At 42.3% G+C, this 105611-nt stretch overlaps 1 protein-coding gene across 9 annotated transcripts; it reads right to left on the minus strand.

Moving 5' to 3' along the window:
• Positions 1 to 625: 625 nt before the first annotated feature.
• Positions 626 to 84071, minus strand: TMCC1 (transmembrane and coiled-coil domain family 1). 9 transcript variants are annotated; one of them, XM_062008739.1, is made up of 9 exons: positions 83985 to 84070; positions 81723 to 81943; positions 80927 to 81137; positions 80167 to 80413; positions 69386 to 69442; positions 66091 to 66335; positions 11608 to 12542; positions 5146 to 5281; positions 626 to 4842 (listed from the first exon to the last, which is right to left on the minus strand). In XM_062008739.1, exons 6-9 carry the CDS (start codon positions 66292 to 66294, stop codon positions 4528 to 4530), a joined length of 1590 nt encoding a protein of 529 aa, XP_061864723.1. In that variant the 5' UTR covers positions 66295 to 66335; positions 69386 to 69442; positions 80167 to 80413; positions 80927 to 81137; positions 81723 to 81943; positions 83985 to 84070; the 3' UTR covers positions 626 to 4527. The 9 variants fall into 9 exon arrangements, with proteins under 9 accessions (XP_061864723.1, XP_061864724.1, XP_061864721.1 ...); XM_062008740.1 differs by lacking the exon at positions 80927 to 81137; XM_062008737.1 differs by lacking the exons at positions 80927 to 81137; positions 81723 to 81943 and having other exon boundaries at positions 83985 to 84071.
• Between the last annotated feature and the right edge of the window lie 21540 nt (positions 84072 to 105611).

Below are 105611 nucleotides of genomic sequence, written 5' to 3' on the forward strand. Positions count from 1 at the left end.
TAGAGCTGCTCCATCACAAGATCCACGTGAGGAGCACAGGCAGGCCTAGAATCAATCACACCTCGCTTTGCACATGCAGCTCAGCACAGAGCTGATCCTGCCCCCCAGTAAGGAATGAGTCCTTACCTCCAAGGCGGTAAGACACAGCCCTGGCCCTTCTCAACCAGGGCGGCTCTGATTGCAAACCTGCTCGGAAGTGGGCAGTACAAGACCAACTCCCAGTTCCTCACACACAGATGCCTCTTGGGCTAGTCATCTCACCTCATCGTACACACCTCCACACTGAGGCTCTCAGCTCCTGAGGCATGAGCCAGGGACGGGCACCCGCCAGTGCTCACGATGGGATGATGTAGGGCTGCTCTTCCTCCTCCTCTGCCCCAGACAGCAACAATCATAGAATGGTTGCCAACTTGTTCTCACTGTGCCCAGGTGGTACACAGCTGATCACAGGATGAAGTCTGATGATTGGTCTATGGAGAACTTGCTCAGATTTTAAGCTATTACGCTATTAAAACTATTAGGGCTCAGCACAGTTTTAACACACCCCTCTTTTTCTTCCCGATCCCCTCCCACTCTGTCCCGTCCCTTTAAAAACATCCAAATCAGGCCAGGGTTAATAGCTGAGGTCTTTATTTAAAGTTTTTTATATACAGTAAAAGTGTCACAGATAAATCTGCAACAATCAGACAAGACAAATGTAAATCTCTCTCAACAATTAGCAGCTTAAGATCTATAAACTACAGTGTTACGTTCACAAGTGTCATTTCTGTACTTTTCAACCCGTGCAAGTGAGTTTTTCTGGTTTATTTTTTTTACACTTTTAAAACACACTTACAGCTAAGTCAATTGCCTACTACTATACCACCTGGCATACACAACACAGACACACAGGATTTTTAACTCTTTAGCCACATTCAGAATTCACTTAAAAACTGGCAACACTACCCAATCTTGAACCCCTTTGTAGTTTGGCTTCTTTTGTTATAATGCTGCTTTTTTAACTTTAAAAATGCATCTTTTCAAAGCTGAAAGACAGTACTTTGCTGCCCCAGTGCAACATGTACAGAAGTCAACATTTCATCTGATCAGATCCTAAGAGCTCCTGGGACTGGAATAAACCAGTGAAATAACTGCTGTGAGCACACTGAGTGTCACTGAACTGAACTAATGAGAGAAAAGAGAACTTTAGAAAATTTCAAATGGTAACTTTTCTTTTTTGCATCGAGCTTTTCTTGCTTCTTTACACTGAGAAAGCAAATAAGGGAAACAGATGAGCTTCATTTGAACCACAGAAATTCAATGAAGAGCTGCTGCTTCTTGAACTAACAAAGTCCATTACAGTCTTCCCTTTTTATAGGCCAAGTCGATATGTGCTAAACACACCCAAGCAACTTCAGATTCATTTAAACTCTGACTATGAAATGTTTTAGGAAACATTCTGCAACTCAGAGATGGTCACTAAGGTTTATATCCATAAGGAAGGCTAATAAAAGGTACTCGCACGCACACTCACATCCACGGCAGAAACTGCCTTCTCCATGTCATCCAGAAATGCTTCATCAAGAAAGCAAACACAACCACTGACAGGGAAAGGGAGCTTTAAAGCTAGAATTACATTTCTGACAATATAGTCACTGTTAAGCTTTCAGAAATCATCACAGGCTTTCAAACTGAAGAGGGAGGAAAACCCCAGAATGTTCTGCTAATGCAAAAGGCAAAACACATGGCAGTTGTGTCAGGATATGAAAAGTGGATGCAGCATCATCTATGGCATTACTGCAAACAACTCTCTGGAATGCAAGAAACTGTCGAGAGAGAAAGAAACAGACATAGACAGATATTGTCTAGAACCATATGTACATGGCCTTCACCAAACAGTTTTGAGGTGGTAAGTTTCTATTAAGCCAGTGCCTTCTGGAAATTAGCAAATGGTATTTACTAGACCACAGAGTTGAGACACTAAATGACATGAGGATATAAAGAAGAGGAAAAATGCTTCCTTCAAACACTATGGATGAGTGGCACTGAGTGTCTGGATCCATTGGTTTTTAACTCCTTCCTGCTCTGACCACATAAAAACCTATCATGAGCAATTCTGTTGTGATCCAAACTGAGAAAACCAGAGGTGCAATGGCCAGCTCTCAGAAATAAAAGGCAACAAAGCTTTTCAATTATGTGCCCAGTTCCACTATTCACACCTTTGTTTCTGACAAAAACTACACCATGGGAAGACAATCGTTCCCCACTTGAGTCAGCCAGGGAAGGTGGTAAACAGCAGTCTCACTGAAGCCAAACGTCTCAGGAGGGAACAGTGATGCAACCTTTGCTCTGTCTGCAACTCTGTAAAAAGCATGTTTCTTTTTGGCTTGAGTCAGTTGCAATTGGCAATTTGTGGTGTAGGCAGGACAGGAGCAGATTAGTGCACGTGGTGACAGAGGTGTGCTGGGAGCGGCGGGAGGTACCTGAGTTTCCTGTGACTGTGGGAAAATGGACAGAATCTTTGAGGGAAGAAGGCTGCCCCAGGGCTGAGCTTGCCTCTGTGAGCAATCACACTACTCTCAAAGCTCTTAACCTAACTTGAGGGAGTTTCTCAGAACCTTGAATTTGCATCACAGCATAAAGCCCTCAGCTTCTGCATGTATCTGTACGATGTACATACTCCATACAGGCACATGTATCATTTCAACTGGTTTAGGTCACTTGGGCAACATTTGGTTGGGAACTTGAGCGTGGAAGAAAGGAAAATGGCAAGACCTAACTAAACACCATGAATGTTTTTGAAAGAGAATCCTGGAGTCCTTTTGGATTTCATGGAGAAGGAAGTTGAATCTTGGCTTTGTTTGAGTTAAAGGGACACCAGTTACAAAACTAGCACAGAGTGAAGGCAGATTCCTTGACCATGAAGCCTGCCTGCAGGTACCAATGGGTCACCAGCAAGAGCTCGTTGCTGGGACTTGTGAGTTCCATTTGAAGCTGGCGTTCCCTTTAGAGCTTCTAGCAGGTATCCACACCAAGTCCCTGCCCTCACAGCTGAAGAGGAGGATGCTCTCTATGGCACACCACACACATACAGTGCTCAGAGAAGCTCTCGACACAGACACACAAATGATCTTACCAGAGCCTGACAGGAAGAAAACTTTGGTTTCACTTTTTAGGGGTTTATTTAAAAATGAAATCAAGAGACATTTCTGAGACAAAGGAACCTTTAAGCGGACTGCTGATTCAGTATTTCTTTACTTAAAAGAACCTGTCTTTCCCCTAGGACGGGATGAAGAGAAATTCCTTGTTCTTATCCTGAGGCTAGGAATGAGAGATGATGTGCAAATGAGAAATATAAAGGTACTCTCCTTCACATCTGGAAGAAGGGAAGAACAAAAGAGAGCCCTGCATGACAAAGATGTGTGGAGAAGACAGATGTTTTTCTTGATGCTGCATCTGTGTGCTCAGCAGGACAGATAAATGGCATATGAACAGTGCTGTGTCCCAGACAGGCTGGCACTAGAAACTCCTCTCTGCGCTCCTCAAAACTGTTTCAGGACAAGACGGCTCACAATTATTCACGCATTTCTTCATTTAAAAACATCACTTCTTTATTTCAAAGAAAAAGAAAAGGTAACGACCCTCCCAGCCCCTTCCCAAAAAAACCCCAATAATAATAATAATAATAATAATAATAATAATAAAAAAATCCTATTAGAAACAATAAGGAAGCACTGAGAGTTTGAGTATTACACTCTTCAAGTATGCTGTTTGGATTTTTTTTAAATCTGTGAATATACATATATTAAAAAAACCTTAAAAGTGCGACCAAGGGCTTCTGCTTGAAGATAAGTGTTTCAAGGACTACTTCAAAATACTGTAGCACGACTGTGCTGTTACTGTGTATGGCATGAGGCTTCCACTTCATACGCTTAGCAAAGTCAGCCAGCCTTACAGGAAGTTATTGTAAGTCAGGTCAGCACAAACGGCGAACCCAGACGCCGAGCTGGAAAAGAGATCCACACGTTGCTGTTTGTCTCTTGGTAAGGAAAGAAACCACTCTGAACGCATACATTTGGACATGGAATGTGAGCAGACTTCACAGTAAAAGTTTAGTGTTACAGGTTTGCTGTGGTACCATCATTCAAGGCTGTGTACTAGATTTAGCTTTGCTCGTACTTAAAACACCCACGTTCTCTTCCTCCTGACAGGTTTAGTACTGTAGTTCGAGCCACAATTTAAACTGCCCATTGGTATGCTCCAAATTTCTGTATTTTCTTTTGTACACTTTAAAGAATCTTAAGATTTGCATCCAAAGAGAACCATGCTACATAAAAATTATCCAGGATTCTCGCCAAAAAGAGTTCTTGAATAAAATCTAAAAAATACTATTGCAATGCATCTCGCAGAGAAAAAATGTTATTCTAAATGTAAACAAATTCACTCGGACACTTTAAAACTTCAGCAGAGTAGGTGCTGACTAATCTTTGCCACGTTTGCTCACCACGAGCGTCGGGAGGAGGGAGCCGCGGGCAGCTCCTGCCGCCATCATCTGGGGGGAGACAAGAACCGTTCCAAGTAGCTGCTGATGGCGTCCCAGTGCTTCCACAGAAAGGCAATGAAAACCACGAGAAATAAAGTGCTGAACGTCCTATTGCGAGTCTTCATCAGGGGCATGACGCAGTTGGCCACAGTGGAGACGAAGACGAGGAGGACAGCCATGACAGCCAGGAGGATGTTGATGAACTTGCCCAACAGGTTCCTGGCTGTGGCGTTCTCCAGCCCCTCCAGCTGCACCACTTGCTGTTGCTGCTGCTGCAGCTCCATCTTGGAGATGCGGGTCTGGCACGCTTCCAGGGCCTCCTGTGGACAAGAACACACTGCTGGGTCAGCAGCATGCACCCCACAGACCGGAGCAGCCAGCAGCTCTCCCCTCACCCACCCCTCCAGGCACAGCCTCTCGCTGCAGGAGGAGCTACTTGCATAGACACCTGGGGGTCAGAGATGGGATACAGGCCCTTTCAGAACTCACCAATATGCAGTTTAGCAATAAAGCTACAAGGATTAAATCCAAATACTGAACTGCAGAAACATTTCAAAAGCAAAGGAGTTGCAGAAGGAGCAGGCAGAAGACAGGACTCGAGTCTCCTCGTTTCTGTCACCCACCTGGATGTCCCGGGCTCGCTCGTAAGACTGATAGGCAATTTTCTCCTCCATGCTGGCCAGCTCTTGTTTTAAATTGAGGATCTCATTCTGGTGGAGCTCAGTCAGGTCATTTAGCTGTTCTTCAAGTCTTTCACATCTAGAAAAGACAGACAGGGTATAGTGGCTTTAACAAGAAGAGGATGGCAACATTACACCAGTAACAATCAAGCAGTGAACATCACAGACTTGTTACTGAAAACTACCTCAGTCATTACCAAAGCACAGCTACAATGTAGAGCCCTCTCACAGGAAATTAAGGAAATCCTTTCTACCAGGTAAGGTAATGTTAATCCTCTTTCTGTCCTGGGGAAAAACACACAAAGTGGTCAAACAACAACAGTCAAGTGATGCAAGAAACCAAGGACAGAATTACAACAGAGTAATTTATTCCCTTTTGTTTACGCCAAATAGTCCCCTTCCAATACCCTAAGCTCTTAAGTGTTTTCACCTAGATTGGAACCATAACAATGACAAAGAAATTGTGACTAATGTCCTGCCTGATCTTTACATGTGAGGTCACACAGGCATCTCTGACTTATTTTTTCTTTCTCTCTCATGAACGATTCAGCTTAACTAGCAAAGACCACCATATTATTTATAACGATTCACGTTATAGTAACATGAATCATTAACCTGCAGGCTTATTTTTCATTTGCTACTGGGAGCAGTGCTGAGAGAGAGGGCTGCCCAAAAACCTGGGTTCTAAAAGACAGTTTGGTCTCTCTTTAAGGGAGTTTTAAATTGACTTCAAGGGTAGCTCCATAATGTTACTTTAACACTTACAAATGCAAAGTATCCCCAATGTATTTTGAATGTAGTACTTCACTTTTGGAATTTCAAGTCCAAATTTACAAGCAACTCATGCTTCAATACACTTTTAAAGAAAGGCAAGTATTTGTATTGCTTACACAGAGAGCTAAGGCCACAGCTCACGGGTTGGGAGCGGCGAGCTGGGCACCATCCATCCCATCTCCTTCCACCATACTTCCCCCCCAGTTCCTCACTCTTGGTTCATTACAAGCAACAGCTCTAGCTCTGGTCATAACTAAAGTATGGGTACAGCTGTTGTGGCCGTGGGGTTTCTGCCCTCTCAATTCCACCAACTGTCTTCTCATTGTAACAGCATGAAACAAGCTTACTGCACAGCTCTTACCATCCAACCCTTGATACCACTAACAGAGAATTTCTAAAGGATTCAGCATAGAGATAATTCCTGAATTTCAGTTCCCCTCTGACTCCATCTGAAATTAGTTTACATACACACATCGCTATAAAATGAATAAACAATATTTATCTGGAACACAGAGTTTAATTACAGGTTCTGAAACTAAGAACTTCTGAGGGGTTTTTGCAAGATTTTTGGTGCTTCACGAGCTAAACGTTCCGAATCTGTAGGCACAAGCTTACAGGGCTTGGGGTTTTGTTTTTAATTGTAAAGTCTGAAGAGATTTTTCATTTATATTCCCAATCCTGTATTGTTTTAAACTAAGGAGTCAGACATAGCTTGACCATTTCCAGCCACGAGCAGTGAGACTCAGACAACCACCAGCTGGCATGGCTCAGCCCAGGAAGGTGCCACAAGGGCTCTGCAACCCAGACAGGACACACAAGAGAACTGGTTTCCCAAGAACAACAAGTTGCGAACAAGGGAATAGCCATGTGAAGACTGGTTAATGAAGGAGTCAATGATCATTAATATTGCCATTTGTTCCCACCCAACTTAAAATAACCCAACTTGCCAATAACCAAGAAGTCACAACTAAACCCAACTCTGTTCCAAAGGCAGCATCAACTTCTTGAAATACATTTAGTTTGTTACTGTATTACAAGACTCTCCAGTGGGTTTATTACACAAAAAGTGACTTAAGCATTCTGAAAATATCATGATTATGCCTTTTAACCTCCTCCCACACAAACACCCTTCATAAAATGGCTGTTGCCAGGCAGCCCAAATCCTGTTCTCTAACATGAAACAATTGTATTTTAGTAACTTCAAAACTACCTCAATCTACAGGAAACATAAGGGAAAGCTGCAAATCTCTATGGTTAAGAGTTTAAGCATAACATGACTAGCAAATATGTTGGCTCCAGCCCTCCCTGCCCCAAATGCAGGACTACTGGCTTGTTCCCAAACCATACTTCATTTCCCTGCTTGACCCCAGAGCTTTTGCAGTTTGCATCCAAGAATCATCTGTGCTTTCAGAAACCAGCGTTGATAGGCCACTGCTGCAATGGGGTTATTTAGAAAAAAGCACCCACAATCCACCCCTCCCCCAACCCATCCAGACTTACTTTTGAAACTACACTTCTTCCATCCATCTTTTAACCCCTTGTCCCATTACCTACAATTTAGAAATGGTGAGGATTTTTCCCTGCTGTTTTTCTACCAGCATTGAAATTTGAGAAGTCAAGAGAGGTTCATGTGATTTAAAGGGCCTGAAGCCAGGGTTTTCCTGTTGAAGGATGGTTCACATTTTAACTTTGAAGTACTACAAAAGTTAAGGGGATAGAGCATCTGTTGAGAGGGTTAAGATTATGCTCACACTTCCCTCTCTAACATCCAAGTGCCAGTATTTACACAACAGACCCTAAAGCTGTCTGTGAGCACAGTCCTGCCCTGAATGATTACATCTCGCTTTATTTCAGGTACGGAAAATGCCTCACTGGAGTTGGAAAAACGTTTTATTTTTCCTCAGCTAAAACGTGACATTTCTCACATATTCTCTCAAAATTACTAGTCTCTAGATTAACAAGCTCCAGCACAAAACCTTTTCTATGTTATGGCTAGTGCCAACAGCCACAAGTACATCAGATCTCATCAGAGATGTTCACATGGAAGGTACCAAGTGCACTGCTGGGTGCTCAGCTGAAACACTGCATTTAAAAATGTCAGATTCCTGCACATTTTCTGAGGCTCACTGTTTGTGAATAGAGAATTGATTTGAAAAGTGCTAAGAAACCCAATTATGAGAGCTTTAAGGCATTTTGAAGTAATAGCTGCAACATACATGGCTAACATGGCATATTTAAGGGAGAGATGATGAAGACAACATTTAATCTGCACTAAATGTTCAGGTGAGCTAATCAAACATGCCAAAAGGTCTTCACAGCATACTGTGGCAGAGTTTCAAATCCTCTCTTCAAGCACCTCTCAAGACAGATCTTTTTTTTAATAGCTACGTCATACAAAATTTCATCTGCTCTTTACGAAGGAGTGACAGCTAGAAGCAGGATCTGTTTGCAATATGCTCCAAGTCCTTTATAAAAATGAAACATTAGGGCCAGAGCTTGCTCCCAAAGCAACACAAGCTGCTCTGGGCATCTGCATCATCCTGTGCTTCTGGCCTCCACCTTCCCCTGGCTGAAGGCGACAGCTTTGCAGGGACCTTTCAGTGCTTTTGTGGCTGGGTGAGCACCTGCTGGACCCAACACGCTGCCTTTGCTGCCTGGCTACGCTCCAGAAAGGCTCCTTCAACACTTCTATACCTTCCATAACTTCTAACACTTTCAGCACATTTTGATCTGTTTCAAACTAAAATCGTGAGAAGTACAACAACTAGACTACAGCAAAAATCAGATAAATGAAAGCACCAGTGTCTAGCATTTTAGCTGATGGACTTCTGACCAGAGTGCAGGAGACCTTTGCAAGGATGCTGGGCTCGGGAAGAAACCCAAACCCTTGTACTGGCCACACTCCAAATGTGTGAGCTCATGATTTCGCTGTGTATAAACCGGCTCCTAAAGGGACACGCAAGATGAAAATACTCAACAGGAACTTTATTTCTGTCTCAATGGCACAGAAAGTCCCTGCTCATATCTGTAAACAACCACCACCTTCCAACCGACGAGATAAGCACCAGGCTCTGTCAGCGCCCGCTCCTGGCGCAGGGGAGCACAATGGAGACCGAGGCGCCGGCGGATCTTCCTTCCCCGGTGACTCAGCTGGGGACTGTGAGCTCCGGGGCCGCACGTGCTGCAGCGGGAAGCAGGGCCGGGGCCTGTGCCGGCCTTGCCGAGCTCCGTTCGCCTGCCCCGGCACCGCCCGGTCGCGAGAACTGGAGCGACTGCACCAGCAAGTCCCTGCCCCGCAGCCAGCCAGCAAAGCGGCAGCTACACCGACTGACAGGCAAGATCTGGAAGCGGGGTGAGGGTGGGAGGAGATTGAGGAGGTCATGGAAAACCTGTGAGGCAAGCCACAGCTGACAAACAGAAACCGCACCAACACACAAGGGAAAAAACATCACAACCTGCAAAAAATCAGCAAGAAAAACGAAACAGAGGGAGAGCAGGTGAGGAAACGCCATGGCACCTGCTTTGTTCCAGCAGGCAAAAAGCAAACACTCAGTGCTGCCCTGTGAGCAAAGGCTTCTCCAAAATACTTTTTTAAGCTCTAACTGAACCCTGTGCTTGTTTTTCAAAGCTTCCCGGAAACAGAGCAGAGTTATAAGGTATTTACAGCTTTTAAAGCCATTTATGATTAATTTGAACCTTCGGCCTCCCAACTTAAATCCACAACCCACATTCCTGTATTTTCAATTCCTGAGGAGAGCTGAGGAACAAAAGTGGGTCCCTGTCAGAGGAGCAGGCGCCAGCCCCCTCGCTGAGGCAGCAGTATCCTCTCTGCACCCAGATGCCTTCTTTAACCTCCCAGGTCACAGGGTTATGGTGGCTTTTGTCTTCACATTGTTTTAAAATACAGAAGCTACCGAATGAGAATCTAGATTTGTACAGCAAGGAGTTCACCTGACTGTGATTAACCCGCGAGGTCCCTGTGGACTGTGCAGCTACCTGCTCATGCCCGAAAGCCCGCAGAGACAAGGGCACTTAGTGTGGTTTAACTAGTCCTCTTTGAAGGTCACACCTTTAATTAATTTGCATCAACATTCCAAATGGCAGGTCCAAATTACCATCTTTTCAAGCATTTATAAGTCAAACACAGATTCTCCTGCAAGTTTTCCACCCCAGGCTGCCTGGTTAGTGGTTGGGCTCCAGGCTCACCTCAGGGGAGCACTCAGCAAAGGTTAATGGCACACGACCGATACGACTTCGTGTTGTACTAGGATGAGGACCTATGTCAACTTTGCTAAATAGTTTCAGGGAATAACTAGCCAATTTAGCTGCCACCATACATTGGTCCCCAAGGTCTTCTATTACACTTTCAGGCCACTCCTTCAGCTGCACTGTGCTTACATATAGCATTCCACCATGAATGGCTGCTGCTGTATGTTCAAAAAAACGACCTGCACAGCAACAAAAACCAGGAACCCTCTCTGCTGGGGAGCAGAAGATCAAACTCCACATCACTTCATTATGTGACTACATGACAATGAGGCACTAGGAACCAAAGGTGCTGTGCTGGGCACAGGTTTCAGCCAAATCGCTGTTGCAAAGCAGCACTAGAAAATGGTGTTGGTCTGGCTTTGTCTGTCCAAGCTTTTCAAAGCACACAGAAAGCTTGCTGTCTCTACAAGATCCTAGCAGACTAAGCCTTTTCAAACTTTTTTCCAGTGATCTGGCACCAGCATGTCTAAAGAGTTGTAAGGCAGCTCCATGTCATATGATGCAAACCAACACAGCAGCACACAGCAGCTCAGAAAGCCTGTTCCCACACCAGCAGCTCTGCTGGGCCTCGCAGGTTATGCTTAACAGTCTGGCCGAGGTGATAACAGCCTAAGTAACCTCACCGCAAACCCTGCTGTCCTCCATCAGAACAAGGCCTTGAGTCTCTTGCATTTGTCACTGAAAGTTAAAAAAGTGCAGTATCGAATGCTGCTAATTCACACGCAGTGTCCTGAATGGCTGCAGAAGGGCAGCTGCTAACTGTCCCCTCTGGAGCCTGGGGATGAGCCCCCAGTCACGGGTTACCCATGACAAGAGCATTGCCAACACCCAACATTTAACTTCATTTAATTGAACTCTGCCACTGTGGGCTAAGCAGAGAAGGAGAGGGGATAACCCTAGTTCTGGCATACAGGCAAGGTTATGTCTTTTTGGAGAGTTCTAAGGAAATTGGATATTTGTCTCTGGTAGATATGGATCTGAGGGTTGGAAAAAGCAGGGTCAGGATATTATCCACACTTAAATCTCCATCTCTTGTCTTAATCCAAACCTTTGCAAGACTTTTGCATGGCAAAGCACTGCCTAAATAATAGTAACTGCATCTATGTACTCGTGGTCTTTTGGGACACCTTTCTAAACCTCTTTGCTTGACTTTCTATCTTGAAAACACTAACTAACTTTTTCCTCACCATTTCTTTCTTGCACAGAAAGGGAGAGAGGTTGGGAGGGTGAAATCCTGGTAAGACCACAGAACTTCCCATCTGAACCAGGCTGCTGTGAACAGCCTGATGAGCAGTACTATCCAGGATTCTGGTGCTCTGCAACTTAGTGTTTAACTCTGAAATTGAGTGCCAAAGTACATACCTGTACCGCTCCTCCTGCAGAGTCTGCATTATTAATGAGTAATCCCTCTGATAGCGAACTTTAAGGTCCTCAAATGATTCTTCCAGTCTTGCCTGTGTCTCTCGAATTTCTTGAATCTCATGCAGTATTGCATCGAACCCTGAGCTCTGCATATCCAGAGTGTTTGTTTTGGAGCTAGAAGCTCCCACAGGGCCCCCTGTCGTGCTGTTGGCTCCCACTGAACCTGATGTGGCACTGGAGCAATCCTCTTCACTGCCATATTTTGGGCTTGACTGAAAGTTCTGAATAACACCTAGAGCCTTGCCTCCTGTCCCGTCTTCCTGGCCTTCTTCTAAGGAGTCTTTCAAATTAGCAATGTTGTCTGCACTCCCAAACTTGTTCCTTATGAGGGAGGCAATCTCCCGAGGCTTGGAAACCACAGCTCCTGCTGCGGAATGCGTGGCTTGGGAGAAACTGGAAAGCCCACCTTTTACACTGTCTACCACTCCCTCACTGAAGCCAGTGACTTTTGCTCCAACATCTTTCAAACCCTGATGCATATCCCTGAAGACATCCTTTGGCTGCCGAGGGATTCCATTCTGCTCAATCTCACGCAGCTTTCGATGGTAATGTTCTAGTTTCTTCTGCAGCTGCAAGATGGTCTGGGCTGACTTCTGATTTTTCTTCTCAAACACCTGCTTGATGCGGGCGCTCTGCTGTTTGTCGGCGTTGTTGGCCAGTTTCAGGTACTCTGCCACATTGTCATCACGGGCTGTTTGTTCAATTTTGATCTGCTCGGTCAGCTTCAGTATCTTCTGTTGCAGATGTGTGATAGCGACTTTTGTACGCTGAGGATCTGGGGTCCCGTCAACGGAGTCTGCGTTGATGCTGCCATCCGTGCTCGAGGCCACTGCACTGGAGGTCTGCGCTAAGCTGCTGACTTCCAATCGCTCGATCTAGGCAAGGACAGAGGGAAATGTAAGTGCTAATCACCAGCTTCACTAACATAAAATCTTTCTTTCTTTGTGCCAACCGACTCGACAAGCACACAGAATTCTGCCAAAGTGCACCTTCCGTCAGCTGGCCAGTGCACAGTATCAACTGCACTTCATATGCCTTACAGACATTTAGTAAAGGTTGGAAGAAAGCAAACCCCCTCATATTTAAGTCAATTTACCAACAACCAAAAACTCAAGCACACAGCAAGAAAAGGCACTGCAGTTTGGCAGGCTGAGTTCTCGGAAGTTTTGGTGTGCGGCCAGCAGCTCTATCAGCTGGTGAGCAAAAAGACAGAGAAGGCAATCACCATAGAGAGAAAGACAAGCAGATAAAGCAAACCCCAGTTATTCCCAGGGCTTCCTCGGGCCGCGTGAGAGCCGTCACGACACCCGCCAGACAACAACGCATCTACCGAGGGCAGCACGTGAAACGGCGTCCTGAGCCCCACGAGCCGCTGCGCGCCGCGCCAGCCTCCGCGGGGAAGCGAAACCCACGTTCCCAGCGGAACGACCCCGGCCGGAGCCCCCAGTCCCGCACCTTGGCCCGGGGCGGCGGCAGCGCGCGCTCCCCGCGCATGGCTCCCGCGGCCGCGCGCCCGCCACGCACCTGCGCCCGGCCCCGCCCCTTAAAGGCGCCGCGCGCCCGGCCCGCGCCCGCCCCGCGCCGCCGCGGGGGCTGCGAACGGCGCCCCGGCACGCGCCCCTCCGCCCCCTGCAGCCAGGGCTTAAACACGGGGCAGCATCGCAACTTACTCTCGTTAACCGACGCCGGCTGCCTCACACTGACTCCCCGCGCTGGATGCATCTACCTTACACAAACAAAAAGTGCTATTCAGAGTTAACCGTATCCCTCTCTCTAGCTTAAATAGTCTGTATTTAACGCAAGAAATCAGCACCCTGCAGCTGCCAGGCAGCACAGAGCAGGGTCAGCCAGGCTCTACCGGGCTTTCTCTGCCATTAGATCCATAGAACCAATTGCACATCTGGAAAACTCAACTGATTTCAGAACAGCCACAGAGTATCAGTTTTCAGTCTGCAGTGACTGCAGAAACACCGTCTGCTCTCTTAAGCCGGTTTAGTTGTAGAAAGCCTGATCTCTGGATAGACTACTGGAAAATTAGTGCTAAGATTCATACTGATCAGTGGGACCAATAAGGTGCATGACATGAGTACGGTACAGGGAATATGCTGTCTCAGAGATCCAGGGACATGTATATTTCAAAGCAGTGCACATTTAGTAAGACAACCTCTTCTTGGAAGTTGTCATTTCATTAAGATTTTCCCAGGACTGTCACTGATCTGATTTCTTTGTATGGTCTAGAAGGAAACAAAGATCCTGCGTGCACAAGGCATGGTCAACCTAGAGAGGGTCACCAGCTCCCCATGGCTGAACTGCTTATCTCCCTGCCCACAGAAGCTTTATATGCAATAGCACACAGCTCCATCTACAGCTTTGCCAACTTGCTGCAATCGCACAAAAGCACAGCACAGACTTTTCTATCCAGCACACTGATACGAGCTTAGTACTCGCCTTCACTGCCTTACAAAACAAGCTGTCTCCTCAGAAAGAATCCCATCAATGCATTTATAACAACCTGTATCTACTCCAGAAGAAGGAAATTTTAGTTTTAATGGCAGGTGAAAATACACAAATCCACAAATTTGATGTGTTTTTTTCCCCAAAGTAATTTGAAATATCTTCCCCCCATGAAACACTTTTGTACTGGGCAGAGGTAACGGTAAACGAAAGCAGCCCTGGCCAAGCATCCCAGAACCAGGCGACTGTTGACCATGCTGTGCTGTCAGCTCCTCCACAGCACAGATTCGCTCAGAGCTGGCATTTCCACATTTCAGTGTCATAAAACTAACAGGACTACAGCAGTACTTTGCAATAAAGAGTTTCTATTGGCTTAATTGACTCTCAGTTGGATCTAATTAGCGTGGTAATTTATACTGTACAAAGTGCTGTTCTGGAACAGAACCGAGACAATTTAAGTACTTTCTCCATATTGACAAGGCTTTAGAAAGGGAAGACTCAGCACAAACTGGGTGCCTGGGAAATGCTGGTGACACATTATTGATTTAAGATGACTGGCAATCTGTTCTGAAAAGATCTTGGTAAATTAAATACTGTTAATGGTCACTGTTTGTGTAAAAATAGGGATTACAGTCCAATTAGTCAATCTTCCTCGCCTTCCAATTTTGCAGTTTATTGCCCCGGTCCGGATGGAGCAGACCTGCGTGACCTCCTGCCGAGAGGTACACTGAAAACTGCTTCAGCGTTATGCCACCAGCAAATAGCCTTATGCTTTCTCCTCCTCAAGACCTGATCAAATTCCCAGCACTTTCAGCACTGTCACGCTTTCCTTCCTGTAAAAGATTTTCTGTGTACCTACTCTGCAACACACAGCCCCAAAAGAACCTATGATTTTGCCTTTTGGCACCTCTGAAGATGAAACAGAACAGTTCCTTTAAAGGTGCTTCACCTCTCCAGTGAATGCACATACCACAGGGTAGTTCACCAAGAAGTTGGATTGCTTTTTTCAAACAAGCAGGGCAGCTGCCTTAAGCAAACAGCAGAATTCAGAGCAAGCCAACTGTAAGGAAACTGCTCAGCTCCTGCTTCCTCCTCCCTCACTTGGAGCTTTAAAAATGTGATGGAAAAGTGTCATGTTACTTGGAATAAAAACATATGGGACAAAGTGAGACAGGGCAGCTGAGAATGACGATGGTGGTGAGCGGCTCCGGAAGAGAGCTGACACTGCCCAAGATACCTGGGTTAGTCACTTCTCGGTGAGTGAGCACCCGAGTGGCACGGAAAACTAAGCATGAAAACATTCAGGTTGGTTTGTTCCCTTTCCCCCTGTGTGCTGAAGGCAGTGCAGTGATACAAGCAGAACAGTCTAGGAGGCTGGTAGGAAGCTGCAAGTTCTAGATGTGCTGTTTGGAAACACTCCCCATGAGCAGCGTCGTCAGCACGTGGGTGTTGGACTGGCAGTCTCTGACAAACACCTCATTAGTTATTAGATCTCTAATTAACACCTTACAGGGAATAAAAATTAGAGGGGAGAAAAAAAGAGCATCCTCAGTGTCTGACCACACCTGCAGAATGAGGGCACGTGTCTCCATCCCGCTGGAGCCACGAGGCCCGCGGAGCACAGGTCCTGCCGGGACGTACAGCAGTGCCCTCTCTGACCGAGACAAGCAGCCAGGGCCAGACTGTGTGTTCTGACAACACGCCCTGTATTTATTAGAACTATTAACTGAACATGCTTTTAGCTTAACACAGATCTATTTACTTCCCATCTCTATCTGCTGAGTGGTGTCTCTGAATTCCAAACTGACAATTTATTGTAAGGTACCTTTATATGAAATGTTTAGGGACAGGTACACAACACCCACCACAAGTTAATGCAAATAAATAAAACAGCAACAATAAAAGTGCTTGACAAAGTTCTTTGTAGAAAAAAACCCCTCCAACTAAATGCAAATCAGAACAAAATGCAACAAAAACCCACACAAAACAGTGATTCCTCATTTCTCTCTACTTCAGTAGAGAGCACTATGAATTACCTTCAACATATTCAACTAAACGCAATCAACAGCCAGAAGTCACCTCCCTGCATGACACCCATGGCACATGACTCTTCAAACAGCTGAGTCAAACTGATATCAACCCTACTGTCCCAAAAGTAGAGCGTGTAGTGTTCCTGCTGGATCTGACAGAGGTGTAGCATATTGCAAAATTTATTGTGGGTCCCAAAGTAAACAAAAAAGTAATAAAAATGGGTCTGCCTTACCTGTCTGGGTGATGCAGTAAGCTATCAGTGACCTACAGCTCAGATAGCTCTTTCTAATGCTTTGCTTTTTAAAGAATGTTATAGAATCACAGATCAGTTGAGGCTGGAAGGGACCTCTGGAGCTTATCTGGTCCAGCCCTCCTGCTCAGGCAGGGCTACCAAGGGCCAGCTGTCCACGACCACACTCAGGAGACTTTTCAGTGTCTCTAAGAACAGAGATTCCTCACCCACATATTACATTTGTGAATATGTCTGTAATAAAAAAGCTTGTACCTGTAACCCTTTGTGTCTGTCTGCTGCAACACTGACACACATTTGATAATATCAACTCCTTGTTTCATTATTTATTTCAAATTGTATGTTTATATAATTACAAATCCTGTATAATAATAGCACATGTAAGGGAGAAGATCTCTGTTCATTCATCTCTTTATTAAATACAGAGAAACAAATACTGCTGCACTGAACCACCCCTAGAAACACAACTGTCCCCTCATACGGAGATCCATTTAAGAATCCACCTTCCCTCAGAAAGCGCCCAGTGTGCATACATGCTCCTGCACCACGTAACGTCTGCCTTGGCTTCACTGCCAAGGAGAATACAAAAGAAAAGCAAAGAACAGGCCTGATGTGATTCCTGATGACACACTGTGCAGGTATCCTGCAAAGTTTTATTGGCCAATTGCATCTTCAGAAACTATAGCAGCTTTGCACTTTAACAGGCTTCCATCTACTCACCTGATGGTCATTACTGCCAGCAACTGTTTGAGCTGTCCCCATTACACTCCTAAATCAAACCAAAACCAGCTAAGGAAACCATACAAACAGATGGACAGCTCAGGGAAGCATGCTGTGTGTTTTTCATAGCACAGCTCACTGGTTAATTATAATTAGGGTTTCTAAGACAGATAAACAGCCTTTGCCTGTGGGCAATAAACCCTCAAGATGGTGGGAAGATCATCCTGGTTATGGGAAAAAATATTGTGAGAACAAAAAAAAAGAAGAAAAACAAATTACCCTGAAACAAATACAAGAAAAAAACACAGTGTAATACAACCCCTTTGGCTGCCTAAGATGCAGGGAACCAACACTGCTAACACCCAGAGGAAACAGCTTTATAACTCACAGTGCTGAGACAACGCGGAGCAATGATCACAGTGACACGCGTGCTCACGTTACATCTGCCAACTCAGAGCCATGCCTGCGGCTCCCACTGTCCCCACAGCCAGCACCTCCTGGCTACACGGAGGCAGAGAGGTGGCAGACACCTACCGAGGGAAAGGGCCGGACGGGCGGAGGCAGCCACAGCACAGCAGCATTGACGTGCCAGACTCTCACACATTCCCGCTGCTCTGCGGGTGCCAAGGGAGCAGCTCCCAATCCAACTTTGCACTGGTACAGAGAGGGGACAGAGGCAACAGTTAACTTCCTGCAGGGCCGCAGTGTGAGCTAACCCGGGGACAACCCAGACATGAAGAAAATGGAGACGCTTTTATTCTTAGTAAGTTCCTAAACCCGGTTCACCATAAGGTCCCACACACTGCATACCAGCAGGACTGCAGGAACATGACAGGAGGGAAAAGTGACCTGAGACTGCCCAAGTGGGTGCTGATGCCAAAAGAAACATGCATCAAGCTATGGTCTAAGGTACAAAAACAAACCCTCACCCACAACTGGACATCTGGTAAAGCCAGCTGCAGTGTGACTCTCCCACAGCCTTACGACCTGATTCAATTTGAAATGAAGACATGACTTCACCTTCATATGCTGCTTCAAGTGTCAGGAACAGAGTCTAGATATAAAGCAATCAGCTGTATTTTCCTCCTATCTGTCAGCAGCAGAAATCCCCAAAGGAGACCAATATTTCATGGGGAACAGTGGAAAATGCTGCTGCCACGTGACACTGTACTTGCTGTATCAAAAAGAACGTCACACGGCGTCTGTCACAACCAATTTAACCTATTGCACAGGGGAGCTTCAGGGAGGTCTCTGTCAGTGCAGTGCAGTTCCCTGCAGCACTGCACTGCAAGTGCAGCACAGCTCGCCAGGCTCTACACCCCCTGTCTGAATCTGCCTTGGGTGCTTCCCAGAGGAGCACTGCGTCTCTCAGGAAGCAAATGCTGTCACTTGCTACCTGGTTAAGAAGTAACTGAAGCTACAAAGCTGACTTACACCTTTCTACCTGTGGTTCATATGCACATGCATCATCATCCAGGAGCGGTGCATGAATCACCATCCCGCCTCACATCAGCCAGGAGCGGTGGGCTGAGGCAAAGAACATTACACAAGCTGTCTCCTCAAATGGGATGGAGACATGCAGGACCAGGCACCAGCTCTGCCCACAAGAATTTATTTATACCCTGAGACAGAAGCAGACTGTCACAACACAGCAACATTTCCATGAAAGTCATGTCTATGGCCCCTTTAATTCTTCTAAAAAACCCAGCTGCTGCCAGAGACCATATCTTCTTGATCTCAAACTTCTGAAATCTTGAGAAAAGACGGTTTGGACTGCAAAATAGCAAGGTCTGGTGGTCCAATTCGGTAACAGTTTTCCAAAGTTACAGACTAGGCAAGAAGAAAATCAGTGGTCCTGCTGAATAAACAGGGCAGTGACACCAACGTTATGGGTAAGCCCAAGGGAATGGATACAACAATCTGAATGGAAAAATATGAAGGAACTGAATTATACAGAAGGGTTTGCAGGAGCTTGATTTTTGAGGTGAAAAAGGATGAAGCAGCAAAAGATACAGCCAAAATATCATTCATGGACGTTTATTTTAGCAGCTGTGGATTTTATTCAAGAGGGAATTGCCTATCAGGCCAGAAGTTACAATAATAAAGATAGGAAATGAGCTAAAGCTGAACAAAAATTAAGCACAGGAACTGGGAGGAGTGGGTGGATCTTGTAACGAATTTGTACAAAACCACGGTGACCACGTAAAATGACAGTAAGGTTTTGTTGTGTTGAGGGGGGGTTGTTTGGTTTAACTCGTTTTCCGCTATGTCTGAATCACATCTTGTTACCTTTAGACATAAAATTATTCGTAACACTTCCCAGAGAGTAGTTTGGCTGTTTTTTTGTATGCTTCATGCTGCTATCTGATACATACAGATTATTAGTGTATCTTACATTTTTGTTTGTAAAGAACAGAGTTTAATTTTCAGACTGCACGTTAAATTTGACTTGCAAAGCAACGGAGTGAACCGGGCACAGAGTCCAGAGAATAAACATCTCTGTCATCACTCTGCACAGAACAGCCACACGCAGGTCACTTCTGTGTACTCGAGTCTACAGGACTCCTGTACAGGAGCAACTGTGCTTTCACACTTAATTCCCTTATTTTTATTTATTTCCAGCTGCAGCATTTTCTGCAGGTACAGCACAGAATGTGACTGTAACCAAAATCCATCCTGGAAGCAGCTGACCCAATCAACAGTTTGTACAACAGGTAAGTATTTCAAAACAGCAGGATCTAAGCTTCCTGCCAACGTACCTGCCATTCCTGTACAGAATTTCTTGACATTTTGTTCCCTTATTTAAAGCCTTTCTAAAACAACATACACATAGCACATCAGGTAATACTCCACTTGCCAGAAAGCTATGCAATAGAGCTGGCTTCAGATTCCTGTTCAAAGGCAGCTTGTTGTCTATCTTCAGGTGCTGCAGGGTGCTCTGACATTAGCACCAGCCAAATCCCTAGGACTGCTCCAAGTGGAAACTTCACTTGTCAAGGACAAGGAGAAGCAGCAGAGGCAGGGGCAGTCACTACAGCCCAAGAACACACACATCCCTCCTTTTTCACTGCCCTCCACCTCAGGGGTCTGTACTGCTTCAACTCTGCTCTTCCGACTGAGCTGCTCCCAAGAGCCACCGGCCTGTCACCTCAATTACGAGGACTGATGAATGCAGTGAGAAAAAGTACACGTCCCACGTATAGGAGATTCAGATCTTCCCAAAGAAAAATAAGGCATCTATGAAATAAGTGTGATTACACAAATGTGCTCCAAACACCACAGTAACACTAGACAATTGCTCATCCATCTTTTCTGCTACAGATAACAAACCCCAGGCAAACATTCATCCAGGGAAAACTACAAAACAAAATAGTCTGGATCCTGTATCTCTTTTTCTGCTAACACTGGAGCCACTACACACTGGACAGCTAACTACAACATCTCAAAGAGAAATATCTTCTGTCTTGCAGTGGAGATCACAGTGTCAGAGCCCTCACTGTGTCTCTTTGATATTAATTTAATAAATGGAGAGGGAGGATACGGCTTACTATTAACTCAGGGTTGCAAAAGGGCAATACCTAGCCACACAGCTAAATAAACCCAAAGAAAGGCACTTACTCATTTCTGAAGGTCACTAACTCCATGGGAAACAGTATGCTCTTACTCTTTTTTTACCCAGAGGAAAACCATGATTCTGCAGTTTCTTTACTATTTTCTGAAAATACATTTTGCAAAGCTAAAGCATCAAAATAGGAGGCCACATTTAAAAAGCTACCAAGCCAAACATCTCTCTCTGACATGGGGCTCCCTTTACTAGCCCCTTCTTCAGCCGCTCATTGTATCAAACACGCCAAATCCCAAAACAACAACAGAAACCCCCAAAAAGCACAGCATCCCATTTGATCTCATTTACAGATTGCAACACTCACTCAGACAGGAGCCTTTTTCATACTTCCCAGCTTCCAAAGTGAAGAAACATATAAAAGCAAGCACAGAAATCCAACAGCAGTGCCTGGGGGAAAACGCAGCGTTTCCAAGGCTGAAGCCACAAAACGAGGTCAAGTTCCGCTTGCCAAACGAGATAACTACTGCTGCTCTAGGGATGCCGCGCAACCTCCTCACCTTCACAGGCTCGCAGCACACGCAGGTACAGCAGCACCACATAAACATCCCCGCGCGGCCATGGGCAGCCGCGGCGCGCGGCTCCGCCGGGCCCGGCCCGCGCCGTCCCCGCGCCCGCCCGCATCGCGCTGCCGCCGCGCCCGCGGATCACGCCTTTAAAGCCACACACCCTTCATTCCCTGCTCAACGCATCGCGCTATTTTTAAAACTCCATCTTTGAGCCAAAAAGCAGGGTGCAGGCCAACCGAGAGCCGAAGAGGGAGCAGATCAACCGTATAAACGCGACACGTGGGTCCCTGGGCACAGACCGAACGCACCGGGCTGCAAGACTCGAGCAGAGTTGAAAACAGAGACTAAAAGCAGCTCAGGAGGACGTAAATGCACCTATAGACTATATGGCCTATTTATAGCTCTGCTGAAACACAGCTATTTAAAACCACTGAATACGATTGTCTCAAGATGCATGTGATCCCCGGACGGATGGAATTCTAACGGGAAAGCAACCATCACAGCACACGGGTCAGCAGCAGCATTGCAACCACTGTCACTGGCGCAAGAAGAAACTCGTCTCCTAACTACCACTCCTGACCTCCTTGTCAAAGAAAAGGTATTTTACCACCTTATTTAGAAGATGTAAAGCAAAGACTCAACACCCTGTTTGAGACAGTTCTGACCCACAGCACCGAATGCCAGCAAGCCCTACTCCTTCAGCCTCAGGGCTGCTTCTCCCTTGCTCTTCTGTCTCACCGATACTTCCTCTTTGTAGCAAATATGATTACTCACCTAGGATAGGCACAGCATTTCTGGAAAAGTATCATGATGAACGAGCGGGCAAAACCCAGAAATTAAGGCAAATCCAATTCAACCAACGTTTGTATTCTCATTTCTCTGTGGGCACTCCCAGGGTTCAATGGTAAGAGAGTTACCTTATGGGAATATGAGGCATAGAGATTCTCTTACCACAAGAGCACTGCTCTAACAGCACACAGAATGCCATCTAACAAAGCTGTTGTGGAGAAGGCTTTTAGAAAGAAATGTCAGTATTGGTCACTGGCCTATAGCAGATGATGATCCCATCCCACCCCTGCAATCGTTGAAATCAGCCAGTCACCTAGGGCATGCAGAAGAGTCCAACAACCATGCACTGCTGCCTTTATCAGTGGTGCTCCAGACCAACGGAAGAAAGAATCAGGCCAAATGGTATCCACTCTGTTGCAAGAGTCTAGTTAAAAAACATCTCTGCTAAGAAAACCTGTCCAGATTAAACAAGAAACCTGAAAGAGGACACACTGGATTTGGAATTGCAGCCTACACAATGAGAAGGAACCTTAAAAAAAAGGTGACATGAATCAGTTTTTTAAGGCATTGTTTTACATTCATATGGCAGTTTCAACTACTGAAAAACAGTGTCTATACTTGAGAAACCTCCAGGTTTAGAAGATCTTTTTACCTGTTGGGTACAACCCAGCTTGATTCACAGGAATTCTGCTACTGCTCAGATAGATCATTTCACCATATAAACAACAAATCCAGGAAAATATGCTCATTAGTCTACCTAATATAGTCGTAGAGCCTTCACAAGCTTTACAGAGCAATAAAACCAAAATCAACCTACCAGGCTGAGTCCCACCTCCATCAAGAGAAGTCAGTTTCACTCCTCATGGAAGTGGAAGGCATGTTTTCTGCAGTTAGTTTTGTTATCCTCTCAAAACACAGCAATCGTGCGCTGATGTGCCGTTGTGCCATGACGTTAAAAGTAGACTTCCACACTCATGGAGAAATAGAAACATCATAAAAGAGCACTGACAGCTACTATTCCATGCAAGTGAAATTCAAACAGCTCTGGCAAGTTGCAACCTAGCAGCAAGTCTGTGCAAGTCTCACTGCTGCAATGACTCCCAAGGCATTGCTGCTCTTGTCTCAGCTCCCAAAGCCTCTCAGCACAAGACAACAACTACCACAGCAGAAGCCAGATGATGGGATCAAGCTTCACTAGTGTGGGGGGGACACAGATGTTCCCAGGTGTCCAAGCCAAGAACAGAAAAAGCCTCTTAAATTGAAAGAACACTGAGAAGGGCATGGAAGGAGTGGGGGCTCTGAGCAGCCACACTCGCATGCAGCCCTTCGCAATGGAGGTAGTGACAGGTAGCTTGTTCACATGCTATAGCACTTCTTTCCTGAAGTTACTTAGTAGAACTGGAGAGAGGAGGGATGGAAGGCAAATGAGCTTTGATGCAGCTTAAAAACTTATGGAGATTAGATGCTCATATGACCCCTATAACAAGATGAGAACTCATTCCAAACCTGTTAAGACAAAAAACCAAACAACAAACCTTTTGGGAAAGAATAAAACAGGGGTTAGATCTGTATGTGAGGAAATCTGAATGCTGTCAAATACTAAGTAATGTGAAATACAAAGATAGAAAGTGAGAAACTAGTGGAACATTCAAGAACTGACCTGTGACCATTCCTTTACTGCTCCGTTCCCCAAAGTAGTGCTCAGACTGTGGAGAAAGGGCCACCTCCACACCGTCTCCCTCATCTGGAGCTTTTAACATGTGAAATGCTTCTTTTGAACACCTGAGGTTACACATTCAACTGATGTCAGAAACGCCAGCATTAGCAAGCTGCTCACAGCAGCAACTGCAAAGTACGCTCTGCATCACTGAAACTGGGAAAACGAGGATACCAAAGTAACAGTTACAGGAAGACAAAACCCTGAAACTGAAACAGCAGAGCTGTCTAAAGAGGCAGACTATAATTACCGGAAGAAAACTGGGCCAGAACCATAGCATTTTGATTTGGTTCCAAGTCCTCAACAGCCACAAGGAGCAGAGGGCTCAGCACTGGGCTGTGCACAGCTGCCCCTGACACCCTGGAAACCCCCACTCAGCCCTGCTGCGGGATTAACCTGCTCACTGCCAAACCGAGTGTCTGCGAGAGTGGGGCTAAACACCGGTACCGGCAGTACACGAATCATGCCCTCAGCACTGTTCAAGTGATCCAAGGACCACAGTGCTGTGGTTGAATAGAGAGAAAAATCAGATTTACAGTTTGCTAGTTTATGTGAAATAAATGATATAACTCCATCTTGTCAAGTGTGGGACACTGCTGTTCCTAAAGTGGAACGGTTCAGATGTCTACACACCATTACTCACTTTTTAGACCACTGCATGTTGCAACATTGGAATATTAAGTTACAACTGACACACAGGAAGGTAAGTGGGAAAAGCATGCATGTGTTCTAGTGCTAAATCCACCTCCTAACAGGAGCTTATTCTGGCACAGCCTTCTTACGCAGCAGAAACTGGATCATTTGAAACAGCTAAAATCAGAGAGGAATGTTTGGAGAAAGAGAGGCAAATCTCTGAATTCAACACATGCAACCCAGAAGCATCAGTAATCTGTGGCAAAGTAAATGTGATCTTGGGTTTTTTGTTTGTTTTTTTTTCCCTTTTTAGTCCAGTACTGAAACCAGTCATTAATGAAGATCCTGGATTTGGAATACCTGTTCAGATGCAGGCTTTATGCTTGTACCGGGGTCTGCTTCTTAGTGATTCAGGAAGGATTACTAAGAAGTCAACCTTGTGCCTGCACACAGCACTTCAGTAAAAGACGAATAAGCTGGAGTGTCAGCCTCTCTGGAAAGGCTCGTGAACCTGCTTTGAACCTTCTGAATCAGGTTTTCCAAAGGAAACGAAGGCAGGCAAGAGGGAGGAGAGACAGAAAGCCAAGCAAGCAGCGTGAACCAAATTACAAGGTGATTGGCACTTGGTATCAGCGTATCAAATTCAAATGTAAGATTAGACATCTAGACACATCGTATGACCAACATAATAGATGGGAGGGGAGGGAGAGAGATCAGACTCAGCCTTCTCATGTCCAAATGACTTCCTCTCCTCTTCTGCATCAAATGCAGACAAAACCAACCACAAATGTCAGAACAGGCTAGAAGAATCACAGGTGATGGACTCTTTCAATTCCGACTACAGTCACAAATGCAGGACATTTAAGCAAAACTGCATGTGTAAGACAGGTCTTACCAAAAATGGGGTTTGACTAAGACAAACTCATCAACTTCTAGGCTTGCAAGGGCTTCCATCTGTTTACATATCTGGACTTTTTTCACACTTCCAATTGTAGTTATCAAGAGAGAAAACTTCAAGCTAGTTACATCACAGAAAAATTTCTGTCTCTGACTGTCCTCAAAGGGGGCACTTGAACAGGTGTATAGCTCACAAATCCTGAATGTTGATTATAAAAAGCCAGATGAGGAACCTGCTTCTGTCAATGTGTCACTCTCAATAGTTTAAAGACAAAAACTTCAAATACAGAATCCCTTCTAAATCTAAGCATTAATCAGCCATTTACATCTGGATGCTGCTGCTTCAACTCTCCCATCCAAGGACAGTGGGATTACAGAGTTGCACAGGATAAAAGAGCAGATGCAACTGAAGGTGGAAAGCCATCAGAGGAAGCACAGTCCACAGAGAAACACCACACAGGACTGTCCCATGCACAGGGAGCTGCAGACAGTAATGAGGCAGTAAGTGGAAAGCAAGGGGAACTCTGTGATCTGATCTAGGTGGACCTGCTTTGTCAGGGAGGTTGTACTAGATGATCTGTAAAGGTCCCTTCCAACCCCTACCATTCTATGATATGCATAGTAAAAAAGGAAAGGCAGTGTGTGCACACAAGTGCACATATGCGAAGGCAGGGGACATGCAAAGGAACAATTGTTTCCTAAAACTGTAAGAGAAAAGGACTTGCAGGACAGCCAGCACATTTTAAACAAGCGTTACATCCAGTAGCTTACACATGGATGTGTATTTTAGGTTTACATTTTCTTAACTCTTGATACTCACAGAAGAGATAGCTTTTTAAGTTAAATCAGTCTCTTAATCTTTTTGTGTACTTTTTGTGCCTGACTAAATCTATGATTGTGCACTGTAAATACCTTTCCATATCCAAACTAAACACAATGCAAATATTTATCAGAACACATGTGAACTGTACAGTACATACATTATCTACCTGCAACTGTAAAATAGAAAAATTATTGCAAACTTTGTCATAGTTTTAAAGTTACCGATTTATATTGTGTGGGGTTTCTGACAGTTCGACTAAAGATGTATGCTTTGGCAGTAAGCACAGAGCACACAGACTAAGAACAAAGTTCATCAAAACTAGCCAACGCTGCCAGAGTTCAACTGGGACTGTGCACTCAACATCGCTCAACTCATTTTCAGGACTTCAGAGAGAAAACATTCATCGTAAAGTCCAAAGAATTAATAATTCTCCTGATCTGCTTGAAACATAACACGCTCTGCTTTCTTCTAACTAAACTAGGAAATCTCCCTTAGATAAATCCCAAATGACTGTATTTTTATATAAGGAGTACAAAACACTTACTTTACAGTGTACTTAAACATCACTTCAGCTACAAAGGACTCTGTTTAGACAGAAGACTGCAGGCAAGAAAGATGCTCAAGCAGTTTAACTACTCCCCAGAAATATGGATCTTCAGTGAGTATCTTGCACCTATTACTGACACTGCAGACCTTATTCTTGATATGGCACTTGAATCTATCAACAAAACAATACAAAAAAAAAAGTCATCCTCCTCTTTTCATTAGCTCATTCCTAAAGAACAATTTATTTAGGTTTTTTTCTGAGTCAAAGAAAATGGGATCTTTAATGCTGAGAGCTACAATAGAGACATGACTCATCTCTTTAAAATGTTCCACCTGTTTGCAAAGTGCTGCATGGCACAATGATGAACAGCCAAGTTTCCTGTCTGTCAGCTCCTGTCCAGATACAGAAATTATAGTTAACGATAAGTTCATATTTTTGCTAGATTTACACAGAATACTTAGAAAGGGCACATTTAAGTAACATCTTCTAGACTTACTACTGCATACTATGAGTATGTAAGGATAGCTACACAGTTACAATATTTTGCTTAAGTAAACTGGTGAAGTTAAATGACTTGCTAGCATAAGGCCTTAACAGAGAACTTTATACAGCCAGTGAAACATTAATAACCAAACACTACTCTTGGATCAATAATCTGAGTGATACAAGGCAACTTGCATAAGCCTGTCCGGTTAATTATGTGGTGATCATTAAGTTTTTGCACAGTTGCAAAACCCGACCACAAATATCCGGGCTTGATCCATACTAACCCCCAAAATGCAAACCGACAGCCTGTTCCAAGCTTATTGCCCAGGGACAAGGGCTAAAGCCACCTTAATTTTCTTGCTGGCATACACAAATTTCAAAACCATGATTATAAAAGCTGCAGTAACCTAATGGTGCAAGGTATCATTTGGATCAAGAAGCACTTTAAGCTCATGCATTATTTATCATTTACCTTCCAATTTAAGCTCCTAGACTTCAAAGTCATTGCACAGAACTGGAGTTCCCCTCTTCTGTACTCACACACTGAGATGAAGTTAGTTTTGACTATATTTGCCTTTTTCAGACTTCACTCAAAGGATGCTCTGTATTGGACTTGTTTTCCTTATCACTGTTTGCAGTTTCTTGCCTCAGTTTTAATCATCGTAACAAAAAAGCCCTTACTTTACCCAGACACATCTCCAGAACTATTCAAAATGTTTTTACTAGCACTTAACGACAAGAAAGGCTAGTTCATCCTGCAGCCCCAATGTGAAACATGGCTGCGTCAATGGTGTGTTTTATAACCAATTTGGAACAATACCATCACTCTGAATCTCAAAGATGAGACACCAGTAGACTGTGATGATGCAGCTCGACATTGAAGTGCTACCAAATGGCATTCGGTGGGACAATCCATAAACAGTTGTACGAGCCGGTAGACGGCTCTGAGAACCAGGTCAGAGAGCAAACCTGTGTAGTACCAACTGGCAGATCATCCTTCAAGGAGGCTACCAACATCAAGGACATTTTCCAAGGGCTTTCTCCCTGTTACTGATGCATCAAATCAACTTTCCCACAGAACCAGTGAGAGAAATCTGGTTGCTGCCTGCCAGATTGCTACTAGACCATATGAGTATATATGGGTTAAAAAATGACACCTATTTAGAAGAGGACTTATCAGTACTTATAACCTAGTGTGGAGAGACTTTTAAGCTTTTGCTGAACTTATCTATTCCAGATGTTCATGCAATGATACAAAAACTTTCACAGCACTGCTTTACCTCAAACAGCACCGAATGTAAAATAAGCATTCATAGCCCAGTTCCAGTTTCAGACACAGCCTAAGGTATAATACGCCTGGGTGTTGCAGACACGGTCTTTACATGGTTTTAGTCTCCATCTTTTTTTTTTTCTTTTAATTTAACTAAGGAATGGATTGGCTAACCTGTTAGAAATCTACATATAGAAAACCTTTATTCCTTCTTCCTCAGATGGTAAAATACAAAATAAAGACTTTTAGCATACTATGCAACATCATTGTGGCTCAGTAAAAACCACAATCAAGGCAAAATGCCCAGTCTGTGTAAAGGATTAAATTTACCAATAAAGCTGCAACTTAAAAACTGCACAGTGATGAAATGGAAAATTTCCAAGTAGGCTTAGTGTTTCATTTCTCAATACTGCTGGCATGTCATCACAGTGTCCAGTGTAAGTCTAACTGACACAGAATACAACCCCTCCACCCCTCCCAAATTCTTTTATTCTTAACACTACGTTTTCCCCAATAACAGTTGTGGCTGAAATAGCTTTCATTTCCTTTAAACAAATTTTCACCTGTCAGCTTTTGGTTTTATTGGATATCTGTGTATCAAACTGATTATTTCTGGTTATCACACTGTTAAAGATTTTTTAATTACCAAATCATAAAAAAAGAACCCATAAAGAGCATTTTCTCATCCTTCAGCAACTGTTTTGGTGGTTCAGCTTTTACCATTCAGTGACTGAATTCCTTTAAGTGGGGACACAGAACCCGTATCAGTACCTTGAGTTGCTGTATTAATGCTGTATTACTGTTAATCATAGTATTTGAAAAGAGGAGTTGTATTGGCCACTGCGATCATGAGGCAGGCAGGATGCATTTGCTTGAACCTAAAGTCTGCAGATCAGGATTGGAGATTTTGTTCCTACCTTGCAACGAGCTTAAGATGTACAATAAGCACATGACTTGACGGGTTACTACAGCTTAGCTGCCATGGGCTAATCTGTGAACTCAATAATATATCTGAGGTCTTACATTTGTTGAAATGGCTTGGATACACTGAATTCATGTCCACAGACATTTACAGCTGTACTTCCCCTGGAAAGCAGTTTCTTTCTGTTTGCTTCTTTCTGAATGCTCTTCTGCCATGAAAGCAGACAAAACTCAAAGCATAACTGAAAATGTGAAGTGGTATTTGGAACTTGCAAGACTTCTACAAAAATACTAAAATCAGAATGAGATGGTGAAATTCTCTGATACCAGCACATAAAATTCAGCAAGTCCGTCAATTAGATTTGCATAATATGGTTTATGAAGTAAACTCTTAAGTTAGTTAGAACTAATAAGAGGGGTTGGTCTCTTTTCTCAAGTTAGAAGTGACAGGGCAAGACAAAATGGTCTCAAGTTGTGTCAGGGGAGGTTTAGACTGGACAGTGGGAAAAACTTCTTCACTGAAAGGATTGTTAAACACTGGCACAGGCTGCCCAGGGAGGTGGTGGAGTCTCCATCCCTGGAGACAACGAAAAGACACGCAGATGAGGTGTTGAGGGACATGGGTTAGTGGTGGGCTTGACAGTGGTTGGACTCAAGGATCTTGAAGGCCTTTTCCACAGAGAACAGTTCTATGATATGATGCAAAAACATTCTGGAGTAGGCTCGTTTATTCCAGAATACAAAACTAAGATATCAATGCAAAATATCCCCAAAAGAGGGTCACTGATTACATGGACTAATGCACATTAAAGAAGATGCTGCTCTTGCAGGTTTCAGAGTGAGTATTGAACAAAATAAGGGTTCTGTTTCTGTGTGTGCTCTGGGTTTGTGATCTGCAAGAGGCTGCCCAAGTCAGTAGCTGGCACACAACAATCTCTGGTTATTCCTTTCTTTAAAGAAAGAACTAAGTAATAATAATTCAAGCAACTACATTGATTAATCAATCCAAAAATCATAAGCTCTGATAATCTTTTCTCACGGTGATCCTATCCAGAAGCTTGAGGAATTACATCACATCAGACCACTGTATGTGGGCAGAGCACTGCACAATGATTAAATGCTCTCAAGATGTGTTCAAGCTCAACACACTGACAGAAAGCAGGAAATTCTGTCCCTTCCCACAGACTATAGAGGCAGTTGGCTATCACAGAAATCAACACTTGTGTTTTCAAGTTATATTTGTCTTTTCCACCAATCTTATCCAAATTAGCATCCCCTTCCTTTTCAAATAAATATTGCTTTACAGGATATTGCATATGTGACCTTAATATACACTGACACATGGCTGAAGGTAAAGAAATGGCTAAACCAGTGTTGTCTTGGAATCAAGTTCTTGATAAAGCAGGAACTCTCTGAGCTTCTGCACTACTGTTGATTTGCCAAACCTCAGTTTTGAATACAACATCGTGTCCCTAGCCTGACAACCAGCCCTTCTCCAACAGGCATCCTCTTCTGCTTCCTGATGCTCCAGACAAATGCTGCTTCAGACCCTCCACTTTGGAATAATTTCAGTCTTTTTCTCCCAGATGTCAACTTCCCATTGTGTAGGTGTGCTTCTTAGGGCTTTTCTGTCTCTGGAACTTAACTTTGCTTGATGTCCCCTCATTAAGACCATTGTGATGTTTTGTTTTGTGGTTTGGGTTTTTATAAATTAAGATTTAATTTTCATTTGAGTCATGATCCCCTCTTAAGGCATTTCACAGTACAGGGAAATCCAATGACCAATTAAATAGTTCAGGATATTACCCTTGTTCTGTAAAAAAATCGAACTGCTGTTTTGCCCTGGCTATTTTAACAGCTATCTTCTCAGAGTTAATCACAACAAGGAAGCTTCCTATTGATAATATCCTGCTAATAGCTTGGTTAATGTGAGGAAGCTGCAGCATTCTGAATAGCAATGACAAATTATCTTGAACAATAAATCAGTGTTCTGGGTTGATACTTCTTGGTGGCTTTGGTGAGAGTGGAAAGTCAAAGCAGTATTTAAAAAAAACCAAAAAACCAAACCAACTAACAAATAAAAAAACAACAAGAAAACAACCCACCCAGAAAAACCCAAACACTTGTTATTCTGTTCCACAAAAAAACCAGAAACCCCCACAATTCAAAACTTTTCAACAACAAATATATAAATCTTCCCTGCAGATGACCCATAAAAAAGTTTTTTAAAGAGGTAGCACTGTGCTATTTTTTTTCTATTTATAGCTTATACAAGAACACACAGAACGTGTCCTTTCCACTACAAAAACTCTTCCCTTTAACACATTTCCTTAAACTGCAGGAATATGAATAGCGGAAAATTTCACCTTTCCTGGCTTTGTTGAAGAAATATTGAAGACTCAGATACTTACAGCTAAACTGACCACAAAAGAAAGCTGATTTTTTGAACTCCGAAGTATTAGACATTGAAATGGAGTATGTACCACAAAAACAGCTGAAAACAGACTAACTAAAAACATCTTCTCCTTTAAAACACATCAGTCACAGTTTATCTTTTTTTACTAGTTCTCCAGGCCTCTTAGACTAGCTTTGATAATAGCTCCTATAAAAATATAAAATCCCTTCTTTGTAAGCTGAAAAAAAGCAAAGCCCATAGAAGCCAAGGTTTCCTTTCTACTCTCAGCTCACCTTTAAATTCTGTCAGTGGCTCTACATGCTGGTCCAGCCACTTAGCAGAGCTCCACAAAAGAAAAAGGTCCCCAAAAGAAAAGGAAAATAGTTTGAATGCTTTTAGTATTTTCACTTTTCTTCATCCCAACAATGCATCTTTGTCCTCTGGGAATGAGTGCATGCAGGCCAAACACAGTATGTCATTCTCCTGTTTCCATCCCTATGGAGCACCAATGACTTGCAGCCACCTCCCAGCCCTTGGGGTGTTTGTGGCAGCCAGGCTGGGAGCCCTGCAGCCGGGACTGACCTGCTGCAACCTGTGAGAAAAGTTCCCCACTCCAACAACCAGTAGAACCCAAAGTGAAGCAGAACCTGTTGCAACAAAGCCTGCATTCACAAGAGCGAGCGTGAGGCAGGAAGGTGTTAGGCACAGCACCACAATGTGAACCAGGAGGTAAAATCTGTGCTGCTGCTGCTATCAGCCATCCCAGGATTGATGAAATTTCCCCTAGATTGAGGGAACAGAACTATGGGGTTCACCAGTTTTCTTAATGAAGCATCTGATTTAAAGTCAACCAAAATATTTCTAGTGAAACCAGGATACTCAGGCAGACTTTCAAAAAAGTGCGATTCCCTCTTGAAGATCAGGGAGTTTCCTAGAATTGCCTCACCGTCCTCATAAAACACAATCATTAAATGCTACAGGGATTCTGAACATTATTGAAAGTTGATCTCAGCCATGTTTCAGCTGCTGTTCACATTCCTTGCTGTTCACTAAATCTGTACATGGCACCTTCTGACAAATTCTCCACATTCTGAGCTGTTTAGGACAAATTCCAGAATATTTTGTGGAGCACACCACGGAGAAGCCTGACCTCAAAGCACCCTGGAAGAAATAATTTATCATAACTTGAGAAGTTCTAACCATAAAGTCTGAAAGACATAGACTTCTGGTATTACAAATCTTTTCTGATCACTAAATCCCGACAAGAACAGATCAAACACTTAACAGGCACTTCAGCAGTGCAAGCAGCTTCCCTTTAATACTGACCCCAAGCTGGGCCACAAACAATGCTTACTACAGAGAAACAGCACAGAAAATTATCTATTTTAGTCTCATGAGAGGCCAGACAGAAGATATTTGCTTTCGCTCCTTGGGTGTCTCAAGAGGCAGGAGCTCACAGACCAATTTTTAGAAAGTAAACACCAGCATCACCAGCTAACAAAAGTGCTGAGCCTGGGCATTGACTGGTGACCTGAGTTTCTGCCTAGCAAACCAGCTGCATTCCCAACCCCAATACTGCTGACATCTAAGAAAAGAGAAAGCCCCAAGACATACGGTTTCAGAGGCAGGCAGCGAGCTCTCCATGCTGGGTGCGCAGCGAGGGAAGCACGCAGTCTAACCCCAGCCCCGCCGCCCGCTGAACATGCTGTACCCCAGTTACGTTACCAGCTCCAGCCCTCTCAGGCTGACTTCTGCCCTGACAAAGTAGGATCTTGTAATATGAAGCAGTAGTACCCTGAATGTCTTGGCAGGAGCCCTGAATGCATGTTTGAGAAAGCAACTGCAGCTCCAAACAAGTGAGGCACAAATGTTTTGCACAAGAGTTACCCAGTCTGCTAAAAATACCTCATTGCTGACCCCATCAGGAGCACACCAGAAGAAAGAGACTTGTTTTCTGTAGAAGAATACAATAAATGTGAAATATACCTGCTGACTAGACTCTTGGAAGTTTATTTTACAAACAATCAAAACCCCAACATAAAGACATCTCATATTTCCTTCCAACAGGAGGACTACCGGGTTCAATGACAAACTTTACACCTCATCAAGAGCTCCATGTAGGATGTAGGCTCAAAACCTCTTCCTCTGCAGCATGACACAAGAGGCTGCTCAGACTCTTACTACAAGTTAAGGAGGTAATTATAAACAAATTCAAAACCTGCCCTGCTGATGGCAGCACAGAAGCCTTGGGTATTGCAGTTCTGGGTGATACAAACGAAACCGCTATCATCTGGCTGGTGCTTCCCCTATTGCTTTGAGGTGGCCTCTTGCAGTTAAAATGCCTTGAGAAAAGTAGAAGGAGCTGTGGGAGTGGAAACGTGGCTAAAAGATGTGATGCATCTATTGGGACAGACAGTAAGGTTCTGGAAAGCAGGTAGAGAACCTTCCTCTGACTCCCCTCTGTCAAGCACAAATCCACAAGGCATGACGGCTAGAACAGATCTCAAGCCGGATCTGGCATGTGAGCAAGCCCTCTGGGGGAAACACATCCAGATCAGGGTTTTATTTTATGCCCTAAGTATGCATAGCAAGCATACTCCTGTTTGAACTAATTTCTGCATTGGCAGATGAAATTTCAGTCAAAATGTCCACTGAGCCACTTGAATAATTAAGTGCTGCTTCTCAATGGCATAACAAAGTACCTAATGCAATTTGCTGCCCTTACTATAGTGTGATATAAATACCATTTGCTAATTTTTCAGTCACGGAATTAATAGAAATAAAGTTTATAGTACTGTGCAGCAAGCTTCTAGCTGAAATACCACCATGGGTGCCAAGACATCAGCATCATTTTCTATGCACAAGCTATTTAATCTTTCAGGTAATTACCTTCTGGAACAGAGCAGTCATTTAATCTAGAAATCAGGTTTACTCAGAAGGAAGCAGAGCAAACTCTAGACCAGTGACCCCCAGTAACCTGAAACACATGGCTAGACAGAGAGACAGTTAGTAGCTGATGAAGAGTGAGGGGTTTTTTTAAACTATCTGCAGAGCAACACAGAACCTGCATATGGCACAAACTGCTTCATTCTGTTTTTTCACAGAATCAAGCTTTTCTTTTAAAATCTTCTTAGGATTTAATCTGTATTTAGAGAAACTTCAGAGAACTATCTTCTTTCACATACTAACTAGAACATACTACATGAAGCACTGAAGAGTTTTTTACTGCAGACCTCCTGGAGGAACAACTATATACAGTTCTGTATAGTTCTGTACTTTTTCTTTTCAAGTATTTGTTCCTACTTCCCTGCTATTTCAGTAACTATTTTCAGTTTATGAGTGTACAAAGAGCTCTGCATCTTCCTTACAACCCATGTTATCAACAAAATTATCTTGCTCAAAGTCTCAGTCCAGTGATATTCCTGGGTTACATCCTTAAAATCAACTGCAATTTTCAAAGAAACATTACGTTCTGAAAGGACAGTAAATACATTAAAAGATTGTTCTGTGGCTGTGAAGTTGTGACAGATGCATAGGAGGCATTTCAAACATGAAAAAATCCAGAACCCAAAGCTAAAACAACGCATACAATTTTTTGCAAGGGTGATCAAACACTGCAGTAGAGTGCCCAGACTTCATCAGTCAGCCAAAACCCAGGCTACAGTCCTGGGAAAACTTTAGCTGCCCTAGACTTGAGCATACAGGTTGGACTAGACAATCTCCAGGTCTCTTCTGACTTCAGTGATTCTGTTGTTCTCCAGCTTTTGGGATGCATTATAAATTCTTCAGTATACATAGATTTGGGTCTATTGCCAAACGATTCCAGTCACCAAATCTTCTTTTATCAATAATAATTTATACTGACCTCCCAAAATGGATACTTACAGAGTACGATTAACTATGAAGGAAACAGTTTCATAAAACCAAAGCTCTACTGTAAGCAGACATCAGACTAGCAGACAGTACTAATCAGTTCCTTGTGGAGTGCATTTATGACATGCAACTGTAAGTCAATATTTTGGTGGTAAATAAAAGAGATCTCACCTGTACTGCTGTCTTTTCTCTGGAGAAGATGCTAAACAACTACTCAGGTGATGAACGTGAGTGCTACAGCTAAATGCTGCCTTTACATCATTCCAGGATGGAGAATCTGCTACTCCAGCCATACATGAGGATGTGGCAGCGTGGGGCATTGATCTGGGAGATACCTGTCTGAAGAGACCTTGACATCACGGAAGCAGGATCTGGTCCTCACACTGACTGGTAAGACGGAACCATCCAAACTTCAGTATACATAATATATATATGTGCCCTTTGACAAATCTTAATACTTTAACAGTTTTTCTCTCTAAACTTTAAAGTTAAATAACATCACATTCCTCTTTATTTGGCTAAAACTAATAACTATATACAGTGTTTAAAAAAACATAAACAGAAAGGTCACATTCCAGACGGCTAGATCAACAAAAATGTCTTGAAACAAATGCTGTCAATGAAACCTGATTATGAATGCACAGGGCATGAGCAGGTAAGAGAAGGATGATCCTTGAGAACTGTGTACTAAAAATTGTCAGTTAGATGAACTGTGACAAGAATTCAGGGATGATATCTAGAAACTACAGAAAACCCTGAACAATCAGGTTTAATGCACCATAGTCAGCAAAATGCAAGCATGCCAAATAAAGCACTGGTACCGTAAAGCTGCACATATTTCACTAATCGTTCATAACACACCAGACTGGTCAAAGCTTCTTGGCTTCTACACCTAGACTGCATGAGGGCGGTCAAGCTGTCGTGTTGGGGTCTCTGCCCCCAGTTTCCCACAGGCTCCCTGACCAGTCCACCATTCCCTGTGTAGCAGCACGGGCCTGCGGGATGAGCCTTTGGCTGCCTGGCCCAGCAGGGAAAGCTGAGCTCCTGCCAGGGTGCGTGATCCCTCTGGTAATCTAACCCTGTACAGCTGTCAGCAAGAACCTGATCCCAGCTACACCAGCACCAACACAGGAGGAACAATTACACAAGCAACTCAGCAAACAATATGGATGCAGATGATCAACATCAGCAAAAAAAGGACTTACAAACTACTCTGTCCACAGTAACTAAATGCAAGAGCTTCTTTAGCTAAAACCACTGAGAGCAGCATTAAAATTTATTCCTTCCATTTTCCTATTTTTACCAATGCATACATTTAACCTAGGTTGCACAGAAGGTTGGAAAAAAAAAGTAATCCAGCCCATACCAGCTAGCAACAAAACCACCAACCTGAGCTACAGCAAGTCTGTGCCCAGGAGAACGAGAGTACATCTGGTCCTGAAGAACTACTGTGGAAATAACAAAGCAGAGTAAGGAATAAATTACTTTCTAGTTGAATTTTCAAACCAAATATCACACTTCAAAGTGAGTATAATAATTTCACTTACTTGCATGAAGCGCTTTGAACAAGGCAAATTTGTGGGGGCTTCTACTTCCCCTACACGTAATTAAAATGTGCAGTGAGGGCACTGACTGAGCTGGACATTGCCAAGAAGACAGTACACAGCACCATATACCAAAGCATCTAAAATTATGAGCATCTTTTGAACTGCTGAAGAGCAGCTCTGCAGGAAGAGACCTGGGAGTCCTGATTGATAATAAGCTAAACATGAGCCAGCAACGTGCCCTCGTGGCCAAGAAGGCCAATGGCATCCTGGGGTTCATCAAGAAGAGTGTGGCCAGCAGGTCAAGGGAGCTTCTTCTCCCTCTCTACTCTGCCCTGGTGAGGCCTCATCTGGAGTGCTGTGTCCAGTTCTGGGCTCCTCAGCTCAAGAGGGACAGAGAACTTCTGGAGAGAGTCCAGCACAGGGCCACCAAGATGATCAGGGGACTGGAACATCTTTCATATGAGCAAAGGCTGCGGGAACTGAGGCTGTTTAGTCTGGAGAAGAGGAGACTGAGGGGGGATCTTATTAACATTTACAAGTATATAAAGGGTCAGTGTCAGGAGGTTGGGACATCCCTTTTTTTCTGTTGTAGCTAGCAACAGGACAAGGGGTGATGGGATGAAGCTGGAACACAAACAGTTCTACTTAAATATAAGAAAAAACTATTTCACTGTTGAGGTGAGGGAGCCCTGGCACAGGCTGCCCAGAGGGGGTGTGGAGGCTCCTTCCTTGGAGGTCTTCAAGACCCACCTGGACACGTTCCTATGTGACCTGATCTAGGTGACCCTGCTTCTGCAGGGGGGCTGGACTAGATGATCTTTAAAAGGTCCCTTCAAACCCCTACCATTCTATGATTCTATGATCTTTTGAAATCGAGGGCCAAGTTAGTTAATCTTTCCAAGCCACCACAGCGGAGTTCTGAGTCTTTCCCTAAATAGGTTAGATAGAAGACGACAAACATTACTAGATAAAAGTTTGTTGTGTTGAGACCAGAACAGTAGAAACAAATGTTATCCACCTACAGTTTGCTAATGAGTCTAATTTTGAACTTTCTGGTTTAAAAATATCTCTCTCTAAACACCTCAGATAAGTTTTATTATTGACAAATAAGAAATCGGTAAGACTGAAGATTTGGGTTGGGTTCCCGTCCCCCATTCAACTGGAAGGTGAAATAGCTAGGTAAATGGCACAAAGCTCTGTTAAATAATATCTGGAACGTGTAACCAAATAGCATCAGAAAACAACACACATCTCATGCTGTGGGAGAGAGAAGGCAGGAAGGGTGTTTGGCCAGAGAAGATGAAAAAAAATAACTACATAGCTCCAAAGCACACTGGGAGGTTCATCTGTCTAGTTAACTACTCTGGAAAGCAGCTGAGGCCAACAGCTACAGAGTAGGGAAGGAGACTGCATGCCAAAGGTACAAAAGCATGCAATTGTGCTGAACAATTAAGAACTCTTATTTAGTCTCTACCCCTGACTCATCCAGTGTTTTGGACACTGAGGCAAGGACAGACTATTTCCAGCTCAGCTGATGAGGAAATAACACTGCAATCAGTGAAGGGTCTACAATGCTACAAAGGACCCTTTCCAATAAACCTTTGAAACAGCCACATCACCAAGTGTAAAGGGTATTCTTCAGGTGCAAATTCATGCAGACTGAGGTAATTTCTCAGGATAGCAAAGAGAACCAAACACTACAGAAAACTATTTGTAGCATGAGTCTGTAACAGTAGGCTTACTGGAGCAAGGCAATGCCAGGGGAGCGCCTGCAAATGTCTGTCCTCTGGTTTTCACACTCATATACAAACCTACAGTAATTCCATCCATCTGAACTTGTGATTTTTACTTACCTAAGGTAGATTTATTTTGCCAGAAGATTCTGAACGGATATAATTTCAAAGTTTAACAAGTGGGATAAAGATCTGACTGATTTCCAGCAACTCTTTGGTGACATTTGCAGCAAGGACCATTTTCTACACCTCTGAGCAGTAGTACCAAGTTCCATATTTCCTGAGGAAATGAGATGATCTATATGCCTGTCAGCTTATGTTCAGTGTTTCAAATACACAAAAGACAATACTCTGTACAGAGCACCACTCAGTATCATTTGTCATTTTTGGGAAGCCACTCTTTGTACCCTTGCTGGGTTTGTATAGTCTAATACTAAAAATACCCAAGGGAGACCACATAGTTGCACACACATCAGTAAAGTGCAGTGCAGTGCATACTAAGTTTTATCAATACTAAGCAAAATTATATGAAATATAGCACAGTCTTGAATTTTAAATATGTAACAAAAGATTTAGGCCTATGCTTGTGTAAAAGGATACTCTGTGAATCTTCACAGTTCTCCTGACTCCACCAACACAGATGGCAAATAAAACCACCTGCACAGACTGACAATAAATTGCTGAAGATGATCTACTGTCCCTCTTAGCTGACCACAGAAGTTTTTCCTACACAGTGGACAAAGATCTGCTTATATTACACTACATAAGAAAACTCTGAAGGAGTATGTAAAGATTAAGTAGATAGTGAAGAACTAGGAAAGATCAACAAAATATCAATGGCTTTGAGATGATATTTAAATTAAGAATGAGTTTCCCTCGAAATCACACCAGACCTCTTAACTGTACTACTTACACAGGAAGGATTTATTTTTAAAGCAGATGTTTATAATGTGGAAAACAGCTTGATCATAGCTGATGATCTCTGAAACAAAAAACCTGCAGCAACTAGCTTTCTATTTGTGTCAGCTGACCACACAACAGGCATTTGTTTCGAGAAACCTGAACACTGGAGCCACAAAGCTACAGTGATGTTCAAGCCTCTCCCGAGCCTTGCAGGTTTTCAACATTTTTTCAGGGGCTCTAGCTATGAATAAATGGGAGATGGCACCAAATGTGAACAAACAGCCCTTGGGCATAACACTGACATTCCTCAAAGGACAGTAAGGAAGGTCATGGAATTTTAAGAGGAGCAAGAATCTGCAGTGCAGTGGAGTATGTGTTGTTCTGTGCTACCTCCTACCTGGAAGAACATTTGGCCCAAATCTCAGGATTTTCAGAGCAGCATCATTTAGAAATTTCTGGTAAAAGTGAAAAGAGCTATGGGCAGAGATGTGGAGTGTACTTACACAGCAAAATGCTGGTGCAACTGCAGATATACAGCCCAATTTTTTTCAAGTTTGTCTGCATAGCATAATGAAGACAGGTTATCTATTCTAGCTTTAGTCAAAATTGGCCAGATACCAAGAGAAGTCAGCATTTGCCAATACGAATCAACTCTCTTTATAAAGCACGGCAGTCCATTTATCAGCTCTCTTTCTTTCTTCCAGGCTAGACTACTTAAAATCTTATCTTCTTTATGGTGGACAGAAAAGCTCTGAGAACTTGAGTAGGAATGCTGAATATACGTATCTGTTACTTTCAAATTACACTAAATTAATTCACCTCCCCATGATTTCATATTGCTTTCAATAGCCAAGGAGTTAAGATACCAAAATAGAGAGAATGTTCCTTGAAGTTTATGTTCTGATATTCTGAATGTCAAGATTCATTAAAAAATGGGCTTAAGCATGCATTTGGTTATGTTAAAAACCAAGGTGATTTAAACTCTTAAGCTCATTATTACTTCTCCCCCTCCAATTATGTTTCTGGTTTTATTTTTAAACAGAACATGTCTAACCACAACTTTGAGCGGTGAGACAGAGGAATAGAGAGGGAGACACAGTAAGACACACCGTAGAACAGGAAGAAAATCACCAACCTTACCTAGCAGCAAGACATACTAATGCTGCAAGGCATTTTCTTGAAGCTTTAACAGTGAGTGTAGCTATCAATGTACAGGTGTGTGCCATGGCCTCATTCTTCCCTGCTAAAAAATGCTTTAATGCTATTTATAGGTTGAAAGGAAGAAAAGAAAAAGTCCTATATCTGAATGTCACTGAACTCCCACAATGCAGATGGAGATCATGTGCAACCCACAGAAGACCTTTTCTGTTTCAATGTTCTGGGCTGCATCAATCGGCAAACAGCAGTACTAAAGTGGATTTACCTCTTTATGGATTACAGCAGACAGTCATTCAAAAATCACTTAGCATAAATATTCCCTTCAAAGAGAAGGCTGCTTTAGAAGTCAGGTAGTAAAGAAGGTACAGACAAAGAACACGGGGAAATTAAGTGTTTAACAGTCAAGGTACTGCTGCACAAAAGCAGCTTAACACAAAGTGTCAGGTAATTTTTTTTCTTTATCCTTGGAAATGGGAAGGGGGGAGGTACTTGTCTAAATGTTATGAACACAAAGCCATGCTAGAACTACATCTGAGCTACAGTTATGTTAGACTGCCACTCCATGTGTGTGTGAAAACATGAGTGGCCAGTGCAGAGCTGCAGAGCTGCATGCAGTTTGGAAGAAAGAGAAGCAGCAGCAGAGGAACATGTATCTCCTACACTACTGTCAGGTGCTCTCAGAGGTAGCAAAACTGAAGCACAACAATTTAAATCTATCTGCTCAAGATCGTTAAGACGCAGAGGTACAGAATTTATGAGAGCCAGTTTCATGGTTCACAGTTTCTGTTGAATCTGTAATTGCCCAAAAATTGTAATCACTGACCTACTCCAACATACCTGTAGCAGTTCCATTTTTTTTTTTAAAGATTTTAATAGGTTAATTCTGTTGGAAGAAATCATACTTGACTATGTAGTGTCTGTCCAAATCATATTTCTGCTACATGCTTCCTGACTTCTTCACTACGCCATTTCTTTTGCTTTCCCTCCTCTTCTGCAACTGTACCTGATTTCAGTGCTGTCTGTAACATCAGTTATCCACCGTTTCCTGGGAACACCTGGGTAGTTTCTTCACCCGTGAACCACAGGGCTGCTGAGTACTAAGAATAGCCCCAGAACTCCTTATACAAATTAATATTTCCAAAAGTATCACCAAGGAAAATGAGAAAGCTCTGGCAGCTTCTAAATCAAAAGGGAACTATACACAGAGGAAATTACCATGCACTGAGAGTATTAGCCGCTCTGCATCTTCATTAGATGCACCTGATTAAAACACGCTTAATATACTTAATTTTCCATTTCCATGTAAACCAAATCAACTTATGGTGCTGGACTACCTCTCTGGTTTTTAATAACTTTACATATAGCTTTTTGTACAAGCCTAAGCAGTGCCCAGGTTGTAACAGACTTCCAGTCCCCTGTGCCTGTTTTGAGTAAGTGACCTGAGAGGTAAAAACACTTGTGACTTTTCAGCAATTGTTTGAACAGTAAGAGATTCAGTCAAGATGTTTAATACAGCACAGAATAAGACCCTTGATACACCATTACCTCCTAAGGATTATAAACTGTCAAAACATACGTGAAGTTTGCTTTCTAGCTTTAAATTCTGTTTAAATTCTTTCTTAAGGAAAACTGTGTGGATCTGGAGGATCATTGTATTCTACATACCTGTGTAAGAAAACATTCTGGTAAGAACTGCTACCAGTAAGAAACTGGGTTAAAGCTTCTAACGATGAAGAGAGCAGCATTTCATTTTTCTCCTGTCTGACTGAAGCAGAGTACTCAATAATTCATAGCTTGTTCTGATCAAGCTCCAGCACAGGTGCTGCACAGTCAAACCTCAGGGAAGCTACCTAACTCGTGCCTGATCATCATAGCATGCATAAAAGATGTGCAATGCATGCTTCTACAGGGTTTTTAATTGATGACAATGCTAAACTGCAAAAGGAGATCTGCTTTGAAAATTAAGTCCTTTGCATTTAAGTCCAACAGTTTCAAAGAAAGCACAGAAGGGGAAGAGATGCAGGTGTTAGGTGACTGAACTATGAACACATAACTCTCTCATAGACCCACACTCCTTCTCACCAGAAGGGAATTCATTAAGCAGAGCACCCCAGAAGTTTGCAATAGCCAGCCCTGCAGTAAGTTCATAAACAGTAATTATTTCAAGAACAGAGGCTTTTTCTTCCTTCTACATTGTGCCAGTAAGGTGGCTCTGAAGAGAACCCTACTCATGAAGCTGGGGCAAAAGCACCTTCCATTCTCCTGCAAAACTGGGAGACACAGTGTCATGCAAATCTCCCTCAAAAAAAATGAACTACTAAAGCAGCTGGCAGCAGCTGGTTTACTGTGTATTCCCAAACCAGAACACAACCACCAGCACAGCCACAGCACAAAACTTAGTAACAAAAGTCGGCTCCAGAAATAAAAATAGCAAATTCTTCAGAAAATGAGCATAAGAACAGGGAATTTTACCTAAATGTGTGGAATCTCAGACATAATTGAGTCTTCTTCATTCCTGGTCTGGATTGGAATTTCGCAGCTCATTAGTAAGTGTGGGAGCTTATCTGCCCTGTCATAGATTCTAAAGAGAAAGGAATGCAGTGTTGAAGATAGCCAGCCTTGAGCAGGTCATGGGGCAAGTGAACTCCAGAGATGTCTTCCAGCCTGAACTAACTTATGAGCAACAACAGAGGGGCATGAAAAGACACTTACACCTCTCTTCTATCTTTGCAAAAGAAACTCTTCCCCATTGAACTGCAACCAAGACATCAACAGGATTTTAATTCCTATACTGCTGGCTTGTAAATGCCCCAAAGATAACTTTTGCTGAGCTCACTCAATACAGTTGGATCCTTTTTTCTCATTGCCCTGATAAAACAGCAGGTGCTGAATCATCAGCTTTTGATCCAATGCTAGAAAGTCCCCTGTCAGGGTGGAGTGAGAGCCAATGCATATCAGTCTCATCTGCCTGCTTCTGGATTTAGAAAGTTTTGGTGTATTTGAACATAAATGTTAACCAAGTGTGAACTGAGCTGCTCTTGTAAGATCCATCTATCCAATTATTTGGGGGGGGGGGGGGGGGGGAACAAGAAACTCCCAACTATTAGAACAGTGACTGAAGCATCCACAAGAATATCTGAGATAATCTATCTAGGATAACTGATGACAAAAATATTAGAAACATTGTTTTCCAGTCCTGAATAGTAACATGGTGTGAGGCTGCAAAGAGTTCACAGAGTACCCTGCATTTAATGTGATAACTTTCCCCCTGGGGAAACAGTTCTCTGAGCATCCCAGATAAAAGCAAAAATAGCCAAACTCACTTCCCACCACCGAGCATCCTTACCATGCTCCAATCCATTTCACACAACTAAAGAAACAAAGATGAGAGCCACCTGCTGATCCATTAACCCACAGTCAATTAGCAGCTCTCTCAACCACCAGAACATACTAAAGGCAAAAACACATCAAAAGCTACTTGGCTTTCCAGGTGTAGAAAGGACTAGACCATGCAAGAGAGGTAATCAGCCTTGCAAGACTTGAAGCAGGAAGCCTGAGATGCACATGGCACACTGAGCCCAAAGCCCGACCTGGCAGAGGTCTTAAGTATATTAGGTTAATGTTCAAGAAACAATGGCAACTAATTTTTGCTCTTTCAGACACAATGTACTCCACTGTTATTTCTTTATCAAAGAGTTACATAAAAAAGTGTATATGTAAAAATCAGTTTGATCCTTTTTTAAGCATTCCCCAAAAACAGATGTTTTTGTACTTCTCCTCTGAACTTTGCTACTGTAGAACTTCAGAACCCAACTGGTTTTCATTTACGGTGGCTGTTATACAGCAGTTTTAACCTAAATTCTGCTTCTCTCCCTTGGACATTGGGTACATGCCTTAGCTTGGATGATGTCTGCACACTGAGCAATCAGAAACATGGCATCAGCTACCAGGCACAAGACAGCCCTGCTGCAAGGGCCAATTTCAATCAAATCCATTTTGAATGCTGCTTCCTGACTGGGGACATTTGAACTTATGATTTGGCATTTACTAAGGACACCAAATGCCTGGTTTTTTTATTTCAAAGATGTGTGAGAGCAGATACAGAAGGGCTGCTTTGTTAGCTAGAAGCAGCAGTATAGTTAGCACTGTTAGGAGAAGAAATTAACAGCTAAGAGCAACTGTGTTCACATTAATGATCTTGTACCCACCACCACACACACTGAGCCCTTAATGGTGTCTGCATAAATGAGAATCCTCACAATGTGGCACCAGAAGAAAGCAGGAAACCCAGTGGCCTCTTGCCTGCCAGACAGGGAATGCCACAGTGCAGCTCTGTCCTGAGCCTTGGGCCTCTGCTGTGAGATGTTTCACGGCCATCTGTACCAGAACGTGTGGCAGTTTCTGCCTTGTTTGAGGGACTGTAATATTTTTCAGAAGTGATGTTCAGTAATGGAAATATGTTAATGATTTTCCTGGAGATCCCACCTTTAGGCAAAGTTTCAATATAATTTCAACGAGGCCTCTCACTAATGCTACTTCATTGTAGTGATGCTGGCTGGTAAGACACCAGCTCTCCTCAATATTCTGCCTGGCAAACAAGTACCACGGTGGCTGCTTCCTGCAGCAAGTTTTCTGCACCCACGTGGATGGACAAATGTAGCAAAATGAAGTTAATGTGCAGTGAATTGCTAGCCTTGTAGATTTTCTTTAAATAACTAATGCTTTATTTCTCCAAATGCTATCACCAGATTGTTGAGTTGTGTTCTGAAAGTGCTCCATCTCTGGATAAAACAAATCACTGGCTCGCATCTTTTGTAGACAAAAAATAAGGTTTATAAAAAGAAGTTCACCCTCCATTAATATGTAAAAATGCATCTTCTTGCAGGGATTCCATTCTGTGTAGTACCTGGAGTTAGGAGAAATGTGTGGAATTCCTGTAGGTAACTATCACATTTGGTACTGCAAGTTATCAGACAGTTTTTTAAGCCCCATGCTAATCTAATCTTGGTAAACAGTGCCTAAGGTTTTCCCTTAATGAATGCCAGAGTTTTAATTAGACTGCCTAGAGGCTGCATATGGTTGGAACATACCGCGATAGTTCACTTGAAGTGTATGACACAGGTCAACCTGCCAGTCTAAATGATGAGCTGCCTTTGAAATCTGCAAGATAACACAGACTCGAGAATTATTAAGAAACCCTGGAATTCCTTCCATGTCTGGTTTTATACCATGCCTTAGCTATCCAAGGTTCAACCCTGAGATGCAATCATTGTCATTTTGAGCAATGAGTAGGCCAGTGTTGTAAACATAGAACCACCTTGGATGGGAGTTGTCTGCTCATGGTTCCACACCCCAGCTTCGCCTACACAGTGCATCTCTCCCTTTGCAGCACTGCAGTCATCAGTATGCATCAAAAAAGACAACTGCACAGTCAATACTTCTGACTCAGGTATGTGTGAACTGCCTGTTTGATACTGACTCTTGGTACTCACAAGCAGTTTGCAATTTGCAGCCCAGACACTGAAGCTTGCATAGAGAGCATCAGTTCACCAGGTGAATATTTATATACCCTCTTACAAAAAATATCAGAAAAGCAAAGTTAGCCACTAGTACATCTACTTCTTGAGCCTCAAGAAAGCATTCAAAGCTTCAACATTTCAGGCCTAGCAGCAAACCAGTCTTTTAAATGTGTACTGTTTACTATTACAATACTAGAAGATAACAGCTTGAATGATACTACAGAACCAGAATCCATACACCTTATCATCATCATCATCATTTAATATTTTAAACATACAAAGAAAGTTCAAATGTCCTTGCTTTTTGTTAAGCATTTTGGTAGTCAGATCCAACCTGCTAGATGAAAGAGACATCTCAAGGGAGTGAAACACAGTATTCAGCTGAGTGATGTGTCAGTTGCTCAAACTTACGATATATATAAAAAGAATATCTCTGCTGGTTACAGATGGTATCTGAGGTACATCTGATTAGCTGGAGACATGACAGAATGAAATGGCAGGAGTAGCTGGAACACAGACTCCTCTCTTGCAAAATTAACCATGTGTTCAAAGAGGGATCAAGAGATGTACATTTTCACTGTGGCATAGTGACGTTCTAGGCTGGGACATCTCCATCAGCCTAAATGCAAGATATACATGAAAAAATGTGCGCACTCCGATTTGTCCACCAGAAGTTCTTTCCTCACTACTGATTAGCTAACTTGTTTGGATAATCCACAACCTTTTCTACCTGTTCAGTGGACTATCTAATTTTTTAAATGTCTCAAGTGCTTAAGGTCTTGTACTTTATGCAACCATTTACTTCTAGCAGTCTTTGTACAAATGCTGTATTCTCTCCAACTCCATTATGGTACTAAAAGGATAATTTTACAGACTACAGCATAGCTCTGAACTTCTATAGCTGGTATGAAACAGCATTTTAGGGAAAAAAAATCCAAATTAAATTAACTCATACGTAAACCAATGAGAAGACTGAAAGACAAAACAGATTAAGTTATTAGAGTACTGCCAAGACACGACTTCAATTCCGAAAGCACTAAACAAATGAGAGAACAGCTCCAAATCTGACAAGTACTTAAATTAATTGTTATTATATGGTAGGGTAAACTCCTACACCTGACACACAACTTCCCTACTCAATTCCAGGACTCTGAGTCTCCAGACCTCTGCAATACACTATTATTTTTGAGATTAATGGGCCTGATCCCCATATATGACCAATTGCAAAAGCATAAAGAGAACAGCAACCTACATTTCATTGAAAGAAAGAACATACACCAACTAAAAGCTTTATTTAAACAGAGAATACTGTTTGAAACTTCAGTGCCATTGCAAAACAGCAGTCCCAAATATGGAAGATCTAAGGGTAAGAGTTCTGCACTAGTATTTCACATGCTTTGCAATCCATTCTCCAGTGCAAAACCTCCTTCACACTAACTTGTCACCCTTGGCTTCCTCTGCTCCTGTTGTCCTGTTGCTAATGTGATCAGGTGGAAATAATTTATTTCTGACAACAGGAATATCTCTTTCCCCTGTAAGCTTTTGTTTAACACCCACAGGATCCTGGGTCCTTCCACACTGATGGTGCAGGCAGTGGCTTTCAGCCCATCCCCAAGGCAGACATACTTCAGCAAGCAAAACATGTGCCTGCGTAAAAGGCTATCCCATGCTAATTTAAGAACTCCTTCAAATCTCATTTTTTTGGGAGTACTTAGTCATTCCAGAATTGAAACTTTTACTAGTTATGGAATTTTCATAGCTGACAGTGCTCACAGGCTTCTGAGAGTTAAACAAGATGATGACGTGTACACATAATGTCACATGTCCTTTGTCAAGATGGGGAGTCCCAAACTGGATGTCATGTAAATGTTGAAAACTAACTCAAGTTCTCTTGCTCCTGTTATTTTATTTACCCTAAACTTCTAAGGCCTTCCTCTAGTGTAAAAGCTTTTCTATCCTTTTTGAAAAGGACATAGTTTACATATGCACTTTTAGCATGCAATTTCACATCCACAATGGAAGATTTGCAAAATGAGGGCAAACTCTCCTCTACCTCTGTAGAAACAGTGTATGAGAAATAAGCCAGTTGGATTTATCACCCAGAACTAAGGGAAGAGGGGCAAATACTGTACAAGCCAAAATCTCTACAAAGGACCCTTAAAGGTAACTAATTCAGAATCAAGATGACAACACTTGTAATGTTTCCTTTAATTACTGCTGGTAGCAAATTCCAGTTGTTATTGCTATCAAGCCCCGTGTAAGCACCTACTATAAAGTATGATGATATTCTGTAGAGCAAACTGCCACAAGCTGTGGAATTTCATTATTAAAAGGAAAGATCCATTTATGTAAGCTGCATTCTATCTGCAGTCTGTGTTTATATCCTTTAACATCCCGAGTCTACCTGGCAATGAGCAATCACATGCAATTCAGCAGGCCCCAAGCTGACATGTATACAGGCAATTCTTTGGATTATTAGTAATGTTTGTTTCACAAAGCCTCTAGTCCTACATCTAATATCTCTGCAGAGGGAGGCTCACATGCCCTGTTAGTTACCTGTGAGGGAAGATGCTTTGAGTCTATTTTACTTTCCCGCTCTCACGGCACTCATGAAGCTGTTACATTGAGACAGGACAAACTCCTCCTGAAACCTGCTACTCCTACTTCTTGAAACAGAGCGCCAGCATCTCATTTTCATAGCATGAAGGTGATATCACTGCAACATTTTCCCACGTTCCTCTAAGTGAGATAATGCAGTGGAAGCTCATTACCTTCTTGAGGGACTCATCTTGCCTAGAAAAGTTCATGATATTTCCAATCACTGCGAGTACGAATTAAACCCTATGATGGCCAGCAGTGCCTGGACATCTATTTACATCGCACCACCTCTCAGCTTTGTTTAGACAAGCCTTTTGCCCAGTAAACCTTACAAAATGTGCACGCAAGAAGAGATAAAAAACTAACTTATGTGAGGAGTAATTATTGAGATGTTCCAGTTGGCTTGAAACCCACCTTTCCATTAGAAGCAACAGAAAATATCTGAATAACTACCCTTGCAGTGACGGTGATAAGTTCATCACCTACTTGACCCAAGGGAGTGCACATGCATGATTTATGGTGAAGTATGCCAGGGACAGACTTGCAGCACAACAGAAAGTTTGCTGTGAAGGTGAGTGACCTTCCATTATTTTCCTTTGATTAACCCAGCTAAAACAGCTGGACAAAGTCAAGATGAGGAAAAGTTTAATACTGTTTTGTACTATCGCTCCAAGAGCAAGGGAGTTCCCCAGCTAACCATAACACAGGAGCAACAGCCCTTCCTGAGGTCTCGGGCGACAATAACTGTAGGCCCTGCAAGGATTTCCAAACAGTGCAAGATGGACAATGGTTTGAAACAAAATACTTGGACAACACATAGGATATTTAGGGAGGAAGAGGGGGAAAAGCGGGGGGAACACAAAGTGAACAATCTGAGTTTGATCTGAGGAAAACATGTGTTGAACTGATTTAAAAAAAAAAAAAAGATAAATGTTTTGCTCTTAGGTCTTAACAGCAAAGGCACAATAATTTGTGACTCAAACTAACACATAGTCCAAGCAGTAACCCACAAATACTAAATACTGATTTGGTATATGTGAAACAGAAAGTAAGTAAACTTGAAGTCTGTGTAAAATTTTCTGAAATCCCTGACACAAACAGGTTATCAAATGCAAATGTTTCATAAATTAGTACCCAGTTAAGTGTTTATGCAGGTCTCCTCAGAACAGCGTTTCCAAATTTGACAGTGCTTATGTAAATAAGAGAAAGGCATTAAGCCCACTCATAGATGGAAGACAAAGACTGGGCAGCTTAAAGGCTTTGGTCAAAGCCGTGCAGAGCAAATAGCCGTGTTGGAAGGGGAAACCAGCTATTTGAGGCTAAACCCTGTAACACGAAGCCATATTTTTGCTTCCTCAAGAAGTCCTATGCCTTCTTTGCTCAAGTCTTCTATGCACTGGTGGCAGCATTTTTCAGTTTGTAACTCTCAAATCTGCACCATCACATTCTATTGGAAACCTCCACCATTAAATATAGTTAGCAACTGGAATGTGACTTTGCAGCTGTATAACAAAAGCACACCATTTAATAATGTCCTATTTCACCTAAGACGTTAACACAGGTGATGCAGGTCCTACACTGACATTTGTTAACTTTGACACCTAAGAAAGCAACCATGAAAGAATCAAGTCAGTGAGGAAACAGGGAGATAAACTTCTCATCTTACATCCAACCCTAGACAAACATAATCCGTTCTGACTCTTTCTTTGTACGACTACAGTTTTTATTTTGGTAAATACAGACCAAGCTCTCATTTTTTTCCTTCAGTTCATCATACTGGAAAAGTTGTGCATCTTATACAATTAAAACAAAGACATTAAGAAGTTGTCAAGGCTAGACAATTGTTTGAAGTAGGCTTGACATAACCAGAGCTAATTCAGTGCAAGACACAATTGTGTCAGACAGCAGAAAAATGGAGAGAGAGAAAACCAGTTTGGAAACAGTTCTCCTATAGTAAAAACTCAGTGTAAACATTTTTCCAAATCACCCTGCCTGCCTTGATGAACAAGAATTAAGTTGTCCAAAGGAGTTAAAGGTATTTTGGCTGCCCCATATAAAGAGAGCTTAGACATGAAGTTCATTAATAACTAGATCAAGTCTCTTTCGAGGGAAGATTACTCTGTGTCTGTGCAGACTCCTATTGCTTGCAGGCACAGCTCTTGCCATGGAACAAAATCACTAAAAGTTGCAAGTTTCACTTGTTCAAACCCCTTAAAAATAGCCACATCCCTTTCCTTAGGATGAGGAGATACAGAAAAAACCCCACAGATACGTAAGAAAACCACTAATTTATTGCAAAGCCATACCTTTTCCCAAGACAGTCTGCAGGATGTGAATTCTGACCTATTTTAAATGCTAGTAACAGTACTTTAACATTGTGATGAATGCATTTTAAAACCTTTACATACACATAGAGGGAATGGCAAGGAGAAGAAAAGCTTAAATACAGAGTGAAAACTGAGCTTACCATTTAAGTGTCCAACTAATATCGCAGTTCCTATGCCTAGAACCAAGTCTGTGCAAGGGGAAGGGTGGGATGCCAACACAGGGCTGTGCTGGCAGCTCTGCAGGAGAGCTGCTCTTACCTGTATGCAGCTTCGCTTCTATTCATGGACTGGTTTTACACAAATATTTTTCAAACTACACGCACTGGATAGATTCAGTGACAAAACTGCAAGACTACACAGATCAACTATTCTCTCCTGTAAAGCAAGCTCTTGAAATAAATTATAACACTTGTAACCATTAAACAGCAAAACCTGTTCACAGCAACTCCTTTGTTCTTAAAACACTGTATTAACAAGAGCTACTGAGCGCTTCAAAGACAGGACGGAAAGCTTTCCTCCTACCTTTGCAGTTGTGTCATTGGGACAATTAATATTCCCGACTACTACAGACATTCCAGCTAGTACAGAGCACACGTGTAAGTGACCATCACAGGGCACTGTCTTGTACACCCTTGTGCACATTGGCACAGCTGCTGTTCTGTTCCCCCTTTTCACACACCCCCTTCTTTCAGTCCTGAGATTAAACTGAGTAAGGAAGCTGCAGACTCTCCCAAAACCTACATGGTAATGGTAGTACTAGGACAACAAACAGTCTGCTTCAAAACCCAACAGCAAACAGAACCCCTTTGTGTCTCTGAGAGGCAAGAACAAAAGACAGAGCCGCCACTTCCACACGGACTCGCCCTCCCCGGGTGGGCTGAGGTTTCGCCGATGCCCAGCGATCCGGCGGCGGAACGCGACCCACCTTAGAGAGCTGCCGGCGGAGGCTGAAGCGCTGGACCATGGTCTGCCTCGGGCCGCGGACAAAGCGGTCTGCAGCGGGGCATGGAAGAGCAGGGCGGCAGCCGCTGCAGTCAGCTGAGACGGCGCATCCCGGGGCCGCCGGCGGCCACAGCGCGGGCCGCCCGCCCGGCAACTTGAGGCGCTTCCCGGTGCGGCGACAGCCCGAGTACAGCAGATGAGAGCAGGGCCGGGCCGGGCCGGGCCGGGCGGGCGGGCGCTCCCCTGCCGCTGCGGGGGGCGGGCACCGGCACGCCCGCCCCGCCCCGGAGCGGCTGCCAGGAAAGGCCCGGCCCCGCCGGGCGTCCGCGGCTACGGGCAGCGCGGGGCCGAGCGCGGCAGCGGGGCCCGGAGATCCCGGGAAACGGCTCCGTCCCCGTCCCCACACAGGCACGGGACGAGGAGCGAGCCCTGGGCAGCAGACGAAGGAAGGAAGCCAGGGCCGGCCCGGTACCCCCCAGCCTCGATGCCCTTTGCCCCTGGGCGTCCTTTCCCTCTTCCAGGCAGAAGGTGCTCCCCTCAATCCCCCCCTTGGGATGCTTTCCTACTTCTTTCCCTACACACTAAGTAAATAAAGAAATTCAAAGACATATCCTGCATTCTCCATTCCCCCCTCACACAAAAGTTTAAAGGGCGTACGAGCTGCTGCACGTGTTCTGTCTGAATTGTAAGTCAGACACCCGAAAACTGATGGAGAATTTCTACAATTCTGACTGAAAGAATCGAGGAGGGTCATCCGAAATCCAGCAGGCATAAAACCTTGCAAATGCCAGCTGTTCGAGAATTCCAGTAAAATGTCACTTTCAGGTCCATTAATTCTCAAATGCCACTACTAGCCCCATTTGATGGATGGAAAAATGTGCAAATTCCGGGGGAGGCCTGAATTCAGTTCCAGGGCCTGTGCTGGAGGGATCCATCTCACATGATGCAGGCACACAGCTCATTGTTGGAATGATCGCAAGCATTGCAGACATTGCAAACAGGTAAGCGGAGCAATTCAGTGACATGAACAGACTGTCACTGAAGTACGACAGATGATGCAGCCATGCAGAAAGTGATAAAAAAGATAACAGCAATAGAAATGAGGTCCATGAGACAACCCAAAACGGTTGAACATAGACCTGTGTCATTTAATGGAATATGACTTTGGCAAAGACATACTGAGTTTCCAGACTCCCTAAAAGAAGAATACTAGAAAAAAGTCTGGTGTTTACATCACCAAATCTTATCCAAAGTACTCTTTTGCAAAATTTGCCTCCCAGAACACATTTTTCGGCCTCCCGCATGGAGAAGGATGCATCTTGCTGTAATGAAAGCAAGGCTGGTCCTTCCATTCAGTCACTGTGTGACTCAGTATGAGAAAGTACAAAACTTTTGTAAAAATAAATGCTCATATGCCTTGCAAAAGCTCAAAGTGGCAGACAGGCTTCATAAACACCAGGTACAACTCCCATCTTTCTTCTCTTTGTCCCAGATTTTTGTTAATACTAATGGAATTCAGTGACTGACTTGCTGGTGCATTTGTTCTGCAAGCAGATGATCATCATGGCTCTCAATACCCCCCTACCTTTACAGGCACGGTTTAAAAGCAAATTTGAGTTTCATGGCTAACATGATTAATGTCTGGCGAATACTCTGTTGGCTGAGTTCTGTCTGGCATGAAAGAAAACAAGGAGTAAGAAGTTAAGCTGGAGTTGTTACAAAGTGAACATGTCCCAGACACGGCAGGAAGACAGAACATTTCTAAGCAGCCCAATTACCTTTCTAACAGGTAGTTCTTCATGCTGCCTTCCAGTACAAAGGGACACCGAGCACTGCCACATCTCAGCAGCTGAAACAGCCCTTCTGCTGCAAGGCAAAGCATGTGTGCTCTGGTCTGCTGCTGCAGGGTGGTGTGCTGTCTTCTGTACAGACAGGAGGAACAACGCATGCTTCCTCACAGCTTTTTGGTTTTGCGTTGTTTGAAAGTCCCAACGTCAAAAGGCCTAAAAAATCCATTGTCTGTACTAAAACAACTACTGACAGAGGCCAGACTTCTGTAGAGGACGTGAAAAACATTGTGCCTCCCTTTTTGCCCAGTACTTACAATATTGGCCATAGGCACTGTGGAGTTACTTTAGTACTACACTGACATTTAAACATGACAGATAAAGACTCAATTCCAGTTCTTCAGAAGCAATTATTCAAAATGAAATGAGAAAGAAACAACACCTCAATGAATCTGAACTGCTATTCAGAAAATCCTTTCATGTCGGAGACCAAGTTATAGCCATGCTTTGTGCATAACAGGTAGATATTTCACTACAGAAAACACACGAATTTGTTCATATGAATATCAAAAATTTTCCTCTTCTCAACTGTTTCTATGTTCTTTCTGCTGTGTCACAGTTTTAAACCCAAGTAAATTATTCCTTCCTGTATATATGTTATTTGACTCAGGATATCCAAAGAAGACATGCCATCAGTATGTATGACGATGTCAGATGGTAGAGATTAAGCTAAAGACTCCATGAAAGATTTCATATTCCAAGTCTAATTAAACAAAAGCGTACTGTTCAAACAGCATTCAGCTCATTTGCTCCAATCATCTACAACAGCAACAGTTATTTAGTGCCAACTATACAGCCTGATTTACTAGGAAAACTTAAACCTTAGACTGTCACTACACTACTCAGAACATGGAATTAGATCAAAAAGTCCACTTGGGATGGCACATTACTCACAACTGGCTACTGCTACTTAACCCACACAGCACATTCTGCACCACCACTAGAAGCATGATCTGAGTGCTCCATGAACATCGTGCTAAGTTGCAGTTGCAGTATTTCTCCCTCTTGACTAACATTATAAATGTTGCAGACCAGTATGTTTATGAAAACATACTCAGCCACAAGAAAGTCACTTAATTAATGTGTGGGTATTTTTTGCCTCAAAAAAGTCAAATAAGATCAATGTATCAGGTAGTGATTTGCTGTGTTTACTTTCACATGTTGGGCACATCCTGAAACTTTAAAGCCAATGGAAATCTAAAGGAATCCAATACTACAGGAAAAAAAAAATGAAAAAAGATTAGGACTGCCCCGTTATTGCAGACTCAGTGGCATGACACAGACTCAGTCTAACCAGAGCCTGAGTACCCATGATGCATACACAGTTGACTAGGGTATCACATGTGCTGCATACAGCTAGGACCCGACAGCATCGTATGCTGCACTGAACAGATCCACTGTAGCATTCTTTCACAAGCAAGCACTGGAAGTTTTCTGGGCATATGGTGGAAAACTACAGAAAGGCACTGGATGACTACCACCACACAAGTGACTTGATCTGTATGCTCACAAGGCAGAGAGATTGGTCACCTGAGCAAAAGCAAAACACAGCCTCCTGAGCAGTGCCACATACTTTACTCTTGGTAAATGTCTGGGCTGACACAGAAAGCAGTATGTCAAACTCAAGACCAAAGATGTACCCTACACTGCAAGGTAGGTTCCAGCTGTTTCAGAACAGCTGCTGAAGTCAGGAAATGTCCAGTTGGATGTTGACTACCTCCAAAACTACATGCTTTTGTTTAATTTCTGCTAATTTATCCATCCAATTAATAAATGACTGAGGCCCCACACACTTGAATGGTGTTTTTTTGCATTCTCAGCATTTATTCTGAGAAGTTATACATCATGTACAAATTTTTCAATCCATCTCAGACAGAATTGTAACATGAATCAAAAAGGGCTCCTTTTTTGCATTAGATTTAAATGGCTGTACCATTGATCCCTTCAGTATATTGACTTACCTACAGGGGAAAATATTTTGAGTAACTCTAGCCTATGGGCAAAACTCCTGGAATCAGGAAGAGCTCCCAGCTCTTGAGGCCAGAGTATGTCCCAAATGAGCTTTGACTACGCACTAGGGCAAGACTAAATTATCCAGCACTCCACCACTCACCAGCACTCTCCTCAGACCTTAGTTTCAATGGGAAGGAAGCCTCGGCACCATGACCAAAGGATCCCACGGTATGTTCCAGCTACAGCAAATCAAGAGACCTGAATCTCATGGCATGCTGTGGCATTCATCCAGCTGTGTGAGGTTAGTTGTGTGCTGATTCCATACTATTGTATGTACTGGGAAGGTACACCTCACTGCCATGCATGCTGGCATATTGTAGGAAAATGAAGGTGACTTAGTAGAGAATATTTGCCTTGTTAAGGAAAAATGTTTTGAGACTATTTTTAAAGCCATCAAATGACTCCGAGGCTAAAGATAGAGGAGATATTTGCAGTTGGGCCATGAAGGGTTATGAGAAGGGTCAGTGCAGTTCTCTAAATAGAACTTGATGGGAAAGTTACAAAAAGATCAAACAGAGGTGTTGATTTTATAATCAACATTGAAAAGTAACATCTACAGATGCATACTTCAGCACTGAACACCTCGTATGTGATACAAGAGCATTATTATTACCATTTTGCCCTGTCACTGGTAACTCTGAGATTTCAAGATGCAGAAGTGTGTTCTTTTCAGAGGAAGTGTCCTGTGCCAGAACTTGGAATCCTTCCTCACATAAGACCAGTACACTACCCAGTGAACAGGCCTCAGTTTTATAATGACCACATAGAGCTGACAGCAAAGGAAACTGATGGAGGTTTTCTCCACAGGGAGGAAGGTTTCTTCTCCACAGAAGGTTTTCTCCTTCTCTGGAGGTTTTCAAAACCCACCTGGATGTGTTCCTGTGCCTCCTGGTCTTGCAGATGGACCTACTTTAGCAGGGGGTGTTAGACTAGATGGTCTTCGGAGGTCCCTTCCAACCCCTACCATTCTGTGATGGGACTGAGACACTATAAAAACCTTCTTGTGCTGGTAGAGCACATACCAGATGCTCAGGGCTTCTGCACCTAGAAGCTGCATCACTATCCTCTCTGAACTGGGTCAATACTTCTTGTTCTGCAGTTTGACTATCTTCAGAAGCCTCAGGTACACCATTCAATCCCTACTGAAGGACATCTATACCTGAACAGTCTTGGTCTGGAAATGTCACGCAATTGCTGTTGAGACCACCAGGCTTATCAGCATTTCTGTGACAATATTCTCCCAGGGCTGAAAATAGCTTCTCTGAAGAACTCTGTCATCTTCTCCTGGCCTTTTTTGTGTGTTAAAAGATCCATGAAGGATTAAAGGATTTCTGAGTTTCATTTGGGAATCCAATGACCAGTTGGATGGCTTATGAAGGGAAGTCAAGCAGTCAGTAACAGCATGAGGGGCAAACTCCTTCCACAACTGCATCAGGACGAAACAAAACCGTGGAACAAAGGTAGCCAGGGAAGGCTGGTCTGTCCTGCCATTTTATCTGTTGCATCTGAACTTCTCTGTTCCCACACTGTCTGACAGTAGATACAGGCAGCTCTGAGTAATCACGCTCCCACCCTTGGGGCTTGGTGCCAAAAGCTGAAAGGACTACCTGGTACCTTCCTCTGTCCAACACCTCTGCCACAAAGTACCTCAGCTCCTTCATGAACATCCAGATCTCTTCTCTCCCTGGGGCTGGGGCTCAGAGTCTGGGCAAGACAGGGAGAGAGAGAGATAAGGGAAAGAAGCCAGCTGGCTGAAATTTAATCCACATCAGACTCAGATGAAACCAGCAGATTAGCAAAATTGATGATGACAACATTCTCTCCTTTGCCTCTGTAGCTGAAGCCTCACACTCAGCATTTCTCATACGATTTTTATCATCTGCATAGATAATCAATGGCTCTTACTTCTATGTAGACATGCATGCATCTTTTTCCCTTAGTCACCTTTAGCTAGGCTATCATAGCTCACTCATTCCTAGTATTACTGTCCTACAGCAATTCATTTCTGGGTAGTAGATTAATCAGTGAATTCTTCTCTCTGTTCAGGAACATAAAACACTTCAACCATTCAAAATACTCTCTCACAATGCCAACACTTGCAAAGCTGCCTATATACCACACAGTCTGAATAGAATTCTAATAAATTACATTAGATTGTATTATAAATAAATTATATATGGTAGAATTGAAAATTCTACTTCTGAAGCCAGAGACTAAAGATGATGCAAAATACTTGGACATACTAAACTTCTGAAAAGATAGTCCAAAAAGCTTACTGCATCAGAATGCCTAGAGGCAATGCATTAGATTGTATACAGATTGTATTACACCTGTACGCATGTGTAACATATAGACAATCAATTACATCTGAATATTTAGCAAATATTTAACAGTGGTGAAGTAACAGAAAGTTTTCTATATGCAAACAAGTATAAAATGTGGTTATAAACAACAAACAGTATGTTGTGGAAATTGGAAGGAAGGTGAAAAAAGAATCAGGAAATATTTAAATATTTTTGCTGTGTACCTACCCTCCAGTGTCATTTGTCAACATAACATTCACACACAAGACTTTCACAGTTATAGTCTGTTTCCACTCAAGGTTTGGTCTTTATGGTTTTAAAAATTTAAGAAGGCTCCTGAAGAGAAAACATTCTCCCCAACCCCTTCTTGCTTAGCTTGCTGCTGAAACAATGAAACTTTAGTAGCTGCACTTCTATGCTAAACAAAAGTGATGCAATAAAGTTTGTTAAAGAGGGTATACTCTCTCCTCGTAGCTTACAGAAGTCCAAAATGCTTGCAGGAGAATTTAGGGGCTTAAAAGCTTTGCCAACAAGTCTAGCCAAAGGGAGTATAAAAGCATAAGCTGTGTAATCAATCCTAGCAGAAACAAAGGCAGGGACTCTGACTGCAGCACTGCCTTAACTGAGTGGGAGGCTTCACTTTGTGCTCCTGGTTTGGAATTACCCCACTGTAGTCTGCAGTGCTGGGAATTTGTCCTCACACGGGCAAGGCTTGTAACCAAATGAGTAGCACATTCACAGACAATGGGATTACAGGAGAAACTGCTGCCAGCTAATGCTTCAGTCACAGTGTTATCTGTGAACTGATCCACAGTGCTGTGAAGTGTTGCCACCTCTGCAGTGAAACACCTGTTGTCCTCTTCAGAGCAGAATGTCTGCACAGTTAGGCCAAAACCTCAATTTGTTCCTTGTGTGGTAGAAAACTCACAAGTGCAACCTAGGTAAGGAGACTGACCTTGGTTAGGTCAGCAGCGTGAATGCTTGTGACTGTCAGCAGAAATACATGACAATTACACGGTGCAGTCAAGACAATCTTATCCAGCAGTGATTTAGCTATTTAGGATTGTTCAAAACTATACAAGCAAGATAAATATTTCAGTCAGATTGAGAAAACACACTAAAGGCAGCAAATGCTGTTGAAGGAGTTGGCACATTCAGATCCTTTCAGCTGGTTCTGATGAACCTCTGTGCAAATCAGCCTTGAGCAGTGCAGGGCTGTGCCATACACCGGCTTTTCCTGACGGCAACACAATGCCCAACAGTCTTCTGCATACATTGGCACCTCTGTGTGCATGGCCTGATTCTTTTTCTTAAAAAAACGACTTTGGTTACAATTTTTATCAGTTACACAAACCTGCTGAAGCATCCATACCATTTACTGATCATAACTCTGTTTCTTGAAAAGAACAGCAACCTCCCTGACTCAACAGTCAGATCAAGCGTGATGCAGTGCCTAGAGCAACTCCTTTTCACCAGCAGTTTTGTCCCTGGCTTCCACAGGGATTATTCACTTCCCTCTGCAACCTACAGCCAAATGAAAGCAAGGCACTTGTGTTCCCTGGATGGGAACAGTTGTCCACAACCCAAACGGCCGCTTGTCCTTCCTCTATACTCCGGCATACTGCTGCTCACAAGAGCAACTGTCTTCCTCCCACAGAGGGTGTTCAGCAGAACAATCTGTCAGTTCTTTCATGCCCCACTTTAAACACAAAAACTTAAGAGATGGGGTCCTACAGCACCCATCACAGCTCTGCCCTCCTGATCTCCATGGCTCATGAGGGGCCAGAGGCACACAGCCCCAGGACCCAAACCACTTCAGAGGGGATATTGCCATGCTCTTGACAATAAGCCAGAAATTCACTGATGCTTTCCATGTAAACAACAGCTTGTCATATACAATTCCTAGTTCTACACAGCCTCTCCCCCAAACCCTAAGCCTGTTCTCCAAAGAAAAACTCTTTCGTTACCACATTCAGGATGGAACAAATTGAGATTTTAGTAAAAGATGCCACATTTCATTTTCAAAATTAAAGTGAACTTACCTATTGATCTAGTGGCTCTGCCTGATATCCTTTCATGAAAGCACAAACTACGATTAGCATTTAGTTTTAGTACAAAATATCTTGTAAACACTTTTCTTGTAGAAAATGCTTAGTAAGAATTTTTTGTTGTCATATCCCTCTCATTGAGAGCTACAACTTTACTTACACATCAAATTCAGGTTTTAGCAATTTTCTAATTACTATTTTCTAGCATTATATCAGGTTAGCAGAATTATATATATGAGAAAGTGAAATGAATACTTTAGAAATGTAATTGAACAGGTAGATGCCTTTATGATAAACCTCTTACACAGGGACCTGCTGGAATAACCAACAGAGGTTTTCTTACTGCAGAAAGTTTGGAAGAAGATTGTTGCAGAAGGTTTGCAAACCTGTACCCCAACTATCCCAAGCACATCCTATGGCAAGGAAGATGAAACCATCAACTCAAACACTGAATTCCCCCAGCAAAGAACTTCAGATGATGACAACCTGCTGTAACACCCACATCCCTCCAATTCTGACCATAATGAAGTCACCAACTGTGGGACTCAGAGGAACAGTGGAAGGGTGAGAATAACTCGAAGAAAGCAGTTATAAGCTAAGAAGTGTGGTACAACAACTCTAATGGCATTGTTTTTATTTTTTCTGTAGCAATTAGATCTGGACTAAAGATTAGAACCTTAATATTTCAATTGCAGTGAAATTAAATTCTTGTCTCTCCTTACACGTAATGTGCCTCCTCTTTGCACATAAGTAAGACTTTGAGCCTGATGCCACTCTCGTGCTTCACAAAGGTTACTGTTCCCAGCCAGGGAAGAGCAGTGCCTGGTACAGCATGGTCTGTCAGACCAATTAAGCAATGGGAGATTAATTTCTGAGTTTGCGAAACAATCCTCAGACTACTACTCCTGACCTATCTCAATCTGCAATTAAGCCATTACAGTGACCTGCAGTATCTTATCTTGTCACAAAATGCAAAGAGTGCAACTCTATCCCGCACAGAGCCTCTGTGTAGAGCTGCACTTTCCCGCAGCAGTGAGTGGCACCCGCGGTCACAAGGGCCAGAGCTGCATTAGTCACACCGCTTGCAGCACACAGCTGCCCATTCAGATTTGCTGCAAGCCCTAAAAGCTCCTGGAGCCACAGGTTTTAAGACAGAGTAAGTTACAGCTATCCTGAAATGCTCTGGTACACCAGTCCATCTGGATTCTTGTATGCCTTGCTGTCAGGATACAGATAACTCCTACTTTTCCCTCCCAGATGAGGAGAAGATCTCCCTTTACCGTAACTTTGTGAGATTACTGTTTTAATATGATCCAGCTGCAGGTACTAGAAATAAAATAATATATATCATTCCCAGAAGGGCTTGTCACCAATGTGACCTATTAATATGACAAATATTATTTTCAACGTAAGCACAGTCCCAAAATGACACAAGTTTTTACTCAGGATCACTTATGAAAAAAATTTCAAAAATATTTACCACTTACCTAAGTTGAATGGGAAGACAAACATTATAGTACGATGTTAAGAACACTGCTTGTTCTTTTGAGAAATGGGTCAAAGCCTAAGTGATCTTACACAGATCTAAGACAAATTATTTAGAGCCGTGGTAGACTTTTCTACACTGTTTTTAATAGTATTAAAAACTCCCACCTTTTGTCTTTCCACAGGTGGTTGTCCCAGGTGTGTTGTATGGTGTTTAGGGCAAAGTAACTTGTAGAAAATGTTTCTGGCAAATTGCTGCTTTAAAAGACTGTTCATAGTTGGAGGGAAATTGCTTGTTCTTCCCCAGCTCTGCTACATATACTGAAAAGGTGGTACAATTGAATACGTTACCTTGTTTATGTTAACATGTAGTTTGTAGACCAGTGTTATTCCTTGAAAAGTCTCATTAGAAATAACTAAGAAAAGCAAGTTTACTGTTATTAGGTTTTCCATACTCACAAAGTCAACATCATCAGTGGAGAATATCATGGAGACTGCAAACTAAAGACTGGAAACTCTTATTGCAGCAGCAGACATAGCTATTTTTCAAAATGTAGACAGTAACAGAATATAGATTTAATCTGCTAATCAAAATCCACAGATTTTGAAATATTTATGAAAGCAGAGAAGAGTATGAGGACACAAGAAGTCCTGTCAGGAGGCTGCAGAAGTGAAATGAGTGTTTCCTTATATGGATCTCACTGCAGACAGCAAGCCCTTTTTTCCATCATTCCTGTAACCCAGAGGCAAGCAGAGGGCAGCCTGGAAATGTCTGGGCCCAGGGAGGCAAAAACCTGTGAATCTACTACACAATTTTATACTAAATTCATTCCGGTTGGCCTTTCTTCATGATACCAGAAGGTGTCAGCCAAGGGCTTTCACCAAATGTTCCAAAGCAATTCACTAAATAAACAAACTGTTAGAGCAACGTGTTAGATCAATGTTTGGTAAGCCCAGATGACAGCAAACTATGTAAGGACCTCATTGTTAAAAAGCCCAAGGTGTTGCACATTTGTAATGGTTTCAGTAATATTCATTTTGTACTTTTTACATAAACTAACAACATCAAAAGGCTTAATTATTCCAGTGTGGCAGTCTATACAAATCCTAGTACTTCTAGCAGAAGTGAATAGGCCTTTTACTCTTCTTTCCATTTAAGAAAGCAAGACTTCTTCCATTTTTCCATTGTATAGTTTTGAACATTTAACACAATGTTTCTTTGAGGTAATCCTAACTTTGTTCCTCCCGTATCCCATTGTTATGGTTTTGATCTCCTACAGGCTTTTTGCCACAGTTCTGCTCTGCACATTGCTCATCACCTAAAGTAAATGAGCTGGAAGTAGCATGCTAATGATGCTTCAAAAGTCAAACAGGAGGATTTAACAACTCACCACAGATGGAGAGGCAAGGAGGCACATGAAAGAGATGCACCAAGCCTCCCCTGTCCAGAAAGGTCTACTCCAGTCATCATACTGCACCTTCTGCACAGTGGCCACTCAGAACCGAAGGCAAAGTTATTGCCTGAAAACACCTGAAGCATTTTTATTTCTACTAAAATTATGGTAAGACTTCAGTACCTTTATTGCTGATTGAACACTCTCAGACACTTTCCTGTCAGCAGAGACATCATTCAGAAATCCTCGTCTCTTTATGAAGGCAAACAGCCCTCAGGTAACCGTCACCAGAACTAACTTCAGAGGCACTGTTTGCAATGCAATGCAAAGTCTGGGCATTGTCCTTACCTTCGTGACATTGATAAGAGTTCACGTGGACACAATTTCTCACCAAAGTACTACTACTTTTCTGTCTCTGGAACTTGAATATTGTTCTGTTTGCCCATGTCTTCACATATAACTCATTACACCACAAAAAGCTCTGGAAGTACAGTAAGCCAAATGAAGACCCAGGCAGGCTCAATCACTCCCTAGTCCTGGTTTCTCAGCTCACAGGGCAGCCTCCACAAGAAAAACATTTATGTAAAAATCTTATATTTAGACTACTTGAAATACAAGGCCAAGTGAAGTATCTTGGAAATACTTCAATTATTACATTATTTTCCATACTATGACAATCTCATTTCTCGAGTTCTATACATAGCCTGACAAGATGCAGCAGGATTATTATACATGCAAATGTATGTAAATGAAGCATTAGAACAAATCCAATCTGTGGTTTCGGGATAACATTTTGCCCTTCTATTTCAACAGCAAAATGAGAGAACTGAGAACAGGAACAATACTATGAACTAAAAATATTTTGTGCGCAGAGGATTATTAAGAATTTACTCCTCCTTATTCCACAAAGTACTCAATGTCCTTAATACTCATCGGGAGAAGAGAATCTCAGCACCACACAGAATCCAGTAGTCATTACTTCGGAGAACCATACAAACCTGAGTTAAGATCTACAACATCAACCTATTTACAAGTTAAAATAGTACCACAGTTCTGGACATTTACCTGAAAGGGACTATCCCACCCCTTGATAAGCTGCCCCAGATTTAACTCTGTTCCTCAGAAACTTGTGCTGTAAATACAGAAGAGATTTTATTATGCTTTTATTTGCTTGGTAAAAAAGCCTTTTTGAAATTCTATCAACAGAGGAACAAGGTAGCTCTATTGCCTTTGTAAGCAGCAGTGACAATGCACTACACATTGGCTCTTATTTTAAGTCTTTGTTCACCAAAGAAAACATGGAAGAATAATACTGAAACTCACAGCAGTCAAAAGAAGGGTAAATTTCACAAGTAGCTACAAAATACTTCTTTAAGTAAAAAGTGTTCTTTGCAAGAAAACAGGTACTAGATACTGAGTTCTAGATTTGTCATAACACCTGAATTCTTGTTAGATGGTCCTTTGGCTTCTTTCATCCATGTGAACAATTTTAAATAAAAATACCTGTAACTAAAAAAAACACCTTTTTCTGAGCAATTTGAAATCCTGCTGACTCTGGTTTTCCAAGGGACAATGTGTAAGACCAGAGAAGAATCTTGCTGCGTGACTGAGGGGATCTTATTCCTCCCCAATCCATAGTCATCTAATCAACATCAAAGCAACTCTAATGTAAGAGAACAAATTTTCATAACAGAAAAAGAAATCCACACAAGCTTCAGGACTGTGGTTTTTTTAACAGCAAACAATGGCAGGATTGCCTCCCTCAGTCCAAAAGTCATGGCCAGGCCCTCTTTAACTAAGAGCATACAAATCAGAAATCAGCTTCACAGTGTCCCTTGTCTTTACCAAAGGGCTTGTCCTCCAATGAATAAGACTGCAAAGAATTTTAGGAAAATACAGGTTACAGCTAAAGTTCCATCAGAAACTTTTTTTTTTTTTGAAGAGTGTTTCAAATTAAATCTGGGAAAGACGAGAGATGGTAAGAACACTATTTTTTTAGATCATCAACAAACCAATATGCATAGCTTTGCAAGAACATGTCACAGAACAGACTGTCACTTCAATGAACTCTTTTTTTCCACACAGGTTAGACAAACTAAGAGAGACAGCAGTGATTCTGTATCAGCACAGTAGCCAGGCTGATCTAAATCAGATTCAGTCAACCTGGCATTGCAGTTCAGTCTAAAGCTGCAGCCAGTGTTCCCAGAGCCTCTCAACAGCCTAAACATCCACAGCACCATTCACTGAAACTGCAATTCCTCACTTTTACAAAATACACATAAAACAAGAGGACAAGAAAAAAAAGACAGCTATGTAAATGCAAAGTTTTGTTGCAGGAACTACCTAGTAGCTGGCTAAGGAGGATTACTCTGTCCGCTGCTCTTCCCGGCACTCCTTGTTTGACTGTGGTATGCCATCCAACCAACCCAATGTGTTTCAAAAGCAGCTCTCACTTCACTGATCAAATACATATAAAATAAGCCACCTGCCATGTGAGAAAATGACTAATGCTTGCATTTTTTAAGCTCTCTGCATCACAGCTGAAGAAGCTTTTGAATATAGTAGCATGAGTGTGTGCTGAAAGAAACTTGCTTTCAAAAACAAGATTCAAAAGGCTTAAAAGAATATAAGGAGATGACAATGACCCAAGGTAAATCCGAGTAACTTACTGCTGCTGCTGTGGCCTCCTCTCCACCTACATAGACAGAAGAAGCAATCTCCATCATGGACAAGTTTGTGGGAGCATCTGTAGTAGATGACGATCTGGGCCGACCTGATTGAGTTTCTTGAGCAGACCTCCTGTTGATCTGTGGACTTCCTTTCAGGGCATCTGCTTTGCCCCGCCTGCTGTGCAGGCTCGTCCCTCTCTTCATTTTAGGTGGCACTCTGATCTGCTGAAGCACCCGGTTCAGAGCTGTGGGGTGGGTGGAGACACCATCAATTTCAGCACAGATGCTTTGGCTTTCCAAATCCATGTCAGGCTCCAGCTCAGCCTGAGCTTGCTGAACATCATGCGGGGAAACTGATGACCTTCTGCGCTGATGCTGGAAAAGGTGCTTCAAGCCTTGCCCAATCACATTAATGTTCTCCAAAGCATTATGGGTTATTTTGGATAATTTTTGCTCTGTTTCATGTTGTTTTTTGGTCTCTTGATCTTGGGATTTGCCTCCAGGATCAGGGTCGTCACACAACTGTTCAGTGCCAGAGGGCTCCATTGATGACACCCAACAGGTTTATTTGACTATTCATACATAGATTTGTCCCCTGTCTTTAAAAGGCTTGTGTTTGAAAAACCACCAAGATTGCCAGCCAATTAGGTGTGCAATTGCTTCAAGAGTGACTACACATGCAGCTGTGCCACGGTGATCTCATGCTTATCTAATGTTAAACAAAAGAGTCATTATTATACATTCATGCAGAAAGTAGTGGGTTAAAAAAAATTCAATTTGCAAAGCATGCCATTAACAAAACAAAACATATCAGTTTCCCAAGCAACCCTCCATGTGGTATTAGTTGCACCTAGGCTGTATGCAGAAGCCAATGCTAGTATGAGACAAGTCATTCATCATCTAAGGAAAGAAGCCCAGCACAAAGGGTACGGGAATGCAAGAAAGGTAAAAAAGCTGTATAAAGAGAGGAGAAGCCAGTGGGTTTTTGTTTATTAAGTCCATAACAATAAACAACTTACAGAACATGAGGTTAAACCTGTAAAGAGCATGTTAGTCTCTTTAGCAGAATTAATTTTGTGCCTTGACAAAGACCTGATACTTTGTGCTTCAAATGTAATGTCTGCTCTGCCTGCCTGATTTTCCTGTAGAATGCCCAACTTGACGGTATTTAATATATGCAAGTAAATAGAACACTTCCAGACCAGTTATGCATTTCCAAATAGTAAGAAGTGGCTTATTACTGCCAACATCCGCTGATGGCACTGGAAACTACATGTGGAAGTGTATCTTCAAGTAAGAACAGCCCAGTGAAATGACTGCAATTGGCACAGTCTTGTCTGTAATTCTCAGAGGAAACAAAAATGTCTTTTAAAAAGTAGATTAAGAAACCAATCTGAAAGGGAACAGCATCACATATGTTTAGCTCAGTCTCCAGCTGAGAGGAAACACATGGCTTTTCTGAGAGGGCTTAACCTCACCTATCAGCTGGGCTCAGGCAGGAGTTGGTTATATGACACTGCATCTGACTGCTTATATAGCAACAGACTATTGGAGAAGTACAGCAAAGGAATGAGGAAGGAAGGAAGGACACAGTATCTGGAAGTTTCACATCAGCACCATGAGATCACATGCTTGGAAGCTAATGATTGTTTTCTTGCAGGAGAAAGCTTTGATTAGGCTTCTATAAATACAGAAACCAGATCACAGAGGTCTACCTCAATCTTGGCAGAAAGTAGCCTATGCTTTAAAAAAAAAAAACCTAAACATTTTATTTGAGAAGCAATGTATGTTTGGAGCATTTTTATCTTAGAACAGCTGCAGAAACGCAACACGTTGAGGTTACAATTAGAGCACTCTCAAATTTGTGCATTTGAAACCTGACACAATGAGTTAAACAGATATTCCAAAATGCTTTTGGAGTTGGCTTCCAAAAACATCACAAGAGCTGCCTCATGCTCTCATTTTTTCAAATGTCATTGCTATCAGCTGGAGGCAAGATGAAATTCAGTAGTTACAGAAAGCAAAACACTGGAATCATACAGAATTTTATCTCTACTTTCAACAAGTTATAAGCATTAGGTCTAAATAATAAATTGGCGAGTTTAATCGATAAAACATTAAATGCAAAGTAATAAGCTGGATCCCAGAGAAACATGTTTACTCATATTCATGCAGAAATTGTGTGGCAGACTTAAAAAGTGCAACTAACCATTTATTTTTACATAATTAACACTTTCTTAAATGACTTCAAGTGCCTTTATGACTAGTGTTATGCTTTAACTTTTGATTTAACTTTTTCTTAGTATTTCTTTTTTTCTCATGTAACAGGTTTTCCAGAAAGTTGACCTGTGAGTCTCCACTCAATTTCAACTTTAACAAAAACCAAAACTGGATTTTTCTTTTCATTCACCAGACCAAATGGCTTAGTAAACAAACCTCACTGACTAAAAAACAAAGAATCCCCAAATTATTTTGCATATAAAATACAAACCTGATAGTTGACTCATAACTGCTGTTTTCATTTTAGCTAATTCCCTCAGTAGTCATTTTTTTCAGTCAGGACTCACTGAAAAACTGTAGTTCATATCAAAGATGCCCAACATATTCTCTAATCAGCATCCCTTTGATCTCTTGCATGCTTTCTATCCAAGCTACCACTGGTAATACTGCTGATCTTAAAGAACAGCACTTCAGTCTAACTAGAACTAGTCTAACCAACAAGTCAGCCTACGGTTAGCTTGCAAACAAATTACTACTATCCTCCCTATGAGGGAGCTTTGTGGCCATCTGCCTATTTGTATCTTGATACAACAGTCTGTTGTGAGCCTGAAGTGAGTTTGTCAAATTGTGTATCTGATATGAAGATCCTTAAAACTACTTATTTATCCTAGTAGCTACTCTTGAAGGAAAAACTACTCATACGTGTGAAGAACTATGAATCAGCAGAATTAATTAGCACATTTATTTGCATTAGGATTCAAGTTTTGTGCTTGTTTTTTTCCCCTCTTATTACAATCTTTATATTCTGTTTGAGAGAGGAAATGGAGAACTTTATAGCATGAGATTCAAATACATAAATTTCTTATTTATATAAGAATACAACAGGGACAAAATTCACAATTCCATATTCAGTCACACTGAGCAGACATTATAACATTATTACATCCCAGAACATGCCAATATAGTCTTCATTTGTGCAATTATTTCACAGCAGCACCAGGAAACAAAACAGTTCAAATGGAGAAACTGGCAAAAACAATATTAGAAAACTATGAATATATAAACTAGTACTTGCCTCCATCACTTGCCCTTTAGCATGGCTGACATACAGCAGTCCCTCCACTGAACAAAACTGCAAAAGAAATCAGGTATGAGGTGCAGTTCTTGGAAATGGGAAAAAAAGATGTACACAAACAACAAAGTGAGCATGGTTCCAACTTCTATTTTTAAAAAAATGTATTTATTTTCATTGAAATGCAAATGCCTCTGGAAGCTGGGCTATTTTAAACACTTCCAAATAACTGAAGAGATACAAATACAATTGAAGCTAAAACTGAATTTTTCAGAGTTAATCAAGAAGTTCTCGTGAAGGAACATTTTCTCTTGGAGTTTACCGCCACCAGTATGCACTCAAGGCACAAGTAGATTCCAGTGCTCCAGCCTGCAAGGACAGACTGGTCTGCACAGATTTTATCTTCTTTTCTTAGGTCATTAAAACGTTCTGGGCATAGGTCAAACAGCTTGCTCTTGTTTATCTGCACTTCACTGAACAGGATGCGAGAATTGTGAACACTGCCAAACACAAGCACCTTTCAGTTCACAGGGAAGCCTCTGTCCCTTTGGCCCAACTGCTACTGTGTATAACAGCAACCTCTTCCAGGAGGCCACCAAAACCAACCTCTGTCCACTTCAACAATATAATCCCTGTGCAGCACCCCTTGATAACAGCAGAACACCTCACACTGGACACATCTGTGCAGAGACACAGTCATGGATCCAATCACAGCCTTCTCAGAGAACAAGTGTGAAGGCGTCAAAGGTCTGAGTCCAGACTAGGCAAAACATGCAGTGCCCTAGGATACCATCCTGGCTTTGCTCTCCTTTCCTAAAGGAAGGAACAGAGTGTTTCAAGGGCATTTTGATGTTGCGTTTCCCATTTCTGTGACAAGTCCAAGGTAAGGCCAGATGCTTGCTAGAAGAATGCAACAGAAGGCAAGAAGAGAGGGCTGAGGGCAGACACAATAACCTCATTTGTCTAGTCAGTCTCACATAGTACTCTGAAACATAGCTCAATTACCCAGGTTTTCCAAAGGTGATTACTCAGCAAGCTCTTGAGAACAGGGATAGCGCTCACAAGAAGTACTACAAGACTCTGCACAACTGGGCCATTTTGGCTATTTATTACACCCCAGATTTCCACCTCCAAGATGACAGCAGAGATAAAGGAATGTTAATCAGAACTACCTAAGTGGAATGCTAGAATATGAAGAAAGTGATGACAGCAAATACGAAGAACTTAGGAAAAAAATGAACATACTCATTTTTTAAGATGATCTTGACACAGAAGAAATATGATTGTAGAAATGTAATGAGCGGAGAATTAGGCACAGTGTATGAAGTATTGTTAACATATAAGGTGCTACTAACAGAATCTCACAGACATTCTACTTGAGGAAGACAGCAGTAATAGAGTAAATTATTCAAACCAAAAAGCAACTGGATAGTGGCATGACTACCCAATACCTGAAGAGACCGGTATATTTCACTATTGTAAGAGAACAATTTTTAGGAAGTCAGAGTGGAAAACTGGGGCAAGAATAGAAGAAAAAGACTTGCAAGAAATAAGATGGCAGAATACAAGGGAAAAAAAAGGCCATAAAACAATACTATTTCTAATGGAAAGGATACATATAGCTTAAGATATAATTCCTCCTCAAAAAAAAAAAATTCACCCAAGAAAATATTTCCTAGCATTCTAGTGAAGTACAGAAATTAAGTGAGGGCTATGGGGCTAGGAAGTTCCCCCTGCTAGTCACAACCCTGACACTGACAGTATTCCATTTACGAAGAACTGTCCACTTCTCTGGAGCAGAGGGAGAGAGTCAGTCACCTTTTCCCGTGCCTTCCCCATTTTCAAGGAATGAATGGTCATTTCAAAGGGTTTGTCAGCAGATTTTATGCTTTGGCACACCAAAATGTATTCTCTATTTCTGCCACTGCATCCATTAATAGTTCACATGCTTGTGCTGTTCAAGAGTGGCACGTTCACAGACATATTAGACAGTGATTTTTCAACATCAGTCTCTTCTCAGATCTACCTCCTGTTGAAACAGTTCCCTCCTGTAACTATATATTTAATACCGCTGACCGACAAAATTAATGAAAACGGTTTTTTTGTCCTGAAAACTCAAATATTAATCCTGTACATAGAGGAAAATTGAACTCAAGTCACAGATAAGCAGACACAAACATTCTCTTAACAGGCAATAGATCTCTTTCTCCTTCCAATTAGTTTTTAATAAACATCTTTCTGAATACACTCCATATCAGAATCAAGCATATTCAATATCAAACACAGGCAACCTCTAAATTACTGCTGTCCTGTAACAAGTACTGCGCCTTGAGTGCTGTGACCAACGGTTCTTTTGCAGTTAGATGTTCACAGTATAAGGACCAAAGACATACATGTCAAAGATTACAGATTTTCCTTGCTCCTTAAGAAAATGCAGTGGCAAAAGGTGAGTGACTGGTTTTCAGAGATGCTTCTACTGTTTTGCAGTACAACCAATTGCTACTGAAAACCTCCATCCCTCTTTGCACATTCCAGTAACTCAGCATTTATGCTGTTGTCTGAATCAATGCTATGAAGTAGAGGAACCAGTACATAATCATTCAGGCCTTGGCATATGCTGTAAACATGAAAATAAAGCAAAACAGGTCAGCTATATTTCTATAGCTTGCAAGCTGTGATTTTAATAGAAGACTTTCAAGAATGTGTTGCTGCACCTAGAGCTGATATTCTGCAATTGTCTGAATGCAGAGCAATGTTACTGGTTCCACATCCAGCAGAGCTTTGAACGCTCCTACACTGTATTGAATTTCTGTTACTTCCCTAGTTTCCAGATGAAAAAGCTCCCCAACATACAAAGGCTGAGAAGCTGCCTTAAGGTTATGTAAGACTTCTAGAGCAGAAAACCAAACTTAAAATTTACCCTTGTAAGGTCAGTCACACCTATATGATCTCTCACTGCTGCCACCTTCTGATTGGCTTATGAACACATACTGTACAGCACCACATCTGGAACCTACCAAAACCACTTTAAAAACAGCCTTTCATGAGAGAGGCCACACACAGGCTACTTTCCAACAAATTAATAAAAGCACTGCTTCACGAAAACTAAATCAAAGTTAAAGAAAGATTTAACTGGAGCCTTCTGATTTGCCAACATTCACAAGCGTATACGTCATACACAATTCCTTGAAATCTTTTTGTGAACGTTGTTAAAAGTTCAGAGACAACAACAAAAATGCAGCCTGCAGGTATTTTAAGAACAGAACAAATTTTATGGAACTGAGTATATACAAAGACTTCTCATAAAAACCATCTGGTTTCCTAGACATAAGAGGAAACTTGCCTATTAGCAAGTCTTTCTTTTTAGCAAGGGGGATTAAAAAACAGTAGTTTTACATTGGGTCTGCCACAGGCATGTAACTATGGAAGAAGTTACACGAGGCTGCAATTTACAACCACACCGTTTGCCAAGAGATGATTGACAGCTGACACCTTCACTTGATTCAGTGATTTGTTTCAGAAAGTCATATCCTTATGCTCTCTTCTTCAAAAAAAATTGAAAGGAAGGACAAACTGTAGCATTTCCTCAAGAACACCTTTGCCTTTTGCTAAACAGAAAAAAAGCTGTAACCCCATTTACATGTTCTACAAACCAGCCAGCTACATATTCTGAACTTGGTGCTTCACTGGAGGGCATCTGAAGGAATCATCTCCACTCACAGACCAAGCAGGGATCCAAGACTGGTCTTTTGCAATACAAGTAGTATGACACAAATAGCAATTTGAAGAATTTCCAGCCTCCTTTGCCCCCACGACTCATTTTCGGTACCACAGCATGACATCCCACCATTTTAGTTGTTGTAGACAGAGCTTTTTCTGGGGCTGTGATGTGAATCACAAGAACAAGAAAATTAACTCATCTTTGAATGAAAACAGGACTAGGGGAATAATCTGAACAGAGAGCAAGTTCTAACTATGGGATAAGGTTAAAGAAGAGAGGCAGTACAGAGATAAGGCACAATTACTCCAAAATGGTGTTATCAAAAACCTTGTATCGATTCTATGAGCTTCACCAAGGAGTCATCAAAGTAAAAATGATTTCATTTTTACAATTCAAATACTGTGTTTTTTAAGTTGAGAAACTACCTTCTGCAAAGAAGGGAGAAGTATTAAGCAAACATTCAGAATATTCAGTGAAGAAGAAAGCTCTGTGTGTATGTAAATAAGGAACAAGTAGATTTACAAGAGTTAGTGGCTAATCTTATCTTTAGCAGCAAGACATTTTTCACTAGATGTCTGCATATCCTCACAATTTGAAGCCAGAGCTCAGACCTGAGTAGACAAACAATGAAGATCTGTATATTAGTTGTGGCATTTTAATAAGATAACTCTCTACATTCCAGCATGTAGAAAAGACATATGCAATTGTACTGTGATTATCGAGAACTTGAGCAGGGAAAAGAACAACACAGACACTTCAGTCCCAAGTGGGGAGTCCAAAACAGGCAGCAATTGCTGGGTCCCTCCCTATGTTCCAATTTCACCACAGCAGATGCAAAAGTTTCATCAATGTAGTTAAAACCTGCTACTGAATTACTTCCTTTAGAGGCAGGAGCTTATATTGAGCCTGTTCGGAGTAGTACAGCAACACTAAAAGCCTACTTTCAAATACTGAACAAATTCTGTATCTGCAAAGATGAAAAGAAGTAGTTCGGTTTCATTTAGCTTCCCTCTCTTTAAAGAAATCTTTCACTGGAACAGATGTAATTCCTTGAAGCATCTCAAATGTTTCTGTGGTCAGCTGCACTCCTACTACCCACTTTTCCTATTAACACTTGCATTATCCAGATCAGATTCTCCAGCCTTTGGAAAAATGCAACATTACTAGGCCATGCCAAATATTTTTGCAGAACCTTTTCAGGAAAGGCAAGGGGGAATAGACAAAAGCTGCTCTTATCCTCATTGTCTATCAGGGAATGGTAAACTGTGTCAAAGCGGACTCTAATGTAAGGAATAAGGTAACCACAAAGTGGAAAAACAGGTACTTTCATTCCACTTTCAAGGAAAGACAAAAAGTTACACTACAGTTATTTTTTTGGCATTATACAGGCTTTTAAGTGTGCTAGTCATAAAAAAAATGAGAGGCGATCTGTCGCTCATTTTTCACTCCTATTAGACTCCCTTGTCACAATGTCAGTACAGAAGCTGGCAAGACTTGGCACCTCTAGTTCTAAAAGAAAGCTTTATTCCAGGTTTGGAGTTGTAAGAGGGTTAAAGCAAGTTACGTTAGCAGGCTTGTAAGGAAAGATGTCATCTACCACCAACCCACACTACATGCAGTTTTAACACTTGCTTTTAGCCCTAAATTTTGGAAAGTATCACGTTTACAGTGACTTGTGAAACAAGAAAGCAGAACCAACCTGGCAAAGAGCAGTAAAATACTCCCCCTGATGACTCAAAACCAGTATTAGTTCTCCGATCTTTCAGAAGTGTTGACTTACTTAGACTGAAAGACAGACCAAAAGAGGTTTTCATTCAGAGCAGCAAAATCACAATGCTTTTCCCATTGATGGGAGTGCTCTTAGTACCAGGTACATGAAAGCCTTCCACTGATATTTAGCATCAGATCAGTTACAAAGTACAAGTTTTATTTAGAACAGTTTACAAAGATTAACTCAAACCATTTTCAGTCCCAAAAGGGGAAAAAGACTCCTAATCCAAAACACTGATAATCATCCCCATACAGCAACCCAGATCTTTAACAGGTTTGCTCTGAACAGTGTACCTTAACCACTCCCTACAGACATAAAACTTGGACTGGAAGCAATAGGCATCTCAGGTATGAGAATACCTGAAAAGTTCTACTGCCTTAACAACATTGTCACTAGAAAAACCTGTTTGCAAGCTGCAAAACCTGACAGCTCGTTGTGACAGTATTGCTTAAAACAATTTGACACAAAACAGGTAAGACAAACACATTCCAATCAGAAGTTCATCACAGGACTCACTAACAAAATGATGGCTTATATTGCACTACCACTTCCAATGATCCAAGTTTCATCCCCACTCTTCAGAAACAAATTGTCCTTCCTGATCTTTCTTCAGATGAGCTACTCCAGGAAGCCTTTAATTATATGCAACTCTTTTTAAAAGTATATTAGTAAAACAGTAATGAACTTAATAAATTTTATTGCTTGTGCACTAATACAGAACCTCTGGTGTATCAAAACTTACATTAAAGTACGGTCACTGTTCCACATTTAATCTCCTCTTCTGGCATGTACATAATGAATATTTCACTGCAAGGCAAGATATGTTCAACTTTAGCCAACTAGTCTTGAGCAGGCTTTTAAAAGGAGTAGAGGCCTACATTTTTATTTCTAAAAATTTATTAGTTATGAAAATACTGATGCAAATCTAAGGTCCTCTTCTAATTAGAGAGAACACTGTACATAGCACAGCTAATAAGCCACACACACAAATGTGCTAGCTCTTCAGTATCTATCTCCTCACGCAACTGCACCAAGACAGCAGTTAACTCGGTGAATTTGATATAAAGAAAGCTGGCTTGACAACTTGCTTGTCAATGGGAATCAAGTAGTCATGCATTTAAAGCCTCAGTCAAAATCACTGTTTCCTCCCACATTCATGGCAGAGTCTACATTTAAAAAAAAACCCACCACATTAAATTTTTACCCAAAACAGCACAAAAAAGAAGATTTGTTTGAAATATGGCTGAAGTTTACCTGCCACTAAGAAGATGCAACTGTTGTTCAATTTTGCTATCCACCAGAACTCTCATGTCACTTTCTGCAGACCTGCTTCCCAGCCAGCTGGACCCCCAGCACATATACAGCTATATGTCCCATATAAGGCATATCACTTGCTACGGGGTGATTCCTCCCCAGAAGCAGAACTTTGTATTTCCCTTTCTCGAACTTCAGGAGGTTCCTGTCCAGGTACCTATCCAGGTACCTCTGAATGACGGTACAATCATGTGGTATTCCAACTTCTCATCTTGTACTGTCAGCAAACTTGTTCAGAGTGCACCTGGTCCCATTATCTAGGCCATTGATGAAGAGGTCAAACAATATTGGACCATGTATCAACAGGGATACTCCACTAGTGACTGGCCTACACCAGAACTTCACGTGGAGGTGGATGGGAAACCAGCTGAACAGTTTCTTATCCACCTCAAGCGTCCACATTTACAGCCCGTACTTCCTCATTTTGCCTGTGAGGTTGCTATGGGGGAATGATCCATGATGGGTACTGAAAGGCCACAACAGAACTTTTTTATATAACAATTATTTTTTTTTAAAAAAACCCCAATAACTCCAATTAAAAAGCCCTCAGAAACGAACTTTCACCCATCAGGGTGAAAAAAATATCACATCTTTTTCACAACGATATTGCATCAAGTCACAAGGCAGATTAGTAATCTTTGCTTTTATTGCACAATAGGTTCCTTTCTCCAGCATTTCTGGTATGAAAGAAGTTGTTTTGCAACTTAAGAACAAATTTGTTCAGGTAGTTCCAGTTTTAGTAAATACCATTTTTTGCACCAAATTGTTGGCAAATACCTATCAATTGCTCTCCACTGCCACCAAAGGACATACATGAATTGTGCTGCAACTCATTATGATCCTTGCTACAGAACTTTTTACAGATTTCTTTTAGATTGCTACTTCAGACTTTGAAGATCAACAGAACCTGATGGTGCATCATGACATTAACTACCAAAGGCACAGAACAGAGAATGCAGTTCCATGAGACAGCCACATCAACTGCTATTTTAAAGCACCACCTCACTGAACACCACAGGCATCCGCTCTTGAGATGACTCAGGTTACTCAATCACAATCCCGGTGCAAAGTATGGAGAGAAAACATCTCAGGCAGTAAATCAACATGAATATCTAACAAAAACAACCAACATTGGAATACAAGAATGTCTGCAAATCACGGGTTTTCTTACATCATCTCATCAGAAGCAGATCCCTATCTGGGGAACAACTCCAATGGAGAAACATCACTCCAACCAACTAATGTCTTTTATTTTTTCTAACAGGACAAAAATACTCTTCTCGGGATGCAACATGTTACTGAGTTTCTATGGTGAACTTTGAAATCAAGTAGCTTTTTATAGCACTGCTTAACGTATAGACATGCGTGTTACAACCACACTACAAACTGCAGCATTAGAGAACTATATAGACCAGCTTAGGCATTGGAACAGTCCTATTATATTTACCCACCAATGAAACTACTCTGCCAGACTAAGAAAGGTGTCATCCAACAATAATCCTTTACCATTACCTTCCAGAGCTAGTAAGAAGCTAACATTGAACTAGGAGTATTCAACAAGCGATTGCTGATTGTCTTCTAATGAGGGAGAGAGGCTACAGCTCCTACACCAATAACATACAGCTGCTGGACTTTCGCAGAGGTTCAGACATCTGCAGAGCACAGTAGTTCTCAGCCTAAAAGCTGCCACCCTCAAACCAACTGAATAATATTAGAGATAGCAACAGTTCTTTCCTTTTTGAAGGCATGATTATCTTTTTGAGTCCCACATAACATGACTAGAGAACAGAAAATCCATGCTATTCTAGCACTTCCTTAATAATCTTGCATAAAAATGGTGGGTCAGCAATAGTGAGTCACTGACAGGTCGTGGAGTTTATTAAAATACAAGCATTCAAAAAAAAGTTAAGCGTCAGTTTGAAGGAGTAAAGATCCTCCGTGAAGTTTCACAGCTATCAGTGCCTACAGCAATTATCTGTGCAAGTGTATTGTTTTACTTTGTCATCAGCAGAGACTGCCTGAGGAGACAAGGCCTGAATTCACAGTAGGTATAGCTTCGTAGCTCCAGAGAGACCTGAGCTGACTCACTGTTATCTTCACAAACACACATATAAAAATAAAGAGAAATTGGCTAAAGTAATTGGATTACAGGTTGTGTCTCTTTCAGTGGAAGTTTGAAGTCTGACCTTTTATTTCAGCAAAACCCTTTAAAAAAAGAGGAAGAATGACTTTACTTCCTGGATAAAAAGCATACTTCAACAGAAGCTTACAATTACACAAAATTAATTTTAAAAATGTGAGGACAAGGATTAACTGTGTTGTCACAATTAAAAGATGCTTTTACAGTAATGACCTTGATATACCTTATTACTGGAGCTTCTTTTTAAGCTATTTACACATGAAGAGTAACTTCAGCCCTCAAGCCCCACCAACCTGCACCAAGAATCTAAAACATGCACTAAGATGGTGATGGGCAGCTCAGCAAACCACTCCTGAAGCTCTGGTGTGTTTCTCCAATTTTCATGCAATCAGCTGACAGGAAACAAAAACCACTTTTCTGCCCTACACCATTTTAACATACTGCCAGAGCCAAGTAAAAATGCCCAGGTTAGGCTAGGAAATGTTTAAAATTTGTTGCACCAGGTTGTGCCTGCTCGTAATAGAGAAATTTAGCAAGCTATCACCCCTTACCCCTAGCTCTGCTTGTAGGGGAATGACAGGTGGGATAACTGCAGTACATACAAGGATCCCCTTCCCAGCCACAGCACTTCACTGCCAATTACAGTTTACATTAGCATGGCAGACTCAGTCCATTTTGCTCTCCTGTTACAGAAACAGCCTCATCAGGCTATTAAGCCAGACAAGTAGGTAGGTTAGATCTCTGTCCCTCCAGTATTGTCTCAGCCTGAACCACTGGAGCTCATGAATAAATTTCCCAAGAACAGCGTGTCTGCTAAATACATACTGTACAGCACTGTGGCATGCTGAACCAGGCAGGTATCCACTTTCAACACACAAGCTTTCCTTTAAAAAAAAAAACAACTAATGAACAACCAGCCTCTTCTGGAAGACAGAGATGTGTTTGGCTACCTTTCGGTGTAACCCACAAATAACTGACAGGACTGCCACTTCCCTGGAGTATTAGCATGAACACATACATCGCTGAAGACAATCACGTCCAGGTATGAAAGAAGAGTCAATGGATGTTATCAGTGCACACTGGTCTCCTCTAACAGAGGAAGTTAGCTGGCTTCCTCATGCCAGGTCTAGAATTCAATATGAAAATACAGCTAAAAGCCAGAAGGTAGACTACAGCTGCACAAGCTGGTGAATTTCTTCACTTCTTAAACAGCAAAGATTCTCCATCTTCTGTTATGTGGGTGGGACAGCCATATAGCCACAAAGCAAAGCCCACCTAGTTCTGCTCCAGGCAGACTGCCCTACAGGTACATCACAGGCAGACTGCCCTACAAGACTGCTGCTTTCTGTAAGCAAAGAGACCACTGCACTATGACCTGTGTACAGAAAAGGCAAGTAAGACCTGCTTCTTTTCTAGCCTTCATTGAAAATGCTTTACAATTCAAGACAGGTTATCTTCTAACTCCATCTGAATGCTGTACCTAACCAAACAGAGAAACCACCCTGGCCTCCCAGGTGCATTTCAATGACTACTTAAGGTCAGTCACATGCTGAGAAGATCTCTACAGACCATGGTGTCTTTTGAGATCTGAATAGGCAAGCAGTGAAGGCTCAGACCATACAACATGAACTCTTCTGAAAGGAATCCTGAATATCCCTATAGCACGTTCAAAAAAGCCACCCTCCATACAATGCCAGCTGGATATTATGCTGCCTACACAGTCTCACTGCACACTGGTATATTCCATTGCTGGAAAATATATGCCCGGAGTTCTCTTTACCCTATGACCAGATGGCCTTCTCTTCCCATTTGTTTTAAGTCATAGTAGTCATACATACCTCAAAATTGCTCAGGTTAGCTCGTCTCTTTGCATAGATATGCTCACAGTTGTAATCCAAATGTCTTCAACAGAGGTCTGATTTTAAAAATACTCAGAAGTATAAATTCCATAGGAAACAGGAAAGTCCAAGGAGGAAAGGAGATAAAATTTATCAGCTTCTACATTTGCAGACATCTGCAGTCAGTAGTGTAGGTCATTTCTGGAGTAAATCTTGGCAACACAGTTTCTTTGTAGAGGAGAAAGACCTGCCAAAATTAACAAGCACAGTAAAAAACAACATTAAGATCTGATAAGAAACAAAACCCTGCCACAGATTCAGTCTCCTTCAGAGACAATAATTAACTATTATTTGAAGTACTTGGCTTCTGCTAGCTTTGACATATTTAAAGTTTGGAACAGCCTCTGAAGTTACCTCATATTCCAAGTACTTTAACCTAATATACTATCTCAGTGAGGAAACTTTTCTAAGCATTCAGGTAATGCTTGATGACAACGGAGCACACAACACAATGTCACATTGCAGAGTGCCTTGTTTCAGACAAAACTTCCCAACTCATTATATGTCTCGACGTTCACTGCGTATTTTCACACAGGACTGCTTGTGTAGCCAGTGTCAGACTGAAAAACTAAGCTGCTGTCCAAAACAAGGACCAACACAGAGAGATGGAATTCCAACATAGCCTGGATATCAGGTATATACTAGAGGAGTTTCTGCATAGCATAAATACTTAATAGTACAGGTATGCTTCTGAACTTACCTAATTTGGATTTTAGTTATAAAATGCAAACTCTTGGAGGCAGAGGCTGCTTATCTCCTGTTTGTATTTCACATAGTATGGCAGATCTAGGTTCCAAATCAAAGCTGTTCAATGTTATTGTGACAGAAGCTTTTGTACTCTTGGTACAACAGTAGGGTTCTTCTTTGCAAATAAAAAGTGTTAGGTAGTTTTGTATTACCATAAAAAGTCTCTGAAAGCATTAAGAGATTTCATTATTAAGAGATGTCATTTGCAAAGACATTTAACTCTATACAATCACTTGTTTCCTCCTCCTTTCTTTTTCCTTCTGTGACCATTTTAACATGCTTGGCCAGAGGAACAATTAAAGAATTTGGAGCTTATATTCAAGCTGAAAGAGTCAGTTCCCTGTGTGGTGACTACATCCAGTGTCTTGACTGTTTAGGGGTTTCAAGAATTTTAATTTATGTATTCAAATCACAGCAGACTACTGACTTTCTAGCAGTGCTGACAAATCACATCTAGCCTGACAGCTTTATATTGCATTTCATTTATGTATCTTCACCTTTTCCAAAGATGTCAGTTTATTCATTATTATGCACTATGTCGAGTTCACATAGCCACAGACCGGCTGAGGTTGGAAGGGACCTCTGGGGGTCATTTGGTCCAACCTCCCTGCTCCGGCAGGGCCAGCTAGAGCTGGTTGTCCAAAAACCAGTTGAACAACTCTCCCCAGCCCTAGAGAGTTAACATGGGACCTCTATTAGTTATAAAGAAACTCATATCCTCATGAAGAGGGTACAATCTCTGTAAGTACCATTTCATCAAGGAGTATCCAAGCATATTGCAGTGTTCAGCTTTCACAACACCTTGGAGGACAGACAGAAGAAGGGAGAACCAGTAGCCACATTTTAGGAGTGAAGAGACTTTATGTCCATCAAGGGCAGCCATTTAGTCAGCTCACTGGAGTAATAGCTTAAACTCTGTGATGCCAGTTCCCGATGATCAGTTTTCTTTAGATGACAGCAATGAAACCAGCTGAGAAGAATACATCATACTGAGAAAAAACATTGGCGAAGCAAGTGAAGGGGAAGACTCCTCTAGACCTCGAAGCAAAAATTCTTAGTAACCCAGCCCAAGATATTATCATATCAGTTACTTTTGAATGGTTCAAAAACAATTCTCTGAAAGACCAGATGAGATACTGACATACGGTTTGGCTAACTGTAGCACAAACCAAAGCAACCTGCACAACAGAAATGCCATCAACTTACAGACAGGCATCAAACTATTCACCGGACCAGAACAGGAGCTGACTTGCTGGAATTCACCAATTTCCTAAATAAAGTACATCTTCAGATACAGAAAAAAATGCAGTCTTTCCATGATTACGATTTTGTATCTGAATTAGATGTAGCTTCGAATTATTGGGCTTTTACCTATGACTAAAGATGTGACAGAGTCCAAAGCATGGCGGAGATCTGCTTAAAAACTAAAACTCAGCAACTTTTTGTGGTATGGTGCTGGGGAGCAGACCTCAAACTTTTTAATGGCAAAACAGCATAACAGGTTGAAATTCAAATTTATTTCCAGAGCAAAATCTACACAAAGTAGATCTCCCTCCATTTTCAGTTTGATTTCATATTTTGAATTACTTCCTGATTGGTTGAGTAGGATAATCAGGCAGCTCAACTGGATAGAGCAGAATCAAAGCTCCAATAAACATGTCTATTTGGCACAGGAACCCTGTGAGGCAGTGAAGGTCACCGAGCAGCACAAGTCCTGCAAGCTGTGAGGCCCCACTGTGCCCAGACAAGAGAGGGATGAGAGCCCTCCAGTACTAAGAGAGGAACAATTCTCCCAGCTAGTGTACCTAGCTTTCCTCACCTCTGGATGTTTCCAGATGGACAATGTACTCTGAGAGGAGCATCGACCTGTTGACTAAACATGAAGCAATCCACCATGTTAACCTCGCTTAAGGCAGGACCAGCTGTGAGCAGCAACGACAGTGTTGCTTGCTCCCCAGACTCACGAGGACCCTCTTGCACTGGCTCAAGTTCAGGCATTACTACCTCAACAGCCACACTTGTAGCCCAGATATGTGTGAGGGGTTGCAGAAACATCTGATATTTAGGTTTGTGGCTGACACTGTTTCTGGTGCAGTGGTAGTTACATCACTCTCCTCCGTCTCTACATTTCCACTCAAATTTATATCTTTGCACCTTCTGCCCACTAAGACACTCCTTAAGTCCACCCACTGATCAAATCCTGCAGTGTAAATGCCTCAACTCCCCTCGCACACCTTGCTGACCACATGAACTGTTCCGAATGCACTGGGTGTGCGCAGTGCCATCGATGACAACAGCTGCACACACACGCCGAGCTGATACACAGTTTTGATTTGAAGTCTCGTGACTTTTGGCACCTGTAAAGCTCACCAGCCCCTGCTTTACACTGAAGCTCTCCAAAGGCCTCTCTCTGAACACGGGTTTTATAACGGCAAAACCCGAGCTCGCTCACACGTCATCAGTGTGAAATAATTAATACCTTAAATACCTCGTAAAAGAGAGCTGAAGTGGCACGGAACAGGTTACGAATACACCCAAACTTTACCTGCCTTAAGAAGCGGGGAGGGCGACCGTGGGGACCCTGCCGAGGGGCAGAGCCCGCGGTGATCCCGCCAGGCCCCGCCGCCGCCGGGCCGCGCGTGTTGAGGCTGCGGCGCCCGCCGAGCCGCCCCCCGCCCGCGCCGCTCCCGGCAACGCGGCCCGCAGCCAGCCAAAGCTGGGTGACCGGGGCGGGCGGCTCCCAGCCGGTGGGCGGCGACCCGTTCCCGGGGAGGGGAAGGCTCCGAACCGGCCACAGAAAAACGGGGCGGGGGCGGGGCGAGAGGGAAAGCGCGAACGGACAACAGGTCTGGAGGAGGCAGTTGAGACCGCCCGCGCGGGGCGCAGCCGCGGCCCACAGAGGCCCCGACCCGACCCGACCCAGTCCCAGTCCCAGTCCCAGTCCCAGTCCCAGTCCCAGTCCCAGTCCCGGCCCCGGCCCCGGCCCCGGCCCCGGCCGCAGGGGCACTCACCGGCCGAGCGGAGGCGCCCCGAGCGCGTCGCCAGCGGCTGCTCCATCCCCGCGCGCGCCGCCAGACCCGCCGCAGCTGCGCGACGTCAGCACGCACGCGCCAGCCGTGCCCCGCCCCCTGGCGGCCGCTTCCGGCGCTCACGCGCGGGCAGCGGGAGGCTCCTCCTCCGGCGAGGCCGCGCGCCCGCTGCGCTCCCGCGGGAACGGCGCCGCGCTGCCGGCTGCGCTGCTCCTGACCTCCGAGCTGAGCTGCGGACGCGTGCTGTGCCCTTCCCGCCCCGGCCTCTCCTCGCGGCTCTTTGTGCAGCACCCGCTGCGGGGCCTGTGTGTGTAGCGCTTGCCAGGGAGAGGCCTGGCGCGGAACAGCTTTGCCCTGCCTGAGCTCTGATGTGCAGCCCCTTGCCCCGAGCAGTAGCTCCTGCTGCCGCTGGAGCCTCGGTGCGGGCGTCCCGTTCCTCCTTTGGTCCTGATGCAGCGGTTGTATCTGCTCCCGTTGGTGCCTGTGATGAACAGTGGTCACTTGAGAGTCTCTGCGTAGCAACAGACTTCAGGAAGGATTCATAGGTGGCATCAGGTTGCAAATTGGTTTGTGATCTCTGCCATATGAAATAGTGGCTAGGGTTGTGACGACCATACAGAAACTTCTATAATAGTGAGATGGTGGTGTACATACTTCAGAAGGGCTACTTGGTCAGCTGCTTCTGGTTCTCCACCATCATTTTCACCTAACAGCAAGTCAAATGAAGGGCTCCAAGAAGAAATCAAAGACTAGGATCTCAAAGATGCTGTTTCAGTTGACCTGACCATCTCTCGTCATCTGAAAAATTATGTGCGTGTGTATTTTTAGAAGGCTGCTCCCTTTCTGGAAGCTGATTCAATGAGGAAAAAAAAAAAGCACCTTAATCTGTATTTGTCTGGTGCAATTAATGTATTTAGCAAAAAAAAAAGTTGGAATTTATACAACTTGACTTTCCAACCAGTGCTCATTACTTGTTACATTTCTTTTCTCATACAGCTCAAGAATTAATGAACACTAGCCAGTACTTTTTCCCACTCATATGCCTTCCTCTCAGCCCCCAGCTATCTTTTCTCTCCTCATCTCTGCCCCAAGTCACTCTTGCCCTGAAGCAAGAGCAGAGCCTGGCTGCCACAGGTTGTGGTACGCGGAAGGCAAGAGCTGTATGCTGAATCCATGCACTGCCACTTGAAGTGACAGCCACAAGGCGTGCAGAGAGCACACAGATCCTGATATGTCAGGGAAACCTAAAGGCAAGAAACAAGAGATGGTGCATCTTTACCTACTAAAGCAAATGTGCACCACTGACACAGTCAGATCTCCACTGAGGAGTCACATGTGTGATGGATATATTATCTGTCAACAGCCTCTCCGTGCTTGCTGCTTTCCTTCTCTGACAAGTCAAAAGTAAAACTGACCAAAAGCAGTGAGTGAACCTGACTGGCTGAGTTGCATCAGCCAACTTCAGAGTGTACACAATGTAAACAAACAGCATACACAGTGGTATTTATATGAAAAATATTTTTTCATTATTTATTAAGAATAAATATTAAAGTAAGCAACAAAGTGTTAGATCTTCAGTTGACATCAAATTTGGCTTTAAACATGTAAGTCTAATAACTACAACCTGATTAAGAATATCAGATTCAAACGTTCATGGGAAATCTGTGGTTTTAGACAGAAGTGATGTATCAGGTAGCCAAGGAAGTAATTAAGAGTACAATTATTCCTCTCTGCAGGTACTCTGATGGCTCGTTATATTCCTTCTTTACATACATTCTAGTAGGACCCTGTACTGTGTAATTAGTTTCCAAAGAAAGGGTTTATATTCATTTATATATAAAAAAATCCAGCTTGTGGAATGATTAGATTTTCCTTCCTATGCCTTGCTCAGAACATAATTCACACTACCCTAGTCAGTTCTTACGATGTCACCTTCGGTTTGTTAGCGAGGCCTCTCAGTAAGAGGAGAGTCCAGCCTTCTAGCTATGAACCACTGTGCCTCCAGATTGGTTTTGGGATTCCTGTCCTTGTATAATCTTTGCTCTCTTTCAGTAGATAGTTGCTGGGAAAGAAACAAGTAGCAGACTGAGGATGGACATGAAATAACCAAGTGAACTGAATGTAATGGACTGATAAATTACATTCAGATTAAAGCTTACTTCTTTAATCCCCAGTCACTATAGAAACTAGCCCTGCCTGACTGCTGGGATACCATTTCAGAAGCACCAGCAGGCATCAGCTGTACTGACGGAAATTAACAAAGGACTAGGGAATTTGTTACAAAGAGAAACACAAGCTCAGGAGGCCAATTCTGGTTAGAATGGTGAATAATCTTTGCTGATCTGACCTGGAAAAAATGCACCTTTTAACTCAGCATCAGCTCTCAGAGAGGCCTTAAGCAAGAACCATGAGTTTGTTTTGTGACTGCCATCCTCCTGAAATCACTTTATATTTACAAGGCAATTTCATTCCTTCTTGCATAGCATCAGAAGATGTGGCTACATTATAGATGTCTCCCAATAAGGGAAGTATTACTGTGACGTACCAACAGATATCTGGGGATATGGTTCAGAATAATACTGGGCAGAGAGGAGAAAGAAATATTTTTTTATGGGTCACAAACAATTTTCAGTGTCTTACAAGGGCTTACTTTCAGGGTTTGGATGCCAGGCAGGATGAAAGATAAACCAGGAGATTCTGGTAGGGCCTAAAATTTGTTTTCCTTTTTCTTTTCAGTGGTTGGGTCTAGCTCCTGATCTCTGTTTCAGCAGCACAATAGCTCCTGTGCTATTCCCACCATTCCCTCTCCCCTGGCATCCTGTCTCAGTCCATAGCAGGAAAACCAGGAGGCAAATGTGTTAGTTCCAAACTGATGATATTGATATTCTTTGGCATTTGCCAGAGAATACCAAACACAAGATTCTCCTTTTATTACTCACTTTGGCTTACAAATGAGACATTGTTTTCTTGCTTTGTAAACTTTTTTCCATTTGTTCAAGCATTTCAGAGTAGCAAAGGCAAGGACACTGCCAAATGACCTTCTGCTACTGAGAACCTGACTCAGGTTGTGACAAACTTCCTCGGTTCCCTGTCAATTCAGCACCTTGCTGGGGTTCTTCAGCCCTTCAATGCTCAACTCAGGAATCAATCATTCCCCTTCCCACTCAGAGCCTGACCCAGGCCAAACTGTGCAGTCTGGCAACAGCCAAGACCCTCATCTGAACAGAGCAAAAGCATTTGTAGCCTGAACAAGCCTCCTTTTTCTTTAGGTCTGGTTCTGTAGCGGCTGAGTTTTAGCACTCCTTGTTGAAGCAGAAAGGTCTCAGCACTTGTCAGACCCTTTCTGTACCTAAGATTGCAAAAGGTGTATTTCATGAAATCACAGACTGGTTTTGGTTGGAAGGGGCCTCTGGAGGTCATTTGGTCCAACCTGCCTGCCCAGACAGCGCCACCTACAGTCAGCTGCCCAGGACTTTGTCCAGGTGGCTTTTGAATATTAACAAGGATGGAGACTCCACAATCCACTGTTGCTGGCTCATGTTTAAATTGGTGTCCATCAGGACCCCCAGGTCTTTTTCTGCCAAGCTGCTTTCCAGCTGGGTAGTCCCTAGCATATTTTGGTGCCTGGGGTTGTTTATCCCCAGGGGCAGGACTTTCAACTTCATGAGGTTCCTGTCAGCCCATTTATCCAGCCTGTTATGGTCCCTTTTGATGGCAGCATGACCCTCTGGCCTATCAGCCATTCCTCACAGTTCTTTGTCATCTGCAAAGTCCCTGGGCACCAAGCACCTTGCTGACTAACTTTGTTTCTGCCTACAACACTGCAGCAAACCTCAGGCATTTCTCCCTCTTTCAGGATGACCTCATTTTTCAAAAGTCTTTCATCTAATCAAGTCCAACTCTACAAAATCAATGTAGAATACTTAGAATGATATAGTGCTTCCCATGCTGATTCATCCACTACTAACAGTACTGCATTACAGGTAACAAGGTAGGGGGAAGGTGTTTCCCAAATTTCCAGATATAAGGAGTTTGAGGGTGAGAGGATGGGGGCCCAAACCAGCATAATGCTCAGCTCCCAGCAGGGAACATGGCTGGGCCCCACAGCTGCTCTGAACTACCCGTGCTGTGTGCACTCTACATTACCTTATTTCATGAATGGATTGTTGTTGACTCCCAGCAGTCCTCAGAGAACTAGAATGAAACCCTGAACATTTTTTAACCGGTAGTAGGGCAGAGCTGCTGCCGGAGTGTGAACTTCACTATGTGAAACTTACTTTTTTTTACCCAGCAGTGCCACCTGCTGCTCACATCATCTCACTGCAACTGGGCTGACAGTCTACCTCATCATCCCATGCCCATTGCTCCAAGTCTCTGTCTGTCCTGAAGTCCTGTGCAGAGAAGTGCACGTGGGCTCCTCCCTCCAGAGCTCTCCTGCACACATGGAGTGCGGGTGTGAGGGCAGTCTGAGTGCAAGGTATGGCACAGGGCACAGCTCCCCACAGCCTCGCTGCATTGCGGTCCAGCAGCTCCTCTTGCCCTCCCACTCTGTCTGCTTTTAGGGCTTTCACCCTGTGGGAGCTGATGGGCTGGATCACAAGTACCATTGCTGGCTGAGGAGCCCATGGTACAAGTGCTGCAGAGGCATCACCAGCAAGTGTGTGGTTCTCTGTTGTCATGATACACCTGAGAAAGCTGAGCTTTGGAGCAACATGCAAAGGCTGTGATGTTGGCCTGACTTGCAAACCGCTGGTGTTCAGACAGAACAAATTCTATGCATGCTCCTGACACATATAACATACTCTGAAGGCTCCTTTGATATGTCAGAGCTCTAATGAGCTGGTAGCACCTGTGCAGGTAGTAGGTGTGTACTTACGGTGTGTGAGGCCAGGGGGAGGGAAGGAAAGAAGGAAGGAATACAAAGGCCACTTTTGCAAATACTTACAGGATTGCTGCACTGTCCAAGCAATAAGGTGAGGATGATATGCAGGAAACTTGGCAGAGAGCAATCCTCCATCCCGTCTCTGCTCTGTCAGCCCAGGAGTTGCAGTAGGAAAATAAGTGGACTTGCATCTCTAGGTGCTTTACTGCCTCTGCAATAGCTTGCCCAAAACACAGGCATGCTGGAGGTCGTCCACACAAAGAAATCCTCACTGAGAAAGCAAAAGAGAGAAAAATATCACATTTCTCTCACGTCATTTTAGTGTCCATATAAGCACTGCAGGGCTTATAAACATGATTTTAAACTACAGGCAGGTTTTAAAGTTGAGTGTGCTGGAAATCCTCTTCAAGCAGGCACAAACCTAATTACGTGGGTAGATGACAACTTCCTTCTGTTGTGAGCAGCCTTTATATAGACCAGAAGACCTCTTAAGGAGCTGCTGGGAAAATTCCCTCTAGCTCTTCTTCCAAAGAGATCAAGTACATTGTCTAAGACTACTCAACATCCAAAGCTGTCTTGGACCAAACATGAGACATCCATCACTTCCGGGGGTATACTTTGCTTTTTAGTCAATGGCCCTGAACACCATAAAGACCAATGCCCTCATATTCACAGCACTCTCATGTCAGTCACATGATGCCTCTTCATTTTTCCTGTTGCTTAGAGCTTCTGGCTTTCAACCAAGAGACACAGAACCATTTTTTAACTGCTGAAAAAATCCAATTTTATTTCTTTTTTCTTTGAAGAACAAAGAAGAATTAAAAGGTTTGGATATAGCTGCCCAGGAGATATCTACATGACAGACCTCTGGAAACAGACAGGAGAGCTCCATAGCTCTTTCTGGCATGACTATCTGCTGCAGAAGAACACTATTATTGCACACAATGAGTGTTAAGAAAATGCACACACCAAAAAAGAAAAAAAGTCAGACTAAGCTATTATCTGATCTATAGCCATTCTGGACATTTCCACCATTTTTATTTCACACTGCTACTGGACTTTCCCTTGGTTTTGCATTTTTAACCCAAACTTTGTTGTGTTAAACTAATGTCTGAGACTCAAGAGAGAAATTATTTAATCCTTCCGCTGTATAAAATGGGAAGAATGCCTGAGCTGAGCAGGTAATGGAGTAATGAAACCTCTGAGAGCAGATCACTCTTGGGGGAGGGGGGTGCATACAACACAACTGTGTCATAGCAGAGGTTATGGGGTTCCACGTGGGCCAGATCTTCAGGAGGAATAAACCCCAGCATCTGGCTCAGACCAATTAACCAAGTGTCTGTCTCTAAGGGAAAGAAGTGGAGAGGCGTCATTCATGCTTCTGTCCCTAGTGTTCATGCTGCTTCTCTGATGCAACACTCAGCTACATCATGACCAGTGACAATGAATCAAATGGTAACATACAGCTCATTAGCCTGAACTCTTATAAACATGTCCACAGTACTGCATCATTCAGAGTGAGTGTTCATCCTTATCTGTGACCACAGGGACTTCATCACCTGTTTGCAATGTCTTGTTAGCAGCTGCTCTTGCTATCTGAATGTTTATCCTGCCTCACACTTCATGTTCACATAAAGGCTATGTGAGCTAAAGGAATTAAGTTTGTAACACTGAATTACAGACACAGATGAGGGCAGCTTGGTAAAAATGAGGCTTTATTCAAACCAATTTAGTGCTGAGATGGATTCAGAAAAGTGTTGGTTTTGGCTAGGCTATTTCTTTGTGGTAGCTTGCTTGTATGGACCATGTTTTGGGTTTGTGTTGGAAACAGTGTTGATAAGGCAGAGGTGTTTTGGTTACTGCTCAGCAGTGCCTACACAGAGTCAAGGTCTTTTCTGCTCCTCATACAACCCCACCATAGAATAGCTGGGGGTGCACAAGAAGCTGGAAGGGGACACTGCTGGGACAGCTGACCCCGACTGAACAAAGGGATACTTCAGACCATATGCAGTCATTCTCAGCATATAAAGCTGAAGGAAGAAGAAGGAAGAGGGGGGCATTTGCATTAATGACATTTGTCTTCCCAAGTAACCGCTGAGTGTGCCAGAGCCCTACTTTCCTGGGGATGGCTGAGCACCTGCCCGTGGTGAGAAGCAGTGAATGGATTCCTCTTTTGCTTTGCTTGTGTGTGCAGCTTTTGCTTTACCTATTAAACTCTCTTTGTCTCAGCTCACAAGTTTTCTTACCTTTACTCTTCCAGTGCTCTCCCCCATCCCACTGGGGGTTAGTGAGTAAGTGTCTGGGTAGTTCTCAAATGCCAGCTGGGGTTAAATCATAACAGGGAAACATGGAGAGATTCAGGTCAGTTAGAAATCTGACTATTATTAATTCATGAATGCATTTCTACATCTCCCCTCCAAAAAAAAAGTTCTTTCTAAACTTCAGCTGAAATACCTAAGAACTTTTTATCCACTGAAGTGCAGCTACCACAGGGATACAGCGGAAATGCGGAAACTGCAGGCCACTGAGTTATTCAGGCCACATGAGCTGGTTCAGGGAACAGACTGTGAAGTACAGACTTGTATAGAGCATATTCTCTTCGTTTTCAAGAGCCTGCTGGGTGTAGGCTCTGCATTGGCTGTGTGAGCTGAATATTCACAGTTTGCATAGGAGAACGAATCAGGTTGGGAAAAAAAAAGAAATGCAAGAATGCAGCAAGTCCTTGTTTTCTGTGCTTTTTTTCTGTCTTCCATTTTAACTCTGTGTATGAGACGAACAAGGGAATAAGGCTGGCCTGAGAACAGCATTATGCACACTGTGTGCCCTGACGTGTGGAGTATCAGTGAACTGGAAGATGATCTGAGGTGAGCAAATAATGCTAGACTTTGTGATGAATTCAGGTTACAGAGTTCAGATCCAGACAAAAACATCCAAATTTGGAATATTTTAATCTAGAAAGAGAATTACAATCTACAGATAGGAATGAGGTCACAGCACCTTCCTGTAAGTGTTTTCTGTGTTTCCAAGTACCAACAACAACATTTGCTGTTGTAAAAGACAAGATCCTCATATAAAGGCTTTGGAGAAAAAACAGTGGTTGTTCCAACAGGATAAAAAAGGACTGTGATAGTTCCATTTCTAGGCTAAATAAAGAAGCACTCAGAAACCCCTTTTTAAAAGCTGCCCACCCCATTTTCAACCTTGCTCAGTTTACAGCATCTAAGGATGTATCATGTTTTAGAGCATGTAATAGGTTTCTATTCAGACTGCTACACAAAGGCTGTGCAATATTATGTAGTTAATCCCAGTGCATTAATCTAAAATTACATTTCACATCCTCCAATTCATTCATCAGTGTGAAAATAAGCCTGCAGTAAAATAACATCATATGAACAGAGGATGGGAACAATGTGCTGCCTCACACTAAATTCTTGACTCGCATGGAAGTCATGGAATAGAAATCCACATGCAATTTCTATAAAAAAATCACTTAAAACTTTTCTTCTGTGTTCATTAGAAGTACTTTACTAGCATAGGAAGACCACCCGTTACAAATACAGCTAAGGGAACACCTTGTAGTTTTACTTTATTTTAAAAGCTACCACAAACCTGAATAAAATAAGGAACACTGCTGCAACTCCAGAGGTTTTGGTTGGTGCCATAAGGGCAGGCTGAGATGAGCTTTCTTCATGCCCTTAGAAGTCTGTCATGTAAACACCACATTAAATCCCAATTCCCACTCCAGTACTTGGGTGCAAGCCTAGTCAAAGGAGATTAAATTTAGCTGCAGAGTCTACATAACTGGAAAAAAGACCAAGCCTTGTGGGGTCAACTCAGCTGCGCTGTGAGTCAGGCAGTGAATGTGCAGGTCAAGCACTCTGTGCTAGAAGCCTGCACAGGTTTATTTTACTCTACAGGTCTCTCAGTGAGAGAAGAACAAATTACAGAAAAAGCCTGTAGTCACTGAATCAGCACAGTGCTTGGCCTCTGTGTAACTCTTGCCTGCCCACACTCAGATCCTTAGCTCATGAGCCTGGCTCACGCTTAGGCCTTCAGTTCCTGCCTGAGCTATGTTGAAAGTGCACTAGTTTCTTGCTCTTTCATAGCTGTGCCCCATTGATTTAGACCCTGACCATGGATTGACTTCCCAGCCTCACCTCAGACCTGCCTTGCCACTATGGACCTGCCTGGCAATCACTGGATTGTGTCTCGGGTTACTGTCACTGATCTTGACCAGTGGATTGACTTCCCAGCTCGACCTTATCACCACAAACTGCCCTGATGATGGGGTTCACACTGGCTGCCATAGTCAGGCCTGCCCTGCTTGCTGCATTCAGGTACTGCAGTGTGAGCCATGGTCAGTGGGGTCCCTGCCCTGCTGGCCTTGTTGCCACTCACCTCCTGGTTATCCATCCTTCAGTGAGCCCCTGGCCTCACTGCTCCCTGACAGATGTATTCTGAGCCTCTAGATGAAAAGGGAAACTTTGATATTTATCCTTGTTTCTGCTCAAAGGCAGCTTCATGGCAAGCATCCTATAGGCATTATGCTTGACTTAATGTGACATTGCGGGGAAATCTTCCAGCCTCAATGTGTGGGACAGTGTGAAGTTAATACTGACATTCATTACATCCAGGGCTTCATGTTGTGTGCTGGCTGAGATCTAAATGAGTGTGAAGTGGCTGACAACATTCTCATCACCATAGCAAATTATTTCATTGGGCTCCTGATGAACAGCAGGTGATGCAGAGGTGCCAAAGCATGACAGGAACATACAGCAGGAGGCCATGACAGGCATTATTGATCTAGTCACTGGAATGAGATGTCCCAGAATAATTATAATCAACCGCAGGGCTTCTTACTCAGGAACAAGGGATCAATACTCAGACAGACAACTTGGGAGGAATTATTTGTTAGCATAATGAGTTTCTCTCTTTGTGGCAGTAAGTACTAAACCCCCAGTTCTCATACACTGGGAGAGAAAAAAACATGTCTTCACATTACAATGTAAGTAAAACTTGCCAGGTTTGCCAGCTTTCTGAGGATACATGCAGAAAATGAAGTCTGTGGAGGTGACAAAATGGGTTCAAGCAGGCAAGAACAGTGTACTCAGTTGCATTTCTCAGTGTTTTCAGGCTTCACAGGGAAGTGCAAAGCCCATGTATATTCCCCCAGCTCAACTTACTGCTAAGAACCTTTGTGAGAACAAAGCAATGTTGTTACAGTAAGGAGCCCACTGTGGAGGGTGCACTTCAGGAGAAACACTTGAAAGAAGGAAGTACAACAATAATGACAAGGTTGCAAATTTTAAAGACTAAACTGAATAATGTAAGATTACCTATTTAATAGGACATTCTGAGAAGTTTATGTTCATCAGGTCTTTAGTTCTATATCTATATATGTAACAAGAAATGAGAAAATGCAAACATGGATACAAGCCAAAAGCAGCAATAAAATCTATTAATTTCTACTTGTGCTGGGAAAATTAAGTATTATTAAATAAAATAACTCTTCTTCAATTTAATAATTTCTTTCTATCAGCTCAGTATGTAAGCAGCAAAAAGGGATTTTGACAGAAAGGGATTGCTGTTTGACATGAATCCAATCTGTCAATGAGCTCCTACAAGATCTTGAGCAAGGCTTGCGAGACATTGCACATGCCAGCCTACACTGCAGAGTATATTCAAAGCCTGATAAAATGTCATGTGTGCTGGGCTGCTCGAGGTGAAGCAGACAGGAATTAAAGCACACATGGCATAGTCAGAACTACTATCCAGTCCTCCAAAATCAGTTCCTACCAGAGCTCATTCAGAGCAGCCATAAGTTGCACTAGGCCAGATGCTCATCTCAGTTATGCTAGTGCAAGCTCTGAGAAATAACTTACATGACCATAAGACTTCTTGAAATTCATCAAATTGATAAAGAGACCTAATAAAAATTACTCAAGTCAACAGAAACCAGCTTGAGCCGTTCCATGGGGAGAGCTGGGAAAACAGACAATAGGGGCAACATGTGGGTGACACGGGAACTACTGAAAACAGAAGTCGTGTGCTGGCCAATACTGAAACTATTCCCTTGGCATTGGAGTTACATTGCTGTTAGGGTTGGGCAAAAATCAAATTACTTTTGGAAAGGGCAAGGATGCATTTTTTTTCAATTAGGCAGAGACCAGAGCAGCGGGTTGAAGTTAACCCTACTAGAAAGTGCTGAATGATGGTAGTGAGCCAGCAAGACAACTATCAAGTTATAAAATGGTTCTGCATTTGTAAAAAATTATTTATTCTGCTGCAATTTGTAACTAGTAAAAATAACTATGGTGACAATTTGTGAGAGCAAACAGAATCCAACCCTGTCCTTACTCATCAGGGTGTACTTGTAGTCATGAACGCTCAGAGAAGACAGACACAAAAACATTTCATTTAGGGATATGTCATTTCACCATCTTTCCTCAAGCCCTTCCCCCCACCCTCCCCCCCAAAAAAAGAAAAAAAAAGAAAGAGAATAAAATATGCCTCAAGCTTCATGATGCTGCAGCTTTCCTCAGCAAACACCTCATTTTCTGTAATGAAGTGAGTATATACCTATTGGGAATCCAAGATTAAAACTGTCATTTACTCTGTTATGTAGTGCAGGCACCTTCTTCACATAGTTGAAGATGCTTTATGAAATCAAAGGAGCAAGTACAGAAAGGAATTCTGAACACAGAACAGGAAATATCTGTATAGTGCAAGTCATACAGACATTCTGTTCATTGCTTTGTTTTACAAAGATAACTAAAATTTGTCATGCTCAACACAAGTTTTTTTCTCTCACTGACCTGGCTGAATATTGAGAAAATGACATAAAATATTTTTCTGATCTCATAAACAAGACTTGCCAACAAAGAAGTTTGTGATCTACTGTTGGATCAATAGGTAATAGACTGAAAGGAAATGTAACCTACCAAGGAATACACACATTTTGCAGGAACAATGTGTTGTCATTAGGTGTAATTGGGTAAATGGTGGTGTGATCTTAAAAGCATCAGTTGATCATATTCCCTTGAGTGCATTATCCAATTAGGAGAAAGGTGCATTAGATATGCCTTGCTTTGTTCTACTGCTGAAGTGGAGACCAGGTGTGAGAAAACAAACAAGTTGGTAAACCTTGCTTTGCAAATCAATTCTTAATCACTCTGCCTCTTATTTCCATACCAGATTTAACGTTTTGATATTTATGAGAGCAACTTGGCAGCTCCTCTTTTGTGGCTAAAATGACTAGCATGTCCAAGAGATGTTTTTAATTCCTAATACTGATGCATATAGTTTACTTCAGATCAGAACCAGTAGCTCTAATGAGACACTCAAGCAGAAAAAAGACTGGATGAAGATCTGCTGAAAATGCAAGCCACACAAGTGGAGAACATATAGTTCCACCATTTCCTATTTCACTATATGAGTATACAAGTATTATAAGAGTGAGATTGACTTTAATATATAAAACCCAACTTAATCTTCTATTCCCATTAAGAAGTCACTTCTCTCCCTATATTACATAACTAAAAGTACCACCAGTTACGGGATAAAACTGGAAGAGGGAAGCCTACTGCCAGGATACTCATAGCAAGTCCACCTTTGAAATATGCTCAGTCTTTGGGACTACAGTCTGCTTATCTGGCTGGATATGGTCCAAGAGACATCTGCTTCAGCAGACGTTCAAGGGAAGCCAAAGGGTAGGAGAAAAGGCATTGGGATGAAAAGTATTTTTTAGTAAGACTGTTGACTAGAGAATTCCATGTGAGTGGGAAGGAAATATATGTTCTCACATATTACCACTATAGATGTTTTCATTTCTCTCTTGTAAGACATTTTTGTTGAAGAGCGTGAATGTTTTCATTTGAACAGAGTAAATAAAGTACACCAGCACATCTTGTGCAATGCTGGAGGCAAGGGACTGGATTTGATGGACCACTGGTCTAAGACTATACTGTATGCCAAACTGTGTGCTATGAGGTGCTAAGATTGCCAGTGGCATCCCTACAAATTGTTTTGTAATCTCCCTACACACAAGTGAATTCCTCTGCCTACCATCCTCTGCTCAACAATTATCAACAGCAGTACACATTAGCAGCTTGATTAATATGGTAACTTTTAATTAAAACCTAAAAGAAACAGGCATTTGACCCACTGGAGAAGAAAGTGGAAAGTACTGTTTTATTGCTTAATGGTGGGTTTCTTATAACAAAGTTACTGCAAAGCTGACATTTTCCTTTCTGTGTCTGAGCCATGAGTGAGAGGAGAACAGGCTGGTAAACTAGGACATAAATGAGACATAAAGACCATAAAGTGTTATAGCTATCATTTTCTGTCAGTCAGTCATAGTCACCACTTCTAAGCCACAACACGCCACAGCATGTGTTCTCCTTTGGCTTTCTGGTGACTTCCAGAGAGCTATGCCAATGTTAGGTGAGGTTAAAAGTCAACCAGTTCCCTCAAAAACCATCTTGAAGATCACTCCTCATGTTGTGTCAGACTCTAAGATCCCAGGAACATCCTCAAAACAATGTGAATTGTTCTTCGGAGTTGTTAGTGTAGAAGTAGTTGGGATGCAGCAGTGACTTATCACAAATAATTTCCTTATTGTGATCTACCTTGTTTAGGGATTTAGGCTTCTTTTGTCTGTCTTCTATAAGACACAAACCATATGCAAAAATCTTTCTGCTTTCAGAAATTCTTTGTTTGAACCACCCGCAACTGCACATGGAGTGTTGTTATCAAAGCAGAAATAGCAGTACACTAAGAGATTTTACATTTTCTTTTGATAAAGCAATGATTGATAAAAGAAATAGCACTCAGCTAATTGGTTTCAGATGCCTGATACAACAGCTTTGAGAGGGAGTTTATCAACTCTGCGGAGGCAGCTCCCAGACCTAAAGAGGACAGAAAAAGGCATTTCAGTTTGTAAGGTAACTGTCTCACTCCAGTATGGAGTTCTGGCTCAACAGACACAGGCTGTGCCTGGTCATCACATTGTCTGTGGACAAGGAAGAAGAGGAAGCATACAGAAGTCTGAATACAAACTTCCTGAAGGTGCTGTGACCCATGACAAAGAGCGAATCAGAAAAGATATTTATTTCTGCTAACAAACACCTAAAGACTGTCTGAGATGTACTCCTAATATGTCTGCTTCATTTTGTCTTCCCTTCTGTGCCTCAGGGGTTGAGTGCTTTAAACACTGTCAGAGTATCTGGGTTGGGGTACAAGGCACAATTATTACATGGGTTAGTGCTATCATTAAATAGTGCAACATTTTCTCATTTGTGCAGAAATACATATCTAAATTAAATGCAGAGCTACTAATGAAACAATAATATTTACTACACACTTCACTACCTCATCATAGTTAAACATAATTGAGTTGTGTCTCAGTTCTACCTGGAAGTAACCTGTGAAGAATGGTGTCACAGAGCAGCCTCAGAGGACCTCGAATTCTCTCTGACAAGCAGTAATTAAATAACTGTTTGCGATATTTCTTTTCTAAATAATCTGATAAATTAGCCCCTGTATTTGATAAAATAAGCAAAGATGAAGAGCACAATTTGTTGCAATCCTAGAATTACTTGCACTGAGAATCATGATGAAGGCAGAAGAAATATTTCAGTCTTAGTCCTAGGAATGTCTAGCCCCGTGCCAAGAAGTCCTGGCCCTTCTTGATCCATCTGATCAATACGCTGAATTAAGTCAACTGGGGCTGAGCAGTCCCTACAATTTATGCAAGAGCATGGCATGGAAAGGAAGAAAGAGGAATGAGACTTTTTCAGTGATTACTGGCAATTAGATCTGATGATGCTTAACAGTGACGCAGTTAATGCTGGTTTAAAGCCAGGCTTGCCCCCATTCTACCCTTTCTATGCCTCCAGCTGTGTGACTGTACTCTGTTCCTTGCACCAGCAATTAGTTGTAAAACTAATGAGTTTGTTGAACCAAGATAATAATCTGAGAATTATCATCAATTGCTGGTTAATGACAAGGTCTCCGATTTTCGTTTTCTCCTCAATCTTTACGCTCCCCTAAAGGTAGTTTGTTCACTGTGTCAGAGATCCTAAGGAGAAATGCTTCCCTGACAAAGAATCCTGGTGGAAGTCTAAGGCCTGTCACCTAGCCAAACAACACAATAAAACTTCTTTCTCTGATGTTCAGTGGCTAAATTAGGAAGTCAGAGTGTTCTTATTTTCAACTCTTGTATAAGAAGGAGCAAGATGTAATTTAAAGACATCTTGTTCAGTCAGAAACATCTAAATGGTCATTGATTGCTCTTCCTTAGTTGAATGTGTGAGTCTCTTTAAAAGCAGAAACTGTTTGTTATTTGTGCTCTGTCCTTGTTGCTAGATAGGCTACAGGACTTGTGTCAACAATACTGGAATAAAAAATAGAGTCTGAACAAGGCAAGCCTGAACTCTTAACACTCCTGAGATCCAGGAGGATTCCACTGAATTGAGATGAAGAAGTTCAGGCCCAGTTACTTTGCTTAAGAAGCATCTGCAAGGACCTTGGAGAAGAATCACCCCAGAAAATATCCTCATGTATGGACATTTGACAATGTTTGCATAGATTAGCTGCAGAGATCTATAGAATCCCCTTCCATTTTTATGGGTAGAAAAAATGGCTCTGCCAGGCTATCGAACATTTCTGGTGCCAATTTAAAGTGGGATTTACCAGCAGCTGTAGCATCCACTGAATGTGCTTAAATTAGATTTCTTTGTGAGGAAATTTATTCTAGAATCTTCTAACCTTCAAAAAACTGTTATTTTTTAGCATTCACTGTAAAGAAACTTTCTTTTGAAACTACACATCAACTTAATTTGATTTTTTTTCCCCCCACATACCACAGCAAAAATAATACACAGTCACTTCATGAGTCATTTGTTTATCTCAGTGCCTTTGAAGCATAGATCTGATCAAGGACATTAAAATGTTTTCTAAAGCCAAAAAACAAATAACCACAGACTTTGAGCAACCTCTAGTGATATCAAATCAGATGACACATTATTGCTCATTTAACTTGATCTTGTCACTTGGATTTCCCAGAGATAGCACCTAAACTCTGCTAAAATCACAGACTTAAGAATGTCTGTACTTCTTCAAGGGCTGAAGCTGACTCACATTCTACTGTCACACCCAGAACGAGAGGACAGTCGTCAGACATCCCTGGTACCCAGAGGCTACCACCATTACATATGTTGTCAGATCTTCAAAACACGAAAGTACTCAAGACTGTAAACCTGGCTACTTTATTTGTGCCTAAATGAGAAAGATAAATCTTTGAAAATTTCATCACATAGCTGTCAATTCATCATCATTAGCTAGTTTATTGAATTTTTTTATGTTGTCAGTTTGCCAGGGAGCTGAGAACTCTGAATTAAGTGGTAACAAAACTGTTGTAGTCCTGCAGACTGCTCAATTATACTAGGAAGGTCCAAACAACATCACCATGTAATTAGGATCCTGAAGCAGAAGTCCAAGTGAGACAAGATTTATTGCATAATCAGATACTGTTTTACTTCATAATGTCCCCAAACTCTCTACTACTATACATCACTGGCCCTATAATTAAGTGGTGTGCTGCTACAAGAAGGTAAAAGGACTTAATAACCTTGCAATTTAAGTCTGCTTTACAATAAGCACACTGTGTCCAGCTTGACTGACAAAACTGGCTTCTTTAAGCAAGCCAGGAAAGAGAGCTGCTAACTCAGAGCCAGCTTTACTAATAGTTCTGAGGTCCCCTGGATCTACAGTTCTACTGGGTCTGGCTGGGATGGAGTTCACACAAGTACTAAGCAGTCTGCCATGTCCAAGTGCTTAGAAAGTAACAACTGCAAGACTATCCTCTCTTGATTTGCTGCCATTTTACATGTATGCTGTATGAAACTCCCTATGTAAGACCAAGTTAAAGTCTACTCTCTGGAGAAACAGCAGTTGGCAGGTTATAGGCCTCAGTAAGATGGATATAAAATTTTGCTTGTGGAAGGCAAAATACACGTTATCTGTCAAGAGCACTGGGGATCTGGCTGTTCAAGTGGAGAATTGAAGTTTTTCTTGGGACTTCTGCACACTTTTTTTTTCTATATTAGGCATCCATCTCATACTACAGACAGAGGACAGAAATGCAAAATGTAAAAGCCTTTAAGTAGCTCTCTGCAAGTTCATCTTCATTCTTATATCTGCACAAGGTCTTATACCAGTCTTTACCTAGGAGCTTTAGACAAGCTTTTCACAGTTGGCAAACCTTGCAGACCCTGAACCTGGGGTGATGAGCTCACAGGCAGAAATTATGAGGGATGTACAGAACTCTTTATTCTGCAAACATCTCATTCTTAGCTAGATTAGAGTTACTCCTGTCCATCCGAGAGGTGACAGGCATATGTAACTAAGGTAAAGGCAGTGTGCTGCATTGAAATCTCCAGATTCTTTTCACAGCACCATGATAAATAACAGCTGAACCATCACTGATAGAACCAAACTCCAGCTGAAGATGTGAACTACTTAATATAACCCAGCTCCAGATGAACTAATACTCTCCCAGATGTGGATATTAACTTAGTACCAACTTAGCAGTATTTTTCAGATCCTCATTACAGGCTGTATTGACCAATCCTAAGTACCCTGTACAACGTAAGTAAAGAAAACTGCTATGTGCTTGTTTTCTTCCTGAGTAAGTCTGTGTTTACATAACTACTTTGCTTGGTACCTGGCCCCATACAGAACTGAAAGTGATTCTAATAAAGACAGAGCTACTGGGTTTCAATAAAAGCACAAGCAGTTGTAAAAGGTTAATAAGATTTACTCTGGCTTTGGCTTAGAGATCATTTCTTATTCAAAGGACAAAGGAATGCTTATAAAGTACAGTTAGTAATGGCACTACCTGTTTATCAGGCAATCCTTGGCATTTCCAGAATTTCTCCATGCAATGAGACTCAAGCTTCACTTACTCAACATAAGCAGCAGAGGCTCAGAACTAATCACAAATTATTGCTGAGATCTTCCAGAAAGTATTTTAAGAACAGTTTATCAGCTTGTTGTTCTTGGTGAGCCATTTCAAATGTCAAAATGTTGCATTACATTTTTGATTAATAGCTACAAAAATGTAATGTTATGAAAGTTTTAACTCTGCATCTTCCATGATGGCCTCTGAGCCAGTCATGGAAATGCAGGTCTAAAAAGAACTTAAGAATATTTATTCACTTTTTTTCCAGTTGCTTTACTTTTTTTTATAGTTTCTAGATGTATAAGCATTTCTGACGTGACCTATAGATCAAGACAGATCAACTTTTTCACAAAAGAATTGTTTTTATTACTGACCTTTTTATTAATGATCCTTTGAAGTAATTCTAAACCCTGAATTGTCTCACACTGCAAGCTGAAAATCAGTGATGCATTATAGATATCTCTGCATTCAGGGATAGGAAGGCCAAGCCCAACCATTCCAGGAGCGCATTCTAGAATTTCATCACACCATTTAAGTGTGTCAACACAGAACATTTAAAATCTGATAGCAGCTTTAGACAAGGGAAGAAATAAATCCAGGGGAGAAAACTGTTTATTAAAGTCATCAGTTGTTTGTAGAAAGAATCCTGAGAAACTGCTGATTTAACAGGATGTTATATAATTGTTTATGGGCCAAGGAAAGTGTTCATATCACAAACTGTCACACTAAAGCTCCCCTGCAGTCCAATCAAACACAACTTTTTTATTTACCTTTTTCTTGACTTAAATTTGCACATCAGGCCCACTGGGCTTGGTGAATTCTACTTCCTTCCTGAAAAAACCCACCAACCTAACTCATTTATTAAAAACACTTCATGACTTCTTGTCACAATCTGAGATTTTCAAAGCATGTCACAAGCATCAAAAGTCATTGTATTGTATCCCTATTGCTTCTTTGTGGACAGGGAATGCTAAACTCAGGTATTTAAGGGTCTACCTAATTTCAGTCAGCATCTATGAAAAGTCTGACTGATTTTAGCTACAGTTGGATTTCTGTCTTAATGTACCACTAAGAGTCACAGAGCAATTCAATGGGAGAGACAGAAATAGAATACAGCTGTCCCAATTCTCAGACTCCATTCTAACCAAATAACTATGTGACCCTCCAGCTTGGTGCTTATAAAAATACACCAGCTGCTGTAGTTTGCATCTGCAAACCACTCTCTAACTGCTTTTAAATATGTCTTCACTCATATTCAGGCTCAAACCAAAAGGCCTAGTGGGAAGGGAGTGACCAGAGAGTTGAAAGGCTTAAAGACTTTGTGCCTCATAGTCCTCTTAGCAGAAGCAGGTATCAAATGACTTGAGGAACTTTTACTCTAGTGCTACATGTTCATTCACTGAGGTTCCCTTAGGATGCACAGAGTGTGACAGCTGGGCAGATGTGCAGAGGGAGCCACAATAAGATTACAGAAGCAGTTTCTAAAAGCCCAGACTACTGTGGTCTCAGCATAGACCTCATCTTACTGGGCCCGTACATGACTTTATGTGCCCATAAAGCATGACAACCAATCTTTGGCCTGCAGAACAGGTTTAATTATAATCTCTGCCCCTAAATGGCAGATGAATAACCATTGATTCTCACTTCATGATGTTTACTTGTAAACAAACTCATTAAGCACCAGTGGAGAAGTCTATTATTATTGCAATGACTCTGAAAGTTATAAAGATGAAAATTACATAAAGATCTTTGTTGTTAATGTAGCTAGTAGTACAATATTAAAATAATCTTACTTGAACAATTGGTCGTGGAGTTCTTCTTCCTCCTCTCAAAATCTCTCTGTTGTACATCAAGCTTCATCTAACTGACTATGAATGACAGGCAAGGGGACAGTTCTAAACTGAGCACTCTATGAACTTACCTCTTATTAACAAGGTAATTCACTCAACTCTCCGAAGAAGGGACTTGTTAACCTATTGTACTCTACACAATGTGCACATCTAAGAACTGTATTAGATCTGTGGTGGCTTCTGTGGTTAGCCGAGTACAAGCTGTAGCGTTTCCCAGCTGATTTCTAGCCACTAATCCAAACCTTTGATACAGCGTAGGCTTGGATTTCCAGTAGCAGCTTCCTGTTTCACTGGTGTCATTAGTGATGGGTGCAAGCAATAGAAACAAAAAGCCCCTAAAGTACTCTCTTTGCCAAATGGTTTGCAGACACAGTGGGCACTAACAGACAGTAGCAGGTTTTCTAAGACCTTCACATAATAGTCCTTGCTGGAACCAGAGAGCAAAAACTCCAGTTGTCTTCATCCTGATGGTAATGTGAAGTGACTGGAGTCCTTATAAGCCTGTCCTTACAACAGGGAAAAAATCCTTCCAGGATAAAATGACTGTGTTCTTTCTTCCTTTTGAAACACTGCAGTAAAGCTTACAATCAATTGCAACCTAGCATTGATTACCTACAACTACTAAAACCAGCTACTAAAACTCTTGAAATACCACATTTATGCCCAGCACAACTGACATGAATACTCTATCCGCTCACTCATACACCTACAGGTGTATGCACACATGCATGGTAGGTGTAGGAGTATGTATATATATGTACATGTGTAGGTGTACATGTAGGTGTATGTATATATACCTACACTTCATTTTAACTCTTTTGGGATGAACAGTTTCAGTTTTACTTCTGCATAGTACTTACCATAACAGGATTCTGATCTTCACTATTGCTGTGCTGCAGGACTCTTAAAACGCAGTAGCCTAAAAGATAAAATGACTAATCTTACTTCAGGAAGAATAACACATGGTGAGCAAATTTAAGCCCTCACAAAATAAGCAGACCACATAACCTAGTAACTAATAAGAACAATATAGCCACTAAAAAAAAGGTCAAGAACAGTTCATTTGGTAAAACATAGAATCACAGAATGGTAGGGTTGGAAGGGACCTTTAGAGATCATCTAGTCCAACCCCGCTACACAAGCAGATTCACCTAGATCAGGTCACATAGGAACATGTTCAGGCAGGTCTTGAAGATCTCCAAGGAAGGAGACTCCACAACGTGCATAATAATGCATATAAATACTCAAAAGCACATTGAAACAACAGAAGGGAGCAATACTTGAACTAACTGTTCATCAGCTGATAACTGGAATCAACTTTGTTAGTAACAGCAAATCCCTGTTCAAAATTCCTTTCCGTGTCTGATTCCAGATTGCACCTCCATGAAGAACAGCTGTCCTTGGTTATTGTGTATAGATAGGCATAAATGCAGCTGCCTTGCTGATATGGTCCTGCTTCCCCTTCTTCTAAGACCAACACAGACAGTTTGAAAGCAAATCACTTTTGAACCACATCCTTAAGGCAAGGGTTAAGGTCACTTTACCGAATAATCTATAAAATGAACAGATGTCCTTTACAGCAACTGAAAGCAATAATAAGAAATAAAATTATTAATTTTTAAAAGCTGCTATAGCAATGTCTGAATTTCAGGATGAAGATATTCTATAGTGACTCTCATGGACCACATCTAGAATTCCTCATTTTGCTTTTACCCCATCTTATTTGTGCTCCCACTGCGGTCTCTCACTTCTAACCCCTGGGCATGTATTATGCCTTCAGGCGCTTCTGAGCCTATATCTTTGATATGTGAAGAAGCAGGTACTGGTAGGTGGGATTTTCAAATACGCTCTGTGCTGATTGCTCACAGTGAACTTGTCAGGAGAACTAGCTGCAAGCTGAAGATTGGTGACTTTAA

Source organism: Colius striatus, chromosome 15 (assembly GCF_028858725.1).
Source record: "Colius striatus isolate bColStr4 chromosome 15, bColStr4.1.hap1, whole genome shotgun sequence".
NCBI classification, from domain to species: Eukaryota; Metazoa; Chordata; class Aves; order Coliiformes; family Coliidae; genus Colius; species Colius striatus.

Coding starts and splice junctions, on each gene's coding strand:
- TMCC1 (XM_062008736.1), bottom strand. CDS start 66,636: ATGGAGCCCTCTGGCACTGAACAGTTGTGTGACGACCCTGATCCTGGA. Junction 5,282..11,607: donor CTGCAGGAGGAGCGGTACAG/GTATGTACTTTG, acceptor TGTCTTTTCTAG/ATGTGAAAGACTTGAAGAAC. Junction 4,843..5,145: donor AGCGAGCCCGGGACATCCAG/GTGGGTGACAGA, acceptor TCTTGTCCACAG/GAGGCCCTGGAAGCGTGCCA.